We start from the raw sequence: 144179 nt of genomic DNA on the forward strand, positions 1-144179 counted from the left end.
GTGTGTGATAGTGATTGATTTCCACTCCCCCCTCCTCTTAAAAAAGAATATTGTCTAGGGTTTCTTAAATGAAGAAAAACATTTCATAGTACCAGGTGCTTCACCTAACTATCCTTCTAATTTCTCATGTCAGCATTCGGATGGCATTCTGCATTTAGGAATGTGTTTTTTGATTGCAATCAAAATAAAAAGAATATTTGTTCTTAGAAAAGTAAATTAAAGGGAGAACTTGTGTACCTCTGATTTCTTCTGTACTCTGAAGTTCTGGTTCTTATGCATGCAATAAATAACACCTTAGTTGATAGTCCTCACTAACATCATCAGGTAGAGATGACAAGAACTAGTTAGTAGTAGCTACTTGTTTTCTGATAGTATTTTTAAATTCCGCAGTTCTAGAATTCATGTTGATGACATGGCTCTATTATGTTTAATTGTAGAATTGAAAGTCAGCTTTAAATTTGCCCTGGCAAGTTATTTGTAAATTATTTGGCTTGAGATTATTTAGAAGAATAATTTTCAAGATTGCCTTCTACGTTTAAAGCTAGCCTAGCAATTGAACTATTATTTGTCTTGTTTAGTTTTTTTTCTTTAATGGTTCTGAGAGAAGGAATGAATTCTAGAATCATGAACAACCTAATGCATGCTCTCCTGAAGTTGTTTCTTTGTCTTCAGTGGTATTGGATGATCCTGTTAAGTAAAGCTTGTAGGGATCCAAGCCTGGTTCTTTGTGGGCAGTGCTAACAGCAGGGACTGGTGTCCCTGAGGATGTTGGCAGTGGCTTGCTGCTCGCCAGTGGTGGTTGTCTGAGGGGAAGCCCTTTCTGAGGGAAAAAATGCTTGCTGTGAGATTATTGGTTGCTGCTGGGATCCAGCACTGATCTCCTGGGCCTTTCTCCCTAGTCTCCTGTCTCTGCCTTAAGAGGGTCTAAAGGTATTGGGGAGGAATGAAGAGAAATTAATGTTTGGTGCAGAAACTGAAAAAAAGTTTGTAAAATGCAGTTCATATGTGGAGAATATTGTCTGGCTTTATTCACTAAAATAATTAGACATTTATGAAAATAGAGACTGAAGTGGTACCGTGCTAGGTTAAATGTAATAGAAATCTCAGATCAAGTTGCCAGTACTTCCTTTTCTGGCTGGCTTTCAACTGTGCCTGTGAGCGCAAAGGAATGGCATGTATTTATACGTTTGTAAATAAGATCCCACACATTTTCCACTTGAGAACATGCACTCAGACCTTTTATGGTCAGGAAGGGGTGTTTCCCTCTGTCTGCGAGCTACTCAGAGAACTACACGTTTCCAAGTATGCAGTTCAGAAACTTAGAGCTAATACTTTGTAAACTTGAGTTTAAATAAAGAAGTCTGGGGAATTAAAGGCAAAAAAAAAAAGTAATTTTTCTCTTTTTCCAGTAGAAAAATACTTTATCACGAAGAAACAGGTTTTGAAATTGATGTTTTTGCTAAGATAATTTGCCTCATTCAAGTTTACTTCCAAAAATATTTCTTAGATCAAGCTCTTATGACTGTGTCTTCTTTTCAAAATATCTATTTTTTAAGTGAGATTCGGTTGATAATGGCTTATTAAGATATCTAAAACTCTTTCTGGATACTCAGTGTCTGTTGATCATAATAGGTTAACATACTCTAGCAATAATATTGTTAGAATAATTGATTTTGGGGTGGGATTTGTTTTTGTTTTGTTTTGGTTTTTTGTAAGACAAAACCTCAAAAACCAAAAAAACTCACCTGAGTGATGTGAAATATTTCAAAAATAGTAGCTTCTCTCAGGTCTATTTCACTTATCAAAGAAAATTGATTCAATTTGACTTAATCTCCAGCCCTGTAAGATGGATGCAGAACACTTAAATGCCACTGTCAAAAAATGTTGTTGCATTGAGTAATATAAAAGGCACAAATAAAACAATTTACTTAAGTAGCAATTCGACTGCAGAGAGCATAATAAATCTGTTCTCTTTCTTTTATGTGAAATGGTGAACTGTTTTAGGGAAACTGTAGTGTGCCATACAAAATAGGTGTCCAAGTGGGGTTTAGTTTTCCATCAGTTGTTTTGAAAACTGCAAATAGTCTGAAGCTGACAGTTGGAAATACTTGAAATATGCTACAAGAGCTATAGTTTTTTTAGCTAGTAAACAATGCTTTTAGTGCTTAAGCCATGATGCACAGGGTACTCCGCTCTGGCTTTTATACTAAAAGATTTTAAATAGCTTTTCTTTGAAACAGTTACTTGCTGTTGCAGACTAAGCAGAAAAAAGAAGTTTAATACTTGCTGAAAAAGAAGAATTCCTTCAGGGAGAAGAATAACCACTTGCTGCTTACTAAAAGGGATAGGTTTCAAAATTTCCACTTGGTTTCCTGAAGATGCATTGCCCCATGTGCATCTTGGTGCAGTGAGATGTGAGACTTGCCATTGAAGTCTTTTTCATTTCTGGACTGTTTAATTAGGTGAAAATAAAATGACAGCAAGATGAACATTGCAAAAACAGTATGTGTCATATATGATGAGAATATATTTTGAATTATAGTGCTTTTATGCAGTCTATATAATCAATTACAATTCAAGATAAGATTGAATTGTGGTTTTCTACCAGAAAAGATGAATCACATGCAATAACCAGTTTCCTTTCACTTAGATTGCCTTTCATCATACTGTTCTGCAAAGGCAGAATTGGTGCAATTTAGATCTCAGAAGTCTAAATTTGCAGTCAATGGAGTCATCCATAAGGGATTTGGCTTAAAAATTTGTGGGGGTGATGTGTCTAAGTTGTCCAAGGCAGTTCATACAAGTAGGAATTCAGACAAGAATTAAGATTACTTTGCAGATGCTTTCACAGTATAGGGGAATTTCTCTCCAACGTCATGTTCTTGTATTAACCAGTGTTATGTAATCTTTGAAAATATGTAGCTGTGTCACAGATGAGCCAAGAAAGTAATTTTTGTTCCAAAGAAGTAAAAATGAATGGCATAATAGACTTTCTAGGGTATTTTCTCAACTTAACTCTTCACTACTTTGTGTAGGCCTAGAAATCCCAGGACCACTTGTTAATTATGGGTATAATCCTGAACTTTGGTCAGCCAGAGGCAAGCAAAGCTATTACTTAAGTGGAAATAAGTGAACAGGATTAAAAAAGAGAAAATTGGGCCTCAAGGGGATCAAGTGTATTCTTAGAACTCAATTGTTGTCACTTAATGTGTTTAATTATCTCTTGATTCACAGGGCATGCCATGTGCAATTATCTGGAGTTACAAATAACTAATCTGCAAATTTTTGAGTTAAAACTGCCTTTTGATGTTACACTAATCTATGTCTTCTGTGAAGTCTTACTCTAGAAATCAGGACAACATTTTGTTATTTTTCTTTTTTCTTTAGTTTTTGTTTCTCCTGCATCCTTATTAGTTTAATTACCTTTTTTACTGTTTTCCCATTTCTAACATTTTACGGTTGTTATTGATAGCATGATATATGAATTATTTTCTCTTTTCTGTGATTTCAAATTGTTGGTTAATGATGTCATTGCTGAAGACAGAAGGATGAACTAGGTGACTTTTCTAAGGTCTTACTGACCTCTCTTTCCTGTGATTGCACATTCAACTTGTTCCTCAGTTAGCCATACACAGTATCATGGAGCTGATTCATGTTTCAGGTGCGAATCACATCCACGACTTACTTAGACAGGAGCTGAATCTCTCATGTTTGACATAAAGTGAGGACTTTGATCCTGATCAGGAAACTCTTCAGAGAGACTGTGCTGAAAGCTCAACTGCTACTCAGGTGCTTTGCTAGATCAGGGTCAGAGTGTTGAGTATTCTGTAGGTTCAGATCTATTTCTTCTGCCTCAGTGACTATTAATGGTTAAAATGTAAGGGCAGGATAAAATAAGCTGTCTTGAGATAACCTGTAACTACCTTTGCATTATTACTGCAAAGTCAAATGCATCACAAATTGGGGCTGTAAAATAGTAGTTTGAACCTGTGTAAAGTGTCAGATTTCTTATTAAACTGGAGGGCCCTGTTGTTTTTGTACCTTATCTGTGCTTTTTTATGGTCTTTCTGAATGTAACATCAGCTGTTGCTCTGAGCTACACAAAAGTGTGTTTGGTTACTTAAAGGCAACCTCCTGCTTTGAATGGTAATGAAGCAGGTGGCATCGTCTATTACCACTTAAGCTAAAAACATGACCCACAGGGGGTAAAGGAGCAAAATTCTGCAGTTGTGGAATCAGTGAAAAGCTCTGAAGACAAAATGTTTCTGCAATTCAAAACCTTGTTAAAAATTCCAGTTGCTCTTTCCAACTAAGTTGATATGAATGCTATATTTGTAAGCCTGGGATATCTGTGGGAGCTGTGGTTGTGATGGCACCAAGGGGTTAAAGTTCAGTCTTTATTTTCAGATCTCTTCACTTCTAAAGCAGCAGGTCATTAGTTTTTGTGTTCCATGGTTGTTGGGTTTTTATCTGAAATTAGCAGAGGAATAATTACTAGCTGTCAGAGCCCCGAGATTTTTTGCACCATCAAAAAAGCTTAATGCAATTTTTGTGATGACCATGCATGCAATGTTATTGTTCTTCCAATAGCAATGTGATCTACTTTTTAGCACAGCTTCAGAATAGTCTTAACAGCCTTTTTATTGTCATTGTTGTTAGTTATCAGAAGTCTTGCATTTGAGTGAGGGGAAGGTAATCCAAAACCTTGCTTAATAACAGGAAATATTTGCCATTTCACCTCCAATACAAAGGAATTCATGTTTGCTGAAAAGCTGGGTCCTTTTAAAGGTCAGAACTGTGGAGCTGTTGCATCCTTTTCTTTCACAATTCCTTTCAGTTTTGTCTGTTTAGAGTCAACCTCTTTTGCATTCCCGCCAGATTGGTGGGAATTGGTTTTGGTTTTTGTGGTGTTGGGTGGGCTTTTTTGGTATGTGTGGCGTTTTTAATGGGATACAGAAAAATTGTACGAAAATAGGATTTTAAAGCTTTTGGACAGGAAAATTTAAGTACTGTTTTTAGACTGATGAGGTGGGGAATGTGACACTGAGTTTGGGTATTAGTAAGTTAGACTCAACTAAAGTAGATTTTATTGCCAATTTTATATTTGTAATAGTATCCTTAGTAACTGCTGAAGCTCAGGGCTAAGGTTATTAATTTATTAAAATTGTAATGAAACAGAAGAATATTTTGGAGTTGACATAATTCAAAGTTGAAGTAATTGATGGAGGCATTTTCTTTGTCTTTTTTTACTAAAGTGAGTGCAGTGCACAGAATGGGGAGGTTTTGTTGTATTTTAAGGCATTTGACCTTGACTGGAAAGTTTACCTCAATCTCTATGTTTCTCAGGGTTTTTATCCTACAGTTCTGGCCTAGGTACTTACTGTCATTTGAATATCACCGTCACCATCGCAAAATGACTGTCCTTCATTCACCTGCTGAGATAGAAGAGCTGGAAAGAGCTAAGATCTCTTGATACTCTTCCTATTAGTAGTTGCTGACTACCTAAGAAGCTTGGCTCTTGTGTACATTCAGAAATATTCTGTTCCTGGCAAGTTGAAGTGATGCTTTTTCATCATGTGAGCTGTCTCCAAATGTAGATGGCGTTTCTCTGCTGAAATTCCCAGTGGCTTCTAGTTGAGTATCAGACTGTATTTTATTCATGTTTACATAAATATGACCCCCAAAACCCACAGTGGCAGTGCCTCTTGCTTGCAGTAAAGAAATCTGATGTTCTTTTCTCAAGCTTAGTACATGATGGGACTGACATGGGATTTTTCCTTTTTCTGAGAGATTTCAAACCTTGTGTCTGACATTATCAGAGAAAAACTATAGTGTGGCATTTAAGGATCCCTTCAGAAGTATGTGATTTCATAAATTTGAACATATCTCTGAGTGGAACTGAAACAAGGCTTAAAATAGTCCTGATGTTTAAACACCTTAGGACCCTCTGGAGGAGATTCTGGCTTATGGATTTGAGTACATCAGCTTTAAGTGGAGCACTGAGGTCTTTGAAAGAAGAGGGGCTTCTTTCAAAACGAACCCCCCATCCCCCAAAAGCACGTCTTCCTCCACCATGGTGTTTTATTTTCTTGAATCTGCTTTAAGTCTTTTCATGGTATGCATATGATTTGAACTAGGAGGAGTGTGTGGTTTGTTGTCATTTAAATAAATTTTGTCTTTCCAGAAGCCTAATATAGGTTTCCAGATTTGCTTGGAAACCACGTGCCAAATATTTAGGTAAGGCAAAGTTCATGAGTTTGTTTTTTTTTTTTTTTGTAGCTTTCCTTTCATGTTTTGAGTTTATCTTGTAAAATCACAAACATAAATGTGGATAAACAGTGTTATACCTTACCAATATTCGTAGCAGCTGAAGGAGAGATCTACAAAAAGGATGTCCTGGAAACTGTGACTTGGTGGCTTTTGTGGTGCCCTGTTTTTATTCTGAGAACAAAGCATTTTTGGCCTTACCTAAGTGTGAGGAAAGCCAGTCGAAGCAGTTCTGAATTGCGGCTTTGGAGATTCTGATTTTGAAGTTAATATGAAGTTAGAAATGCACCCAGTTCAACTGAACTCGGGATTGGGGTTGACTGTCATAGTGTTATCCCAGCTTAAAGCTGAAATTAGTTGCTATAAATTTTGAAGGCTCAGTGTATATATAAATAAGAGAATTACAGTTTCTCATGAAGTTGATGGGTAACTCCAATTTCTAGATGTTGATTTCAAATTGTCCAGTTTCCCTTGATGTAAATGTCACTGACTTCTGAGATATTTTACATAGATTTTTTTTTTCTCCTTTTTTTCCCACATACAAGTCTGTACCAATATTGTTGTCTTGTTTGGTCTGTTTTGTAAGTAGAAAAGTATACTGTTAGTATGATGGTCCTAATAAGAACTGGAATGTGAATAAACATGTAGATTTACTGTGACCACAAAATTCTAATTGCATGACAAGTATATGAAAAAAATGGATTTTCATGTAAGCAACTTGTTGAAGGCCATTATTGCTGAGTTCTCATGAAAACCATCTATTACATAAACCCATCGTGTCATACCATAAAAGGAGAGTTTGCTTGCTTTAAATGGAGGAAATATTAAACCAGAGATAGAGATGTAAAATTGAAAAACTTTTTAGTTTATCATCAAAGACGTACTGTCAGCCATAAAATGGTGCATTGACATGAGAGAAAGGTGAATGTTGTCCCCTGCATGTGAAGCAGTGGAGCACTGTTCTATTCAATTTTTGTTCTCCTCTATCATAAAACAGGAATGAGACCCTGTTGAGCATGCATATTTAGGCAGAAGCGGCCCCTGATCTCTTGAAGACAGCTTTACACAAGTATTGGGATTGTTCACAACAACTGGGAGTCAATACCAATGAAATGTCTGGCTAAGAGCTTATAGGATCAGTCTTAATATGTAACTGTGATTATGGCCTATGTCTGTGAATTGAGAAGATACCTTGTATGCTGTGCTCTGTAGCATCATGTTTACCCTGCAAGTTTAGGCAGTATGTGAAAAAATAGTTCAGAACACTTACAGATCTTAAAAGCTGTGATGTTGTGTACGAGATGAATTTCTTTTTCTCTGCATGAAGGTGAATACAACTGAACTGTTATGTTTAGTGCTTCCTGTTAACGTTATTAGTACCTTTTCCAAGTTAGTAGGCTTTACAGGGTAACAAGAGTCTTGAAATTCTATCCTTTGCTTTGGTGGGAAACCATTGAATAATTAGAGCTGATTGCAGATTGCACGATGTTTTTGCATGTATGAAATTAATCTTAGACCTGTCATCTTCCCTCCTGTGTCTGTCCGATCACCCCTTCATGTTTCCTATTTTTCCTTCCCTGTATTTTTTTAATGCTATTTTTATTACTTGAAGCTCACACAGGTGGTCCTGTCAGGCTATAAAACTAGTTGCTTGACCAATATAAAGAGATTGTCTGAATAATGCTGGTTTTTACATTTTGGGCTGATCTGACTTAGAAACCCTTAGATAGGATGCATACAAGAGAGCAATAAATTAAATTTAACTTGTAAAACATTCTGGGATACACATGGGATTCAAGATCAGTCAACAGCAAAAATTTTCCCATGAGTGGTATGTTTCTAAGGTATCTGGCAAATTGGTTCATCAATCTTTCCTGTTTACCCTTTAATAACAGTGATAGTTTACTTTACATATTATTTCTTTAGGTAAAGCCTGTTGAAAAATCCCCAGGATCATGTAACCAGTGGCTGATGGAGTTTTATTTCCAACTCTACCTTTCCTGACTTAAAAGAAAAAACTGAAACCTGTGGAGATATAAATTTGTCCCATACATTTGCTTTAAACTGTTGCTTTAATTAATAACATGCATGTATATTGTGGCCCATAAGTATATGTTAAAATCTAGTTTTGTTTTTCTACTTTCTACTGTCAGTAAAGCTTGTATTTTTTAAAAATGAGCATGTTCTGAAAACTGTTCTTCATAAATGCTGAAAATAATGCAAAATTAATAAACTGTGCTGATGGACTTGTCTTGCACTGTAGAATAGGCACTGTTGCAGTTGCCTGACTGTGGTAGAGCTTGAGAGACAGAGATTAGTTTTGAAGCTGACACCCAACAGAAAATAAAGTAAGAGGCATTCTGTCCTGGAAAAAAAAAAAATCCATTTTTAGTTTGTTCATATGAATTATATTTAGGTTTTGGACAAAAAAGTAATAATACAAAGCCTCTTCCCACCCCACCCCCCACCTTGAGAGGAGGGTGTGTGCTTATATATGTATATGTCTGTATATGTATATATTAAAAAAAAAAAGAATATACATGTATGTATATAAGATATTTTTATAGGAAATACCGTAATAGCAAAACTTGGGGTTTAGCTAATGGTTTTGAAGGAAAACCTTTGAACTTGACTAGAACCAAGCAAAGTTTTTAGGAATAACAAATATGGTGAAGTGACAGGCTATGCACAATGTCCTACAAATTTTGGGACACATAAAGTTATGCATATGGTTGAATCTTTAGTCCTACAAGTATGTAAACACACAATACTAGCAATGCTTTTGAAATTGAACACTGTAAACCCTTCCATTCCAGGTTGGTTACAAAATACTGATCTCTATCCCTGTAAAAGCAGGAATTTACTGAAAGAACATGAAGAAATCTTTAACACTAGAAATCTGAGCAGTATCCGTGTAATACTGTGCATGCTATTTAAATAATCCATGAATTAGTCACACATTTATCAGCTTAACATTACTCTATTCAAAACTTCACACTGGACAGCAAACATTGAATCCCATAAAAGCTTTTCTCGAAAGGTAATATATGAGAAGGCTTACTGCCTTTTTTTTTTTTTAAGGGGAAAAAAAAGGAAAGAAACCCCACCGAAAAAACAAACCCACAAAATCCAGCAGAATAGTATAAGATTTGTTAAGCATATTTTGAACTGGTTTTAAATTTTTATATGTCTGCATTAATCTCAGCTTTCAGTAAAGTGCTTAGGATTTAGATCCAATACTGATTTGATGTGGAAAACACAGAGATAACTCTTTCCCAGGAAATAAGAGAGTAGAGATTTTTTTCCTTGCCCGCTACTATGCTTGTGTGCGATTGCTGCAGTTGCAAAGTTGTTTCACCATTCACCTAACAAATCTTGTAGCTCTGTGGCTGTGTCTGCCCTGACACAAGTAGTCTTATGAGTTGTGTCAAGCAAAAAAGAGTGTCAGGTCTGTGCCAGGTATTCATAAAGCCCATTCTCTCATCAATGGCTGCAAAGATCAGTTCTTTCACTGTGTAGTGGCCGCGTGTTCCATGTGAGTTCTGCATAAGGATCTCCTCTTCGCATCAAAATCATCCTAATTACTTCAGAATACCTGCTTGATTGTCAGATAATCATCACGATGGACTTTTTAATTTTCAGGCTTAATGGTCATCATCATGGCTGGGCTTGGCAAACAAAGATTTGGGAGGTGTTTCAGGCTTAATGGGATGTCTTAAAAAGTATGGGTCTCCTAATTAGTGTCTGTGACATAAAATCTACAAAGCAGGACAGGTACAGTAATGGTTATTTATCTTTTTTGTGCTGGTACTATTGTACCCTGCTCTAGTTCCTAAGCAGCCCTTTCCTAAAGGGTTTAAGTGACAGTGGCCAGAAGCATTGCAAAGGAGACCTGGCTTAACATTGCTGTCTCAGTAACTTGCCGGGAATAAATAACATCCTTGTCACCTTTACAGAAGAAAACATGAAATGAGTGTCTTGCTTTTAAGTCTTTTTTTTTTCGCCATTTAAGAGTTAAATGTGGTGATTCAACACAGTTTCAGGCTTGTTACAAGGAAAAAGTTGCAGTGTTGTGGTTTGTTTGTTTGTTTGGTTTTTTAATTTTACTTTTTCTTGGAAGTAACATGATAATTTCAGTGTCACCCACTGTAACCATGCCTGTACTGTATCTCCTGCTAATGACAAAATACTCTGAATTATGTATACTTTACTATTGTATTAATGACAAACTTCTAACTATTGAAATATATACCTTTCTTGATTTTAGGCTGTATTTCACCTAGTAGTTCACATGTTCATGTGAAATTGGAGTTAATTCTCTTATTGGAAGATACGGTAACACAACATTATGTTGACCTGAAAAACTGTCATTTACTTCACTGAGCTGTGTATCTTTTCTTCGTTTCCTTAAACCTTTGAAAGACCAGTTTTTTGATTGTTTGGTTTTTGTTGTTTGTTTGGTTTTGTTTCGTGGGTTTTGTTTGTTTTGGTTTTGTTTTGTTTTAGTTTTTAAAGCTATAAATAACCTCAGACAAGTAGTTAAAAACAAATAAATAAATAAAAAAGAAAAGACAGGTAAAGCCATCAGCCGTGTACAACAGTTGTGGACATAGAAAATCCGCTTTGGCGTCTGCCACTGAAGTCATTGGGAATCTTCTCCTTGACCCCAGTGAAGGAATGGAACTTTGACTGAGTGGTCCCTGCTAGTATATACCTCAGAGAACAGAGACAAAGAATATGTTTCTTGAAAATATTTTTTTCCTTAAAAATCCTGAGGGATCTTTTTTATTGAACAAAACTGGAAGGATAGAAGTTGGCATTTAATCTCTGCATGTATTGGAATACCTTAGATAGATAGCGGTGCTCAGCAACCTTGTTAGTGTGTTGGAGGTGACTTTTTTGACCTGAATATTGTAATCAGCTGTTTCCACAGCAGAGACCCACCACATACATCTTAGTAACAGGCCTCCTGTGGAGAAGCAGTGGTTGAGTGCTCTTCAGTAATGAATTTAATCTCTGCATAAATCTGAAGTTCTGTAGATAAACATTTCAGCCAAAGAGTATGCTCAGCTTCAACTCTGTACTCTCCTCCTGCAAACAGAGGATTCTCTCACCCTACTTCATGAGGCATGTTTGTGGTGTTCCTCATTAGTGTGGTCACAGGTCCAGTGTTAAGCTGCAAAATAATGTGTTTTGTTTCTTCATAATGCTGTATTTTCATTCATCCTTGTTCCAACTCCTCATTTCTCTTTTCTTACTGGATAAACTGGGATGGCTAGGATAAAATTACAACTGATCAAAATAATTTAGTGTCGTTCAGCCCAAACCTGTGCTTACTGTAAGCCAAAACATTTAATCTGGTAAAAGTATATATGCCGCTCTACTGTGAAGCAACCCATTGTCAGGACCAATTTTGAGAAGGTAAAATAGTCTTTGCTATGCTAAAAAGGCTTGCGCTGCCTAATTCTTCAATATCTTCATATCACAAATACCATTAATCCTGCTTTTTTTTCTTTTGTGTAGACCTTTTTGCAGAAATTAAATACTACCCAAGAACTATGAGTGGTTTGAAATGTAACTCAGTTATTATATTATTATTATTGTGTTATTTGGTATTTTTAAACAATGTTAATTGCTCTGTATTGTAGTACATACATAGGAATTTCCTGAATAACATGGATTTTTAAAATGGAATAGTTTATAATTTCCTCAGAATGCCAAATACAAACCAGTTATTTTCAGCCAGAAGCAAATGTGTTTTTTTGACACTGGAACAAGTCTGTTGAAGTTTCTCTAATGGGTGCCACCTGCTATTCCGATGTATCTGCATTTTTGCTAGATACACCTGATATGTGGGGGAAATGTGCTTGTGTAGTATTGTGTGACATTGTAAACTTGAGCTTCCTTTCTTTCGTAGCTGCTGTTTGAAGCACAATTGTTTCTTGGCAACTTTTGAATGAATCTATATTTTTTTTATGTCTCCAGGAACATGGGATAATGGGAAACACACTTGAAGTAGCAGTGATATTTCAGGTTAGCTGCTCTTATCCAGTGCTCACGTTATTTTAACAAAAATTAATTTTCTCTTTTGGAAACTCTACAAATATATTTTCACTGAGTAGGTAGGATTTGTGTGATTTAGCTTTTTTCTACCATGTTGATAATTACTTATTTTTCCTGTGGGTTAACTCTACAGTTCAGAGACCACAAAAGTAACAACTGTAGGACAAGGAGAGTGAACACTGCAGTAAAGTAAGGATGTGAAGACTTGAGCAAATATCTGAAGTATTCAAGATTGTATCTTCCTGTTACAAGTCCTAATCTTGGATTATGGCAAAATGTTACCTCAGAGTTACATTCACATGTGGTTTTACTCTTGAAAGGCTCCAGAGTTCAACTAATGTAAACCAAACATCTGTACTAGAGCAAAACTTTTCTCTGTAGCATGTATACAAAAGAAGGATTTGGAAGATATATATATATATATTTATGTCTAAAATCTTCCTTAAAAAAGGGGTTTTTTTCATAGGAAATATGTATAAGAAGAAATTCTGTATATGCTTCTTATGTTTAAGAAGCAATTACAGAATCATTTAGGTTGGAAAAGACCTTTAAGATGGAGTCCAACCATTGACTGATCCCCACCTTGTCAATTAGACCGTGGCACTAAATGTCACGTCCAGTTGTTTCTTGAGCACCTTCAGGAATGATGATTCTACCACATCGCTGGGTAGTCTGTTCCAATGCTTAATAACCTTTTCCATTAAGAAATTCTTCCTGATGACCAACCCGAATCTCCCCTGGTGCAGCTTGAGGCTATGTCCTCTTGTCCTGTCACTAGTTGCCTGGGAGAAGAGGCTGATACTCACCTGGCTACAACCTCCTTTCAGGTAGTTGTAGAGAGCAATAATGTCCCCCCTTGAGCCTCCATTTCTCCAGGTCAAACAACTCCATGCTCCCTCATCATAAGACCTGCTCATCATAAGTCTTGTGCTCCAGACCCTTCACCAGCTTTGTTGCCCTCCTCTGGACATGCTTCAGCACCTCAATGTCTTTCTTGTAGTGAGAGGCCCAGAACTGGTACACAGTACTTGAGGTGCAGCCTCACCAGTGCAGAGTACAGGGGGATGATGCCTTCCCTAGCCCTTCTGGCCACACTGTTTCTGATACAGTCCAGGATGCCATTGGCCTTCTTGGCCACCTGGGCACACTGCTGGCTCATGTTCAGCCACTGTTGACCAGCACCACCAGGTCCTTTTCCACTGGGCATCTTTCCAGCCACTCTTCTCCCAGCCCGTGGCACTGCCTGGGGTTGTTGTGACCCAAGGGGCAGGACCTGGCACTTGGCCTTGTTGAACCTCACACAATTAGCCTTGTCCCATTGATCCAACCTGTCCAGATCTCCCTGCAGAGCCTTACTGCCCTCCAGCAGATCAACACTCCTGACCAACCTAGTGTCATCTGCAAACTGACTGAGGGTGCACTCTATGCCCTCATCCAGCTCATCGATAAAGATACTAAACAGAACTGAAATTATGATGCCTTCTTCCAGATGGAACACTATCAGTCAGAACAGAATTTTAAATACACAGTTTTAAAACTGTGAGCATTGATGTATTGCTCAGTCTTAATTCCATACAGTCCCATGTGCATGTTCACTTTATTTTGTGGTGGGTCTCTATTGGAAGGATAAGTCAAACAGCCCCGTAAATCTGTATCCCTTAAAAGTTTCATTTAATTTTATATATGTTGACTAGAAGAGGAAGAATACAAGTAGGGCAAAAGGGAACAAATATTTTTTTCCTTTGTTGTGATTGCTTGAGTTTTAAGTGTCCATGTGTATTCTCAGAACCTTTAAATTAAAGCTTACTTGAGGCAGGGATTGTCCATGATGCCTTTTAGAATGGGTCCTTAATTCTCATTGTAGTATAGAGCAGTATAAAACATATTTTTAGTTAAACAGCTCCTCACTCTCTGTGACTGGATGTTCTGTGTCTCAATATTGAATCCTCCACAGTTTTAGTGGTTAAAAAGTAGATTATTTATATAGAAGCAAGGAATTTGTTGCCTCAGATATTGCAATTTAGAAAAAACAGTCTGTTTGATAAATTTTTAAAGACACTAGTGTTTTTTGTTTATCTTGGGGTTTTTTTGTCTCTGAAATTCCTATTAGAAGATCAGAAGGAGATGGAAAGTGTCAAGGAGGTGAGTAGGAGCATGGGGAAGTAAAACAGAAGTTTGCTGTTGAGCTGACTTGACTTTATGCAATATTGAATTAGGAGGCTAACTTCAGTTCACTTAGATCTGAGAAGGGTAAGTCTGAAGCAAAAATTTACAGTAGAATCAAAAGTGAAGAATTTCTCTGAATTGTTGTTCGTAGGCAGATAAAGAAAAATGAATACTAAAAAACCAAGAACCAAGAAATATGGATAGAAGATAGCAATATTACTTTGATATCGCTGGGACATGAAAATTCAATCCAAGGAAGAAATACTGAAAATAGTGTTGTCAGAGAAGACAGTGAGACTATGTGGTAGCAAAGACTCTTTCAACTTCCAGAGGTGCTGGGCAGTTGTAACTTCCCTTCTCTAAAGTATAGGACTCCAATGAGCTTGTTTTTGGAGGTAGGTACTGTTATGACTTGGATAATGCTCAAAGGAAAGTTGCAGAGTTATTTATAGTGAATTATGAGCTTAATATGTGTATTTTAACTAAGCAGTACCTAAGGCAAATGTAATAAACCTTAAAACAATTGAAATTGCTTCAGTTCTAAAGAAAAAGGAAATTTATTTAGGTGGATGTGAAAATAAATGGTAGCTGGACAGACAGGAAAAAAGAAAAAAATTATTATGAGGAAAAAAGAGCAGTTTGAAAAAGTACATGGAATTATATGGTAGTTTTCTGAGTGAAGTGGAAAAACTATTTACTGGAGGAATTTTCAACTGCACATGGAATTTTCATCTCCTGCTCTTTCTCCTTGCTCCCATTTTACCTGAAAATAAATGAGGACAACTATTGTTCTACCTTCTGAACTTGCAGAGGGACAAGTTCAATTGTCTTTATTTCAAAATGTAGTGATGTATTGATACTTGACACTTCACTTTTTAAGTCAACAGAATAATGCATAGCTATTTAAAAAGGCTTAGAGAACTTAAGAGATCTTAAAGGAATGTAGTTCATGCTATCAGTGTACAGCAGCTTGGAAAGGGACAGGTTGTCCAGTTAGTCTGCTGAATCCACCTGGGGAGAACTGAGATTGGTGAGCGATAAGTTGGAGATGCATGTTCCACTTCATTCAGAAAATTGCTGTATTTTTTCAAATTGCAGAGCTGTATCCCTGTGAAAGTTTTAAGCAATCCCTACTTGTGTGTTTGTTCCCACAACACTGTTTTCTCCTCCTTTGTGTGCTGTTCAGAATTGGTCCTGAAGCAGCTTGTGGTCCGACAGACAATTCCTGATTTAGTTTTCTAACATAGCTTCAGTTTAACCATCTTGATCAGCATTGCAAGGTTTGTCTGTTGAAAGTTCCTGTGGAGCTGCAGTAGTAGAATGAGAATTAAGGGAGTTGCAAACAAAAAGAAAAAGCTTACACAAACATATCTTTAAATGGGGAAAATGATCCATTTTCTCGGGGTTGCCTCTTACTCTTTGGAGGTTGAAGAAGTCCTGCACTATTAAAAATTCTTTGAAAATAATTTTAAAGAATATTAGCAGATAGGGAAAGATGCGAAAGTCACTTTTTTAAGAGTGGTTTAAAATGAAGACTGTAATGTGGCTTAACAGAGATTTATTCCCCTTGTAAAGTAGTAGGATATACATCAGCTTTCCCTTTTTATCAACTGTTGCTTTCAGTGAAGATGCTGATAATCCTTTAAGGATCTCATAATAGGAGATCAGTATGTCATCTGAGAGATTACTGGTTTGTGTGATTCCCTTGAGATTCCCATCAACAATTGAAATTACATAGCTTTCTACACTGGTATAAATTTTTAAAATACAGAGTGTGAGACACTCTCCATGAAAGAAAAACCACACACAACTACTCTGAGTCCTTTGAACAGCAATATTGCAGAATCTATTCTAGATAGATGTTTGAAGTATTATCTTCCTAGAGTGAAGAATCTATCACTTTTATTAAACACAGTTCAGAATGGTATTTGCACATACATAGGCAGTTCTGGGAGCTAGGCATCTGTTTAACCATCCCTTTTAGAGTCTGGCAAAAGATGTAGAATATAAGATGGCCAAATATTAAAAAAAACCAAACCAAACAAACACAAACAAAACCAGTAGCAATAAGTCACAATATCTGAAGAATCGACAGCTTTCCTTGTGGTACGCCATGTGTGTTGAGGCCTTGGTTCCAAAGGCACAATGAAAGAATTACAAATTTTTGTTGTACTTTAAGCTTATGCCACTCTTAATGTTAAACCACAGTTAATTAGAAAAACACAAAATACTGTGCTGATGCTTTTGGTATTCACCCTTGTTTCATGATAAATCATTGAGTATTCATAAAAATAATGTAAGATTGACCCATTATAGTGCTTGCTGCAATTTCAGTAGTCATTAGCTGATAATGCTGGGACATATGCATGATGTCACCAACCTGGAAATTGTGGTTTTTTTAGGAAACTGATGTACGTCCAACCTTTCTCCTTGTGCACTGAACAAAGCGTAAGGTGCATTTGAACAACTTATTGAATGTAATTGTACTAAAATTCACGTCACAAGAAATCTTCCTTTGAGAAACTAGCTACTGGCTAGTATTTTCTAACCTGTAAGATGATTTTAGTAATGTTTGAAATCTCAATATATGCTTATTTGTGAAAGTTCATCAGTAGCTGAAGTGACTTGTACAAACACATTTTGGAAAGTAATAGGATAAATTGCTGCACATTTAAAATCTGATTAAGAAGGGCTTAGCCAATTTTCCTATAGCAAAAATTAACTTAAAATTATAGACATATGCATTATTGTATGTAGAAAATTATATACAGCTATTAAAAGCACAGTCCTTAAAAACTAGTGAATTAAGTAATACAGTTAACACAAAAAGCTAAGATAGGTGGGTGTGCATTAGAATTTAGACTGCATTATCTGAAGTATGATATGATTCTCTTACTATCTGCTTAGTAAGCTGAAGCTTTCAATAACGGGATTTGTGTCAGTATCGCAGTGAAGATTCCCTTTGTAGGAAACTTCATTGCAAAGCCTATGCCTATAACAGAAAAATTGATATTTAGATTCCTCCCCCCCGTTTTCTTTTTTCAAAAATAGTTGAGTTCCCGGTCGTTTGGATGTAGTTGTTTTATTTTCTTCAGCACCCAAATATGCACAGGAAATAATTGTATTTTCCTCTTTTGAGCATGCTACCTTTAATTGCCTGTCCAAGAACATTAAAATAAGTGTTTCTTGGATGCTATCATGTAATATTATTAAGTAGTAAAATACATATGTTGGATAAATTTAGTTGTGTGCTTTTCAGTCTTAGCAGCTGGTGTAGAAAAGACATTTGATTTTGCCTTTAAAGCTGTGTTTAGCTTATTGCTTATGGTACATATGCAAGCACATACATGGATTAAAATCTATCTACAAATTAGTGGGTTTCTATTTTTGAAATGTGAAGTTTTCTAAACAGGCTGGTTAATAATTACTGCTAGGGTGGTTTGTGACTAGAACTATTTTGACATAGCAGTCAGCAAAATCAACAAAAGTATTCAAAAGATTTTCAATCCAAAAATTTTTTTAATACTTTTACTGTATGTTCAGATTTGGGTAATACTAATTAATAATTGTAAAGATGTTATTGCAGGGGAACATATTGTGAAATAGGTATTGAAAATCATGACACAAAATTCATGTGTGTAAACCATCCTGTTTAGTTTTCACAACATAATTTTTATGTGTTTTATACCAGCTTTAAGTAGGTTTATTCACTCCAGTTTTTCCTGGTTTTACATTGGATCTGGTTACTCTCTTGTTCTGAATCTCTTTGAGACTTAAGAAACTTCTCAGGCTTATTTGAAGATAGTCTTTTCAACAGCCTTTTGGAAAATACATCCACAATCTCAAAAAGGAAGGGATTAGACATCATTGAGGGTTCAGTTGACCATTCAAATTTAATTTGAACAATTTCAGGTTATCCTACTTTTTATCAGTAAAATGCTTAGATATGCCAAGACTGACTTGTAAGAAACATATGACTTCTAATAGCAAAGCAGGACTTACTGAAGTCAACATTGAAATGACATCTGCATTGCTAAAACTTCAAAGGAAAACATTTGTACTCCTCTGAAGTTTTAATAACTATGATTCAATCTGTCTATTTTTCTCACAACTGCTCACCATGTTTAATTATGATGCAACTGAGTTTAAGAAATTTACCTTGCTTCTTGCATTTCCCATTTAGAAATGTGCAATGGTTATGTGTACTTTGGGCAAAACCTGGGTTGTTGTGAATGGCTCCTTCTATTTAATATGCATATATACATATAATATTTAGAATTTGAAAAAGTATTTTGAAAAATAAATGTAACACTTAAAAGTACAAAATTCCTACTCTCAATGTGTTTGTGATTGTAAGGAAAATTTTTGTACTCTTGATTTTTTTTTTTTTAATAGAAATTAGTAGAGGAACGAGCTGATACTTTTGTGGGAAAACAGAAACACTGTCTTCTGGGCACTTAAGTCTCCTGGTAATGCTGTAATTCTCATCGATAGGTCTGCAGAACTGTATTTTTCTTGCTATGTATGAGGCAGGCAGTCATTCTTAAACTGTGCCTCAAGTTATTTGGGATGGAGAGAGGGAGGGATTAGTGTTTTCAGTTTCCCAAAAGACTAGTTGGTTTTATAAAGTATTTCCTATAAATTTTTGGGCTTCATGATTTTTGTATGGGTTTTAGAACTAATTCCTGAATATATTTATAGATGTTAAGCTAAGCATAGGAGGCAGCAGACTTCAGATACTGCTTAAGATATGTGCTTTGGGTAATACTGTTCAAACTGATGTCGGTTCCAGTAAGATCAAAAGATCCTTGGCCTCAGGGAATTTGAGGCATGTTGCCAGGTTAAAGGGATGGGGAACACACCTTTCCCTTGCAAAATTGCATATTTTGAGGAGCATTTCTTCAAATGTAGATGAAATAAAATTGATAAACAATGTGACTGATAACAAAATGAGTCTGGACTATAAGCAGATCAAGAACTCAATGTGGAAACAAGCAGTTTAAAAGGCAGTGATTTAAGGACTTTATGTGATGGTATATAGTTCAACACTGATAATCCAACTCTAAACATTCTAGTGAGACTGTTCTTTGATTTGTCTGTAACAACCATGTTTCAACTACTATGCCTGACCCAAGCAGTCAGTCTTTTTCAAGCATACTTGTTTTTATTTCAGAGGTAAATGTTTTGCATATATGTTCTTTATTTCCTATTTTGGAAAGTTCTGTGATATAAATTCTTTTTTTTTCCTACATAATACTTCTTATCTGATATGTGGTGAGTGATACAGTGACAGTGAGACCACCATTCTTAAATTAAAAGTTGTATATCAAAAATTGTGCTGATGAGTTATGTTAGGGGCATAAGCACGTGTTTTAACATACACCCATGAAGAATTCCTTCTGAGAAATTTGAAAACTGCCTTTCAGGTATGTTGCAAACCATGTAAAATAAGATGCAGTGATTGCCACTAACTACTTTTTTTTGTGACAAAACTATTTTTTTCAGGTTCTACTAATTTTTTGCTGTAACTGAGGATAAAGGGAGTGGATATGGGAACACAGTACTTGACACTCAATGTTTTCTGAATTACGTGTATGTATGTGGTGGATAGAACAAAGCCAAACTCCTTGAGACTTCCTTCTGCGGAGATTCTCTCAGGAATTCACAGATATTTGGAGACGATGAGGAAAATACGTGGTCTAGTGACTTGGCTTTCTATTGCTTGTCTTTAGAAGAGCTAATGAGAAAGGTTTTTTTGCTGAGTGGTGCCTTGCAGACAGAGCTTTCTGAAGTTGAGTTACTGCCTTAGCTGGTGGGTGTGAGAGTTGTGGGCTCTGGATGGAGGTGGTGGAAATGACTGGAATGTCCTTAAGACCTGAATTATGATCCCGAACTCCGACCTTCCCTGTTAAATTTAGACGACAGCTTAGTTTTGTCCTCTAATTAGAAGTAGCTGAGATGGGTGAGCTTACTATTCGAAGAGTGTGTGGTCATGTAGTCATTGCTACATTGGAAAGGACTTCAGTAGTTTAGGCTAAGAATGGATTTCTGTGGTCGGAGTGCACAGGCCTGATACATTTGAAACAGACATGCCAATCCTTACTGGCTGTAAGGAAGATGTTTATGTTAAATGGCATTGCATGAGTTTATACCAAATCTGAAATTGGTGCTTCTTATAACTGTTTAAATTAGAAAGTAAAATAACACATTAACATCCAAAATAACATTTTGCTTTCTTCAGACTCTGGTTTCTTTGACTTCTTGGGGACATGTAGATAATGTTCTTTGAGGCGAAATCTCCTTTTAAGGAGAAAATTAAAAGTGAGAAAGCACACATGTTGGCACAGTTAAATCTCTTTAGTGTAGTTGGATGGCAGAAGTGTTTTGGGGGTCTTTTTTTTTAGAGTCATGTGAATCTGTGGTGTGCTTCCATAGGGTTACAAGGGCTCTATTTCCGCCCTGTGCACTGTTATCCACGAGACTCAGGACCAGGATTTTCTGCATGGGCTAGTTTGCCCTTCTGAGAAGTTAATACAGGGTTCTGTATGCTCAACTAGCAGAGCAGATCTATTCTGTCCTGTATAAAAGGAGCCTGTGTATTCCTAAGAATACTTTGAACCCAGGCTCAAATATTAAGTTTGCACAGGAGACCACCACCCCTATTAGTCAAACACTTGTTGAAAGAGAAGAGTTAAGATTGTTTGTTGTTCCCCTTCCCCCATTTGGAGAAGGACTGAAATATCCTTATCTTCAAAGCTTGGAATAGATTTGAGGCAGACTGTCTGAAGGGCTGTATTTCCATCTGTGCTCTTCTTCAATACCTGCATTCTTCACATTGCTATCAATCGCTTGATGCTGCAGTAGTAGAACTCCAGAGGTTACAAGCCTATAGGATTTATTTTTAATAGGTTTTGAATCAAATAATTTGTTTTAAACAACTGTTGGTTGAAAATGCTATAAATATTGATCCAGGGACATCTGCCTGAAATTAATAGGCAATAAATAAAGTGGTTCTTCAAACAGATATTTCTTAACCTACAGTGTCTCTAGTTGTTTTTTAGGTCCTTTTCATATATGGCAGCTAAATGTCAGTGAAGGAAGCCAGTCATGTGTACTGCATTTTATTTGTAAATTGTGTCTCAATTTCTTGTCAACACTGGATGTATTTTTATGGTTAAGTAATGTGTTTTTTTCATCATAGGCAGCAGGAAAGATGTAGTTGGTTATCTACATCAAGTTGAAAAAGAAGAGGCACAGTGTCCGCCCTGCCTGGGTAAAAATAGGACCAAACAATTATTTCTTTGCTATTCCTGATCTCCTTTCTCATCAGAGAAAAAAATTTAGTTCTTTGACCTTCCAAGAATGATATCTTATATAAAATTTAGCAATGGTTGGATGCCTGCTTTGGCATGTGAGGCAGTCTTATATGCAAGGTACCTTACTTTTTCCTGAAAGGGAGAAGGCTGGAAGAAATGGTGCTCCTGACTCATATTTTACCATGGTTGCCTACTGTTAGGAGTATTCATCCAAGCATGAGGGATGAGCCCTCCTCAGCTGTTCAAACATCCAATGATATTGCAAGATATTCCTTTCAAAATATACTTTTGGAGTCTGATTATATAGTTTGGGTAGGCTGAGCTGTAGCCTGTGTCAGAGTATCAATGCAAATTCTTCGTTTGTTACTGACAGCAACATAGTATTTTGTTGTGTTTTAAATATTTAAATTACTTTACTGCATTTCTTGTTCACTCCCCTGCATCCAACTGCATCCAACTCTGGGGTCCTCAGCACAGGAAGGACATGGATGTGTTGGAGAGAGTCCAGAGGGCCCACCAAGATGACCAGAGGGCTGGAGCACCTCTCCCGTAAAGACAGACTGAGGGAGTTGGGACTGTTCAGCCTGGAGAAGAGAATGCTCTGAGGTGACCTTATTGCAGCCTTTCAGTGCCTGAAGGGAGCCTACAAGAACGCTGGAGAGGGCATGTAGTGACAGGACAAGGGGGTATACCTTCAGACTGAAAAAGAGTAGGTTTAGATTAGATAGTAGGAAGAAATTCTTTACTGTGAGAGTGGTGAGGCACTGGAACAAGTTGCCCTGAGAAGCTGTGGATGCTCCATCCCTGAAAGTATTCAAGGCTTGGTTGGATGGAGCTCTGAGCCACCTGGTCTAGTGAACAGTGTCATTGACCATGGCAGAGGCATTGGAAATAGGTGATCTTGGAGGTCCCTTCCAGCCAAACCATTCTATGATGCTATGATTGTTTAAAATAAAAAAATTGTGTGCAGATTGGGAAAATAAATATTTTGATAATTAAACACTAGATTGATTTGTGTGCCTTGCAGGAATTGCAACATGACTAGATAGTTTTGTCTGTGAAGTAGTTTAGAAGACATTGTTTACTAATCCAATATTTATCTTTTTTCTGAATCTTCCCATGTGATTGCACCAAATTATACTGACTAAGGAAAAGATACTCTAATTACAACTTGATCTGCAGCAATTATCAATGTAAAAATCAACACCATTCTTATCCGTTACATTAGTCTGTCTTATAAGATAATTATTTTTAATGATGAAAATATGGAATATTGGAAGAAATTAAAAGAAAAGTCTGTGAATACACGTGGAACTTCCTTTTCTGTAAAACATGAGCCTAGGCATGTTGAGGCCTGTATACAGCAGTGTTCTCTGTCTGAGAAGTGGCCAAAGGTAAACAAATTGGTAAATATTAGAGAGAATAAGCATATATTGTCCATGAATTCTTTCCCAGGTTGCAGTTCATGAGCTGGAGGCAGTTTCTGTGCATAGTGGACTTCCATTGTGGTAACATGTCCAGCTTTTGCTTCAATCTGTGTATATTTTCAGTGTCCACAGTACTCTGTTCTGAAGATGGTTGTAAAGAATTACTTTCTTTTGTTTTGAGCCTACTACCTGCTTGTTGCACTTGCAGTTCCTTGGTGACTGGACCTCTTCCCACCCACCTTTCTCTGTGAACCCTGTGCTATGACAGAGGCGTGTCCATTTTCCACACCTGTCCTACTCAAAAGAAATGAAAATACTTGAAGGACACAAACCTTGCCATCCTCTTAGTTGCCAATAAGATGTTCCTGTGTCTGGCACTGCTCTGCAGAATTTTGGTCACTTCCAGCTTAACCTTACAAGTGACTGACCTACTGTGGCCCTTAAGACGAAAAAAACCCCAAACAAACAAACATTCCTAGCATTTGTTTTGTTGTGCTTTTTTTGTGATTTTTTTTTTTTTTATCTCCAGTCTTATTTATCAATCTGGTTGCACATGAAGTTATAAGTAAATGGGGTTTTTTGTGGCTCATTGGGAAGGAATGTGAGGTTGCTGAAAGTATATGTTGTTTAAGAAATCTGATTTGTCGAACAACAAATGGAGATGCTGTGAAGAGTGAGCATAGGAGTAAATGTCCCTGAAAACTTCATGCTTACCTTGGGTGAAAATGGCTGAATCGCTGTAGAGGTAATTTTCCAGAGAGAAATTCCTGTGTTTGCACTATGCATGTATTAGAAAGCGGAGATTGTGAACTTTTTTGTGGACTGTTGTATGGCTGTGTTGGCTGGTCCATTTCTTCAGTCATTCATAGCAGAAAATTTGGTGGAAGTGCTTTTTTCTTCTGGTGCTGGTCCCAGGAGTAGTGATCACAGCACAGATTTTGGGGAAGCAGGTTCAAAGTTAGAATTATTAACCTCCTTTGACCATCCCACCAAAGGACAGCTTGAAGAACTGTACACTTTGCAGTGCTGCAAAATTGGCATTTCTGTCACTTTTCTCAGCCCTTTCACTACTACAGTATGAATGCACTGAATGTGGGGCGACAGATGCCTTCCTGCTATAATCCTTTAAAGTTACCTCACTTTTTTTTATGACCGTTTTGATTTCAAGGAAGTAGACATTTAACAAAAGCTTATTGAACAGAATTAACTCTTCATGTGTTTAATGAAGCGTAGTTTACTGTAGCTGCCTCCTTAGGCCAGTTTGTTTTGTCTACCCTTTGGATTGCTACCCTGTAAAGAAATCTAACACTTTACAGTTGCCCGTTATTCATTTCATTTAACTTTGGCTATAAATTACCTTTGGCTCTATTACAAAGCTTTTGGAAGATAATCAGAAGAAAACAAGAGTTGGGAAGAAATAATACCAATTTGTTTTTATTCTATAAATCTACTTTACTGCCAGCTAGCTTGGCATGGCATAGGAAAAGAGATGAATCCAAAGAGTGATACAGTTTTCTGGTTGGGATTGCACAGGATTTAATTTGGTGTGGCCAATCTAGAGAACTTCCCCAACCGCTGTCACCACCAAGTTCTCTGAATTAGCAAAGAGAATCTTTGTTACTCGGTACTTTTATAGCAATTTTAATCTTTCTTCAACCCAGTTCTATGTATTTTCGGTGCCTTTGATAAGTCTCATGATTACTAATTTATTGATTGTTTTCCTACCATTCCTGAGGGAGTCATAAAGTTTCTGGCACTCTACAATTACTTTACAATTTATCATGTTGTAACAATTGCTGACAGTAAATGTTTGTAGGTGTTAAATTAGATATTGTATCAGTGATTGGAGGAAATAAATGGAATGGGACAGATAAGGTAAGTTCAAGAAACTGATCGAACAATTGAGTGTTGTGGATGCTTCACTTGGAATCTACTTAATTTGCTCACTTTGGTCATATGAAATAAGATGTTAGTATCTGCCTGTAATGTCACTTTCCAATTTCCCAACAAAAAACTGAGCATAGAAAGAGAACAACTTATGCAAACTAAAATTCCCCCTGCCTTATTTCAGCTCAAGAAATGGCATGCCTAATGAGGCAATAGACAGAAATAGAGCTATTTTTTCTCCTCTTATATGCTTTTGGATGCAGACAAATGATCTCTTTTTGTATTTTGGCCCAATTAAATGCAAAACCTATGTATTGAGTAAGCTGAAATATATGATAGTTTAAATATAAACAAAATCATAATTAGATCACATTACATTTTTTAAAAAATCACATATTTGTTCTTTTGAGTGGAGTTGGAGTGGTGGCAGGTAAGACTAAGTGAGGTGTATTTGTCTCTTCTGAAGTCTTACTGTATCCCCATTTATACAACCAGTATTTAGGGAAGGTTTTAGTATTGTGTGGGTAGAAGTCTTTTGGCTGGTGGAACTAATGAAGTTGTCCCTTTGTTTTGTTAAAACATTTCTATAGGACATACATTTATGAATTCTGTATGATGTGGAACTTGTCCTAGCTGTGTAAATGTCTCATGAATGTGCCTTTGTCTGTTTTAAGCAGCATGCTCTGGGACATTGTTGATGCAAGGAACACTCATTTCTTGCTACTTGCAGTAAGTCTATAATTTTCAAAGAAAGAGTTGTATTCTTAAAGGGTGTCTTTTTGGCACACTTTCAGAGTAACTTTATAATTCTGATGAGTGTGTTGGTTGGTAGAATTGGTCTCAATTTTGAATCAAAGAATGTTGTTTACTTAAAAATTCTATTAGGTTTAATCGTGAGGCTTCTATTCCCTTTAACATTTAATGTGCATAGCAAAACCTGTGTGTGAAATTCCAGAAATGTATTCTATAGCTTATAAAAGAGAAATTCCATGGGAACACATTTTCTTACTCTTCTTTTACTTCTCTGTATGTAAATTCTTTTCTACTTAGTTCAGTTTCCGAAGCAGATTTCAAAGCTGTTGCTTTTCAATAAGAATTGTTTTATCAGTTTCTTTACTATTAAGGAGAACTTTACAGATTATCTTGCAGGATGTTCATGCATGATGAAATAACATCATCTTAAATGGGAATGACTGTCTGGTACTTAGCTTTTGGGATTCACTACTTGAATTTCCTGTGGGTTGTAGAATTGCTTATTAGAAAATGTCTTCTTCTTTTTGCAGTGAAGTTATCTTGATGTTTTAGAATAGCAAATATCAGAACTTATCAGGCAGTTCTGGTTTTTCGTTGTATTATGTTATGTGAAGCAATTATAGCATTTGAAGTTGAAACAGTTTTAAAATTCACAGGATTAATGTCAAACTTAATCTAGCTCCATAAAAGCTATATTAACCTTAAACCTCTGCATAATAGACACAAAAGTAACACTTCTGAATTACCCTCAGTGTTCCAAGTAGTTATAATAAAGGAGTACACGAGAAAGATCTGGTCTTACTTAAGGATCACTTAACCACCAAATGTTGCAGATCTTTGTCCCTGTGCCTGGAGCACCGACTTTCCTAGGAGCCAACCTGCATCTGCATGGAGGTAAGGTGTGCTGCAGAATGTAGATCAAGAACCGACTTCACGTGCAATGGTGCTTGAGGTTTTTTGTTTGGAATATTTGGAGTTTAAAGAAATCACTGTGTAATGAGTTTAGCAAGTCCATCCATAGTTTTTGGACTTGCAATTTGACTGCTTTCCAGCTTCACTGAAGCATAACGAAGCTGTTCTGTGCCAGTTATGTTGGAGTCATACCAGTATCTTAGTCAGGGAACTCTGCAGGTCACCTCGTCCAGCCTCATCCCCACAGCAAAGCAAAGTTAGCTGAGGTTGCTCAGGGTCTTATCATTTTCAGCATAGTAATCTTAGTTTTGTTTCTGGTCACACCTGATGTTCGGTCTGATAGTTTGAGGGTCTCTGTAGTGATATCACTGCTTTGGTCCTGAGTGTGCCTTGATGCTTGTTGCAGATGCAGCTTTATCAGTTGCAATTGTGAACTGTTTTCTCAGCTTCCCATGTGCTTTGCTTTCTTTCTTGAGAGGACTATTCTAATTAACTTTTTTGAGGTTTCATTTTTTTGATACTTTAAAAAAAAAAATCACTAATGCACCAGCAACAGTAGTCCCAGCACTGTTTCTTGAGAGGCTGCATGGTTTTCTCTGAATTGAAAAAAACAAACAACAAACTCTAAACATAACAAAATACCCCCCCCCCAAAAAAAACCAACAAAAAATAACCAAAAAAACCCCAACCAAAACAACATCCTCAAAATACATTTTCTGTATGTTTCTAGCTATTAATCTTTGGGGAAACCGCTTCTGACCTAAGGCACTCTTACAAATGTCATCTAAAAATAATAAAAAATAAAGGCTTCTACATAAATTCTATCAAAACAAATTTCCATTTAAACCATGTTTTTCCTTTATGTGCCTGCTTTTTGTGAAGATTTAAATTTACTTTCATGATTTTGTTGACCTTTGTGGTACTAACTACAGATTTAAACATTAGGCACATGAATAAGTGTTTTCAAAATTGAGGTTGTAAATAATAAGCTGTTGCACAGGGAGAAATGTGTCTCATTGATGTGGTTTTTTTGTTTGTTTGTTTTGAGGGATTTTGTAAATTTACAGTTCACATAAATACCTTATTAAGGTTGCCATTAACATACCAAGGCATTGCAACACTTTTCTTATTTCAGAATGATCAAAATTAAGGGCACAGAATAATCATCAAAGAACAAAAACTTGCACTACTTTTTGCTTATGCTGACTTCAGAGAATAAGACCTGTAAACGAGGATCCCTTACCGAACACTTCTCCAGCTACCACATGCCTCAATATTATTTCAGTAACTCTCAAAGGCATTGTTGGATATTTCATATAAATAAGTGAAATACTTTCATGAATGTTTGATATTTTCAGTAAAACTGCTCTCTATCAGTGTTTTGGTCTCCTCTTCATTGTTATCTTGTACTGGAGCAGTTACATTACTGATTTACCTCTGAAGAGTCTGGTGTTGGGCTGCCAATGGAAGTTCAATCTGTGTCGTGTACCACTGGCCCCTCTGGGAAATGGCAGTTGTGTTCACATGCAGCCTCCTGGAGACCATATGTTAGAAGATATTTTCATGTTGTTCAGCTAGCTTGCTAATTCTGATCTTTACTGTTGATCTGTGCTGTTTTATAAATGCCCACCAGAAATCTGAGCAAAGTAGTGTTAGGAATGTTGAAATAAGATCAGAGGATTTTGTAGCAATAAGAGTAGAATTGCTGGAAGGTCAAACTAAAATTTTCACTCAAGTCGAAGGGGTAAGAGAAAGAGGAATAGGAGGTGAACTATTTCACAACCATACTATTGTCATTAATCTTTCTTTTCATATAAAAAGTTCATTAAAAAAATTTACTAATTAACGACTTGCAAACCAGATGCTCTTGCATTCTTATTCTGTATATTTCCATATTGATTCTCAAAGATAATATCCAGCATGGCATCAGTCCTTGGGATGGAGAAGTATTGGCCAGCAGCATTATTAGCTGGTAGTCTTAGCTTTTTTTAAGCAATTGACCACACCTCCCAAGAAAACAACATAAAATCAAGTGCTGCACCTCTTATACGTGGCGTTCATTTTGCCAGCCCAGTTTCAGTTCCGGCAGAGTGAATTATACTGGTATTTCATTTGATATTGAGAGAAGAAAAACTTTGACAGTGGCTCCTCCTACATAGGATGTTAACAGTTATGTCCTGATGTGTTGAAAACTGAGACCTGTACTGCTTTGAATGCAAATTTCTACACTACTTAAATTCAGGCCTTAGAGTCTGACATCCAGGTCGTCTCCAGACTAATTCTGATAATCTTTGGAGAATCCTTGTAGAGGATTGGGTGTTTTTCCCTTAAAATTATGCTTACAAGAGAGTAAAAAAAAAAAGGAGGTATAGTAACATGCTCTTATATAAAACTAGAAGCTATGTTAGCATTAATTTGAATGATTCAAGAACTTGAATTTTTCAGATTTGGAACTGGCAAGACAAGGTTGGGATGCATATAATCTGCAACATCTGATTTTCAGTAGTGTATTTGGTTAGAGTTTTAATATAGATACAGTATTAATTTCAATACTAACTAATAATGCTATCTAACTATATATTAATTTTATTTGAAGGCTGGAAGCATATTAGTCAAAACCCAGTCTGCCTTATGTCATCTCTAAGCATGTAACCTTTTTGTTGTGGAAATATTACTGTGGTCAGAAGTAGGATTTCATATGGAAAAATAATAATTTTTTAATGCTGTTGAGCCAGCCAGTAGGACTAGGACTATATGAACTTCTGAATAATGCCATCTGGAGCTTCTGAAGTCTGCCTCAGAAGTATTTGGCAGTTGACTTCATCAGGTCATTATGTCATTCTCAGATCAGTAGAGTGGAAGAAAATTGGGATTCTTCCAAAATTCTGTCTTTCAATTTGGAAATGGTATTTCTATCTGTTGCATTTTTTTCCAGAACTAGTAAAATAAGATAAAACTTTGACAGATGTGCCTGCCACTCTGGTAGAAACTTGGCAAATATTTAAAGATGGATTTTTTTTAATTTTTTTTTTCCCGTTGAGTGTGATGACATACACAATAAATTATGGTCTTTCGAAGTGGAACACCATCTGAACATACTGTCAAAAAAATTTTAATGTAAATCTGTTACTGGCTTTGGTAATTTAGAAACAAGATTACAAGAAGAGGTAGTGGCTGTTCCCTTCACTTTCCCTTGCATGGGGTTCAGGAAACTGATCAGTTTCTAGCCCCAAGAGATTTTCCCAGGATTTTCAAATATCTCCAATTTCCCGTGAGGAAAGTGGCCCTTTGGTACTGCTAGGGGTGTGTAATGCTGACCTTTAGTTCAAGCAGAAGCCCAGGTTTGGATGTGTAGTGCTTGGCTTGCTGTGTCCCTTAGCAGGCTTTAAGCGGTGTCCTCCCCAGGGGGAAGAACCACTCTTCAAAACAGTCTGCTTTTCTCTCCAGTCTGGTGCTTAGCATGGATGTAATGGGAACTGTGGGCATTGCAATGCTCGAGCCTACATGAGTCAAGTGGGCAATGCAAAATTGCTTGTTGCAGGTTTGCCTTATGGTGTTTGCTCTTATTTTACCCCATTTCTGATGTGCCTGCAGTCCCTGTGGGCAGAGAACTGGTCTGCCCAGCTCACCAGAGAGCTGGGGCACACTCAGGAATTGCAGAATGAGTTGGCTAAGGCTGGATCCAGAGTAGAACAATACTACAGGGCTTGGAGCTAAAGCTTGTTTATAATCCATGGTCCAAGAAACAAGTCTTTTTCTTTTTTTCTTTTTCCCCCCTCGTATATTTAGGGTGCTTTTGAACTTGTGCTTTCTGTGACTTGAAAGCTCAAAAGAGATGAATTGCTCCAGTATGCTTACTCTTGGAAGCTTCAGCTGCTGTGGAGCGAATGCCAGCCTGCCTGCTGATGGGCACATCTGTTATATTTTATCTGTTTTGTAATCCAAATCTTTCTGAGACCATTTCTGTCCATATACAGTCAATCCAGTTGCGCCATTAGCGTTTGAGTACAGATGGCAAGTGTGCTCATAATAATGTTCCTGACTGTAACTTGGATTCTGTGAGACAAAGGTTGACTCTTGCCATTTACGAGCCTTGCAAACACAGAACTATCTTATTTTGTTAGACTTATGCTGGGCTTTGGGCAGACATGGTCTGAAAAAATAATTTTACTCTGAAGACTTTTTTTCTTTGAAGATGCTGCTAATTCAAACTGTCTGATATTCCCAAGGAGCGCATCCCACTAGATTTAATCACTGAAGAATGTGTTTTTCTGAGAGTATTCCACAGGGAGATGGCAGAAGTTGACTCTGTGCATCATTGAGATCTTGGTGAGAGTTGTAAGTTGCAAGAGTGATAGAAATTGGAGACTTCACAAACAGTAGTGAGAATAAATTCTGGGGTAATATTAAACTGGAGAAGGTCTGGTATTTTATACAGACTTTTAAAAAAAAGCTTATTTACATAATATAGATATAAAAAATTGTGAATATTTACTGATAATCTGACAGAGAAAAGGAGGTAAGAGCAGGATGTTAGAATCCTATCAGGTTGCTCCTGTTAAAGCATAGGAACAGCACCAATGCAAGTACGGGACCTAAGTATCCCTTAATTAATCTTGAATTTTTGGGAGTTTTTCTGCTGGAGCTACTTAAAAAAAAATAAAAAAAACCAAAATCCCCAAAGCACAAGCAATCTCTTTATTTGATAGTAATGGAGCCAAAAGAAAATTGACACTTGCTGTGTGAAGTATCTACTGAGAGTAATTTGTCGCTAGCAGCAGACATTAGTTAACACTGTAAGCCCCACTATGATTCTGACTAAATAACACTTAAGTTTGGTTTAAATACTGTAGTAGCAATTATACTGATGTATATTACAAGCTTCAGCATAAAAGTGACTGATTATATGTCTTTTATAGGGGAGATGAAAAGTGAAAGCAAAATAGTTAATTATGACATAGACTTTTCTTGGCTTGCACAGCTGTATTAAGAGAATGAAGACAGCTGCAAGAATAAGCTTTAAAAATAGTTTGTTTAGGTTGTCTGTTTCCTAACTACACACATGTCCTTCTGCTAGGAGGCACCTGGTATGAAAATGTTTCATCTTTGTATCTCTCCAAAAAGCGCTCACAGCACTGTCTTGGTGGCTGCAGAAGCATCCAGATAATATTTCTTAATTTAAATTAATACTTAACACCTCTACCCTTGCATGTGTGTAGTAATCCTTCATTCTAATACTGTAAGATAACTATTCTAATATTTCTAAGTCTCACAAATAGTTTGATTTCACTGTGTTTTTAGACTTGTCAGTAACAGGGGTAGTTACCTACAAAGAGGAAAACAGGTAAAATTGTAGGAAAAATATCTAAAAACACCTTTCTGAAACAAAGACACAGTGAATAAACTTTGGAGTGTTATTGTTTTATGAACCATAATTTGAAGCTGTTTGCCTTTGATGGCAAAGGCTTTTTGATCTATATTCTGCTGTTGACTAGATTTTTATCTTTCTAGAGAGATGAAAGTAGCTTAAATGAATCTGCTAAAACAATGAAAAAGTCCTTGAGGGCGGTCTTATTTTGGAAAATAGGGTTAATCTGCAGAGAGTAAGAGAGTATAACTCTCCTTTTATTTGCATAAGTTTGGTTAAATTAAAAAAGTCTTTAACCTCTGCTCTTAAATGAGAATATCTGTGATTTCCGTGCTTTTTTTCCATGAAGAAAACTTAGTTTGTATGTGTAAGTGGAAAATAGAGAAGATAATGAGTAGTATGCCTCAATTTTAAAGCTGTAGTCCTACAATGAAGAAATGTTTTGACTTGTAAAAATTGTTAATTACTGAATAAAATATCTGTATTTTTTGGTATTGATTTATTGGGAAAGGAAAGGAAGAATAAAAAGTGTTTGAAAACATTTTCTAAATTATTTTATTCCTCAAAAAAAGAAAGCAAAGATTGTTTTTTCACAACTGACTTTTTTTTTCTTCTCATTCACTTCAACATCTTTCAAGACTGAAAGAAAAGGGAAATCATAAAAATACTAAATAAGAAGAAAGGATAAAGCTTCATCCTTGTTATGCTGGAAATTTAAACTCTGCTTTTGGAAATAGAATTGGAAAGAATGAGTAATGGGATATGAAAGAGTATAATTTAGGAAGAAAAAAGACTTTTATTGAAAATGCATGTACTGAAAAGTTTCACCACTTCTTAGCACTACTGTCAGTGACTGATTGCAGTTGACACTGAATTGTGTCACATAAAAAATGGCATTTTGTTCTAAAAAGTTAAGAATCAAAAATCTTAATATAATATGGAATTAAATTACAGGTTATTTTTCCCAGTTAAAAACGATGAATAATCATGAATTTATTAAAGTTGATTACATTTTCACACTTTTACAGTTTTGGTTTTTTTCTGAATATAGTAATCAATGAACCATTACTCTAGGACTAAACAGGTACCCATTTTGGTAATCTTTCTTATATTTCACTGTATAAGCATAATCCAGTCTATAGCCTACCACGTTAAGTGGTCAGTTAATACTTGTTAAGCAGTATTCTGGAAGGGCACTGCCCTGTTTAGCTCCATGAAATAGTTTTCCATGGAAAAGCAGAAAATCTTTACAATCTACTGTTGTTGCAAACCCAAACAAACCCAATAAAATTATGATATGACAAAGGAAAAAAAAGAAATAACTTGAAACAAATTACATCTGTGTTTTTTGCACAGTCCTACTGCATGGCAACATGTGGAAATGAGGAAGGTGGTTGTAGATGATTGTTGCCCTGGCTGTATCGCTATCAGGTTTACACTGTTACACTGCGTTGTCAGCCTTATTTTGTGATTTGTGACACACATTATTCTTTTTAAGAATTTCTGGAAGAATTTCTTTTTTCTTAGATCTCGAGTAATGAGGTGACAATGACCTATTGAAGTTTTCTTAAATTCTCTGTCTCATCTTGGTCACTTGTACAGTAGTAGGAGACTGTAGTGCTCTATTTGTAGGAAAGCTCTCAGTGTTTTGCTCCTGTAATCTTAGACCTATTCAGAACTTCTCTGCAGCCTCACTTGGAGCAACTGGTTTACTGTTCCTTGCATTCATGCTCATACCTTTATTATTCAGCTGTGTCACGCTGTGTCACGCTATTATTCAGCTGTGTCACAAATATGCTCAGATGCATATTTGTGCTAAAATTCTGCAAGACCACCCTGCATCAGAAAATGGGAACCAGTGATACAGAGCTGGGCAGGAGCTGTTGTGTAACAGAGAGTCCCTACATGACCCCTCACCCAGAATTTCAACTAAGGGCTAAGTGTGAACCAGGCAGGGAGGTGATCCTTCTTGAGTGAGAATTTAGACAGAACTGTGTCCTTTTCCCACACCACAGTACATACCCACAGGCATCCTCACAAACATGATTATTTAGAATTGTTTATAGAGTGGGGAGGTTTTGGTGGATGTGTGTGTATGGATAAATGAAAGTAATATCCTTTAATTTGTTCAAAGTATTCTACTGGGTTCTGTATCATAAATGGGAGAAAATGTTTCCTGGTTGCTTCGTCTCCTTTTCTTGTTAAAGAAAACAATCTTGGGAAAAGTCTGTGTATCATGACTAATGATTAAAATTTGATAGCATACCTCTAAGGTAGATAAGAAGTGGTAGTTAAAAGTAATCCCATTCAAAATGAAATTGCTTAATCAAAAGTGGACATTGCCCAACTTCGTGTCACCTGCAAACTGATTGAGGGAACACTCAGTGACCCCTTGTCTGGGTCACTGATAGAGGTTAAACAGGGCTGTCCCCAAGACTGAGCTCTGGGAAACACCACTAGTGACTGTCTGCCAGCTGGATGTAACTCCATTCACCACCATTCTCTGGGCCTGGCAATCCAGACAGTTTTTTACCCAGAGAACAGTGCACTTGTCCAAGCCATGAGCAGCCAGTTTCTCCAGGAGAATGCTGTGGGAATCGGTGTCAAAGGCTCTACTAATTTCTAGGTAGACAACCTTTCTCTCATTCACTAAGTGGGTCACCAAGTGTCATAAAGGAGATCTGTTTTTTCAGGCAGGACCTGCCGTTCATAAACCCATTCTGGCTTGCCCTGATCCCCTAATTGTCCTGCATGTGTTTGCATGATGGCACTCAGGATGACCTTCTCCATGACCTTCCCTGGCACTGAGGTCAGGCTGACCGGCCTGTAGTTCCCCGGATCCTCCTAGGGTCCCTTTTTGTAGATGGGCATCACATTGGCTGGCCTCCTGTCAGTTGGTACCACCCTGGTTAACCAGGGCTGCTGGTAAATGATGGAAAGAGGCTCAGTGAGCTCTTCCTCTAGCTCCTTCAGTATCCTTGGGTGGATCCCATTGACTTGTGCATGTCTAAGTGGCATAGTTACTGACCATTCCCTCCTGGATTAAGAGGGCATCATTCTACTCTCTGCCTTCCAGCTCAGGGCCTGGGTACCCAGCAAACAACTGCTCTTGCTGCTGAAGTCTGAGGCAAAGAAGGCATTAATTACTTTGGACTTTTCCTCATCCTTTGTCATTGTGTTTCCCCATGCACCTAGTAAAGAATGGAAATTCTCTTTAGCCCTTCTTTTGTTGCTGATATATTTGTAAATATGCAAACACTGATATTTGATAACTTCATATTCAACTTCACAAATCTGTATTTACGTGAGACTAAAATAAAACTCATCAATGTCTTTTTCTTTCCTTTTTTTTTTTCTATGTGGTGGTATTCTATGCACTTAATAGTGGAGTTTCATTGGGTTTTATTTTGTATGATTTTTCTGCTGTGATCAGTTAATATTTCCTTACTTCCCCCCTTGATTTACTCAAAAAATATGTTATGAACAGAAATAATATGATTCTGTGTTAAAGCAACAGAATGGGAGAAAAATTAGAGCTTTCACTTTCCTTAATGAACTTGGACTGCAGATTTAGATAAGACTTTGCCAAACCTTGGAAGAGAACAGATAACCAGCTTTTGTATAGTGCTGTTATGTATGTGTGGATCAAAATGAAAAAGTAAAATGCAATGAATAGTGAATTTATATGGGAAAAAAAAGCCACAAAGCTGATACACAAAATGTTTTAGTTTGTCATTGAATGAATAGCTTGATAAGCCTACTGGTATTCAACTTTAAGTCAAGAGCTGAGTTTGACTGAGGGTTCTTTTTGACTTTTGTTACTGAGGCATAGCAGCTGACTTAATTTTTTTTTCAGTGAACTGATCTCATAGACATTGAGAGTATAAGCATTTTCTGTGTATGAGTAAAAGTACTGGAGGCTTAAATAGAAGCACATATTTGCAGCTGTTTTACATAACATCTGGATTTCATCCATGTTACCAGCTGCAATGTACATGCAATAAAAGAGGGAAAGAGAAGAAGAGAAGGATTCCAGTAGAATGTGTCATCAAGTGACTATGGCTAATTTAAACTTTCAGGTATTAGTAGTGACTCTGAATTTAAAGGAAAAAAGCAAACTTGCTCTCACCCCCCAATAATAGTAGTAATAAATTACAACAATGTAATGAATTTCTGGTGTTCTCATGTTAAGGTAATAGTAAAATCTAGACTTTAGTGGTGAAAAGTTTAGTGCACTTAAAAAATAAAAAAAGCTGTTTAATGGGTTTTCTATAGCTTTGGAGGTCATTAAATGTTTTAGGTTATCTTTTTGCTTTGACTTAAGATAAATTCCATTGTACTAAAGGTGTAAGATTTTGTTATGTTAATAATCTAAGACTAATCTTCCAACCCAGACTAGCTGGTAATATGAGCCCCGTGAAAAGATAACTACATGCTCCGTTGAAAAAGGGGATGGTTCTCATCATCTTTCAGGATTCATCTCCATGAGTAGATAGACACAGCAAGTATTTTTCATAAATTGTTTTTTTTTCATTTATAGTTGTTATTTTAACTCCTTTTCACATTGGTACACAATTATTTTGGCTTGTAACCGGCCTTTGAATAAATATTATTGAAATAAAATTTATGATACAAATAAGGAAGTGGCTTTTGCTCTCTTCTTACAGTAACTGTAAAAGTTAAAGCTTTAGGAGGTGAATTAAATAAGTCCTTGGACTTATGCTGATAAATATTGACGTTCTCAGTATTTTTGTGGCATTAATTTCCAGTAGCACTAACACAAAAACAAAGTTGTCCTGTGGAGGGAATTATTAGAATTGGAAGCCAGAACAGCTATAACTAAATGCCTTTGGTGAGTCCCAGAATATTGCCTTTATGAACGATTTTGGGCTAAGCTGTGCGTAAATAACCAGTTTTGCCCAATTCTGATCCCTAGTAATCCCATCCTGCACTAGGCATTAGCGCTTGAGGTGTATGTGCCTGGGAACAGTGTGTGTCTCTTGGACGAAGAGGGTGGTTTTGTTATCAGCTTGAATTCTAACAGCAATCACAAGGCAAGCAAGTGATTTTTCAAATGGATAAAGCTGGTTTACTGTCGTCTGCAGGATGTACCAAAAAATAGAATGAAAATCCAGTTTTCCAACTGTTGGGGGTTGGAGGGAGTTGTATATGAAAAATTGCCAAAATAAAGAAATAAACCGTGATTCTAGCCCCTTTATTAATCTATACTATTTTTACTTTACAAAGGTTACTTTGTTTCAATTGGACTTTTGCCTAACATTTTCCTAGACCAGTCTCTAGAAGTAGTAAGTATAATAAGCAACACTGGACAAAGTGCAAATGCAGACCCTTGTGGAAACTTCCAGTCCTAAAGGAAATCCTATCAGTACAGCAAATGTCTGAAATGCCCTAATACACATTCATTCTTCTGTCTCTTCTCTCACAGTAAAGTACCATTGTTTTAGTACATCGGATGTGGAAAACTTTACCCAGAATAGATGATGCACTCTGAGCTTGGGAGAATGAATACCTGTATCAATGGGGGGCTCTCTTTACTCCAATCAGCAAACTCAAAGAAATTTCTTTTTACCAATATATGAAAAGGAGGATATTGACCAGAATGTTAGTGGAACCCTGATGGTGTGCATAGATGGTATTGCTAAGAGATGGGAACTACTTTAAAGCCAGAAGTCCCATAGAGTGCAGATGGTGCCAGGCTTGACTCTAAGGGCACAGGAAAGCAACATGAGCAGTACTGTCCTGGGGTTGGCCTCCCCTCCCTCACCCCCAGAGAAAGGCCACACTGTGGGGATTCTCAGATCTTCAGCTGAACCATGGTGGAATAGTGGATCAAGTGGGAAATACAACTTGTGGGAGGAGAGTGGGATACTTTCTTTGCTTCTGATGTATGGAATCACTTTAACTGCTGGCAGTGAGATTTTTCCCCATTCTTTTTGTCACTCTTAAAGTCTGTTTAACATCCCTCAAAGTCCCTGCTGAACTGGAGCATGTTTTTTATGGTTCCACACCAAGACTGGATAGTTCTGATCTGAGGACATCCTTGGGTTGCAATTTGAAAAGTCCTAGGGAATGTGCCATTCTGAATCTGGCACATTTTTAATTTCTACCCTTAATTGTTTTTTCTGCTTGTAACAATTCTAATGATATGGACTCATTTTAACACAGCTGTTAGCATTGTTGATTTCATGTATGTCCTGATATTTGTTGTATTTCACATCTATCTCTTCTGAAGTGGGCACAAAAACTTTCATCTTTATTAGTTTTAGGCCTGCAGCTGGTCTTCAAAGACAGCAGAAACGGTTTCTGCTCTCTTCTTCCAATTTGGTACAACAAGAATCTTCCAGAAGCAAATCTGCATTCCTGTGAGCTGAGAGTGTGGAATCACTTTAACCTTCATCAAATTTGGCCAATTTCAGAACGAGATGATGACTTATTTTATTGTTCTTATTTTTAATAACTTTCTCACTTTCACTTGTCCTGTGAACTCCCTGGATCTTGATGTTACTTCCACAAGTGCACTTAGCTGTAATTAGACGTACCATAAAAGCTGAAAAGATTAGGATGAGATCCTATTCCAAGAAATTTCTTTTTTTTTTGAATCACAGAGTGAAATCTGAAAAGATTTCACTGATCACAGAACTACTTCTGCTGAACCGTGAAGGAACAAATATTCTTAAGTGATGGAAGAACTTATTTTTTTTACCAGTTCTTCAATAAATGCCTGTATATGAATGCACATAGTTTGTCTTTGCAGCAATACAGCTTATAATGCCTCCTATTCTTTATCCAAGAATGTTTAAATAGTTTAGGTGAAAGTTCTGTACATAGGGATGTTATTCTACTTTGTCAAGATTAATAATATTTACAAGCATCAGCTCTTTGTGTATCATTATGCGTATCCTTCTAATAGTCTAAAAAAATGAGTCTAATTACTTTTAATAGATAGTGAACTTTAGTTATCTCTAAAATAATGTTCTCTCTAAAATATGTAAAATAATGAATATGAAACCAGAATAAAGTATGAACATATGAAGGAAAGTATGTCTGTTAGCAAGTCTGTATTTACAACCTGTAGAAGAGAAGACATGTCTAAAAGTGAAATATGGGGGTTTTTTATCACTCATGGTCCAGCCTTTCTTCTTTGAACAGTAACACCTCAACTTAAAGGTTATTTTGAAAACTTTCCTCATTGGAGAAGACCTATTACACTTGTGGTGAAATCGACTGTTTCAGTAACATTTGGTTCTATGTAAATAGGTAGTACCATAAAATACCAATCCTCCTCCCCTTTCTGTTCTTCACCCTCTCCAGCCCTAAGGCTTGCTGAAGACCTACACCTGACTCAAAACGAACTAAAGAAATCTCTGGATTTAAAAAAATTCTCTGAACCTTACTTGATTTTTTTTTGTGCGCCCTAATAAAAATTGCATATAATGCCCATGTTTTAAAATAATCTTCTGCAAGAATAATGTTCTCAGAAGCTAACTTCATAATTCTGAGACTACAAATCCAAATTGTGTAAATTTAAATTGAGATAAATTTACCAAGGTGATCATGTAACTTATCTGCTTTTACAGAAGGCCAAGAGACTATTTGCTGTATTTAGTTCCTGAAAAATTTTAAACATGTTAATATGCTCTATAAAAACAACGAACAAGCAACAATAGAAACAACAAGACCACCCCACTCCCCACAAATCCTGAACATGTTCTTGGTTATTTTCACTCAGCAATCTTGGCTGTCTTATTCAGCTTCAGAGTGGAGGTAGTCAACATTTGGCATCCAGTGCTTCATATTTCTTTACAGCAGTGATGCTTTGATGTGCAGATAATACTTTACCTGTGGCATATTATAATCTTAACTTTAAACTTCCAGTTTCAAACAGAACAGCTGCCATGGCACTTTGGACCTTTCTATTTATTTTTTTTTCTTTTTAAATAGTGCAAGATTCTCATAAAATAGACTTCAGCTAAGGTGTCTAGAAATAAAAAGATAAGATTAACACAGCTAGAAATTTCGGTAAACACTGAATTAACAAATTTCAGATTTGTTTTAGACATTCTACATGTACAGAATTTTTTCATGCAGTTCTTTGGTGGATTAAGTAAACAAAATTATGGACCATCAAAGTTTGTAGACACTGATATTGCTAAAATTCTGCAAAGGAGAACTGATTAGATATGAAAAATATTTGCTTTCTTCTTCAGCCATCATGTGCGAGATATGTATGTTTAGTGATTGTAGACTGTTTATCACCAACTGACTCAAACGCCCCATTAATAGTGGTGCTGGATTAGATTATGCATGTATTAATTGTTTTGTTCATTCTAATTTGCACGAGGTCATGAGGGCTTGATATTCCTATCTTGTTTTTTTACAATTGGATTACTGGCTTCACCTACTAGTGCTGAAACTAGTTAATAAATGCCTTCTTTTGGGGACACATTGGAATTTTTAGGCATAAAATTATAAATGGAGTGTGCATCAAAATGTCATTTTTTATAAAAGCTGTTCTCTTCCCTATTGTAACTTGCTGCTATGCCCTGGAAAAATGCAGTGCCTTAATATAAGTCAGTGTTTCATTTCATTGAAATTGCTATAGTTTTCTTCAATTTTAAAATATATAATTATGCAATTTCTTTTTCTGCCTTGAGACTCATGTGATGTGATGTGAAGTTTGAATTCAAGTTGTTCAAACTGCAGTTAAGAAGTGTGGTTCCGTGCCTGTGAAATTTATAGTTCTACCTTCCACCTCAATGAGTTCAAACAAGAATATAGACTCAAACATAACTGGCATCCAAAACCCCTTCAAAAAAGCGAGTGAAGAGACTGGAAAGTGTTTTTCATCGAGTATCCTGACCTAGCTTACTGTTGACCTAGGATAAATTATCAGGGAAGTAGCTTGTATTTATTAGTGGACAGATGAACTTCCAATACCCATACTGGGGAAGAGAGCACTACTCAGGTGCATCACTATTTGTTCTGCCATTGACTCTTGAACCAAAGCCATGTTGTCTAAACTGAAGCCAGTCTTCAAGCTTCCCTACTAAGGGTTTGATTTCCATTTATACTGCTTTCATGTTCTCCGTAACTGCAGAGACATTGTGCAAAATGCATTTTAACCACTGTTTTCCCTTAACCCTCCCATATGCCTACCTGTGTTTTCCAAAGAATTTGAAGAATACCAAAGACTGGTATAGATGGTTTGGCAAGGGTTAAAGTTTTAAAAAAGGTAAAGTGACAGTTCTGGCTGCATACTGATCCTGAATAACACTGAGGATAAGACTGTTGTGGAAAGCAGCATACCTCTCATGCTGGATTTCAAACTGAACAGTAGCTTTTGATGCAATGCTGATTGAGCACATAATGTTAAAAGAATATATCTGTGTACAGCATTGCCAAAGACTCTTGAGAAGACCACAGACAGTTTTAAAAGTTTTGAAGTTTTAAAACTTATATAGTTTTAAAAACTTATATAGTTTTAAAAAGTTGACAACTGGGAAACTTCTCTGAAACTAGAGATACTGGCATGACTGGAGTTTCAAATGTCACTTTTCATTTTACAACTGTGAAGCTTTCTTCAGCCTATATAAGGCTTTTTGATCTTGCATTAAACATAACTCTGTAAGAAGATTTTATATTAAAGATAGGAAAAATATTAGATGATCTAGTGATAGAAACTTGAGCTTCATGTGTGAAAGAAGTGATAAATTATATGTGAATAACTAAAATTATGAGTTAGCATGTGAAATAAGGTGAACAATGGCAACTCTGGGGAATGAAGCCCAAATCAGTATACCAATAGGTTTCTGAAATCAATGCCACAGCATATGATCTTTTCAGTGGCATAAATTGTGACTATGTTGGTGTTTGGGCCTTGCTGTTAGTCCTTCTCAGAGACACCTGCTATACTAGATTAGCAAAAGGGTCTTTTGGAAGTGATTTTACATAAAATAGCATGTACAATACACTAGCTGGTGGCATACAGGTCTCCTATGGATGCTTTATTGTGCATTTATGATCTTAGGAAAAATGTAAAGGGCAGAGTAAAATGACGATAAATTGTTTGCAAATGTGAGGTTATTGCTCATCTGACTTTCCTGAAGAGTAAAGGCTGAATGATCCATTAGGCTTATACCACTTGCAATTACCTGAAAATGGCAAGTATTTTACTTATTTAGAGAAAATGGCAAGAGTTGTCTTGCTGAAGCTAGAAAATTTATCCAATTCTAAGAAAATTCTCATCAGTTAGTCTAAATATCAAATGCTTGTCATTGTGGACTCTCTGTAAAAAATAACCTTGGTCTTCATGCGTACATGAGTTCAGTAGCCTGGAGGACCAGAGATGCATGTTAATAGAGTTGTAAAAAGTAAAAAGTATTATTCCTACATATGGTGCTATCATATTGTACAAAACTCTCTCATTTTCTCCTTGCAGAAAGACAGACTGTCTGCTGTAGCTGGACTCGTACTTCCTTTCTGAATTGCTTCTAGACATGCAAATCCTGTTATGGAAGGGTACTTTTCTAGTGTTGCATGATTTAACCTTCCATGCAAAGATACTAGAAATGAATGTTTCAAGTTTGATTTTGTACTGAGCTCTGTCTGCCTGAAGGTCTTCCAGTTCAATAGCAGTTGCATCGCATTCATGTCTGCAAATCTGTATTGATATTGCATGACCACTTTCTGCAAAATCATCTTCTAGCAATCAAATATTAATGAGATGAAGACATTCTATTATTGCAAAAGCTTTGTTTTAGCAGGCTAACAGAAGCTAAAATATTTTTTCCTTTAGTGTATGTTAAAGATGTAATGTTTTTTTGTAAGTATTGTGTAGTCCAGTTCAGAAAATACATGAAGAGATGCTAAATAATTTCTTTATAGTACTTTATTTGTTTCTCTTACCTTTTTAACATAAGGATATGCTGGAGATACATATTCTGTATATGTGATGCAAGCCTGAGGCAGCTTTAAGCTGGCTTTTGGAGTTTCCAGTAGTAATGTCACTTCTGTACTAAGAGTTTGGCACAAACTTTGTAGTTTGCTTAGGAGCCTCTGCATTTTTGACAATGAACTGAATAACACATGGGCTTCATTTTTATAGACACTCTTGCTCAGTAGTTAAAAGTAGCCCTACATGTGCTACACTCACACCTTCAATTGTAGTGCACAAATCCTTAAATCTTTGGTTTTCTTTTATGTCCCCTCTTACATTACTTCATTGCTGTAATTTTCCGACTAAAAATGTTAGAAGTAATGCTTTTCAAAATGGTCTTGAGCAACACTTTCTTTTCAGAACTTAGAATATGACTGATGATCTTCATAAGTATTTGAATTGTTATATTTATAACATACTCTACTGTGTGAGGAATTAAAAAAATAAAATCCATGCAAGTAGCAAAACAATGGAAAAATCAAACTAAAACATTTCAGGGTTTGTATTTCTAAAGATTAGGGTAGCAGTTTTATCTTTTTTTTTTTTTTTTCCCAGCTCTTGAAACATGATCAGGCTGGGGTTATTTTTTCATTCTGAATAATACCTAATATGAGAGAGAGCTGTTTAACACATACCGTATCCATAGAGTCTATTTATTCAGACTAAATTCCTCAAGGACCATGGATAATCTTTTTCCCAAATGTTTACTAGTATCTGCTCTTAACGGGTGCTGCACAGTATAAACTGAAGGAATCATAAAGAAAAGGGGCAAAATAAAATTAAGCCTTGCTTTTCAGCAACATTTGACTTAAGACCAAGAATTGAAAATTTCAAATGGGTCAGATTTTAAAGAATTTTTTCTGTAAAGGACGTGAATCACATGCATTTAAAAGCATATGGGGAGCAATAGCTAGTATTAGAAAATGACATATGAGTAGGTTTGAAGATATGGCATTGAAACGAATGCTTTTAACTGAGATGAAAGGAGATCCGGGTTAATTTCATTGTTTTCTTAAAGTTATCTACTTGCACTTGTAACCACTCTGTGCCATGCACAGCCTGGAAAATCAGGGTAATACCGCTCTGTTTCCTTGTCCCTTTCTACCTTGGCTGGTATGTACAGCTTTTCAAGACAGACTGACTGATATTGTGTGGGCATGTGTGTGGTCTTTAGTACTAACAAAGCTAATTTTGGATGTAGCTTCTAAATGCTGTCGTAATAAAATTGAAAACAAATTGGAAGTGCTGGGATTGAGCATTCGTATGTGATGGTTTTTACATTCACTTGAGTTTCTGTTGTTGCCATAGATATTATTTTTAATTTTACTTTCTGTTGATGTTTGTTTGCATCTAAGAATTAAGTAATATTTTTTCAAAGTTTTTCTAAATTAGTTCCCAGGGGAAAAAACAAACAACTATTTTAAGTAGCAAAATTGGAAAGATTACGTATTTGAAAATACTAATATTTCTTCACCCAAACTTCCCAAACACATGAGATTTTAGAAATACATTTTTTTCTTTATAAAGTAAATAAATAACTTTTTTATCTCTTACTAAGTATAAATATTTCCAGCTGAGAAAACCTTTTCCTGATTTCCTGACTTACTGTTTGTGTTTGTTTCCTGGTTTCTCTCTTAAATCTTACTGCACATCTTTTCTACTGACATTTTTCATGTATAGCAAGTTGTACTTTTCCAAGGAGACTTGCAATTCCTTCTATCCCACACCATTTTAATCACGTGCTTTTTAAAACCTGGGTAAGTAGCTTTCAGAAGCCTTTCTCTTCCTGAGCTTTCTTATCATTCAGGACTACTCATTTTGTCTGTTTATTAGCAAAGAACACTGAACCTGATGTTCTGGCCTTCCACAAGATGCACCTGGAAAATGAATCCATCACTGTATACTGTTAGGCTTTGTTTCAGCTTTAACAATTTTCAATATCTATTGACATCATTTTGTATGGAGGAACTCGTGAGTGGTCATTATGTAAAACACTTCCCCCTTCCACAGGGGAAGAGAAAATAGGAGAAGAGAAAATATAGCTGAAAAGAAAAATGTCAAGAGAGGTCTTTTTGTAGAAAGATGAGAAAGTCGTGATGGCCTCATGCTGTTGATGAGTGAAGGTCAAGTTTTTAGGCTGATGATAACTGTTGTCTGCCCTGGATACTATTGATCATGGAGCTGTTTACTGTCTGCCAGTCCTTGCAGTGGTAGAGGGAGTGATCCACTCAGAATAGTGGATTTTTCCTTTGTTTTTTTCATTTTCCCCTCCTATCTCTTCTCTCCACTCTTTCTCCCTCCATTTTGTTATGGCTTTGTTTTTGTCACCACACTTTCAGATACTAGTTTGGCATTCAGAGACCATACTGCAAGTGTAAATGAATAAAACATTTAAATTAAGAAAAATGGGGGTTTAACAACTGTTCTTTTGCTGTGCACACAGGTATTTTAAGTTCTATCTTATTCATCCTGACTGGTGCACTTAGAATGATTCTTCTACTGTATCTACTACAGTAATGACATAGATGAGGGTCAAATGCCTAGCTGTTTACCACCTAAGGAGTCTTTCTGCTGTGCCTTTTGCAACTGGACGTGCCTGTCTCGTATTGGCCTTTTTAGCCACCAGCGCACTTGTAACAAACGTGGGTAGAGACCTTTCCCAAATCTTCGTTCGCGAAGCCCAGCCATGATGATCTAAACCATATATGACTAATCAAAAATAGAAACTAAGGATCATTCTTCTCTTGAAGTATATTCCTTTATTTAAATTAAAATTTGTGCGTCACTAGCAGCAGGATGTGTTTTCTTCTTGCATACAAACTATAGATGTAGAATCAGATTAGCTTCTCACTGTTTTATTCTGCCTGCATGTAGCAAGGAGACTTTTATATCCCATCTGCAATCTTGTAAACATGTATGATCTTAGTTATTAATACCTTTACATTTCTGTATGGCAGTGCACCCACAAAAAGATCTTACTGGAATTAAATATAATATAGTGCTTGTGAAACTTCCACAACACTTTCTGCTGGAAATTTTATATCCTTGCCTCTCTTTATCTGCACACCTCCAGAACAACTCATGATTATGGATTAATTTGTTAAATATCTGAATAATATTGATTGGGGGAAGAGGCCAGAATTTTCTTTCCGTAAGTGATGCCTTTTTTGTCTGAGATGACTCAGGTCACTCAAACTAGGTGACAGAGATAGGGAGCAATCCTTGACTAGAGTCTGTATGTTATGTGATAATTGCTTACTGTATAATAATTTTATTAGGAAAAAAGCCTGAGACAAGAACAAATGAGAAAAGAAATATCAAAAGGACAAGCTTGACATTTGTTTTATCCATAAGAGAAAAGAAGGATGTTGCTTCTAAGAAGTTTAACTACTGATTGTCATATTCCAGAACTCTTTGTTAATTTTTAATAACTGGAATGTGTATTTGTTTTATGAATATGCAATGTACCAATAATCCTATCTATTTCAGGATAAAGAAAGCAGATCAGTACATCATAAAATAATTCAAGCAGGTTTATGTATTTAGTATAGATGGAACTCCTTTCATATTCAAGTCAGTAGGAGCTTTAATATTGATTCCAGTGTAGTCAAGACTTTACCTGTGGACATTGGAATAAATGCTTATTGGAACACTCTAGAACAGTTAGGTCTTTGAGCATGTGATACACCAAAAAGTTACCTCATCTAATATTTAGCAAAAGGAATTCTTTATCTTGGCTAAAATGTAGTATTCATCTAGTTTTAAAAGCTATTGAGAAGTTCAGAATGAAGACTGCCTTCCAAAAGAGTTTGGTCTGAAAACAGATCTCAATAGAGGTTACTTTTAATGCAAGAAGATTTACTGTGCACAAAAAAAATAAACACCCAAACCCTGTTTAATTGCTGTCCTCTTCTTTGAGCAAAAGCCAGAGTACTAGGCAAAGCACTGGCAGAATACTTGAAGGTTATAAAATATAAACTTGTAAAGTAAAAGTATAAACTTATTTTTGTTTCTTGATGCAATTTGGAATCAAAAAAGGTTTGTTATTTTATGATTAGTTATGATTATCTTCTGCAAGACGTTAAGTCACACAACTGTTTGGAAACTTTATTAAATCTGTTATTTCAGTTCCATGCTCTTTTTTTTTTCCCTTCCTTTCTCCCAGCTTTCTTTTTCTTCCTTTTGTCCTTCCCTGTTGGGCCAGCTGCCAAAACTGAGGGTTCCTGAAGATCGATTAGAAAACTTTTGCTTCTCTGCTCACTTCATCTGTGTTCGGTCCTTCACATAATGTGAAAGGCAGAAAGACCTTTAGCCAGCAGTCAAATAGTGTATGATATTCAGTGCCTAAGGTGACAGTACAAGTTTGAATTCAAAATAGTAACTGAAGAAAAAAGGAATAGGTTAAATTGTGGGTTTTAAAACAAATTCAGTCCTCTATACATTCATCTTGAGTTGTGTAAACTAGAATTTTTTCACATGCCTTTTAAAGTGTGTGAGTTAAGTATGTGTCAGAGGGAAGAGTAATGTAAACAAGATGTAATATTTCTCCTACACGTTTCTACTTTGTTACTTTACACCCACATAATACCTTAAAAATTGTATTTGTTTACATTTGCTAATTTAGGTAACAAGTAACGGTGCAGATTAGCAGATTTCTAGTTAGAAATCGAATTTGTCAGGCTGTGATGGTAGACAGATTATGTGTATATTATGTGTGTACTATGGGTATGTGCTTGTCTCTCTCTCTAATTTCTTTCTAATACCTGAAGAATCATGTCAAGATTTCAAATAGGTAGCTATATCATAGAAACTGAAACTGAAACTATAGATAGAAACTATATCATAGAAACTGAAAATGGAAAATCCACAGTAGGCTAGATCTGTCTCAAGAAATTTGTCCCAGAAAAGCTACAAACCATACTGCTTCGGAAAGCTATCTTAGGAGATACAGCAGGACAATATTAATTTTTCTTTGATGATGAAAGAATAGCCTGTGTGATTCAGAAACATTTCTTGTGGTACTTGAGGCACAATGGTTGGTAAGAACAGACTGCTTGCTAGGTAAGTTGAAAATTGATGGGATGGCCAGGCTTGAAGGCTTAGCACCTGGTTGGTAGCAGGCAGTGAGTGGACGATGAGGAGTCATGGCTTCTTTTGTCTGGGGAAGAGAAGGCTGTGAGACAGTCATAGCAGCCCCCCAATTGCTTGAAGAGCAGTTTCAAGGGTGACCAAGTTAAACTCTTCCTGGTAGAGGTACAGAGTGTAAAAGCAGAACAAATCCTAAACAAATCCCAAAAAAACAAACCAACCAACAAAAAAAAAAACCCAAATCAAAACAAACAAAAAAAACACAACAGAAAAAATCATATTTAGAAATTACAGCTTGGGGGGATTAGATTGGGCATTAGGAAAAAACATCTTATCTAGAGAAGTAGTGCAGCACTGGAACAAGTTATCCCAAGGCACTGTGGAGTTTCTATCCTTGAGGGGCGTTGCGTATTGGCTAGAAAATGCCAACCCTCAAATGGGTGTGCTGCTCTGGTGTGAGTGAGAACTGTAACAGAAGCAGGAGCTGGGACTGAGGGTCTCCAGAGGTCCCTGGAAAGTAGCATTTATGTGATTTTGAGTGCCTTTGTCCTGATAGCCATTTTATGTACAAACAATATTGAACAGAGCTATTTGTCTTCAATTTTCTGCCAATAACAGGTGACTTTCCAGCTTTTCTTTTGTGCCTGGCAAAAGAGTTAAATTTCAATTGACTGTTGCATTCAGATAATTGCTAAGAAGTGCCTGGAGGCAATTGAGCCAGAGACAAGATAGAAAGAGGTACCCCTGTATGCCTTGAGTTACTACTTTTGAAAGTAGACTAACCACTTTTAGAAAACCTGGTGAAAAAGGAAGAAATGCCATGTTATGTTACATTTCAAAGAATTTCTTGCACGAAGTTGCAGTTTCTGTACATATGGGGATGATGTAATAATTATATGGGAATGCTTTTCAATTACTTCAATTAAAAAACCCTGGTTCCTCTGAAGTTCTGTGTTAATGAGTAACTACTTACTGTCAAAGCAGAGGACTCAAACTACAGCATTGCTGTATATCTGAAAAAATCTCTAATGTTAATTGGTAGATGTTTGGAGTTCAGACTTATGTTTGAATTTGGCTTTATTTTTTTTTTAAGCAGTGATAAACACATGTGAGCTAATGCTGTTTCTGAAGGCCTAAAAGTTGCTTTTCATAATTTAGGGCTATAGTGTGAAATGAACCAAATAATATACTAACAGTGTGTAATTAGCAGTACTCTCATCCTGTTGTGACATTACTGTAGTTTTAGCAAAAGGATTGAAAAAAATAATTTTACTGGTACTATGTGATCTTTTAGGTAAATTAGTGCTGAGGCCGTTACTTCACTCATGGTGCTCCTCTTTTCTTCTGCAGCTCCTCTTCTGTTCCGGAACTGTATGCGTTTGTCTGAGTTTTACCCATGACCCTTGCTAAAATGTAGAGATTACAATGTACTAAGAAGTAGTTATTTGCTATATTTAAAAAGTGTCAGCACTGATCTTAGTGAAATGTATTGTGCCCATGGGGGAAGAGACCTACTTTGAAGTAGGCAGGAATGAGCTTGTCTAGTCGGTGGGTTTAATTTCAGTTTACAGTGGCATTTGCTGATCTGTTTGGTGATACTGTGGTTTTTCATCTGCCTTACCACATCGGTGGAAGGGTTAGGCACTGCCGTGCTTTCAGAATGCCTGGAATCTTGTTATTTTCAGGGTCAGACTTTTCACATTGATAGATGTATAAATCTGGTGATAGCATCTTTTACCACATCAAAGATACTGCGGCGACTCATTCTTCAACTTCAGGCTATGCTAAGCATGTACTGTCCTTTCCTAGTAACCGTGTCATATCCCTGGGTCAACTCAAGGATTTTTCCCTTTTGGTTTGAATTGTTTCCAGGACTTTCTCCTGAGTGATCTCAGTTGCTCATCATCTGATTAAGCTTTTTACTGAAGATGCAAATACATTGTTTTGGTCCTTGTCTTGTCCCCATTTCCCTTGTGTGGTATTGTTGCCTCCTGGCTGAGGTGGTGCCTTGCTTACCTTAGTCCTTGCTCTGAAAGTGATGTTCCAGAGTTATTCAATGGTGTTTGTACAGTAATTTTTTTTAATTTTTTTTTTTGGCAGTTGTGGGGCAGGGTGAGTGTGCAGAGGACAGTTGTTAATAGAAAGGCAGACAGTTCACAGCAGCTATGTATATAGCTTTGGAGTTATACAGCTGACCACTGTAAATCTGAGTGAGCTTGTTACTCTCTTTTAAGTGTAACTTGGACTGATTTATACCTAAAATAAAGCCAAGAATTGCAAAGTCATTCCACAAAGAACAGATACTATAGTCTCATCTTAGCTGTGTTCAGGTACCTGTGCTTTTCACACAGTCTACTAAAACGAAATTTTCAAAGCATCCATGAACTCTGTAGAATGAGGAAAGCTTTTTAAAGTACACTGGAACAATTTATGTAGAACGGATAAAAAGGAATATTGAAGCTTAGAGAAATAACAAGCTTCATTCTCCAGCGACAGCAATTACTTGCCTTTGTAGTCATACAAAATAATTCTTTTGTAAGAGAAGAAATTCCACTGTGTGAGAGCAAATATTTGAAATGGAGCAAGTGGTGTGTGTGTGGGAATTTGATATGTTCATGTAACACTGTTGTGTGCTAAAGTAAGTAGCTATTTTTCTATTACAAATGGAGAAGCTTGAAGGTACTGGAGGTGCCAATAATTTTTTTAACTAAATTGCCACATCTTTTCATTCTCTTGCCCCTTTTTATTGACTTCTTATTTGATATGCCTGGACTATTTACAGTCCTGACTTGCAGCGCTGTTGTTATCAGTGTCCTGATGATGCAAAAGAAAACACTTTTTAATATGTTGTGAAATATATATATCTTGTTTTGTAATCATGTTTGTGCTTTTAAAGACAAAACAGACCACTGATTACAGTGTCATCAGATACCATGCTTTGACACCATCTCTGAAATGGTGATCCTTTAAATACTTTGGAAATAGCACTCTGGTGTACTAATCTCTGGGAAAGTAATTTTTATTATTGTTGGCTCCTGTGTTTCACATGCAGCTCTCAGCTGACAGATTATACATTATAGAAAAATGCTAGTGACTCAGCTAACAAAAACCCAATGAAGTATCTAAATTAGGAATTCTGGGTTTGTGCCTTTTTTTCTTGTTATTGCGCACTGTCCTCTCTTCCTGCAGTCAGTCCTCTGCAAGGGTATGTGGACACTGGCAAGACCACACTCCATCAGTTTTATATAAGCATCCATTCTACTTAAAATTTACCAGTTTCATACCACAAGTGGAAGGCACAAATCCAAAGGAATAGAAGGGAAAAGTCTGTCAGACTTTAAATTATATTTAAGTATAGATTACTTTAAAATAGCAATGCAGTTTCTGCAGCCTTCTTTTCTTGCACGACACTCATTTAGCTGTCAACCTTTACATGTAGCTATAATAAGGTAGAATTGCAGTGTGTATTTTCATAGTAGACTGAAGTATGTATGTCTTTTATAGCTTCAAATGAATATTACCATAATGCTGGTTATAAAAAAAAAATCAGAAAAATTATAAAGTATCTAACTGAAAAAGACAATGAATAGCTGAAACCAAAATAATATTAACTCTGCCGTACAAAACTACAACCTTATTTTGTTACAAAAGTTATAAATAGATAACTCTGAGAATTCCTATAATTTACTGACTGAAATATCAACTTCATTGTATACAGGTTTTTTGAAAAAGCCAAAGATAATAAAGTCACGTGCTGTAGCATAAAGAAGTGGTTTTCATTCGACATGCTTATGGAAATAAATTTTGTAGTTTAGAGATTTCATCGTTGTATGTCACAAGGTTAAACTGTATCCAGATTAGATCAGTACCTTTTCTTTTTGCAGCTAAATCCCCAATATGAGCTGATTGCAGCAGCTCAATATGAATTCTTGTGAATATTGGACACTTGAGAATGAGGTTTCTTGGGTTAATGTGAAGAGAGTTGTTGTGGCTCTGAAAGGCATGGCTGCTGCTCACCAGATGAGTCCTCTCCCTCTCCTTCATTATGAATTAGTAACCTGAATAGGTCTTTTCAGTAGTTTCAGTGTTACTGTGGCTTTAAAAATCAAACATAGTTGCCTTATTTCTTTTTAGTTAATTTCTTGACATATTGTAAAATGTTAATTTAATTTTGCATATATTTAGTCTAACAATGCTGTGAACAATTTTGAGGAATGCCCTTGATGGTGGCTCATCTGTAAATGCCCGATTTTTTACATTTGTGATTTTCCCGAGTTTCCCAAGCATGTCCCACTTTTTTTCCTGTGTGAGGACAACTTTGCTCTGATACAGCCCTCGGTCATCAGAATTTTTATCAGTTGACCCAGTAAATGTAGGACAGTCTCCATTAACAAGAGACAAATTTGTATTGTATCTTTTGTGATAGATATGAGCAGACCTCTCCTTGTACCCTTGTGTGATCTCTGTGCAATCCCGAGTAATAAAGAACTGAAACCATCAGCAGGCTGCGTGATGTAGCCCTTGGGCTGGTGGACGTGAGGAGTCCACTTATGCAGTCACATTCATTTCCACTTGAACTTCTGTTCTGCTTTCTGAACAGCAGTTGAGACTTGGGTTTGAATAACTTTTTGCCATGAAAGTAATACTTATGATTTTCAGGTGGTTTGTACTATATGGGCTTTCCAAACACAGATTCTCGCAAGATGAGGAAAAGCAAACGAAACAAAAGTGTCTTTATCTGTGCATTATATACGAACACTTTGGGAAAAGGAGAAAGAATGAGTATTAATGCGTCTGTTTTGTGTCTTTACTATAGGTGTGCAGGATCCTCACCATGAGAAGATAATTACTGTGACTACTAATGGAAGTATTCACAGCCCCAAGTTTCCACACACGTACCCACGCAATACTGTACTAGTGTGGAGATTAGTAGCACTAGATGAAAATGTATGGATACAGCTTACTTTTGATGAAAGATTTGGGCTTGAGGACCCAGAAGATGACATTTGCAAGTAAGTTACTTTCCCTTTAAACTTAGGAAAATATGAAAAGAGGTTGTTGGGGAATGAAAAAAAAGCTTGAGTTTAACAAAACTGTGACATGTCTATATATTTATAAAATGCATCTTTTAAAGTATTAGTTTATGATTTTTTTTTTGCAGTGCTTGAGAAGGTTTTCATGCTTGAAAGCTCCAGGATGCCTCCATTTTTAGTTCTGCATTCAGTATCTGGAACACAGATATGATACAAAAATGTGACATATTTAATCTCTCTCTCAAGTAAAAGTTTTGATATCTGGGAAAAAATTCTTGATGGAATGTTAGAATGATTAATGTCTAATATTTACAGAGAAGATTTGGGTAAGCAAGTTACCTGAAGCGGAATTCAGGTTATGACAAAAAGTAATACATCCCTGTTCATGACCCCCACACACACTACTCCACAATATTTTAATGGCCTTAAATGGTCACGTTCTCTGTTTGCTATGAAAAACAGCACTTACAGTATTGCGCTAGTTGACATTCTTCAGTGGTATTGTTTTTTCCCCGACATCAGTAAGTATCTGCCAGCTCAATCACTGGCCCAGGTGTCTGTAGTACCTGTGGAACCTCTTTTTCCTTCCATGATTCTCAGATGAATCTCATTTGTACTACTCGTAGTTTGGAAGAGAAAGAACTGTGACATAATGGGCGTCAAGATAGATGTCGTTCTGAACCTAGCCATCTGGTTGATAATGTTTTGGATATTTGTGAGGCAGTAGAGGCTGACTATATACTTCCTGTGGGTGAGTGAAAGGGGAGAGGTCTTAAACTCCTATATCTTGTATCTGTTGGTCATCGCAGCAACAGATTGTAAAAAAATTTGATGTGCCAATAATGGTACATTGTCTGAACTCTTCAGTAAATTAAGCAACAGATAAAATATGTCATCTGAATCACATATTCTCCTTTGATGTGTTCCCAGAGAGATGCTTCACACAAGATTTTTCTTTAAAAGTAATTTGGTTTTGTTTTGTTTTTCTGTTTCCAGTTTTATTTTTGTGTACCTCATATACACATGTGATTTGATTCTTGCTTTCAGTTTTTCTAATTAACTGATATTCCATTGTTTTTTATATCTAGTATCAACTTTTGATAATAAATTTGAATTTTTAGAGGTTACTTTTCTACTTATTCTTAATTTGGGAGCAGAAGTTTGTAACAGATGGATAATTATCTTTCTTTCATAATTCTGAAGGAAGTAATTATCATGGGATGTCAAATAGAATTAAAATACTAAGTACTATAAACATAACTCAGATGAGTGCATTCCCTTTGCACAATAATTCTTTTCTTTAAGTGAAAACTTAGCTTGCTTTTTCTTTTCTTTGCATATGGCAGAGTGAAGTGGCAAGTGAAAGAAAATCCAGGTAGGGTGACTCATTCGTCCACTTGCAAAAAGAAAAGTAAGATAAGTCAAAATATTTTATAATATTATAACTAGAATAGTATTGTAATTGGAGTACTTTTAAGTAGTCAATGTGCTGAATACAAAAGTACTGACAAATTAAGAAACAGTAATAAGTCACTCATAATCTTCACTTGGTTGTAATCTCATCATGCTAGTATTTGTGCAGGGCTGCTAGGAAGTTGTATGAATACAGTTCCTGGTATGTGCACTTCAGAGGAAATTGGATTGGAAGACACAACCCCTTGAAAAAGACACTTGTATTGTTGATTTCAGTGAAAAGAAAAAGAAACGTAGCTAGGATTCCTCTGAACTTTAATTTGGTAACAAGCTCAGTAAAGGAAGAGAAAGTGTACCTTGTTTGATGTGAAGGGAGTATAAAAAGTGACAAATTGAGGAAAAAAACTAAAACACAGATTAAATAGGTAAAATAATTCTACCCAGGTCAAGTAAGTTACCAGTTATCAGAGTATTATCTCTTTATGGCTTATGTCTTGCATCTCTTACCTCTTAGAGTTCCTAATAAAATTATTTAATCCTATTTCCAGTATTTTTTGTAGAAAAATTAAGGCTTTTTTATTGACTGGATCCTGTACTATTTATTGCTTCACTGTGTTTCTGCCATCCTGAAACAATTTGGTTTTGTTGCTGTGGAGTACTCAACAAAAGCAAGTTCGTATGACAAAACACAGAATGAAAATATCAGATGAAATTAAATCTATTATAACTCTATACCTTTAGTTCTGACCTATGACCGAAAGTAGGTAAAAACTGCAGCCTGGTAGCATTCCATTAGACTTTCTATGAAACAGTGTACAGTGTGTATCAGGATTTCTTTCTCTCTCTTCTGTAGTGTATGAGACAACATCATGAGTTACCTGCAGTGGTAACTGTCACAGTTTTCAGTTCCTCTACCTGTTTGTTAAGCTTCTTATTCTGGGTAATGCCAGAGCTTTCTTCATCATCATTGTTGGCTGTAGTGCCCTGCAGTGTAGCTCACAGGAACAATGAGAGAATAGGCTGAACTATATAAGCTTCAGATAATTAACAGTTTTTAAATCTCGTAGTAGTTCAAATATTGCTCATACATTGGAGAAAGATAAAACATGAAGATATTCAGCTACATAAGGGTTATTTGTTTAACATAGTTCTATAACAGACATAGAATGGTAGTGGTGAATAAAATATGTCATAGATGTATCCTGAAACTATGGCAAGCTTTTCCCTGTATCTGGCTGACCTCCACACTTGGATTTCTCCAAAGCAGTTGTGGTAGTGTTCTTGGTGTTGAGCCAATCAGGTTCGCCCCTGTGAAATTAACATATTACAACAGACCGGAAAAAGAGACCTGATACGTAGCTGGAGGGAGAGGCAGCCATGACTTGAGACACCATGTGTTAGAGAGAGGGGCCAATGAGCCCCACTGGGGGCCAAGGCCCCCAGCCCCCGGCCGGGCTGTGGGAGCCCGGTGCAGTGTTAAAACTGGAGCGGGTGCTGTGGCCAAAGGCTGGGGGGGAGTTTCTTCACCGTGAGTGGATGGCAGAAAGACGCCGGAGCAGTGGTGGAGGCAGCACGGAATGGCCGGAGCTAAGACTGGCTTCTGGCCAGAGGACTATACAGAGAAATTCCACAGAGCAAGAGAAGATAACCGGCAAGCAGCAACATGGCACATAGCCAGGCTGAGAGACGCAGAGATGTCCAACGAAGAGAGAGAGAGCCAGCAACAGAGCAAAGAAAACTCAGCAGAGACTGTTTTGGGGTAAGACTGAATTTCTCCCCAAAACCCTTTAGACCCACCTTTGGAAGGAGGGGTGGGCTTCCGTTTGAAGGGAGTTCCAAAATGCAGCAACAGCTACAGAGAGGGAGAGAAGCTGAGAACTCAGAGATGTCCTGTGAGCTGGACCAGGACAGTCAGACCAAGGAATGCGGGGGAAGTGGCCTTCCCCCTGCCATGTTTGCAGCAGAGATGAAGCAAAGGAGCTCTGTTAGAATGCTTGGGGCAAAAACTGAACTGAGAGCCCCTAAACGTTCTGACTCAGGGGAACTTGACCCCCAAGGAAGGGACTTCCATGGGATGCCTCGCACCCTGTGATATGGCCATGGTAAGGCGACTTTTGTCCCTGCTTTGCGGCCCACGGGAGAGACCTTTGGTTGGAGTCAAAGGGCTGAGAGGAGTGAGAAATAAAAAACCCTGCGTTGTAATGAAGAGAGAAAGAGATATTTTCCTGCTACAACAAAATGAAACTGCTGCTTGGAAGAGAAGAGATTGAGCTGCCCTGAAAGCGATCTTCTTCTTTCCTTATAGATTTTTTATTGGAGGGAAAGGAGGGATTTGATCTATGTAAATATGTTGCTTTACCATAGGAGAAATAGTTAAGATTGTTGTATATACATGTATTATAGTAGTTATTGTGTAAGTAATAAAATTTGATATAATTCCCCCATGCTGAGTTGTGCCTGTCTGAAAACTTCCCTTACATTGAGGCAAATTGTGGGGGGCTTGGAAATTGTATTTTTGGGGAGTTCAAACCATGACATCAGTTCTGACATTTCAAGCTATTCATTGAAGTCTTTTCATCTAGAACAAATATCACATTTTCCAGATATATTGAGGGTCTAGTCTCCACTTCAAATATTTTCCTGAATGTGAATCAGAAGTGACCCTGCATGGCTTTTTTTTCACTCTGTTATTACTTACAATTCAACTTACAATACTTACTAATGCTGAACATTTGCATTACAACAAATTTTATGTCTAAGACCAGCCATGCTGACCCAGACTCACCTGAAACAACATTAATGTGCATGTTGTGCTAATTCTCATCAGTCTTAAGCATGATTGCTGTATTCTGTATGTTTTAGAAATAAAGTTTAAATTACAGGTTTTTTAGAATAAAATTCTGATATTTTGCCTGTATTTCACCAGGTGATTTTTATCCTGGTTTTAAAGTTATGATGTGCTTGAAATTTATGCAGATCATCTCTACATTCCTTAAAAGACAGCTAATGATTTTTTTAACAACTGTTCTACTTCATCTGCACTTGATCCTTTCTCTGGACAAAATGTTAAAAATCTCACTGTGTCCTTTCCAAAATGAACACAAACTCCAGTTTTCATTAAAACCAGATCCATGCATATATCTAGAAGAGATTTAGGTTATTTGGTTGATAATATGGATATATAAATCCTCTGCAATATTGCAGTAATTTCAGTCTCATACACTTCATTTGATTTCATTTGTGACTTGCAAAAGAAAAGGTTATGAGCAAAAACATCACCCAGCAAACCAAACAAACCAAAAGGATGGATGCCACTCCTGTGTGTTTTGTGCAGTGCTGTTCACATGATAGAAATTGCACTGAATTTCTAGCAAACAGAGGCATTGTGGATTTAGATTGTGTATGCTTACCCATTCTGACTAAATAGCAATGCAATTTTTCTTCTGCTGTTATGATAGCTGATATGAAAGGTCATTATTTTCATTATGCTAGTCCCTCAATGCTGTTTTAATCATAAAACCATTAGACTTCTGTGCCAGACAGCTCCTGTCATCAGGGATGTTCCATGACTCCTCTTGACCAGGAGCTGATTTTTGCTCAACTGTTTCTTGCTGTCCAAATTTGTTGCTTTCTGTAGCTGAGAACATGAAGTGATAACAGCTTTCTGATGAACTCCTCTGTGACAGGAAGACACAGATTTAGTTTTCTTCCAGGAAGAACATGGATGCCACAGCTGCCCTTAAAAGGAAGTCTGATGTTGTGAGTAGGTTGTACACTGGAGCATTACAATGCAAGGCTACGATAGGAAATGAAAAGAAAAAATCTTGCTTACATAGAAGCATGTTTCAAACTTGCTCTCTCCTTGTGCACAGAGTGGCTCTGGTTGTTCGTGTTAGTAGTGGTTGCAGCTGTTCTTTCTAATCATCAGATGATTACAGTCTGTTTGACTTTTATTGCATATTATAAAACACAGAAATGTGTCACAAATCCAAAGTACAATTACTGTAGATAAGATGATAAGGATAAAATACACGAGTAAAAGAGTATGGAACTAACTAATAGTTGGATAATAAATACCATTTTACCATCATCTTCATATTAGGATAGCTACACTAATTTCCAAATCTCTTTAGTCCTCTAATAATTTAAACTATTAACAGCTGAAGTCTGTATTGTGCGTGGTTTTTTTGTTTGGGTTTTTTTGGGGGGAGGGTAGCTTTTAGCAGCAGCAGATGTGAATCTGTTCATTTAGCTGTATAAGCGAAGCATTAGTCTACAATGTTTTGAAAGAATTTCAAAAACTTGTCTACTTAATATGTGTAATATGTAGAACTTTTGCCTTCAGAAAATTAGTTAAGCTGAAGGCAACTGTCAGTGCTAACTTAGGGTAAAATCTATGCACTTTTTTTAATCTCTTCATGTCAAATTCAATACTTAACTTTTAATACTGGGAATGTTCTTCCTCTGGGGGTTCTTAGTATGACGCTTTACTATTCAGAGCCACATGTATAAAATTCACTGCCTCCCTTTTTCCTAGTGTTTCTGTAAGCTACTTGCTTTCACTTCAGATGTCTTGGGACTGAGCTGTTGCCTTCCATTCACAGAACATCAAAGTTCTGTAGTAGAAACTGTAATCCAGACTGCTTTAGCAGTCATATGCATTCCTAATGAATTTATTGTTAGGAAATTGTGCATAAGAGTCAAAAAATTAAAAAGATTTGGCCAAGTCTGACAAGGCTGAAACAAGTGTAATAAAGAGGAAACATAAAGACACTATCTTTAGTTTGACTGTGAGGAAAGAAAATGTTTTCTTAGCAGTCCATTTTTTTTTTGTTTACATAAATTATGCAGTGATAAGTTATGGTAAACACAATAAAAAGACTAAAATTTCTGTGACATAATTTTCTAAAGAAACCTTTCTGTATCATATAAGACACAATGATTAACTTGCACCCCGTGGAACTGCCTTTCTTGTAATCACTAAAAATCTGTATGTTTAGTATGTGGAGTAAAATATGGATGCATGACTGTGACTCTCCAATGCTTCAGTAAAAAGGAGGATAGACGTTTTGTTTCTTTTTGGCTGCTTGTTAATTACGGAAGCACCTTGCAACATCAACAGAGCACATGCATGAAGATAGTGTCAGCATAATTTTCTTCTAGACAGAAGAAATTCCACCCCACACCCTGATCCCCAATGAAGAAAAAGAAGTCTTTTTTTTTGTTTTACCTTGAGTGCATTATAGAGTCAATGTTGATATATATGTGAAGAACATACTAATATCAAACTTAGATTCGCGAAACAAATTTAACTCTCCACATAAAGTAAGTATTAATTCTGGTTTTTTTGAGGGCAACAAGTTCCTTATCAAGGTCTAGTTCTCAACAAAATTGTTTTCTGGACACAACTGATGGGCTGTCTTTAGTGTCGGACATTGTTAAATGCTTCTCATGTACTGTGATTACAGAGGGTGAAGTTATCTCTTGGATAAGTACAAAGTTCAAGTTGGCTCTGAATAACTGGAGAAAGACCTTTAAATGAACTCTGTATTTAAAGTGGAATTGGTGCAATGTTCATGGTGACTCATGTCGCTAAGTAGCTGGGCTGCTGGGATTTTAACTGCTTCCCCACACACTTCTGAAGATGAAGGGATTGCTGCTGCCACCTTTATTTGAGAATTCAGAAAACAGTAAGTTTCCAAAAATTCTAAAGTTTAAAATGGGGAAAAAAATCCCTAAAACATTCAGAACTAAAACCCACAGAATCTTGACAGCAGAGATTAGTGTTGTAGTAAGACTAATCCTTAAAACTCTTTTCTTACAGCTGTTGCCTTAGAATTTCAGTTGTTCAGTTTTAGACACCTGAGGTTTTTTTATGAGATGCTACACATATGGGCCCACTAGGCTCTGTTTAGGTGACTCTACATATCAGTGATACTAAAATGTCTCATAATTGGCTATAACTTCTTCAGCTAAAATGAAATCATATCTAAAGTTAAAATTTATTATAACTCTGTTCTGTGAGTCAGATACATTTGAAGAGGAATGATTCATTAATATATGGGATTATAAAAGGCCTATGAATGCTCATTCCTTAATACACAATATTTACTTTTTTCCCAACACATAAATTACTTGCTAATCATTTTTATTCAAAGTCTGAAAGGGGGACATATCATTTAAATAGTTGGAACTAGTTCTAGCATTCAAGTGCCTTAGTTTAATTCAAATACTGATAGGAAAGAATTAATATGATATAGCTGATTTAATCAGAAGTCCTTTGTATCAGTGGCACGAAGGTGGCATTTTAGGAGTGGTATGTAGAAAATGCCATAAAACTTGTGTTAAGGCAGCTGTTAATTTCTTCTGATGTTTGTGGAGTGCTTTTTTTTTGGTTTTGTTTTGATTTTTGATTACTCAATCCATTTGCAAGATAACTGAAAAGTGGTACCAGTACAAGAAAGGTCCAAATACTGAATGGATTTAAATAGAGTATGAGAGTGGGGATGGGGATCAAAGTTTTTAAGAAGTCAGATTGATTTAGGACCAGAGTCCTTAGATTATCTAAAAAATGTTCTTTTGTATATAAAGAAAAAAGTTTAATACTACAAAGGTTATTTTTTTCATGTGAGTTGAAATATAACAGTATTATTTCAATTTAATGAATTGCAAAAGAATCCAATAGACTTATGCTTCCTGCTTTCTTAATGTTTTGAAGAAAAAAATGAGTGGGGTCTTTTGCATCAAAAGAAATACCTTGATCTGTTTCTTTTCTATTCTGACTTCATTGAACAAAATTATGGGGCTTTTTTGTTTGGTTTGTTTTTATTTTTCGCTTAAAGAAGGCTCTTTCTTTTGGATATAACATGATTCCTGAAAAAAATTACTCTTTGATTGCCAAGTAATTCAAACACTAACTCATCTTTTAGCTGGTCCCATCCTGTTGGTTTAGCTGCTGTCCACTGTTCACACTGTGGCACAGGTGTGTACTTTATCCAGTATACACATTCTTTTGGGTTCTCTATTGCTTATTAAAAGTTGCTTAATACCATTCTCATGATAAGAGTTTTGTAAATGTGGCAAAGCAGATATCACAGGCAATAAAAGAAGATAAAAACAAATCAGAAAACTGAAGAGTAGTAAGGTTATAACTGCAACACACATTTCTTAAGCTTCAGAAAGAGTAAACTGTGCTGCAGAAAGGGCTTATAGCTGCAAAATTGTATTCTCTAAGCAAATCAGAATACAACATAAAGGGAAAGTGAGGGAGATGCTTCTCTGAGCGGAATAGGAGGACAGCATAGCATAGATGGATGTGATCAGGAGGACATACTGCACAAACTTAGAGATTGCATTCTTGTCCACCCACTTTTCCCTCCTTTATAGTAAATCGAGCATTCATTTTTATTATACGCTGTTGCTAGAGGACACTATAATAGATATTATTTTGCAAGTAATTTGAAGCCTATTTTCACAACCCAGATGAGTGTTTGGAGAGTGATTGCTGATGAGTGGGCAGTTGACATAATCCCTTACTCCTTTTTCACACCAGAGACTACAGTCATTGACTCAGAAAACATTTTAGGCTCCTTAATATTACTTCCTGGTCCTTTCAGTCTCAAGCAAGCTGTTTGAATAAAGTAAACTGTGTCCCCAGTATCAAAATGTTTTTGTAAATGGTCCTAATCCTAATGTATTGCTTCTAAAATTGTTTCATGTTACTGTAGTTGGCTGTGTTTCTAGTGGTGGAGACTGAAGTTATTTTCTTTGAATGTGAGTGTGGAGCTGCTGGGTAATGCTTCTGTCTAGGGTGCTATGGGAACAGTTATTGATGGAGTTCCCCTGGTCCCACGCCACCACTTATTAAAATATAAAAGTAAATGTCTACTTTGAGGGGGCAGAAAAACGTACTGTGAGCCATCACCACCTGAGCTCAGGGACAGATTCAAAAGCCACCTGTAGTTTCTGGTGTGGCTCACTTAAGTCCTGATGTCAAAAGAAATGCAAGCTGCAGAGGCGGGCCCAGCAACATAATCTAAAGTTACCTCATGTAGTGTCTAAGTATGCCAGTTTAAACACAGCACACACTCCCTTCCTGATGTTTTCTGATTACTGAAACTCTAAGTACAGTTAAGATTACAGAATTACTGTCAGGTATATAAGCAGAATTAAACAAGAATAGCAAGCATTCCAACTATCCTGTTCCTAGATGGATAATGTGTTTCTTCACCTGTTATGCATATTTTCTTTTTTATCTTCCTCCACTCATCTTCCTTTTCTCTCTCCCTCTCACTAGATGCCACTTGAAGTGTATCATCAACATTTTAACAAAGTATGTTACTCACATGCAATTGTGGTTAGACTGCATTACCAGCAAAGTTTGCAGTCAGACAAATCATTAACAGTCCTGTCTTGCACTCCATGCTGCTCCATTAGGATAAAGTAGAAGTGAAATGTAATGCAATTTACATTAATCTGTTCTCAGATGATCATCACGGTATTTGAGAAGATGCACGTACATGAGAAACTACTAAAAGAAAGACTCATTATTATAAAAAGTTTAAATGGTCATGTTGAAGTTTCCTAGGGGTTTTATGAGGTAAAATAAATAGATCATCTCCTTTTCTCACAGTAGCATGTGAAAAGGGAGACTGATAAGCTAACACCAATTATTAAGTATCTCTTCAGACTAGTCTTTGATTCATATGCTGTGTCTAGATTAAAAATAGGTTTGCATAATTTCATGACCATCAATTTATAACTAGTTAAACTGAAGTGAGAAGAAACTTCTTACACTCCTTGGGTGAAAACTGATCTCCTGCTAGGATTAGGAACACATTTTTTTTCTGCCTCATGCAGTGTTATAAAACTGCTCAGTTACATTATAGGAATTTTTCACTTTCTGTTTGAGTAACAATTATTAGCCTTTCCTGAAGCAGAATATTAGACTTCATGACAACTGGTCTGTCCTGGCTTGATAAATCCTGTGTGCTAGTGAAGTTGCCAAGAGACCACATGTTATTGTATTGCTGAGCTGAAAAAATAAAGGTGTTTTTGTTTAAATAAACATAGATAGAGTCCCAGCCTCCACTGAAGTAGGATGGAGGGAGGGAAAGGGAAGAGGGGAAACTTGACCAGATGTGTAATGGGTGATCTAACCTCAGAGAGTGCTTGAGGGGAAGGGCTGCTGCCTGCAATGCCCTGGATGAATCTTCTCATTGTTAAAAATGCTCCTTATGCCCCTTATGATCCATCCCCCCCCCAAGAAAAAAGAAATATGCTTTTGAATATTATTAGAAAATTGCTTAGCCAGTAATTTTCACATCATTGACTGGAGACATTGCTACATTCCAGGATTTATATCCTGGAATATCTTGGATCATGCATAAAGAAAAAATTACAATTACATAAATAAATAAATATTTCAAATGCTACTTGAAAAACAATGGTAAAAAATGTGATTATGGATTCACAGGAGCTGGAACAGATACACTGACCACTGTGAACAGTGTGAGGAGAGGAAAATATTTTACACTGGGTTAGAAAGAATGCTTTATAGCCTTGGCTGTTAATGTGAACTCTAAGGTCCATTAGTGTTTTTGATTTTCTACAAAATGTTTATCTGTACAGTAGGAACATGTGGTTTATTGTGATTACTGTAATTCTCAAGATAAAATATACCAGACTTTACAGAGGAGTGCTGGCAAAAAGTTGGTAAGACATTTAATTCTCCAAAATTTGGAGTGAGTAGTCCTGTACAGTGTAGGACACTTACTGAACTGATTCAACTGTCTGAGAACAGCTGCATCTTTATGAAGACAAAAGTGCTTTGGAAAGTATAGTGTCTAGTGCAGCAGGACCCTGAACTCTGGTGATCATTTCCACATGGTGTTGTATTGTAAGTACACAATAATAATAACAAATTATACAAGTAACACTTTGTGGGGCTGATGACAACAACAAAGAATAGGAGTGCTACTGTGCAGAGTAGTAAGAATGTTCTTATATATTCCTATACCATTTCTGTTACGTGTTATTATTTAAATTCATAACTTGTGCAGAATAATAAAGAAATCTGTGGTCCACACATGCAGTCAGTAGCACAAAGTAGAGAAATTGCAGGTGAAAGAGTACAAGAAAATGTTTCATGTAGATGTTACCCATTTTTCGCTCCTTGAAAAATAGCCTTTCCAAGTAACTTCTAATTTTAAGGAAAATCTTTTTTATTCACTGTATTTTATATGGCTACAAGAGAATCTGTAAAAAGGATACTAATAAGGTAAGTGTAGCATAGTAATTGTGAGTGATGGAAACTCTTGGAGCCTTCATCTCCACAGAAATTCATCCTTTGTATTTTAAGATGAAGGCCAAGGTAATAAATGGACTGGGGTATCATTTGTAGACTGATTCATATGTGTTATTACATTTTTCCAAGCTTTCCAATTTTCCCAAATTCATCTTTGACATATAATAATAGTAATGATGGTATGAAATTTCATGCACTTCTTTGATTTGTGTATCTCTTCTATTTATAACATGTCATTTTTGGACCAAACTTAATCCTTATTTTAAAAGAGCTAAACATATTTCTTATTCTCACTGGCATTGGGGAATACCGTTGTTCTGTGATATAAAGAACATAGATTCTTTGTGGCTTCTAAGAAATTTGACAATTGGTCTTTTAAAAGGAAGAGTTTGGGAAACCATCGTCTTTCCTATTTACCTCCACTTCTGATCTGCAGGATTATGGTGTCTCTTTCTATAAGATTCTTGTTCAAGTGCTTGAAATGATGTATCTGTACAATTTACACCAGTATAAACTGGTTCATAACAGAGGCTATATAGGACTGCATTATATGATTCTGTGTTCCTGAAAATACTTGTTTAAGTGCTTAATACATATCAGGAGTTTAATATATACTTAAGTAATTGCAACCTTGCTGTCTGAATATAAAATTGTTTTGTTTTAAAACCTGAGTTACATTTACCAATGTATCTAATTTACAAATTCTCATTCTTGTGTAAAAGTTAATGTTTCTTCCTCCCCACAAAGCAGATGTTACTTGCAGACCTATGGGATATGCATATGCTTAAGGTGGAGATACTTAAGTGTTTACCAGTGCACCTAGAGCCAGGCATGATGATTTCTTTCCTAGAGGTGTTTGTGTACCAATTTCATAGTCATCAGGGAAAGCCTATGTTTTGAACAATATGCAGTTTATCAATGGGCGCTGAAATAAACTTCTGACACAAATGAGAGTTTTGGAGAGAAGTGTGAAGAGACAAATTTCTTCGAGTTTCTTATTTTTACATGCAGTGCTTTGACTCTAGTTCACCAAGGCACAAAAGCTGCTTTGCAAAATGTATGTGTCTCATCTTCACATGATACTTCCACTTTTTAACAGATCCACAGAAAATGGAAATATGTTTTTTGGTAGACTGGAGAGTGGTAATGCAGTAGATACTTTCTCCAAATCAAACAATGAGTGCACCATTTTCATGAAAAGTGTTCAAATGTTTGAAGAGTAGAGTTTGTGGGTTTGAACTCGGTCTTGTTTTGCAGTTTTGAAAGTGTATATCTATGATCAAAGTGCCTTAACAGTGAATCAAGGGGAAGAGAATTGAAATCTGAGGATTAAACTTTTTTTTTTCCTCATGTGTCCTAAATAACAAGGTAGGAATACAGAGAGAGTTGTGCGGTTGTGTTAGAAGCCTCAGGCTGTTAACAATCACTAAGAGGAAAGATTAAGTAGAGAGAACCATGGCAACCATCTAACATTTGTGAATGAATCTGTGTTTCCATAAAGGAGTTCCTAATGTACAGTACTGTATATTCTAAAATAGATGTATTCAAAGTAGGTTGGCGCAGAAACTACAATCCATATTTGGTGAATGGCAGTTAGAAATATTCTCTGTTTATACCTTGAGTATCTTTATTTCATGGAAAATGTAGACATGGCAGCATACTTGGGGCTTTTATGCTCATTTGCTCTATTGGCTGGAAGTGATGTCTACTGCTGGAAGTGATGTTTGTGCATAATTAAAGATCATTTTCTGAGTACAAAAAGCTGACCTCATCCGTTATTTATTTGGATTATATCTGGATTTACTGTTTCTTTCCAGTGACTATTACGGTACAGTGTGTGTAATATCAGCAAACATTAGAAACTACTGTGGAAGTTTATTTCATATCATGTCAAATCACTGCTGTGCTGCTCCATCATCTTTTCTGTTTTATGTTAAAACATCAATCATGACGGAAAAGGTAGAATGTAACTCTTTTCTCAATCTTTGGATGATCTTAATGATATCCAAAGGAGTTTCATGTTATAGAGGAAGGCTCTGCCAAATCTTTCTAAAGAGGGTGAGTCCTATGGGTAAATTGCCCATTTTGGGCACTGCAGTCAAATGACTCTGGGTAACTTTGTTCAAAAATTCATATTAGAAAGGCAAAATCCAGAGGGAACATTTTAAATATTTAAAATTTTATATTGGCTAGTTTTTGAAAAAATGTTTTCTTCCAATATCCTGACTTTACTGTCACTCAGAGTAGCCGCAGTTAAATAATTCTGATAATGTTGAGCAGAATCATTTTTGTTGAACTTTTGCGCTGTATGGGGTATTTGCTGGTGATGTGATGCCCCTGGGCCACCATTTTGGTCAAGGTGCCATCTGTATCATCTGAGGCTTTTTTCTCTGCTGCCAGGCTGGCAAGTGAACTTGTTAATAGGTAACTGTTAGAGGTGTGCACTGCTAGTGGTCTGCAATTTCAAGAACCTTGTATCTGTTGGACTGAAAAGAGAGCTGGACTGAATGGGCCAATCTTTCCCTCTCCCAGGTTCATGTATATATTCCTGTCTGCCAACAAATACAAAACATTATTATGTAAATTAATGCATTTGAAAGGCAATGGAATAAATGGAACAACTATTCTGAAGCTTGCAAAGTTGGGCAATAGGTGGCTATACTGCCTGACCTGGTGAAAATATTAATGTGAAGGACCATTCTCTTCTCTTAAGGTGAAGACTATGTAAGGTGTTGCCAGTGCCCTTACAGTTTTGTCTATATAAACACACAGTTAAGTCAAATGATGGAAACCAAAAATTTTGGTCCATGGGAAATATAAATATTTCAGTAGCAGAAATTATTTCAAATAGAGGTGGAAGAGGGAGAGTAAAATTTCCTTTAGAATGATGATGTTAAAAGTCTGATTAGAAAAATATTAAAATTATATTTTCATGATGACAGTTTTTAGTTTTCAAAATTGAAGCTGTCCAAACATAAACCATCTCAGTGGTATTTAACAACAATTTTTCTGTTGAACTGCCAGGGAACCTTGAATGTTTTAGTCTGCAGTGTGGTGTGTTATGCCAATACCAGGAAAACTGTGGAATTGTATGTGCTTTAAAAGAAGTTGGAACAGAAATATTACCTCATACCATAGAAAACTAAAAAATTTTGATAGGGATTGTTACAAACTTCTTATTTTTTAATTAAAAAAAAAGACACAAGTTCTTATCAAAAGGAGAAGGAAAAATAAATTTCACCTTTCTTAAGCTGCTTTAATGGATTTCCTAGATTTTTGTCTGGCACATATCTATATACAGATAGAAAGATCCAATGTCACTGAGATGACAAAGTGTTTGATCCCCTGGATTTTTGCTTCTTACATTTATTAATATATTTGTGGAATTCTAGAGGCAGAGGAAAGCCACAAAAAGTCAGAAAACTGCAAGCCAAGGTAAGCAACCTGTCAGGAGATGCTTAGCAAATGACAGTGCAAACTACAGAAAAAATATATAGAAAGGAGAGGAAAACATACACCCTTGGAAAATACATTTCCTGGTTGGAAAGGCATTGAAGCTTTGAGTTGTGTAGTTGCTTTCTTGCTCCTTTCCTGTAAATTATCTTTGTTCAGATTATTAATTCAATCCATGTTCATAGACACCCTAGGCCTTAGGGGAGGGGAATACATGTTCTGCTCCAGGTGTAATGAAAGGCATTGTGGACATCATGCCATCAAGGCAAAAGCATCTTTCATCCCAGGAGAGGAGACTGGACTCCCTTGTTGGCATAAATTTTACTTAGTAATATTTGAAAAACATCACAGATACAGTACCAGTGCATTTCTTATTGTCAAAGAGAGTCGTGTTTTCTCCTTTGCATACTGCATAGAAAAGAAAGCCTCTGTGTTTAGTTCATCATGCATTGTAACATTTTTTACTCCATTGCAGTTGGAAAATAGTTTCTCACTTCTTGGTTATTTATCCTAGTTTTCTTGCAATTTGAACATAGGCTTCTTCTGATGGGGAAATAATTTTCCATAGCTATGCTATTGTCCCCACTGCTCCTTAGCCCTGTGACACAAAACTGCAAAATTATGCAGCACAATCAGGTAAATGCTAAAGCATCTGAACCACTTTGTTTTGTTACTTTTACAGCAAGTTCAGGCTTCGGTCCATGTGCAATGTGAGGAACTTTAGTTGCACAGAAGATTCTTTTGGTAGGCTCCTGTAGTACATTAAGGTAACAGTACAGGTAACTGACAGGAATAGAATTACTGGCTAAAAATGTCATTATCCAAACTGAATTTTAAGCTGAATTTTGTTTGGTCTTTCAGAATACTTATTTCTCTCTATTTTACCGCTTGACTAAAGTGTCTAGGATTTAAACTGTGGAATTTGAGTTTCTCTTTTACTTCAGGTGTACCAGGAGAAAAAAGACTGCAATAAAAAGTACTACAAGTTAGGTAGAAGAACTATGCCTGACCCCCCTGACATCTTAAAGCTCAGTCAATAAATATTAGGTTAATTCACTCTTTAAAAAGCAGAAAAGTAGATAATTATTTCTTATTCTTAACTAAAAAAATTTTAAAAGGTTATCAACTTCATAAGCTGATCTTAAAAAGAAAACAAACTCAGTGCTCAAAATCAATTTGATAAATGTGTTGAGCCCTGAGGTCTTGGTACGATTAATATACACATTGCCTTTTGTAATAAGTTGTATACCTGATCATAAAGTAAAAACACTGGTGGATCTGTTAAAGGAATTAGTGCCTGTTTGGGGGGAAAAAAGATAATGATAAAGTAATTAGTATCATGAGTTCAACAAAGATTTAAAACTGTGGTACATGGCAATAATGGATTTTGAACACAGTTAATGAGCATATTCATTGCATTCATTTTTAATTAAGTGGAAAAAATATTGGTCCTTTAAATGGAGATAATAAATGTGCAAGTCAGTCTTGCACAAACATGCAACACAAGAATTTATTGCTTGCTGTCTAACTAGGGAACTGGGAATCATTATAAAGATTAGATTTACTGAAAAAAAATACAGAAAAAACTTTAGTAGAAAATGTTTATGAGGTAATAATTTTCACATTAAATATTGTTTGGCATATTTGGTAGAGTGCGTGTGTGCATGTTTTTTAAAATGTGAGCATTTGTCATCATCAGAGGTAGGACTGTTTGTACCCTTGAAAAGGACTCTGGTATTTATGAATTTAGATTTATGTGAGATGTATTTAGTATATGACTGCACATGCAAGAGAACATAAAAATACCAGAAACCTTGAAACAAACACACACTCGAAGGTGTGTTATGCTTGTACTTAGGATACAAATTGTGGTTTAAAAGTAACAGGTTGGCTCAAGAAGCTGTAGCTGTGAACATCGAAGTGTTTGCCCTGCTTTAACCACCACACACAAACCTTCCCAAACCACTGGGCTGTGCTGCCACTGGGGCTCTGGGGGTTTCAAGCTGAAGTAGGGAAAATCCAGCTGAAATGCTTAGTGTTTATTCTGTCAGTAGACAGCTGGGGAACTGACATGAAACAGGTTAAAACACTAAAACCAGACGAACCTTCTAGAGCAGTGGCTTTCATTGTTTTTATGACTTGGGAATCCCCTAAAAATTTCCAGTGAAAATGAGGACCTCTATGCCATACTGAAGGTTACTGATGATTGACTGGCATTTCTTGGTTACCTTTCATGGGTCTAGTTGAAGTTGTTCACAGATCCCTAGGGATACCCAGGCCACATGTTAAGAACAATGAAACTAAATCAAACTTACTGTTTCATTCTCTCTGAGTTCCCAATCCATATCTGTCTTGTCAATATTACCAAAATACTAAGTTCCTTCTGACACACAGTTAGGTCTGGGTCTTTGCTCAACAAATGTCTCATTGGGTTATGGATAAACTTCTTCCAAGTTTCCCTAAGCCACCTTAACCCTTAGGAACTTATTCACCATTGGTATTATAGGAGAGCAAGTTTTCTGTACCAAAAAGCCCCTGAACTGTCACTGATGGCAGCAGTATGCTGCTAGTGATATTGCAGTATGAATTACTGTGCCACACTTAGGCGATTTTGGTCTTTTTTTTTTCTCTGACTTTATTCTGCTCCATCCCACATGTGGTAATTGTTCCTTTCTGTAAAAGGAACAAACAAAACCATACACAGGGGGCTCTTCAAAATGCTAACTCTGCTTTTATTTTTTTAACCTCACTGCATGATTTTATTATGTGTATGTAAGTCAGTAGCAACTTTGGAGCTAAGTTTAAAATATCCAGCTTTGGCAACATACTTTTAGCATTTAAAAAAAGATTTGCAAACTGCTAAGTCAGTTTATTGTTAAAACATGAAGCTTATAGAATTTTTGTCAGTAAATAAACACTCTATTTTCTTTTCTGTTCAGGTATGACTTTGTAGAAGTTGAAGAGCCTAGTGATGGCACTGTTTTAGGGCGCTGGTGTGGTTCCAGTACTGTGCCAAGCAGACAAATCTCCAAAGGAAACCAGATCAGAATAAGATTTGTGTCTGATGAATACTTTCCTTCTGAACCTGGATTCTGCATCCATTATACACTTCTTATGCCAGTAAGTAACATGTTACTTACTCTTTGAAGTGGTTAAGATTAATTACTGTTTATTTCATAATAATAATAATAATAACAATAATGTGCAATCTGTCTTCCTGAATTGTACATTTTATTTTTGTTTTTTTAACTGTGGTTCTTCTTGGATGGCTTTGGACTTGGAAGTTGTGGGTTCAGTTGTTTGTCTGGAAACTTCAATAAAATGTTTGCATTCCTAATATTGTACTGTGGAAAAAAATAATTCTAGCTTTGAGAAACAGAAAAATCAGAATACAAATCAGCACTGTGATGTTGAAAGAGCATTGGGAAGTTACAAAAAAAGACTGAAGAAATTAATGTTTTTATTAGTCAGCTACTATTAGACATACACAGCCAAATGATTACACTTAGTTCCAAAACAGAAGGGTTCTTACGCCTCTGGGTAGTTTTATTATAGTGACAAAGCAGACAATGCATAATACTAATTTTTCATTGTGTTTTCCATGGAAACTGTACTCTAGACTTCTTTTGAAAGTTGCTTAAAGCAACAGGTAGTAAACACTATTCATTGTCTAAAATGTGGCTAATTTTACTGTCAACAGATTTCTGGTACTTTTTTCACCAAATGAAAGATCTGTGATTAGAACAAAAAAGATTATAGATTTTTAAGGATGAGATAATTTTTTGAAACATTAGAATGGAGGAAAACAGGGGTTGACTTGTTTTAGAGTAGGTATTCCATATTTAAAGACAATAAGGAGTACTTATTGTTAAATTCCTCATAATCCACTTTGAATCTCCTAAGTAGTTTTGTGGTCTGTGGTATTTGGTTGGTGGAAAATATCTGCAAGCTCAATAAAAAATTGATCAAGAGAATTCATGTTGTAACCCCACTGACATGTGCTTCACTCAGTATGAATTTTACTTGCTTTATTTTTTTGCCATTTTTGCTTCTTCTCCCTATTTGCAAAATTTCAGTTATTGTGAAGAAGCAAAGAACCCATACCATGAATCCCATGAATCTTCTCAACAGTACATAATCTTCTACTTAATATATTTAGCATACTTATGATGATGTCAGTGTAGTGTAGTTGGGTGTTTGTATAAATATATATATATATTTATTTATTTCTGTTATTTTCTATTGCTTTCCTATAAACATTTTTAAATATTTTTGCCTAACTAAGAACTCTCCTAAAGTGATCAAAGGTTTGATCAGCATATTTGCGTCTTTTGTGAGTTAGACCCTTTTGTTAGTAGAATATTATGACCTGATAATGGGTGAATTTTAAAATTAAATAAAATGTCAGTCTCCAAACTAACTTGAAATAAGGCCAGGTTTAAACTTTCATACACCCAAGGGCAGAATGAAATAAGTATGTTTACTTTTAGAAAATAGTAGAAGAAAATCACCAAATACATATGTTTGTGGGGCTGGTGCCAAATTTCATTGTCACAGCTCTAGTATTACATCCTACCTGCTACATACCTATCTCACTTATATATGATTCAATTTCTGTGGAATTGATTAAATGAAGGCACCTGAAAATACCAGAGTATATGTATAATTATTTTTATGCCATGATGTACAAATGGACTGAGTTTATTCCTTAATATTTGATGGGGAAAACTGGTTATAAAGTTTAAATTATCATCACTAGCACAACGATGGTTTAATGTTTGAAATATTTAAATCACTTATTCAACAGACAAAAACAGAGCTAACATCATAGGGTGCATTTTTTGTTCCTCGTTTCATTCCACTAAGAAAGCACATATAGCATAAGAAGAATACATGCAAACTGTTTTAGCAACCAAACGTGCTCTCTCTAACATACAGAACAGGCCAGAGCAGCCCTCCTCCTGTCATAAAAATTCAGAATAAGCCCCAAAATGTGCAGTGTAGCAACTGCTTATGGGTTAATTTCTAAATCTCTCTTTAAAAGGGCTGTGATTTTTTTCAACAAAAAAGTATGCCTTAATAAGTCAAGCAGAATGCAATTATACATTTCAGACAGCAGATTGTAAATTTAATCTATACAGTTGAGTTCCAGAATTAAACCTACTTTTTGTACCTAAAGCAAGTGAAAAGTGATGCAAAAAAAAAAAAGTGGTAGTTGTTGGGTTTTCTTTAATAACTGTAATGCTATCTTATCCAGCTTTTCAGAAGAAAATAAGATTTACAGCCCCACTCCCACATGCCCACAAAAAAGATGTCAGCTATAAGAATGAGTGTAAATTTTAAATAATTCTTGCAATATCATAACTGATTCACTTAGAGATTCACTTCAATGAATTGGTTCTAAACAGTTAATTTTTTTCCTCTTTTTTTTTGACAAGTGTTGGGGAAGGGGAGATGACTGGTAGACTAGCAATGAGAGATTGTTTGGGGAGAAATGAAGCAAAACTGAAATAAAACAGTGCAAGCTTGTTTCTGTATTTGGAGGCCACCCACAGAGAGGGGCACCGGACACATTTTCAGGTCTTTTAAAGAGCAAGAGAAATGACTTTGTTTAAATCTGCTGTAATTTATCGTATACATTTTTTCTTTTTTTACTTTGTATATTATATTTCAAACCAGCTTTTCACATAAGTAGGAGGAGAATGGCTACTGATCTGATTACTTTACTTCTAAGAGTTAGTCACTCTAAGGGACTCACTGCCGTTCCGATGTCACTAGATGTAACATCATTCGCTAGAAAGGTTTACTGTGGGATTACAAGACACTGCATAAAAGCAATGCACATACTGTATACAAGCAGAATACTCCCTGAGAAAAACATTAAGTTTTTCTTTAGATTCTAACTAATTAAACTAATAATTTGAATTTCTTCCATTTTAATTTTTGTACCCTGGCTACTTCTAGAACTTTCTGTAATTCTGGTCTGAGTCCACTTTTTTTCCTCTGTTGTATAGCTGCAAGTTAATTTTGTCTGCAATACCATGAAGTGGAAGCAAGTGTTGGAAAATCTTATTCCTATTAAGAAAATGTAGTTTGTGTTATTTTGAAATTATTATGTTTCTTTCAGCACAGCTGTTATTCTCAGTCACTCTTTTCATGCTCTGGCCTGTCACTTAGTCTGCACTTACTGGTGAGCTGCTTTATTCTGGCAGGGCTGCCTAGCAATGGTTCTCAATTTCGACCAGCTATGCATTTATTAAAAGTCATGATTTTGGCAGCACTGTGCCACTTAAAGCTTCCTAGAACATTATTGCAAAAACAATCCATATTTTATTTCTTCTCCCCTTCTTCTCACTTGCCACAGTTATAGCTCTAATCCATATAGTAGCCACATGCAATTGAGGGAAATCTTATAAACTCTTATAATATATATTTGGGCTTCAGTCTTCCTAGTGACTTGTTTAGTTTAAACTATGTCAGTTACGAGTTTGGCAGAGAAAACTTGATGTAATAAAGTCCATTGTTAGTTGGGGAGCGGGTGAATGGGATACTTGATGCCTGAGGTGCCATTAAGGAATGCATGACTGATTGCCAAAGTAGTTATTAATTATTCAGGGCACTCAGAACAAAGCAGCTCCAGTTAAAGTTGAAGCTGGGGGTGACTGTATTCCCCTTCTTTTTTGGCATATGGCAGCATGTCATTTGTCATCAAAGATCATGCCAAAGATCTTTGCAAAGAACAGACTTAACCCTCTTCTATGCAAGCAAAGATGAAAATCCAAGAAGCTGCTTAAAGACTGACCTGGTTTAAAAGCGACTGAGCAGGTGGTTTGGGATTTTGTTGCAGTACCTGAATGGCGACCTGGGGGTCAGTCCAAGAGAGTGTTTTGGTTTGGTTTGAGTTTTTTCCTTTTGATGCAGAGATGTTGTTAGTACTGCTCGCTTTTAACAGTAATGAAGATTAAATAGATATTCTGTCTAGGGCTATATAATATTTGTTGTTTATTTCATCCAAATTGACTAAGCTTTGCTCTTTTAGAATTTAGCAGGTTAATGTTGTTTGCGGAACCTTTTTAATTGAGCTTGTTGATTGAAACAGGCAAATAAATTTAAATACTAATAGAAACAGTGACACTAATAGAACAGGGAGAGGAAAGCTAATACATTGCCTTCCTTTCCTTTCACAAGTGCACAGATTTCACAGCTATCGAGTGTGTTTCTGACGTGTAGGTACCAAAGCCCAAGAGATGCTTAACTTTGGCTGCAATAACTGAAAATCCATCCTGAAAGGACATTATTATCTCCTAAACAAAGTTTAGGAGATAACTCTCTTAAGAAGTAATCAAGAGGTTTTGGAAATAAAAGGATTTGAGAGTTGTTTAAGCCAAGGTGGTATGAAGAATCAGGAGAGTGTATGAGTGTTACGTAGAGCTTTGCAATGCTACATGAAGTGAAAACTCTTCATATGATGGGAAGGACTCTAAAACAAAACCTTTGTGTTCAGAGTTTCCACTGATTAGGTACAGTGAAACCTAAGCATAGATAATGGAACAGGCTACTAAAGATGCTCCAGCATGCAAATTCAATCATTCATTTTCTTCTGTGTGGCAAAAATTTATTTTAAATCAAAGATGTTTTTGAACTAATTTTTACCTTGGAGATTTCATTTTGCTTTAAAGTTGTGCTTAAGGTATTGGATGAGGTAATTTCTTAGATGAGACATCAAATATTACCCCAAAATTCATTAAAAAAAATTACAAAAATACAACCCCGAGGATGGCTATTATCTGTGAGACTAAAATGAGCGGGGGCAGTGGAGAGGAGGAGAGGAGCAGGGAAACCTTTGAAGTGAAAGAACCTCTGAAGTAGACTTCCTAATCAAATCATAACATCTTGTTTTCCTGTGACCGTGTCTCATTCTGTCACATGGATATCATAAAAAGTTTAAAGATCTGTGTGTGTGAAGCAGAGTTGCAGAAAGGCAGGGTTAGACACGAATCTAGCAAAATTGTGGGCCTGCACAAAAGTCTATGGAAGTGTGTCCTTAACCTCAACCTGAGATGTCAGTGTGGATTTTCTGAGATTCTGAAAGGAAGAGAGACATTTTGAATCATATTGGTTGTCATTTAGTTCTTAAAAGGAATGAATATATTTATCTGATAGCAAGTTTTGTACTCTGAAGGACGTGGTTCCTCTCCCTTTGACCAAAATAGAAATGCAGTTTCTCATGAAGTATATGTAGCATGTGCAATTTCTTTTGTATTTTTCTGTGATATTATTCTTACAGTGGCTCAGGATGAAAATAGTCAGAAATTGTTTCATTGATGGTTTGTGACACAAAGTAATTTTGTTTCCTCGGATGACAATTTTTTTACAAATTTATTATGTATTTCACTAAGATTTGGATTCTATGATTTTGGAAGCTTATTGTATATCCCACCTACTATCACTGTGGAAAGAGATATAAAAAAACCCAGCTGATTTTCTTATTTCTGAATAAGTAACATTAATTTCAAAATTAAATCAAATTATGTTAGCTCAAATGTCATATTTCAGTGGGTTTTTTTTCTGTTCAATAACTTCAGTACAACTTTTCTTCCTGAAAAAATTCAGGAGTGTTCAGTAAATGAGAAACTGATTCTGTTTATGGAACATTCATATAAGTCTTAAAACTGGGGTTTTTTTTGGTTTGTTGGGAGGGGTTTGTTTGTGGGTTTTGTTCATTTTTTCGGGTTTTGTTTGTTTTTTTAAGAAAGTATTGAGGAGCAATCAAAACAAATTATGTGGACAAGAGCTTGTGAAAATTGATCACCTTTTAGTCGTCAATATCATTATTTACAACTAGATCACTCTGGCAACCTGTTTCAAGCAGAAGTTATTGCCATAAACAAGGGATGGGGTACTGCAACTGTCGAGAAAAAGCAGGCAACCTTTATTGCTTCTTGTCCCAAGTTATGTCTTTGATCGCGTGTTAACCCTTTCCTCCCACATGAAACCAGACAGTAGGATGATTCAGTGCAAACAATGTCGAACCACTTTAAATGCCCTAAAAATTGGAAAGGTTAGAAAACATATTGGAAATGTATTTTAAATAAATGAGACAATCTCTTTCCTTCAGTCTCTATGTTACCTAAAGGCTGTCATTAGACTTCCATTTATATTTGGAAACCTTATTAGTGTGTCTTATAGCATCTTAGCATAGAAGTTTAGGTATACATATTTAAATTGAAAATGAGTATTACTTTTACATAGTCTATAATTTACTTTATAGTACTGTTCTAGTGTAAATTTTAATGTAGTGTGCCCTGCTGTTTTCAGAAAGTCTTCAAAAGAAGTTACGATGGAAGAGTGATTTTTGTTTTGTCTTGAACAATTTCATAAATCTCTCAGAATGTCATGACTCTGGGAGTGATCTGACTGGTGTGTGGACTCTTAACATTTTTTCTGTTTCGGAACAATCTGAAAGAACTATATTTTGCCAATTGTTGAAAAAACAGAAACAAAATTGTGTACAAATCCAGGAAAGATAATAATGTGGGAAATCCAATCTGCATTAATGATGCAAGGAAGAGAATACATGATGAAGGTGGACTGGGGGGAATGACCAGCCCTGTGGATTACCACAATGGTACTTTTGTCAGTCAACTTGACTTAATAGACATTGAAGTTTACACCTTCTAATAAGCAGAGAGAACATCACTAATGAAAATGACTTTAAACCATTACATTTTAATATTGTAGTCATGAGTATATTCTGGGAGTCCTCGTTATGAGAGTGTATCCTTACAGTAAATCACAGTTAAATGTCAAAACTCAAGATTAAAAAATGAGTATATTATTCAATAAAGTTAGCGGTAATGGCAAGTTTCTAAGCCTTTCCAGTTGTCTTCCCAGTTTCCCATATGTCAGGCTACCTTGTTTGCTGTGAGGCACCTCAAAAAAAAAAAGCTTCAAATGAGTCTATGACTTGAGAAGGATCTGTATGTATATAAAAACATGTCACTCTTTAACTGTAAATTCACTGATGCCGTGTAATTGGAGCTGTTGAATGCTACTTCAACAGAAATATTCCACAGTGATGTCCAGATGTTCCTTTAGTCTTTCAAGATTATTCTGTAGTCATGGTTCAAATTTATTTGTTCAAACTTATTGATCATATATGTTCTAAATAATGCAATATCTCAATTATTTATGTGTAATTTTTTATTCAATCCTTTACTAAATATTTTATAAACTACTTTTCACTTAATATGTTTGGTTAAAAAAACCCAAACCACCTCCCCCAACCAGAAAACCAACCGAAACATCCAAACAAAAGAAGTAGCAAAAAGCCCCCACACAAAAATCCCACAAACAAACAAACAAAAACCCCAAAGAGCGCTCAACACCATCTTCCTCTTCTCCCAAGTTTTTTTAGCAACCTTTATCTTTTATGTGTTAAGTATTACAGAATCGTCTAGTTGACTATCCCTTTTCCAATTTTCAGGATCAACATTTTTGAGAAAGCAGGCTGATGGCTTCTCTGCAAATTCCAAAGCAAAGTGATTCTGTCCCATTCTCAAAGTAATCCCCTGTGTACTGGCACAGCTCTAGATTTTTTTGTGCTTTCAAATACTGAGACGTTGTGTCTGACATGCTTGCTAGTGGAAAAAAAGGTAAGCAAATGTACATTTAATACTAGGTTTCAGGTAGCACCATAGTTTTCAGTTATGTTGTTTAGGTGCATTTATGCTGTGTCCCTATTCATTATTAGTATCTTGATCATGCCACAATCCTATCCATTGCCTCCCCCCAGAAAAACAGGCAGTAAGTCTGGCATGTACTGTGCTAATTTTTCTTCCTATAATTTCGGTAGGAAAAGGGAAAAACAGGAATGAATTGAAAAGTTGGAACAGAAGAGTGCAACTTCTTAAATATTTTTTAATTATTTTACATATGGTAGAGCTCTGATGAGGGCAGCTCCAATATTTGAGATCAAATCAGCTGTGGAGCAGCTTCTGTAGATGACTTATTGCACAATCTGACTCTACCGGTTGGTAGAAGCAACTCTTTAAATTCAGGAAAAAAATTCTTGACAGAGTAATAACACTGTATAGTAGCTTCAGGGTAAGAGTTTGCTTGTGGGAAGATTAATGTGGGATACTAGTAGTGGTGTTAAGAGAAATCCTTTTGTTTCTAAAAAGGGATAGATAATAAGCACTATGGGAATACCAAAATTTGCACCTGTCTTGTCTTTGCACTACCTGGCGTCTGGTGTTACAGATGGGGATTATGAGCTGTCATTTGTTAGCTTCTCATAAGTACTCAAAACTTTTTTAATGATGAGGATGAAAGGTTTGACTGAATAACCCAGGATTGTTGTTGAAAAGCTTTTGGTTTTGTTTTAATGGGAAAGTCTAAATAATCACAAAGCTGTCACATCTGCTCTTAGGCTAGGGTAGTAGAGAAGGAATTCAGGAAGACTGCTTCCATGTTTGCTCCCGATAGCTGGCTAATGTTGAAGAACTGTAGTTGTATTAAAAAAAAAAAAAGAAATTAAAAACAAACCTTGCATGTGAAAATGGAGGACAGTTTGTTTGGCAAAAGACATTTCCAGTGGCAGAATGCTTAGGCTGCTTGACTGTTCATTTCACTCTGCTTTTGAGCTAAGCAATAAATCACAGGAAGAAGAATTGTAAGGATCATTTTTGAGGAGAAATAAAATGCTGGACTTCATATTGAAAGGAGTGATTTAGTGCATGAAAGACCAGGTTCAAAGGTACTTGAGAGGTGGAGGTGTGAAACCAGATGGCACAGCCTTTCCAAAAAATTTTGCATATAATCCTACAGGCATTTTGAAGTTGGTGGACCCTAATAGCACTTCCCTTTCAGCTGCCAAAGGGTTCCTTGGAGGAGCTCTGATAACTCTACCCTGACATTACTTACAGCAGCTCTTGAGTCTCATCTGCACGAGTTGGTTAGGAGGCTAGGGGATTTTCAGTGTAGTGGTGTAGATAATGAAACCAATCTGATGATTTATTGTTCAGTATGTAACTTTGGTGTCTTTTGGTAGCACTTAGTTACCTTTAGAGTTTTTCAGTAGACATCTCTTATTCTGAATGTTTTTCTGACAGTGTGACAAATGTCCTTTAAATAGCGTGACAAATGTCCTTTAACTAGCATGACCATCTTTAAGAAGACAGCTGATGTGCTATGGTAATTTTGTTAGAAATCAGTATCCTCGTGGCTTTGTGAATGGTTGGCATAGTAAATGCAATTTCGGAATTTGAATTTTCAAATGTTTTATTTTCTCTATTTTCTTACTGCGCCTGCATGTGAATGTTAGAGGCCACTATTTTTGAAACTTGAAAATCCCTAAAATTTAATTTATTTTTTTTTAAATTTTTGCTAACTGTGCAACCAACCCTGAACTTCCCTGCTGACTGACATAACCAAAATGATTAGATAGCCAAGGAGAGTAAGATAACTGAGTTGAGCCAAATTATCCAACCCACTCAGTCATCATCTGTATTTCTTGAGGGGAAAGGATTAAATACCAAATTATTTAACTTTCTAACTGGCAGGGCAGTTAGCCACATATCTGTAGGCTTTTAATATGTAAGCTGTTAATAGGGTTGCCCTTGCTTATCTTCTGAAAATCATTCTGATCTGCTGAACTCTTCTGATTTGTGTAGGCATATTTGTCTTCGAGCTTTTCAATGTGAGATGTTCTGGGTAATGAAAAGTTAATAATAAAATACTTCCTGTTCTTAAGTCATCCTTTTTGGCTTGGAATTCTTGTCTTTTAGTTAAACTAAATTCCATCATTGATCTCTTCTTGTTTGCGCTCTGTCAATATATATAACTTTAAATACTGTATTTACTTTATTTAATTGCCTTCCTACTTAAGAAAATCATAGGCACCTTTCATGTAGTAAAAAACCCCTTGTGATTGGGTGCCTAAAATAGCAGTGTATCTTTTGATGCAACATAAATGTAGAATTAAGGTTCATAAGAGTGTTTTGAAACTGTTTACTGGTATAAAACACTTTAGAGTATAGCCCAGCTTTTCACCAAAAATCAAAAATAGATGATCAAGTCAACAGTACAACAGCAAGTGAAAAATTGTCAGAGGGTTTTTCGTTCCAAATCATCATTAAGAATAAAAAACATGAGTTAATTTTACAGCTAGGTATTTACACGGATGAAGACAATATAAATTTCAGAAGCAATTTACTACTTTGCTAACAAATTATTTCTAAAAATGTTAGAACTTAATCAACAAGCCTGCACATCTTTGATGTGATAGAGGTGATCAAATTGAATGCCCGATATTTTTCAAATGTGACAGACAGATGAACCTGACCTCGTGCAAAGCCCCACTTCACAAAGGTGAAGCACAAGTGCAGGTCTTTGTGCAACTGTCAACCCCACAGCAACAGCTCTGCCATAGGAAGCCAACCTGTACTGGTTACATACAGCAGAGCAATGCTGTATTCCTGCTTAAAGGCTAAGAATGCCTTTGAGGTGATGTCATGGTAGAAGAAGAGCAAAGTAAAATCCACTGTTATTTTTGCAAGCTACTAGCACTTATCTCTAGGTAGTTAAGGATTTATTTATACATTTTCTCAGAATTGAGACTAAACAGAAGAGAAATTATCACCTAATAGTTATATGTAACAGTGATAGTAAATAGTGACAGGGTTTTACAGATTTTCATTTAGATAATAGGTACACTACAGGGACCTTTGTGATTATTTTCTGAGACTCTGATTTCTATCCATTTTTTAAAGTAGACACTCTTTATATTTCGTCGTTTATTGCCTCCTTTTCTATGAACTATGATTCTTACTAGTGACTAATAATTTAAGAACTATATTGATTTTAAAAACTACGTTCTTTAAATTGGAAAGGAGACTTGTCATGCTGTTAAACAGGGAAAAAATCATAAAATTTCCTTTATGAAGTTTGATCTTTCATTACCTGAAACTGTTTACAAATTATAGGGGAATGTGGGAAATCAATATATTAAAAGCTACCAAAGTGTGAACAGGACCAACTTTTCTGTGCAGGCTGGTTAAAAAAAAAAAACAACAAAAAAAGAAAAAATAATTTTATGAAGCTTTTGCCCACCTAAGAAACGTCATTAAACTAGCCATACAAAGCCACAACTTACAAAGCTAGTGCTATACAAAAATGCCAGTGGATAATTTATAGATGGAGCTGGCTTGAATTTTATGGTTAATATTTGGAACAGTAGCAACATATTAAGGTTTTATCATCATAAAAATCTGAAACCAGAGAAAAGCGAGTTTAAAAACACCGTTACTTTCTTAATTTTTCCCTAAATCTCATTTCCTATTAAATTATGAGAGTACAATTACTTTTGAGAGACTTCCCACTGTCCTCTCATTAATTAAATACTTAAAAAAGTTAATCTCCTAATCAAGCAATTAGAGAATACCCAAAGAGAACCAGGAAGCAACACATCTTGCACAGGGCACAGAATGTGAACTTTTCAGTTTAGATCTTTTATATCCTGCTCTGACTCTGCCACGTGCAGTGTTCTGTCCCCAGTAACAGTCTGCCACAGGCCATGGCTTCCTTGCAGTAAGGGCACTCTTAGCTTCCACTGTTGTTTTTTTTTTTTCTGCAGGAAAAAGAGATGGCAGCTCTTTTCTGTTTTCTGCCAAGTACTAAGGTTCAGAGAAGAAAGAGAAAATAATAGTCAAGTTACCTAAGGGGTGGTAACTGGCAATTGCTATAATGTCAAATTGTCATGGTTGCATCATTCTGTTTATAAATGCTGTTATTTTGGGCTTTGTCAGGTGGATAATTGTATTTTAAAGTTATTCTAACAATACACCAACTTGAATTTATTATCACATGTAATTTTAGTGTCCATCATTTCTACTAATATAGTGATAGCCACACTATTGAAATTTCAGTAATAGTGATATACTTTCCAATTTATAGCCTCTGAAATCTTTGGATGTTTTGATTCTAGTTTCTTTTGTCATGTAGACAGCGTGACTGGTGACAGATTTTTTAAAAAAGCAGTTACCATTGCCTTCAACAGGAAATATTAGGTATTGGGAGTCTAAAAAACAGTGACCACATCATCAAAATAATGATCATATTACTCAAACTGAAATAGGTTTGGGGGTTTTTTTTAATATATTTATAAATTAATTGGCAAATAATTGTTTCTCTATATGTATTTATTATACTGAGATTACTGAGATATTAGTGAGATCTTATTTCCCAGTAGCTACCTATTCTTCTAATCTCCTAAGTGAGTGAATTATACACCGTGGACCATATTCAATAGTTTAGTGAATGTTGCCTGGAAGAATTAAACTTTCATGCTCATCAGGTCAAAACCAGTATTGATGCTGTCATTCTGAGATCACAATCAGTGTTTATCTCAAAAAATTGGTTTAATTTTCTGAGAAAAAAAATTGAAGAGTGGGAGAAGAAAAAGAGGTGCCAGTGTTTTAGTCACTCATTAAAATATCCTCATTTCTCAGAATTTTCTTTTACAACACATAATAGTTGCTAAGGTAACCCATATCTAGTACTAATATACTGTTTGAGGAGAGAATATAACCTTAATTGTTAAATAGCAAAATGTCCTTTTCTGACTTTTTAACTGAAATATAACCTTATAAAGGGAATTTTTACTCATCTAAATTCAGTCAGTTTGCATTAAGTTTATAGTGATGTACTTGAAATGACAATTTGTCTTCCCTCCCATTCCTCAAATGTTTAGTGCTCACTCATCCTAATTTCTTCATTCAAATCCTCATGTTTGTACAGCGGGACTGCACAGATAAACAGAAAGTTGCAAACCAGCTTCAAATGAAATAGCAAATAATGGAAGAAGGCTAAGAACATGATAACACTATCTTCATGGCAATTAGGTATCTCAAATGTATGAATGTTTACAAAACCAAAAAATATTTTCTCCAAATACTAGACTGAATCTTCCTTCAGCAAAGCACAGCAGTCATCACAGTCACTTTACCCAAATTGCTTAACACTGCTTTGTAAATGTGGTTCATGCAGAACATCTCAATTACATTTCATTTTTGGTGCTGAGAACCCTCAGAGTGGGTTTCTATTCTCATTTAAACGAGCAGATCATCTCATGGGACTTCACTGAGTACAGCAGGTGGAAGAAATCCCACCAGAATTAGCCACGCAGATCTCTGCAAAGTGTTCGTGACCAGTGTTGCCTTGCAAAGTTGGTTGATTCCTCCCTTCCCACCACCCACCCTCCCACCTCCCTTCTTTTTTGCCCTCTTCTGTAGCAGTTTGCAGTGTCGATCTCTCATGCCCAGGAAAAAACATCAAGATATATAGTCAGTGAGCAATGCTTGTAAATAATACCTTTTTAATATCATCCTAATTTAGCTTCTTAATTGGCTTATTTCAGAAGCAGTGCTTTATCAGGCATTCAAATTAGCATCTTCAATCATATTCTGTGAAGTACACTTTGTGTCTTGATCAAAGGATAAAGTTGTGGTTAGCCACTATCTTTCAGTGTAGCAGGCTAGGGCAGCAAATCTCTTTGTTTTCATTCTGTTTAACCCCATGTTACACAATGTCTACAGTTCACAGAAAATCATGTTTCTTATGGGCTGGAGAATTCAGGTAGAACCAATGCCTTACACTTGACTTCTATTTAAACTGATAATAAACCCCACATCTAACCACTTCCTGGATTGCAGTGAATAGCAGCCTGTGAAACCACAATTAATTAAAATTTCGAAAACCACAGTTTTTGATGTCTTGTGTTCTGTAATTAGTTCCATATATGCTACACTAAATCATCAGAAACACCCAGTATTGCTGAATCAGAGAATGGGAAAATAAGAGGCTGAGGGATATTTTAAATACATATACAAGCAGGAAAGTATTTTTCAGAGTGTAAATATTAATTTTTCAAATGGGTCCTAAAAAGCCTTTTATAAAAAAAGGGTACATGTGGGGAATAGAATGAGGAGTTCCTCTGTAGAAGGCTTTACAACTTTTTAAAATCATGCTTTTGAAAAACACGATTAAAAAAAAAATTTAAAAAGTGACAGTAAGGTATAGCAGTAGTTTGTAAAAGGGTTAAGATCAGTGCAGGATTATTGTGTGGCACTTCCTTTCTTGTAGAGGTGAGTATTTTGACTTTTTACCTTTACAGCATGGTGAATGTGCAAGAACAGAGAAGTAATGTGAAAGGAGATGAAGGTCTGTGCCATGTGAGGGAGATCCCTTCAAGTCAGTGTGACTGCTAGCAGTTCTGGTGGCCTTAAAATTCAACCTATTCTATTTTAATAGATTTGTTCATGCTCTAAGCAGCACAAAATTTCATGGGAGACTCTTAGAAATAGAACAAAGCACCCTGCTTTCAAAACATTTCTGAAGGATCAATTTTAAATGGCTTTGAAAAAGTTGAGTGTGGCAGAAATGCATCTACTTTTATAGCTGATACTAAAACCATTTTCTCAAATGCATTGCATTACATACAATTTTGAGATTTCAAAGAAATTGTAAATGATACTGTCAAAGGAACTTCTGCTGCTCCCAAGGACCCAACTTTTATTAAATACCCATGACTTCCTAATTTTCTCCAAGAGAAAGTAACTAAATTAAAGTCCAAAATTGGAGTAGTTTCATTCATTTTCCTATTCTTATTTGAGTTAAGGACTTGTGGGTTGACATGCAGCAAAAAAACCAAAACATGTTTTTATACCAAATATTCTATATTTAGTTATACTGGCATGCAGTTATTGATTTTTATTACACCATTAGTATAGTAAGTCCAAAGGATTAAAATGGACAAATAATCACTGAAGAAAAAAGTGTTTGGTTATGTATCCAGAAGACCTTGTGGCATAGTTATTTAGTAGCGCAGATTTTAAAATTACTTATAATTCTAGAATTCAGCATTTCCCTCAACTTAATTTACAAAAGCATCAGGGTTACCAGGTAGATGCTTTGTAATGCAATCACAGAAATGCAAGGCTAGAAGGGAACTCAGTGGGATCTTTGCTGAACCATTGTCCTGCACTAAGCAGGGAGTAGATAGACTAAGTTTTACTCCTAAATACAAGGGATTTTAAAATGTTTTCTCTTAATTTTCTCTTATTAAGCATACTTTACCAATTAAATTTGCCTTTCACTTTTGTGTAATCACATATACTATACTTGTGTGCATAATATATATCAAAGTATAATGAGGTAACATGAGAATTAAGAGTTATAGATAGTGGAAAATAGGTAGAAGAGATAGAGCTAAACACTAAGTGTATGTTAGAACAACATTATGGTTAGCAGTATAGGGCTATAAAAGCTAGCTCACAGATTTTAAATCTGGCATGTTCAAAAGGTGTGAGAATCTTTATGTGGGCAATGTAGTCTTAGTCCCAACCATGTTTTTTGGGTTTTGGTATGTATGTTACACATAGAACAAATTTCCATATCACAAGCACATAATACAAAATATTTTTCTTCACAAATCTTAAAATATGATGCATTTCTTATGTGTTTTATCACATTAAGAATGGATACCTGAGGACGAGACAGGTTTCCTTCCCTGTAAAGCAATGCTTTTTTCAAGGACTTTTTGCCTTCAAGGCAGGACAAGCTCTGATTTGCAATGTCTGCTGTACAGGAATGTTGGGTGCGTTCCTTTTATTGTGATATGAATGAACAGAAAGCTGTTGTGGAATGCAATTTAACATGTATACTGAAAGATCAAATTAAAGTTGCATGCAGTGTAGAAGTACTTTTCATTGTCCTTAACAACTACATTTTCCAATTGTAATAAACAGCCATTCCTAGTGTTTAATGTTTGATAAACTTCCTATGAATGTACTGGAGTAAGTAAACATTTTCTTAAGAACAGCTACCTATTTCCAATGAGGAAGTTCCTAGAGAGAACTTAAAGAAGCAACTTGTCATTGCTTAATTTGATTGGGCTTTTATAGGTATTTCAAGTAAAATGAATAGTTTAAAGAAATGTCTGCAGAAATGATGTCCTTCAGCTAGGGCTGGCCACATCTCCTGTTGTAGAATAATGTACACAAACTTTTTTTATTCAGAACAGCTGCACTTGTGTTGACTGTTTATTCCTTGTCAACTACTGCCTGACAAGTAAGAACTAGAGCTTTGTGTACAGAAAATTTAAAAAAAAAAAAGGCTTCTGTAAATCATAAATGTAATAGTGTTTCCTGATTGAATTTTAGGTGTGTCTATAACTGTAGTGATTAATAATCACTGTAACTCCGTTTGCAATAAGATCTGAGCAAACTGAAAAAAAATTGGACTATGTCTACATGCCCACTGCAATCTGATTCTTGGAATTTCTTTTTGCATTGACTCATTTGTGCTCTTAATAGGAAAACCTAGAAAATTGCATTTAAGTTTATATTCTCAAAAAGAAGATAAAGAGTTTATTTGTACAAGCATTTGAAAAAACACTTCTTACTCAGCTGTTAACTCGTGTATGCATTGTCATGAAATATCCTACTGCACACACGCAGTTCAAACACAAAACAAAAAACAAGCTACCACAAGAGCTTATGTTTGAAACATAAAGAGGTAATTGAGGATATATTCAGAAAACCAAGAAGCAATGAAATATTGAAGTAGTTTTATAAGGGTCTCTGTAGAGTTAACTCCTCAGTGAGAGCAGTATGATGAGAAAACATCACACTTATTAGAAAATACAGCAAGTAATCAATATGCAGTTCTACCCTGGAAATGGTACAAGACTGCCTTTAAATAATGAGATAGATAAGGCAGAGAATAAACTTAAAATGTCCTTAAATATGATGGTGAGTAGTTAATAAGGAAGAATTGAAAGGAAGGCACTAAGAGAGGGAGGACAGGGCTACTACTTAGGAAAATACTTTGTGTTTCAAAAACTTAACCTTCAGGAATTAGCAGCCATCCCATGTGATGTGAATAGTTAACCACCTGTCATGCACAGAGGTTCTTCAAGGCAGAAGGTGCTGCTGACATCCTCTACAAATGATTCAACCGAACTTGTAGCAAACACTTACAGAAGATGCACGTTCCCTCATGTGTTCCATGTGTTGCAATGATTCATTGCAGCTGCTAATTTTTTTTAGGACAGTTCTGTGAATACAAAAATCAAAATACTATCAGACATGGAGGTTATTATTTCTTAGGCATTGAGGGTTTTGCCTGTTTTAGCACCATACTGCAAGCACAAGACACATTTCAGCACTTTCTCTGAAGAAAGATTTTATACGATTGTGGTGAGAAAAATTGTATTTCAGTAAATTATTTTGGGACTTCATTTTACCTATACACAGTCTATTTTAAGTCATTTTCAGCAGATACTTTATCTGTATAAACACACAAACATACAGTTCATACTCTTTAAAATATGTATATAGAGGTTCGTATTGCCCGTGGTCTGAATTGGACTAAATATTTTTATTAAGCATTCAAATTGTACAAGACATAACATTATCCACTGAGTTTTAGGTTTTTAAAGTTGCAGTTATAATCATTCTATGTGCACATCCATGAGGTACATAAACAACTAGGGTAGGATATGAAAGATAGACTTACCTTTTCTTATGGCATATATATATATATGTAGTTACATGGAGTGGGGAGAACTCACTGTAAATTTTGTTTAAAGTCTCATTTAGAAGACAGAAATGTATAAACAAGGAGAGAGTGCTCACTAAAAATTAAGGTTTTGAAAGTAGTTATGGTTTAAATATTACTCTGCCACAAGTATACTTACTAGGAACCCAAACTCAGGAATAATAAACCTAAAATTAGTTTATATATCTACAGTAATTTGAAAACAATTAAAAAGACAAATTATTTGAGGAAGGGACTGTAGATTAAAACTGACATACTGATTCCACTTTGAAAATTCTTGTCTTGAAGACAGTCTATGCCATAGCTTGTTCTATACTATTAGATCTGATTCATCACAGGCTAAGTGTGTGCTTTTAAATGCTCTCTGTTCAACTCAGCGAAGTTCAACTTCATCAGGCCATAATTCCAAAATAATGAGGCTGAGCCTTTGTCTACTGAGTCAAAATGTGTCCAAGTCATGAGAGATCTTGCATTACTTTGAGTCTTCTGTCTAGAATCTTATCATTCACTACTACGTCCGAAAATTCCTAATGCAAGGAAGTATAGTTAAAAACCCATGACAAAGGTAGAAAGGCATCGAGATTTGACTTCCATTGCAACTAGCTACCTGAATCTGCAAGTTTTTTGTATTCTAGAGATTGCAGGGATTTGTATACTTCATGGTTTGAGACCTCTGCAGTTACCAGAGATGCTGGTGACACAGCTTTCAAGCAGAATTGTTTATACAATTCTTCTGTCCGTAATTAACTGAAAGAATAAATCAGTGAATGAAAGTTCTTACCTAAAAGAATACAAGAATCACTAGATCATTCTGTAGAATAACAAATACTTCCAGTAAAGGAGAGATAGGAGAGAGAAATTTGGTGATTTTGTAGTGCTTATGAAATACTCGTGAAGTAGCATGTGCTGCTTTGGTGAGACTTACCAGATGCACTGAAAAAATCAGTAATTTCATGCAACTCCATGCAAGACAAATAGTCGTCTGTGTGTATATATTTTCTAGGAATAGAAACCTCTACAACTATTGTGGTGAAATGTATTGGCAATAAAGTCTCCTATATAAGACAGTACTGGGAGCATTAGTTTTCTTCTTTTTGCCTTTAAAATGAGTTAGTATGTATTATTACTGATCACGGAAGATGCTGAGTTGGAAGGGACCCACAAGGATCATCAAGTCCAACTCCGAGCCCTGCACAGGACCATTCCCATGCGATGTGGAATACAGAGATACATGTGATCACAGGAAAAACAAAATGTATTTTTATACATATGTAAACACAACTATATATGTACATACACAGAATTATATTTATGATGAGAACTAACTAATCACTAATGTTTTTTGAAAATGGCTTCCAGAGATTATTGCTATTGATGGCATCCCCTGAGAGTTAATGAACTTGGTCTATATATGTGTCATCTGTGTCTTCACGAGAGTGTCTCTTGTGAAGAGACATGCTGTGTATTTCTAAAGGTGTCATTGTGCACAGGCTTCAGGCAAAAAGGTGCAATTTGTGAAACGAATACTGATTATTAGTGACATCCTGTCCTGTTTCCATCCTGCTAATTTCCTTGAGAACATCTCCCAGTTGTTTCCAGCACAAATAGAATTCCAGACCTTCTCTGTGGACTGCACAGAAACTCTGTGACTGGCAAAGATAGAAAGGCAAAAATGCGTTCATTTTCCCTTGTGATCTTTGTGATCTTTTTCCTGTTGGTGGTTATTGAGAGTAGAAATTATGCATGGTTTGGAAAGCAATCCTCGAAGTACAGCAAAAAAATATGGATCTAGAGTTCGGAAAGCCATTTCTGGCTTTAAGGTGTAAATTGGTTCAAGCCCATGCATGGATACTTAGCAAACAAGGTCCTCTGTGAGATAAAAGGAAAACCCTGCATGCATATGAAGAGAAACTGGACAAGCTTTTGATAAGAGGTTGTAGCATACTATAGGAACAGAAAATTTAGGGAGCCTGTGAAAAGCAGAGAGCTGGAAGCTCAGGAAAGAGGGGGGCTATCATCCAGCAGTCTGGTTCTCGTGTGCAGTATCTGATTAAATTGAGGAGGGTTGGTGCCCCTACCTGGGCGTTATTTGACTAGCAGAAGTTACAGCCCTGAAGTGAGGATAGTTGAACAACATGTATGTTTAATTCAGTGCCACTGGAACTTATTTTACCAGACCTACCTACTTAGCAGCCCCATAGTGCTGTGTCTCTCATGCAACCATCCTTGCTGCTGTGACAGTAACTTCAACTAAAGTAGTAAAAAGTGCTGCTGTGGATGGGAACTGTGATGGCCTTCCTGGCTTCCATCTCTTCCATGTGCAATTGAACATCCTTGGTTATTCCCTGGTTTTGGCAGACTAAATTGGTTGTCTGCCTCTGCATATTCTCTTTTTATTTCATTCCTTTGCTAAAGGTACAAGAAGAGGATCCTGGAACTTTATTTCTCTACCTAGGTGTTTGCACACAGGCCCAACTACAGATCATCTCCTCTTCCTTCTACCTTGCAACTTGAACAGGACTAACATTTTGCATAGCAGTGGTGCATGTTAATGTTGCAGAGAGATACCTTTAGAAGTGAGATACTTGCAAATGCTTTTTTTGTATTACATACAGGCAAACAAGTAAAAGTTTGTGCTTTTTCAGGTAGGCCAGGATTTCTAGAGGCTTTTTGCACCTATTACTGCATGTACTTGCTGCGGGAGAAAAGAAAGAGCTATTGTTAAGCAGAGAAACTTGTGTGTCCTCAGGGCAAACTCCAAAAGAGTTTGCTTTCTCTCATAGCTTCACTGATGCCAGTAGGAGGGCTACCTGTGATTACAAAGGAAGAAAACAGCCTTTCTTTATTGTGAGTGTTACAAGAATGTGCATGTACTATAAGTTTCAAGAGCGTATCTTTAAATCTAAGCAGGACTTGGAGTATTCTTGTATAATAATTAAAAAAAGAAAGGTGGAAGGATATTTCATTAGAAGAAATATGTTATTTCTTTCAAAGTACTGATCCTAGTTGGGTTTCAGAGAAGAGGAGGTTCCTTCGAGGTTTTCTTTGTTGGAGAGTCTTTTCTAGTCTGGTTAAACCATACTGATTTTCAATAGTTTCTCTAAACTGTGCCAATTGATGAATGGGTTGTCACTCAGAAACTGCTTGACAATGTTTTCTAAAAGAAAAGTAATGCAAAAAAAAGTGGAGATTTCTTTTGTGAGGAAGTAATTATTTTAGACATATTATTCACTACTTGTAAGTGTCCTGTCATGCCAAGTATTTGACTCACTTGTTTTTGTTTTTCCAATCTTAACTCAGTTATTGCGTTGTTAAACGTGACATTCCTTACTCCTGGCAGCAGCAACTTAACAATATTATTTCTTGCCTCTCCTTTAACCGAAAGAGGGTAGTGTTAGTATGTTGACAGTCCTGTGCTAAGAAACAGGAGCAAAATAAAGGCTTTTCTTATGTCGTGATAGTGCTTAAGAGCTGATCTTGAGTAGATTGTAGGTGAGTGCTGTTTTGTTCTGAATTGTTTATCCTTGGAGCAGGTTCAGTTCAAGGAAAGAACAGATGGATAGTGGTACACAGGAAAGGTTATAACATCCAGTCCCACATCCAAATTTATACCTGGTATCTGTCTAACATAATTCTGGATTCTTCAGGTAAACTAATAATGAGCATCTAATAAAAGTTGGTTGTATTCTTCTCTTACAGAACTTGTGAGATCAAGGAATTGTCTTTATGCTCATTTTACAGATTTGATAAAGGCTGTGTCCCAAACCTGTATGCTGTGAAATGCCTGGTACCAGAGTAAATCTAAAAATGTTTGTGTTAGCAGCTGTTGTGCTTTTGGTTGCAATGGCTTAGCTGTTGGAGCTCTATGCAGAGAATAATATTGCTGTCCTTTTTCAGAAAGATTATCTCTTGTTTATGATGCAGTCACATACACAGTCATTCTGACCTGGCAAAGAGATGCAACTTCCAGACGCTTTACAATATGAAGCTTTGGTCTAAATCCTATGTTCAGGATAAGACTGGATATACATGACAGGACAAGAAATTAATCACAAGACTTCAAGTTAAGCTACATACTAAATCATACTTTAGGTTTGAACTTCACCTAGACAATTTGAAGTTTTTGTTCAGATCTGCTGCTACAGTGAGGGTCATATTCTTATTCGATTTCTAATAGTGTCCTAGCCTTTTCCCTTTGAGAGAGAGGTTAGACAGATTTGTTTAATAGTAACTTTGATTCCTTTAATTCCTTTAATAAGGCCAACTAACGTTGTGAGCACCATAAAATGCATTTTAATCCCTGAATTTTTTCTGTGGTACTGTTGTTATGTGTGATGTTCAGGACTGGATAGTCTTGTAATGTTAGTTTTTATATTATTTCCATCCATTTTTCCATGCCCGTATCTTAAACTGTTGTCTAAATGTTGTCTATTGGCCTGTCTTCTACGTCTGTAAACAACTTAGGGGATTTCTATAAGGTATTTGTTTTGACAGAGTGACCTGCATGTACAGAAATACAGTATAAACACACCTAACAAAAATTCTGTTTGATCCAACAGTAATTGTCATTCTTGGCTGTTCTACAGGCCAGCAGAAGCCCTATGTTTTCTGCTCTGGTTTTCATTCTGAATCATTTTAACTAACAGTAAAAATGCAACTGTTTGGCTCCATCTTGGTTTTAAACATATTTATTCTTATTAAAGTAAATTGAAATTGTTTCCGGGGCAGAAAAACAGAAACCACAGAATGTTTTTTTACTAGAGGAATCACATTAAAATACAGAACTTGTTGATGTATTTGTCAGATCTATCTTGACAGAAATTGTTCATGCTCAGGGAAACAAAAACAAAAAAGGTGATCTCAAACCTAAAACATTGGTAATAATTGAGAATGTACTTCTATGACAGAAAAAGTGTTTACTGTCAATTAGTATTTATTGTAGAAGAGCTTGAAGAACACCACTTCCCAAAAAATGGTCTCTGTCAGGAAAGTTATTTTGCATAACTACTATATTTGGAAAGCAGAAGTGTCTGCTGTCTTGGGTTATGTCTCCCCTGTCAGATAAATAAATATCTGTTATATCAAAGGCTGATTATTTGCTAGCTGACCTGTTAGGGGAAACATACGGTTCTGTGAAGGTGATGCCAGATATACAATAGATGTACCGTTGACAAATGGCTACTTCATTATAAGATCATCTTCATTGTCTCCATCAGCATTGTGTAGCAAAACAGTTAGAGAGGGTCAGTGGCCCTCCTGTGAGGCTTTCACACCATCATTCTGCAGTGAAATCACATCTCTGGCACCTTCTGAGTACTGATGTTGGCAGCACTGCACCGGGAGTGGCTTGGAAACATCAGTTTGTGTCAGGCATGCAGGTGGAGGTGGGGGTCTGAGTAGGACTGTCAAGATAGATGTAGATTAAATTAAAATAAGAGTGATGAACTTGCTGTAAAGTGAATGGAAGCTCCATTTAAGGAGCATTTCAACATTTTGAAGTTGCAGCTATGATGCTACATTTCAGAGTTACATCAAAGTGACACGTTTGCTTGTTCTAAAAGGTATGTACCATTAATGAAGTTGAATTTTAATTTCTTGCATTAGGTCATTTCTCCTGTTTTCTATTCTGAGAGTAAAATTTTACTATATGTGTAAATATTGCCTACAGAAGACAAACAAACTGAGAAAGCTGAGTGTAATTATAAATTGTATAAAATTCCAATATATAATTTTAGTAAAAGAAAGGAGTACTGTTTATGCTGCACTGGATGTTCTGTCCAAAAAATTTAAATTATAAAATAATTACTACCTATTAGCGAGTAAAAACAATGTAAAGTATAATTGGAATTACCATTTATATAAAACAATTTATTGAGATTTCATAAAGGTTGTTATGTCATAATAGAATTTACAGCATTTATAGCTTTATGATATCAGCTATCTTTCTAGTCTTTGGTACATTGTAACTGTAATTTAGGTTTACTAACTTTAAAGATTATTGGGAAAAACACTCTTAATCTTGAGATTCTAATGACTTTATTCCAAAACATTCATCTTCCAAGTTGTAATATTACTGCTTCAGTTACTTTTTCTTCACGTTTTTGTTTGCTGTGAGAATGATAAGGAAGTGATGGCAACTTTAATTGTGTTACCACTGTGCAAAGATTCACCATATCTTAGTATCATTCTAGCTCAGGCAAATGTCAATTGAATCCAGAGTACCATAAATTGATGGGTTACTTGCTATATATGTATTGCTTGGTGTACATGTTTTGAGGTGTGAATATAGAAATAGATTCTAGACCAATGCATTTTTATCTGGGATCCAACAGGTTTTAATCCCAGTAGCAGTGAGACACTGAAGTAATTTCTTCAGCTGGAAATAAAATAGAAGATTGTTTTTGGGGTTTTTTTTCTGTCAGGTGCTAGTTCTACCATGTGATTCTACCACTGATTTTGTTTTTCACCTTAGCAAAACCCTACACCTTCAAACCAGGAAATATGACTGTTGCAAATACATCATCATGTAGAAAAACAGGAAGAAAAATTTTGGAATGTTTATTTTTTTGACCATCTGAATTACAGTGTCACATCACTGTTTTGAAGCTTGCTGAGCAGCATATTTTGCTAAGAGCAGCTATTAAATTATAGACCAGAATCTGTTGCTTTGTTATCATAACCTAATAGATGGATCAGCATGTTACTATTTTTAATGTGGGTAACGGATGGAAGAGGAAGAGAAATATTTTAATGTTTTGAAACCTCCAGAATGGGAAACAACTTCTTTACTAACTCTATTGGAAATGATTAGCAAGATGAAAATATGGTAAAGTTAATAGTAGCAGCCCACTAGACCTACATTTTGTATTATTTTTGCAGGACTCACAGTTAAAAAGCAGCACAAATCATTCTAGTGATTGCATTTCTTGAAGTTAGAGAGAGAAAAAACTTGAAGCAAAAAATAGGAAGGCCATGATGGTTACTTCCACTTGCTGCTCTTTCAGACACACTTTTAGCTGAAACCAAAAATGCATATATATTAGTATTAAGAGGACAAAAAAAGAAAATATTATTATTGATATGTCATGTATCACAACCATATGTATTTTAGAAAACTGCTGTTTAGTGTGTAATGTTGCAAGGATTATTTTCTAAAATCTTGGTTTTTTCCAGCATAACTCTTTAATTTCTCATAAATTTCCCTGATCATTTCGAAAAGGTAAATGACTACCATTGATCCGACACTACAGATGGAAAAAATTATAGTATATATACACCTTACATTACAGTACTGAGAGTACCATTTTGACACTAAGTGGTATGAGGATTTTTAAATATATATATATATATATATATGTATATATATATAAACACATATTCTTGTCCTTCCCATCCCCTAAATCAGCAGTGTGTTCAAATTTTTCTTCATCTTTCTTACATGATCCAGGTGAATTGCTCTAGTGCAGTACTGTGGACATAATGTTTGTAGTGAAGTCTGTATATAAAAGCCTAAAGGAATTTACGGTGCTGCAAAAGCATCTTCCTACTTAGTCTTCCCTTTCTGCCTGTTTTTATTCTTTTGAAAGTACAAATCAATGCATAATTTTGAAATGGATTGTAAAGTGAGCAAAAAGAAAAGCCTCACTTCGCTTGAATTTTCTATGACTAAGTACTCCTGATTCAGTGAGTTTGTCAGTGAGATTTGTGCTGTGGGAAAGTACATAGACTTTTTCAGTACTCAATTTCAGCATTTAAGTACTTTTGAGTTAATTTGGAACATTATTTTAGTTATGCTAGATGTTGTTATTACTCTGTTCATTATTGTTTAACCAGACATGTAATTCTTAACACTGTACGAAACACAACTGGAGCACTTTTTTTGTCTCTGGATGAGGACAAGAATATTTGCTGTCTTTGTACTATGGTATGTTCATGTTTTACGTTGAAGGACAAGAAGACAAAGATTGTAGCTAAGTTTCTGAGGAAAGGCAGAATGTGAAATGTGTCAGATTTCTAGAGGGTTACAGTAATTGTCTGTAGTGGGGCCACATTTTCAAATCACTCTTTGTTCTATTTCTTAAGTCCCGTCTGTCACTCAATGAACATTTTCAAAGGACGGGTGTAGTGGCATGCTAGCTGCAATGCTACAAATATAAGAAGTAGAAAAACTGTGTAGAAGAAGTTTGTTTACAATTATTGCTAAAGAATAATAAGGTACTTTCTGACTCTTGTCATTTGTCTTATTAGATAAACTGTACTTTGGAACAAGCTAGCCATTTATAAACTTTCCCAGCTATGTAACTCCATAAAATATAGCACTTTGTCAAAGCAGATCCATTAACCCTCTGACTGGTGCTCTTTTGGCTCTGATTGCAGCACCACACAGAAGCACCTAGCCCATCCTTGCTCCCCCCATCAGCTTTACCATTAGATGTGTTAAACAATGCCGTTGCTGGATTTAGTACTGTGGAAGACCTTATCCGGTATCTTGAACCAGATCGGTGGCAACTGGATTTGGAGGATTTGTACAGGCCAACGTGGCAACTTCTTGGAAAGGCGTACATTCATGGGAGGAAATCAAGAGGTAAATTACTCTTCTGTCTGACCTTGCAGCTTTCTACATGTGTAATTTCTTTATAAAAAAACAGTAATTAAGAGCATTCTTCACCTTAAGTTTTAGTTCCAAGAAAGGAATATGTTAGAAACACAGCAGTTATCATTGTTGTTAGCTGTTCTCACCATTGTATTATTTGAAAAATGACAATGACTAAACTCAAAACTTAAAGGAATTTAGCAGGATAAAACAGCAAGTGGGGATAAAAAAAAGGAAGTAAACAAGGTAGTTTCCTATAGGGAACCTGGGAGATCTTTTTTTCCACAAAGTAGCAGGGCATCTTGATGGGGTAACATAATCGAACTTCATGGGTTTATTTTATTATGGAGGGCAAAACTTTATTTTTTGTTTGACATTGGTAACTTCTTACTGTATTGTGTGAACGAGTGGTTTATTTCCTTAGAATTTTTCCAGCCTCTACACGAAATAAATTGAGAGCAATTACCTAAATCTCTCTCTGATGATATCTTATGAAATCCTTGTGTCCATGTCTGGTTTGTCATGCAGTTGTCAACTTCATCAGTTGTAAAGTAGGTTATGTTTTCAAAACTTGTAGAGCTATTGTTAAGCAAAACATTTTCTTCCATCTGCCTTTGACACTCATGAATTTCCTACCATATATCATTGAGATGCTACCCACTATTTCATGTTTATGGATTCTGTGTGGATGGATAGCATGCAGGCAATACCACTTTCCTTGCCCACCATATGGCATGAAAACATATGAGCAAAACTGAATAGACTTCTCTGTTGACAGATGTAGACTAGATTATCATCTGATCAGCAAGAAAAGAGAGGAAGTAAAACCTTTCATAACTCAAATTTAAGATTTTGACAGCTAATTCTTGGATCAGAGCCTAGAGATCAACCTTTGTACTCTACCTGCGTTGCTACAGCTGTGCACACAGCAGCTAAATCAAGAACCAGAGAGGAGGAAATATCTTTAAAAGCTCTCAGCAATGGACCATACCTCTCAGATAGTCATTTAACACTTCCTTAATTAAAGAGATTTGGTATTTGCCAAATGTATGTCATAAACATACAATAAGTGGGAGAAAAACAAAACGTAGTTTGTGAAAACTTACATAAACTAAAATGCAGGTGTTGGATAACATCTGTATAGACAAAAGCAACTCCTTGCAAGACATATCTCAGAAAGAAACTATCAGAGTAAATCTTTTAAAGACTTCTAATTAGATGCTAAAATAGATTTTTCCACTGAATAAACATAGCATGGTATTGCCACATTTATCTTAAAGAGACCACCCTCAGACTGCATTATGGAGTCTGTAATGTAATAGCCTGAGGTGAAAAATTTGTCCAGTTGAGATGACATAGTATTAACTGTTAGGTCTATTCAAGAGAGAGAAAAAGCAAACCTTTTTTTTTTTTTTCCCCTCCCCCATGTTATTCCCTCAAGTAGCATATTTGCTGTATTTCAAAAGCTTTTTAAGAAATGTTTGGGAGAAGTGCATGCCCTAAAATTTTTGGGTTTTCTCAAACTCTTTGATTCTATGATTAGATCAGTTTCATTTTTGCAGTGTTTCAATGTAAAAGCTAAATTACTGTCCTGCTTTCATGAACATGTAATTAAAAGTGTATGTTACTTTAGTAGAGAAGTGCCCTCTACTCCTACTTAATAACTTGTATGAAAAAGGCTATATTTAGACAACCTAAATTCCACAGAACTGTCTCTGATGTTTTCTCTGGATAAAATGCGTCCAGAAACTTCTAGCCAGGAACGAAGACACACCAATTCAGAGGCTTTGATGTCTAAACATAGTCCTAAATTCTTTTATAATATTAAGCATACTTAAAAATAAAATATATTTTGCTGTGCAAAAAAATTATCCCATTGCTTCCCACTGAAATCTGTAATCATTAGATCATATTCCGAAGCCTGCTCAAAAAGGAAAAATAGTCACAGTCAAACCACAGTCCTTAGCAAATGCTTTTTTCATACAGTTATGTGATTTTTATTTTTTTTTTTTTACTTCTTGTTTGGGATTTTGTAACAACTACTGTTGTAGAAGCCAGTAAAAAACTTAACACTCCCAGGAACATCTCTGAAGTGCTTAGGAATGAAAACCATCCTGCTGCTATCTGTGCTCACACACAAGTGCCCCAACCAGAATTTAGTTTGTTTCCTTGACTTTGAGAACAGCATCCAGCTGGAAAAATGTTTTGGGAAAGAAGTTTCCCGAGGGACTCAATACATGTCCCAGAAGATGCCAGACCATTGCATTGCCAATTGCAGAACACAGTTAATTTCAGGCTGATGTGAACATGGATTAGTTCAGTTGTATGTGCCAGTGAAGGCACACTTTCGACGTACACTTTACTGTAGACCTACCTATATCTACATTTTTTTCCTCCCTTTTTTTCCTTCTCACTTTATTTTTATTTTAGTGTTTCTCATTTATATGCTACTGCAGAGCCTTCTATTCCTCCTGAGCTAGTGCTAGACAAAGGAACTCTGACTGTTGTGTCAGACATGATACATGAGTGGAAGCCAAGTTGAAGGAGTGTTTAAATGTTCACATTATAACAGGTACTGTAACTCAGTGCACTTGGGAAATCCACATAACCTTTTATTGTGGTTAAGTAAACACTTTTAAGGGAATATATACATTCTCTCATCTAGCTTCATGCCCACAGTGTGTTAAAATAAATTTTGAACAGACAGCTACTCTTTGAAAAAATAACAGCTTCATTCACACACTTCAAAGAAGTGATTATATAAGCACTAGATAAATTTGCCACAGACCTTTTAATGAAATTGAATTACATAAGGTAGGGCAAGGGTTCATTGTGAAGTATCATAGCAATATACCTTAATACATTTTAAAGCATGAAAATCAAATATGACATTTGTTCATCTCTTCTGAAGCCTGTTGTAACAGTATGGCACACTGAAATATATCTGCTAAGAGCTGACTTTGTGCTTTCCACAGAACCCTTTTAAAATTCATGTCTGCATGTGTGAGAGGTTCAGTTCAAATTCATTTCAATTTTGTGACAGAATGTGTAACACACTGCTTATTTTAGTGCATTGCCCTTTTCTCTATGTTATAACTACAGCTAGCACTGGGAAATTGGTGCATTCCACTGGGGGCTGCCAGAAGGCAGGCATCTCTTTCCCACTGGTTGGTGGGCTTACTGGAAGAGCTGTCAGTGCTCAGCTTCCACTTTCAATGTCTCATGGTGAAGGGCTGAGCAGCACATAGGCTTAGCTTCTTCAAATTCACAGTTCCAAGCATATTAGTCTCTGCAGAAACAATCTACCAGTAGAAAGTATTAGCAGAACTAGCATTTCTCACATTGTGCTTTAGGCATTTTATCCTCATTCAGACGGTTCAGTTATTATATGTTTAAAAATGTAACATAAGAAAGAAGTACTCCATTCCTGTGTATAGTCCTTGATTAATGGAGGTAGACATGTCCACCCTCTAAATGACTCAGCCCAGAGCTATTAGCTGATCAGAAGAGCTTAAATAATTTCTGATTTCTCACAGTGAATCTCTCCCCCGGAAGTTTTGTCTCTCTTTTCCTTTGCTCCCTTCTCCAAGGAATGCTCTTGCAGTGTGGGAGGCAGGCTGGTGTCCTATCAGTAACTGTATTGGAGTTAGTACACACTCCCCACTCTTAAAAATCAGCTTGTTTATTTAGGAGCCTGTGTTAACCTGATAGTGATGGAATGAAGTGCCCCAGCTTGGCATTCACTGTAAGTGCAAGGAGAGAAAAGGCTTTAGCATGTTTAACTGACCTTTCGAAATTAATCCTTACTTATGGATGCCAGTATATGGATATGGTCTGCAGAAGAACTGTTTGAAGAAGCGTGGACTAAAATTCCTTCCCAAAGATCTACTCCTGGGATAGTACCAATGAGCATTTCTACTAGCAGCTTCTAAATTCTCTTTGTTTCTTATGTGTTTAAATAAAATTAAGAAGTGTTATCTTGCCTTGATAGGCTGAAGTTCTCCTTGATGACCTCTAGAGACTCTTTATATAATAAGTAGAGAGAAAAGAAAGGTATTTCTCTAGAAGGTGATTAAGATCAAAAACTTGTTTTAGCTTTATTGCTTATCTTTTTATTTATGAATGGATAACAGCAAATAGAAAGTATTTTTAAAAGTAATATCAATGCACTGCGATATTTTTTCCCTGATTTCTTTTTGATTTAGCTCAAAACCAGTTGATTAAAGATCTTTTCCACTTTGTTTGAGGCTTCTGTTTCAGCCATCTGAGTAGCCACATCATCATTGGGTTTTCTTTTTCTATTTTTCTTTTTTTTTTTTACCAGAGAAAGTATCCCTGTGAATTAGACATTACTTCTGTTCTTTAATGATAGGTTTGGAGAAAAACAGTTCAGATAAAATATCCCAGATCATGGTTATTATAATCTGACTTTTCTAAATTAAATCAATTTACATTGCTTTTCACTTTTTTTTTTCAGTGTTTCTCTTTTTTTTTTTTCTTTCAATTTTAACTGCTTCTTTCAAGGCCTATTATTTCTTGACTGTGCAGCTAAGGTGAACCTAAAGGAGCTTGTCCTGTTTCAGAGCTTTTCATGAGCTTGCTGTTCAACCACTGGCATGGTAAAACTTTACTGTGATACAGTGGAACCAGTTTATAGGGAAACAGGTGCCAAAAATTAATATCTTTAACTTGCACTTCAACTTAGGTGCTTACAAGGAGGAACTTTTTTTTAAGACACATCAAAAGAAAATAAAACTTACAGAAACAACAGAAATTCACATATATGCTGCTATGAAGGAGGAGGGGAAAATGGAGCCTACTAATAGTTACATAGGTACACAGTCTTGTGCACTTATTTATTCTTTGCAGAATTCACTGATGATGACAAGTTCTTGAAGTTCTTAGTCCAAAAATTCTGCTTAGATATAAATGGTTTGATTCTTTCTTATACTTACATCACCCTTGCAAAGAAGCAACAATTGAAAATTTAGCAAGTTTGAATGCTTTATGCAAATGAATTACAACATCTTTGAAATTTTGCAGGATTCTGAATTGCTGTGTATTTGTCCAATCCAAAATGATTATAGAATAGCAACACTAGAGCTCAGAGTATTAGTATGAACAAAAAGAATTCCATTAAGGTTGATTTTATAAAACATATACTGGAACATAGCAGCCAAAGCTTGCTTTGTTTAATTTGAGCCAACTTTGCCAGAGTTATAAAATAATTGGTGACTATTACTATGCAGCGATCATTCCATTTACGTTTCATGGTATTCATATAACTGCAGTATTATACTTTTGTGCTGAACGTGTGCCACCTGCACAGAAGTGAACCTTCCTCAGGGGTTCTTCACTGCTGAAGTTGGTTTACTACCAATGAACTTGGAGTGTGAATCAGAAAAGCATCAGTTTCTTTGTCTTTTTGCAGTGGTTGATCTCAACCTCCTAAAGGAGGAGGTGCGACTATATAGTTGTACTCCTCGCAACTTCTCAGTGTCACTGAGGGAGGAGCTGAAGCGAACTGACACCATCTTCTGGCCATTGTGTCTCCTGGTTAAACGTTGTGGTGGAAACTGTGCCTGTTGTCAACAGAACTGCAATGAGTGCCAATGTGTGCCAACAAAAGTCACCAAAAAATACCATGAGGTACACACCTTTTTTACACTTGCATGTTTGGAAATACTGAAAGCCAATTAAGGAGTTTGTTTTTACTAAAGGAATGCACCAATATTAATTCTATAATATTTTATGTATTACCCCTGTAAATACATTTTTTAGCATTTTAATTAGGTATTAAATTGAAAAAAGTAGTATCTGCTTGTTAAAATACTATTCTGTGCAACTATTAATTTGTTTCTGAGGTATTTGTTTACTAGTGCAGTTCAAACACATCACAACCATACCTTTTGTTCTGCTTTCTCTAGTGATAGATGACAGCTTTATGGAGAAATGGATATTTGTCCATTTCCATTGCTATAAATCTATAACTACAATTACTTATTATAGAATTATCTAATTGGGTAATTCTACTATTAGCTCTTAAATAAAATTAGGTAGAAATCTGAAACTGCAAGACTCTTCTTTGGTATAGCACCATAATTTAATCATGTTCAACAAGATTTAATCAATTTTGTAAAGGGCTTGAGGTAAAAGAAAAAATAGTAATAAGGAGGTGGAATTAATGAAGAATTTTTGTTTAATATGCTTCCTGTCATCCAATGTGTTTCGAGTGCTATCTAGCTCATAGTCTGGGTGTATGATGAAACACCTACTCTTTTCTTGATGCTTGACTTCTTCCCCTTCAGGTTCTTCAGCTGAAACCAAGGATTGGTGTCCGGGGATTGCATAAATCATTGACAGATGTACCCTTGGAACACCACGAGGAGTGTGACTGTGTTTGCAAAGGGAATACTGAAGGATAAACATGATTTAATTGTGCTGTTTTCTTTCAAAGCACATTCAATCAATGGCTGATTCTATTATGGGGCTTGTGCATTATCTCCTTCTGTAATCTCAGTTGTTTGCTTTGGGGATCTTCCATCTTCAAGATTTACAGTGATCTCTAAAAACAGGAGAAGCCAAACTGGGATTATATGTTGTGTGACAGCTCTGTTTGGAGGCCCAGTGAAAGGATGGGAGAAAGGCATCAATGAGGGATTTAAAATATATGTATTGTTGTTATCCCCACAATTTTCTTGCCAATACATGGATTTATAATTTAGGAGTAGAAATAGAGTTAGAAGGCTGACATCATGGAGACTTGATTCTGCTGGCCATCTCATTTCTACAGCTCCAGTGCACCTCGCCTCTGGTTGAAAACACCCGACATCTTTCTTTCTGTGTTCAGCTGTGCCTACGTACTCTAAATCAAAGCATTCTCTGTTGTATGAACTTGGGCTAAAACAGACCGTCTTGCTCCGAATTATACTTAATTTCTCTAATGCTGGTAGGAAGGACTGGATTTTTTGCATACGCTCTAGTAAAGCTCCTGCCTTTTAGAAGGAAGACTGGACAATAACATGATCTAAGGAAGAAAACATTGAAAAGAACATCGCCTTTATTCTTAGTACTATGGCTGATGATTTTTGGTTGGTTTGTTTGTTATTTTTTTATTGTGTACATTTTTATATTCTCCTTTTGACAGTATAACTATTTGCTTTTCTAAACTTGTTAAATATATCTATTTTTACCAAAGGTATTTAATATTCTTTTTTTTTTATTACAACCTAGATCAACTATTTTTTAGCTTTGTGAGACTTTAAAGCCAGATGTGTACGGCTGAAGGAACAGAGATGTGGTTATAGTGGGAAAGAAACGTGATCTCATTTCAGTTTGTTTCTACATAGTGAAAAAATACAGTTTTTTACCTGGATATACCATAATAATAGAGATGTGTGGATGAAGCTCTAAGCTTGCTCACTCCATGAGACTAAAAATATGAGGGACAGACATTACTATAAGCGGTTTCAGAAGCTGACTTTAAAATTCCCTCTCTCTGGCCTTTGTTCAGGTAGAAAAGAAATGAGCATAGATAGATGCATTCTGGCTTGTTTAACTCTTTAATTTCTTAAAGTAGAAAAAAAGAAACCAGTAAGAAAAGAAACCAATGGCTTGTAGCCTTCACGGTGCATTATGGTCATGGAAGGCAGCCTTGTTAATGTTGAAGTGTATGGTTTTCCATTGACAGTTATAGCTGTTTGAGTACTGTTCACTCACAGGAACGTAACACTCTGCAGTACAGTTTGATGAACTATGGTATTGTTCTTCTGTATGTATATTCTTTAACCAATACACTTATCCCACCCTATGCAAATTGAAAAGGCAACAGTAAAGTATTTTGCTTGTAAAATGCTTTAACATTATACCTAGTTTATTTTTTTGACTATTGGATTTTCAGATTGTAATAAATCACAAAATAAAGTAATAATGCTAATTTTGGGAGAATAAATGTTTCAGTGTGGCTACATGTTTGTATCTGTTCAATGTACAACTTAATGGGAAAAGTTAAGATGGTGATTTTCTCCTTATTGTTTTGAAAGTCAGCTCTGAAAACAGAAGTCTTCTGTTACCAAGACTTCCACTTGTTTTAATAATTCTGCATTAGTGTAAATCCACAAGAAGAAAAAGAGGAGGAATGAATGTGATGCTATTTGTATAAACATTCAAAATATTCAAAATTGTGGGGATGTGAAGCCATCAAATTGAAATAACATCTTCTGCTATTGTTTCCATTGTGAAAATGGATTCTGATGTAAATTTGGTTTTATGCAATTTGGTATGACTTTTTGATACCAGTTCTGGAAAATTCTCTTCTGATTCTGTCCCCACACTCAAACTCTTACTCAATAAGAAAAGTATCTGGTGTAAATGTGACGTATAATTATCCAGTCTGAATATTAACCCTGTGTCAGAATGCAGAATTATGGTCACATGAGAAACCTGCTATACTTGAATTTTGAGTATTTGAGTGTTTTGCAGGGATGTTGGGGATTTTATTTTTTTTTGCATTAATATTATCCCTTTTTTGTGATTTAAAGAGCTCTTGAACAGCAAGTTGAGATAGAAACAGAAATCATAGCCTCTGGCATCATAATTTAGCAGAAGAGTCAAAAAATGCAATTCCATTACAGAAATTTCTGCTGTAAAAAATGCAGGAGGTCTCATCCTTTCTGTAGACTTGATAGAGGAAAAGACAGGGGTAGCTGTTTGATGGGGAGTTTCAGGAGCCATATGGGGTATGGAGGGTAATGATCTCCAAATGTCGCAAGTATTTCTTGTATTGCCCCCCTTTGGCTCGCTTTCTTCCTTGCCAATTTCTTTCACCAATTTACTTCCCAATTGCTTGCTATGGACCTATGTGTGAGCTCGTTATCCTTTTACTCTTTATATCCCCCTTCACAGTGCTGTCTTCCTCATCTGAATCCAAAATCACATCCCTTCTGCTTGCCATTCTCTTACCAAGCATCGTTAAGCTCTATGCCTAATCTTTATGTCAGGTCTTTCAGAGGAGAGTTAACTTTTTGTGGCCTTGAGATGAGCCGAGGCTTGTTATACCTACAGTTACAGCATTCTGGAAATGCTCCTCCAAGAGTTTTGTTTTGTTTCATTGTTATTTATGTTCTGTTTTTTCTAAGCAAAAGATGTGGTAAAAAACTAACTGAAGATATTAACTGTGAATTGCTAACAAGCAACTAATAGTGCCTTTCACAGTTAAAGGTCATGGTAGCTGAATGCCAAGGGTGGGAAAAGACTGACAACAGTGGGTAGTAAGCCTGTGATTTTCTAATGTGGAACAGAAGTTGCAAGTGTTGATCTTACATCTTTGTGGAGATTTTTAAAAATTTGTTACTGTCTATTTTAAGCCATGAGTTTCTGAATTGCATTAGTGTTAGCATCAGTGTTTGGGAATAAAGGGAGAAATCGCTATTTCCAATGGGTCTAAACAGTGGAAATAACTGAGTAGAATAAAGTAGCTCCTGTAAACAGACAAAATCCTAATAGCATAGGCTGCATTTTGTAGGTTTTATCCTATGCCCAATAAATGTCTTCAGTTGAAAGTAATTATTACCCCCAGAGGAGTAGATGGGGGAAGCTGACAACTGATTTTGAACCTTGTTTTAATGGATTCTGTAGATATTCACATTTCTGGAACTGTCTTTTCAGCTGTGGCCAACATGAGAATCATGTGGAGAAGCACCAAAACTTTACTCACCAAGGGCATTAACTGCAGGTCTCTTGGCTCTTAAACTCATTTAAGTTTCCTTGCTCTTTGTCTGCCTAGTTGCACAGGCTCACAGCTCCTTTTCAGTAGAAGAGGAGAAAAAAAAGTGTGGAGGGAACAGACAGACAGAAGCATAAAGCTTTGTGACTTAGTAGCTAGTGTATCAGCTAATGCAAGCTGTTACCTGATTTCCTTTCTAACAAAGGACTGTGTTGAAACTCAAAAATTTGCAATTCAGATGCTAGTTGCTTAAATAGTCTCATTTTGATTACACCAAACTCTGGAAATAAAAATTGTAAACATTTACTTTCTATTTGACTTTTGAAGATACAGTAATAGTGCTACTGTTCAAAACTCTCTCACAAAACCTCATGCAAAAATGCTAAAGAATCGTGGTTGCAAGACTCATTCAAACCAAGTAATGAAGCTAAGTAGACCAACTTAAATTTCTTTTATTTTGCCTAATGAAGTAAAGACGGAAGTGCCAGTTTGACTCAAGCTCACACTGCCTCCTTCAGATTTTGCTACACTGAAGACAGATCCGAACCAACTTGGGTCTGGTGTCAGTCCTGTTCAGAGTGATTGATAAGGCACATCTTGGTAAACTTACTTTTCTTTCACTGTACAGAATCCCAGTACATTAATAAGGTTGGCAAGAAAACTTGTTCATTTGTCTTACTTTGTCCTGTTTCACTTATATCTGTGGGGTGGGCCTTGGGATCTCAGACAGCATCTACATGAAACTCATTTAAGAGAGAAGGCCAGTGAAGGCCACAATGTTTAGAATTCTCTTTTGAAAAACAGCATCACAGAGTGATCAAAACAATTAGCAACTTTGAGAATCAAAAGATAGTAAAATTAAATTCACTACTTTGTTCAAAAGACTTCATTTAGAGGCTGACAACTATTTAAGCTTTGATTTCACTCTTTTCGAGATTTTCCACAATTTTGGAAGATGGGCTGTTTTTCACCCTCACCAGTAGTTTTTTATTACTGCATCCTTTTGTGACAAATTGAGTGATTTCTCTCAAAAACAGTAAACGTGTGACTCTCTGTTTCCTCAGGTGTTGAAAGGCTGTACCCTCTGGTTCTTTCAGCCTTCAGGATGACATCTCTTTTATTGTGACTAATACACTTTTCAGTGAAGTAGTACCTGTGTACCATGTAGCATCTTTATGCTTGCACAGCTAAGCAGACTTTTGGTATACTTGCAGAGAGAAGGTGCCAGGCAGGAATTGGCTTTTTGGGGGCCTTCACATAATTATAAAGTCATAGCAGACTAGCTGAAGAGTGTATGGAATTCAAATTAACTAAGTTCCAGCACTGTTCTCCAGAAAGGATATGCCCCACATGCAAAGCCTCAAAACAAGTCTGTTCACCTGTGACCTGCTTAGTTAGTTTTCATGTCTCGTGCTGAAGTGTTGTAAGACCAAGCATATCTGATTTACAAGAAAGCTTTTTCATCCAGAGGCTTAAGTAACTAGAGCTCTGATTCATTCAGTAAACCATAACATCAATCTTATTTTTTGTTACATCGTGTAGTTAAATCTCGGAGCTTAAGCACAAATTTCTGATATAGTCAGAAACAGTTGCCTCTTGGTTGGGGAGGTACAGTGAGAGGGCATCTTTTCTTGACAATTTTATGGCATCTGGCTCTTTGAGAAGCAATCTGTATGCGTTGCTCAGAGATATGATCTGCATGTGGTCCTTGATGACAGAATCATGGAATATTATGAGTTAGAAGGGACCCACAAGGATCATCAAGTCCAGCTCTTAAGTGAATGGCCCATACGGGGATCAAACCCGCAGCTTTGGTGTTATTAGCACCATGCTCTAACCAACTGCGCTAATTCTGGACAAGCTGGCTTTCAATTACAAAACTAGTTCTCAAGTATGAAGAATTAGGAGTCTGTGAATAAAAAGACAAGTGAAAGGCCTGTGTTGCTTTAGACCAGGTGCTCATCTAGTTCGGTGTTCTTGTCTCTATTCACGGCGATGGTCGATGAAAGCATAAAAGTATGCTATACTTTCCAAATTCCATAAATCAGCAGTTTGGGACTCCTTTAGCCAGAGTTTGAATTACAGCCCATAACATCCTCATCAGCAGCTGTAAAACACAGCCCATTTTAATAAATGAATATGTTTTCTGTATGATGTGATTAGAGAGTCCTAATCACAGCACAGGCTCTGCCTTAAATGTCTTAAACTTAGTTTCCTTTGCCACACATGAGCTGAATGTGTTCAAAAGGAATAGATCATCTGTTTCACTACCAAAAAGGCAGGGGTATCATGAAGTACAGCTGATCTACACAGGAAAAGCAATGGACTTCTTGCATGCATTATGAAGTGTTTAATAAAAGTTTAATAGTGTCATACAGAGTAGTTGCTTGCAGGAAGGATAGAAAAAAAGTTACTAATTGTTCTTTTACAAAGCATTGTTAGTATATGTTTCCTGTACATTTCATTAGAGCCAAGGCATTGGGCATTGGTCAGATTGAACACTCTTTTCTCATACATTTGTCATGTTCCCTTTTTTTCATCAGTTTCAAATAATTAAAATATTGGCGGTTTTTTGAAGCTGAAGTTTTGACTATTGGTGATAACAATTCAAGAAGTATTAAAAGCAAACTTTAAAGCATAGCCATATCTAAATAGAGATGATGTGTTAACATCTCAAATAAAAGAAACAAAATTACGGGCTAAACCACAATGGAATCTGTGGCTGTGAGGAATTCCTTTTAGTCACCTTAGCAATTTTACACTTCCAGTAGTTTAGCAGTGTGGCATGTTAATGCCAAAGTAATATAGCTTTTTTTTCTAATTGTAAAAATAAGGATTTATTCCATGCAATTCATGAAACGAAAAGAGACAGCAACAGTATAGAAGCTAATGAAGTGTGGGCAGGATGAACTGGCAGTGAGGTGTATTGAAAACTGGAAGAATGGGCAGACCAGAACAAACTCTATTTGGAGACCAGTATGTGTGGCCCAGGGTCAATAGTGGGTCCAATCCTGTTCAATATCTTCATTAATGATCTGGATGTTGGGGCAGAGTGAGAGCACCCTCAACAAATGTGTAGATGACACTAAACTGGGAGGAGTTGACTGATACACCAGGGGATTGCTCTACCAGCCAGAGGGACTTTGTCAGGCTGGAGAAAGGCCCTATAGGAACCTCATGAAGTTCAACAAGGTGAAGTGCAAAGTCCTGCACCTGGAGAGGGACAACCTTAAGCACCACTACATGCTATGTGCCACCCAGCTGGAAAGCAGCTTTGAAGAAAAGGACCTGAGGATTCTGGTGGACACCAAGTTGGATGTGAGCCAGCAATCTGTACTTGTGGCAAAGAAGGCTAATGGTGTCCTAGGCTGCATATAAATTCCAGCAACTTTAAATCTACATCTTAACACTGAGATATTCAAATTATCATAGCAAATAATTAAAAAGCACAGAATCAAATGTTTCCTTATGCTAAAAAGAATATACATAGGCAGCAAATTACCTCATAAGGTTTACGATCTGATAAATGACAAATTCATAGTCACAGAATCATAGAATCAACCAGATTGGAAAAGACATCTGAGATCATCAAGTCCAACCCTTGATCCAACACCACCATGGTTACTAGACCATGGCACTAAGTGCCACATCCAGTCTCATCTTAAAAACCTCCAGGGACAGTGAATCCACCACTTCCCTGGGCAGCTCATTCCAATGTCTGATCACTCTCTCTGTAAAAAACTTTTTCCTAATATCCAACCTAAACCTCCCCTGGCAGAGCTTAAGACCAAAATTCTTCAGTTTGGTTCATATCTGTTTTGTTAATCATTACTTTCATGTTAAAAACTGAAGATAAGGATGGGAAATAATAATATGTTATGCAATAGGAAAAGGTCTATATCTAGGCCAATATCCTGTGTGAAATCACACCTTTATTTTTCAAGTAAGATCAAGTTTCTTGTATAAGTGATAGCCTTTGAACTCTTACCAAATGGCTTATTTAACAATCCTTCTGTGTTTTAGTTTTGCTTTATGTAGTGCTTAAGAACACAGACATTTTCCTCTCATGCTTGCTACAAGTACTTTGCCTCGACAAAAGGTACCTCATAAGAGCAAATAGAGATTTTGAGTTGCTAGTCATTTAGGAAATGACATCAGGTCAATTTTATGGTGCATTGTCCAGGGGCAGTAATGCCAGGAATGGTGCCACAGGGCATGATGATAACCATCAGCTCACAGATAGGCCATTATGTAAATAACCACAGGGTTGGGTTCCAGTACCCTGGGGAGTCAATGGTGGAAAAAAATGCACTTCTTCAAAGTTGACTGTCTTTGCTTCTCTTTGAGAAAATATATAAAGGCAAATGACATCATCCTAGCCTTTTCCTGGAGAAAAAAAATAAACGAAGGGCTAGCTAAACTATGCCAGTACTTATAAATTCTTTTTGCCCAATGGGAGCGTGAAAAAACAAATAGAGTATTAATTTAAGCAATGCTGCAGTTCCTCTTACCCATGCTCCAGGTTGCATTTAAATCAGTAAAGGCAGCATTTTCTCCAGTGTGAAAGCAGTAAACGAGATCCTCTATATAAATAATTTACTCTATAAAGTACCTGAATCACTGCTATACTAACCACATTCAACCATGTCAAACCACTTTAAGTGTTGGGTTAAAATTGTTGCCTTAAATATGACAGCTTAGTTTTCAACTATTTTAAGCAATCTCAATAGATTTTAGAATTTTGGCTGCACTTGCAGTATCTTTGAAGGTCACTCTGAGTGCTGGCTGCAGTGAAAAATTTCTTTGTGACTTGTGGGACAGTTTTAAACAGTGAGGTCATGAAGCAGTTGTGTTTAAATGCAAGAGAAGAGGTCAGATACAGATTTATTTTTAAGTTTCAGGAAAATGGTTAGAGAAATCATTCTCAATTGGCAGAACGGGGTCTCCGACTCCTGAACTAGGATTGTTTTGTCTCTTAAAACTTAAATTTCATTCCCTTTCATAGGAAAATGTGAGAAGATTAAAATAAGAATCCTATAATCTAATATTTAGCTTTATTCTCTTCCATATATTCTTTTTGTACACATCATTCTTCATTACAAGCAGTGAATCCAGACTACCTGAGCCTATGCATGTTTTCCCTACCTTCAAGCTGTGCTAATGGGCGCCAAAAATTAGAAATCCTCAGTCTTTTTTGGATCTTCCAGATCAGTGTCAGTATAGTTAAGCAACATAACTAGAAAGTGGAGAGGTGCAGTTTGTGTCAAAAAAAAAGCTCAAGATGTATACAGATGAAAAATGGAAGACCCAGAGGAATTCTTTACAGACACAAATCTAAAGTAATCCCTTAGCCCCTCTTGAGAGCAGTAGGGTCTGACTTTACTACTGCCTTTGAAAATTTCCCCTTTGAGCAAAAGAAAAATGAGGGCAGAAACATATCTTTGAAAAGGAACCCAGGCAAGGGAAGACTGAAGAAACTAAGCACACAGCAAACTGTGGTGTTTACAAAGGAAGCTGGCTGTGTTTGGGAACTGGTGGTGCTTACTGTTTGAGGAGCTCCTAAGGGCTAGGGTGTGCATCTCAATCCAGGTAGATGAGTTGTGTTTTACACTGCTCTGAGTCTGCCTGGCAGTGTAGGAGGCTAAAAGCAAGCATGACAGAGACCTCCCTGTTAATGGACACTGACTTTGGCAGGATGAAGGGGTCTCACCTGCACCTATGTAAAAGGCTTCACAAAGGCCACTGAGGCAGGGGCACTCCTGACTGGCTTTGCGAGGGTATGATGTCAGGGACAGAGAAGATTTAGGCAGGATATGGTCTACTGTGAGAGATCTGCCATGCCTTCACACCTGGGTACCAAATATGCTGTCTTGGGTGATGATTTTTTAGATGTGTTGTGAGGTATGGCTTCTCTCTGGCATTTCTGTAGAAGAAAACTCAGTTCCAACAGTTCTGTCTGGCCATCATTAATTTGTCAAGTCATAAAAGAAGATGAAGGTTTTACCAGAATATTTTCCCATCCTTTTCTTCTTTTCACTGAATGTTTTACTCTCATTGCCATTCTGGCATTAGAAAGACTATGTTGTTGGTCTGAGCTGCAGTTATCAGTGGTATGTGCCTCAGCTGTGGTTGTGCCTCGAGCTAGTGCTTTTCATCTTGCATCAGCATTAGCTACAGGTGCATCCAGGGTCCATTATAATTCAGTTGATTGCTACTAATTTGTCCTTCAGTAGTTTGACCAGTTGTCAAAACCTGATTGTTTTCAAAGGCAGTGTAAAGAGAGTGCAGGAGCAAGAGCAGGGGATGTAGAGGGTGCCTGTCAACCACTGCCTGCTATTGGCAATTGCAAGCTTGGATGCAGAGGGAGTGAATTCTCGAGATGGTGAAATGAAGTGGGGGGTTGGTGGGGCTAAGATATGGTGGGGGAGAGTTTCAAGAGCTGTTAGGAAGACAACTACTTTTGGAGTTGAATAGCAAAGTTTGTAGCTAGGAGACATGAGCGAGCGAGTTTGGACTGTGTGTGGAAGACTACAGGTGGAAATGCCACCCTATCCATGAAGCGAAAGGTTGGTTATTTTATCTTAAAGAAATGCAGTAGTGGGAGTTACTACCGCCTGAATACTTTAATATAGTTCATTTTGTCATGTAATGCAGACTTCCAACTCTGGGATTATATAGTGGAATTATAGACTAAATTTATAGTTTCATTTTTGGTTGCTGCACCTGGCTTTTGACCAACCAAATTAAAAAATGAACTTTAATTATAGTAATGTTATTTTATCCGCAGGTCTTATCACTGATACTATTATGGAGGGGGAGGTAAAGCGGGTACAGGATATCTATTGGCATAAAGCTTCCACAGCCTCTGAGCAGAAACCTTTTGCCCTGTGCAAGCCGATTTACTTTGGAGAAGGTAGGCTATAATTCTTGAAGGCCTGGCCAACATATGGTTTCTTTAGCTTGAAAAGTTATATACTGGCTACTTGAACTGCAGCAAGAAAAGAAATGAACAGCTTTTGTAGCAGATTCAAGCTGTCTGTGGAATGTGCATTTAATAGCTTGAAAGGAGACATGCGTTGTGTTTAAGTTCAATGAGCCAAATACTCAACTGTTCCTATTTCATGTTGTATTTTGTCTATTGTCTGCAAAGCATAAAGGAAAACATTGCAAGGTGGAACAGGGATTTGGAGAGGCTTTCTGCTGTTTGCTGAAAAGCCATTTGAGACTGTAATGGCAAGAACATGGTTGCACATGGCTGAGGAAGACTTCAAGAGACAGAGCATTTGCTTAAAACATACAATATGCATAAAAACTCAGGATCAGGCCTGTGACATAAGTTTACTGTGACTTGAGCAACTGGCTAATATTTAGCTTTAAACAACAACAAAAAAAATTCAAATATATTGACTTTTTTCTAATTCTCGTGGCATGTCTAGTTCAGCTCCAGCCTCTTACTATTTAATTCAGCAAAATCCTAAACCTCTACAGCTGGAATGAGCTGCTGCAATTCCAATTCCTGTTTATATGACATGAGTACTTTGAGACTCAAGTCTGGCAAGTGGGAAATTAATTTTTAAAACAAACTAGCTTGGATACATCTCTCAGCAATTTTCTCCCACTGTACAATCAAGAATATCTTTACTTTGAAAGTTTAGTCTTCTGTTTGCTGTGCTTGGTGTTCCCTCAGCCTATTGTGCTGGTTTCATTTTTGCTGTAGGTGTAGTATTTTCTGTTATCAGAGGCATTATGTTTAATTTTCTACTGTTTTAAACTTTTCTTTTTACTGGACTTCCAGCAAATTTGTTTACCAGAGATACATACTGTGAAGTGTATTTTTCTGAGCTTCCCATGGGTAAAATAAATTGCTTCATGTGGGAAGAATGGAAAAATAACATGATGTATTCATTCTGCAGGAGATCTTTAAAATTATTCTTTTCATTTACAGTGGAATATTCAGCTTTTTACCTAAAATTAGAAAACATTTTGACATATGCTTCTTTTTTTTTTCTTCCCTAACACATTTGTCCTCTCAGAAGGGACTGAAAGAGAGCTTAAGACCATTTCCAAGTATGTTGACTGTCAATTTAGTGACTGTAAATTTAGTTGTATCAGCCATATGAATATGGATTCATTCACCCAATAGCAAACACAAACAGATCCTGTTTACTGCTGGGCAGGCACAAAGGTACTTTAGGGAGACTCTGAGGGAAGGGCTGTGTGTTGTGCGGTGCTGCCTGACCCATGGGCTCTTCACCTCTGGCGACGACACCTCTGAAGCAAAAGAGAAATTTTAGTCCTTTACCATGTGCTCCTTCAGTCAGGGAGAGCTGGGCTGGAGACCTCTCTTCTCCATTTTTAATGCTTTTCCTGTCCCTTTTTATTGACGTATTCCCTAATGTGTAAATACTGAAATCATCTTGTTTTCTTCTATTTTTAAGAAGTGGATGGGATCCCATCAAACAGTCTGTCAGCTGCTCTACTTTCCACGTGGTCTTCTGTGGATCTACCTGCACAGTGTTTACAGCAGGAGTGCTCTAAACAAGAGTGCACTTTTAAAGCAGGAATGCACATAAATACTGAAACATACAGATTGTGTGCAGCAGATTACACTGTACGCACGTATTGTTCCTTCACAAATGTATGTGCACAAAAGTTGGAAAACTAACGGTGTGAATATTTCTCACAAAGAGATCCTCTTAAAGTTTTTTGGGGGGTTGTTTTTTGGGGGGGTGTTTTTTGGTTGGTGGGGTTTTTTTGGGGGGGTTGTTTGGGGGTTTTTTTTGGGGGGTTTTGGGGAGTTTTTTTGGTTGGTTGGTTGGTTGGGGGTTTTTTGAGCATGAAAAAGAAGAATTGTCCTAATTAACATTGATTTTTACTTAATGTACTCTCTGCTAAGGCTAGAGTTAGATTATTATGAGCTCCAAGTGATTTTAAAATCAAATTTTCTTTGATGACAGAGGCACATTCTAAACTCAAACATGTGCATATTTTCTATCTAGTGCTATTCCAGAAACACCTGTAATGAATTGGCAGATTACAGAGTAATAAATTTTTCTTTCGGTTTACATGGGAAAGGTTCTCCTCTTTTTTTGCAGACCAGAAAAATAGACATTTCATGCATTACAGTAAAACAGAGAAATTGAGACTGTGATTCTGAACTACAGATTCTGGGCTTTTATAAGCAAGGACTGTGCTTCCAGGTTTAATATAGTAACATCATCTCCTTATCCTCTACCTTCAAGTTGGTAACCTATCAGACTGGAAATCAGCATTATACTCTTGGCTCTGCCACTGATGCCTCATGTAATGCTGAGCAAGTTACTCTTCCTTTCTTCATTTAGTTGGTTGGTTGTAGGTGATGGTACCTTCTTTTTACAAGAAACTTTGAATTCTGAATATGGAACACAAAATGTAATTTTAAATACAGCCTTGTTTGTTATAAGATGGTTTGGAATAATAGCACGTGGATGAACCCATGGCTATACAGAATGAAAAAGAAATGGAACTACAGAAGTTTTTGGCACGTAATTGCATTGCCACGTAAGGGGAGGACGGTGATTCACCCAGGTAATTATTTCATGAAGTGCTGAGATGCTGCATGCAGCATTCATAACATTGAAATTTCTGCTTTCTTTCAGTAACCCAGAAATGTGGTATTGTTTTGATAGGGGTTTTTTATCACGTCTTCATTAGTGCAACTTTTTTCCCAAATCAGCAGGACTGGTGTTGCGCCATTTAAGGGTTACAATGGATTCCACAATTTGTGTTTTTGTCTGTTTCTGCACTGTCTCAGAGACAATATAGGCCAGCAAAGACTGGAGTTAAAGCATGAGTTACCTGAAAAGACAGAACTTCAGGAATAATTGTTTTTTCCAGTGATTGTGTCTTCCTTAGGGCTGCTTCTTGCCACCTATAGCTTGGAGATTAATATAGAAATCATTTTACTGTCTGTGGATTATTTGAATATGTGAGGGTTAATGGGATTGAAATAAGCTGGTTTTCATAAGGTTAAATGTCTTTCCTCCACTTTACCATGTATTTGATATATTAGAAATCCATGTTCAATATGTCAGTGACAATCATTTTAATTTCTGGATGAATTTGCTAATGGTATTTACTTCTGTTTTTAAGGAGCATTTCTGAAAATAACTAGGGGATTTTTGCACTTCTTAGTCTTTGTTATAGATATGAGAAATGCTTCTCTCTAACCTGAAAATCTTGCAGTATTCAAATGAATTTCTGAAGAATTTTTTATTCTTTCTCTTTCCTTGTATTGGAAGAAATCACAATTTATATTCCTTTTGTCATCTACAAATGCAAGAACTTAACAGTAAGAATTATAAAATTTGAGGCTGATTATCTAAATTGATGTAATTCAATAAAGGCCTAAAACTATGCAGTTTAAATATAACGTGACATTAGTAATGTGGCTCCAGATTGGCACTGAGTTATTGAAAATCTCTGGGGTCTAATGTTAAGGTTTCAAAGTTAAAATGGATACTTCTTTATATGTATACGTGCATTTCCTTATTTGTGCATTCATAGGCTAAACTCTTTTCAATTGTAAAAACATCCCTGATTGTCTATTTCAGCTTTTACCTTTTATATGAAATTAGCTTTATCTTTTTACCATACATACTTGTATGTCATATATATATATATATTTTATTAATTTGCTATGCTATCAGTCCTATCGTGTTGGTAGTTTCGTGAAAACAAAAAACCTCATAAATATCAACAAAAGAATGAGTGGCAAAGAGTGCAAATTACAAGGAAAGAAGTCTTCAGCGCTGTATATTTTACACTCAGTGACAACAGAAAAGCTGCTGCCTACCCCCAGTTTAATTACTTTAATTACCATGGGCTTTATAGCTCTTACAGCACCTGGTTTCTTCTATCCTTTGAAAATTAGTATTTCTGAAGTAAATCCATAAATCCAGCATGTATTAACTCAAAAGTTTTGAACATTGCTTTGTTCCTGTGCAACACCAGATTTGCTGTTGTTGCAATGAATAGAATGCTCATAAGGGAGAACACAGAAAGGATGGTACATTCAATCTCATTCCATTTGTGCTATTTAATTTGCTTTTGCAGATGTAAGAGGGCTGTTTTCTCCTTCATCTTCCACAAAAATTGTAGAGTCTTATTTTTCAAAATGGGACCAAAAAACAGTTTCATAACAGACATGGGTTTGGTGGGTAAAAAACCAACAAACCCCCCCAACTTAATCTTCTTCACAGAAAGAATTTGAGTGGTGGTGCATTAAATTATAAAAGGAAACAAACTAAACCAAAAGCCCAAACCAGTGTTAAATGTTTTAAAATTCAGACCCACTTTTGCAAAAATAAACAGTTTAGTGATAAAGTAATAAGATTATTTTCCCTATTTCATCTTTGTTAATCAAGACCTTTGTTCATTTAAAATCAGTAATATCATTGCAACAATGTTATGCTGTGAGACAATAAGATTTTGACTTAAACAGTGGGGCATGCAGTATTTATAGAGACAAGTTACAAACTCCTAAACCCAGGTTTTATAATGGAAGTGTTGACACAGGCTTAATTCTGCTGGCATAATAAATTCCATTATAATGTTCATTATAGGAATTTCCAGTCCTTTTATAGACTATAGAGTCTCTGGAAAGCAAATGAAGTAAAGAATAACTAGACTATCACACAAACTCCTCACAGCTATTACCTCTTATGAGTGGCATATGTTTTGGAGTGTTACTTTTTTTTCCCCCGGAATATTCTCCTTTTCTTCAGAGGGTGGGACTTCAGTGTAACTTGATTTGTTTGAAGTTGTCTTTGTTTGGAAAAGAAGATCAATTTGATATAATCTTATTGTTAGTTTTTTGGAAAAAAAGATATAAAAGCCTCCTCTAAATAGCACCTTTTGATCTATCTCACAAATGAGTGAGACCTGAACCGTGTTTCTAATATTTCATTATTTTCTAAATCTAGTAAGTGTGATCTGTTAGCCCTCTTTCTTGTACAAATTATAGTGTACCACTTTGTTGAAGGGTTTATATGCATTTTCACCCAAGAAGAATTTCACTGTGTAAAAACACTCCCCATATATTAGCCCCATGGAGAGTTTTAACCCCTTGTGTTTTGCATCAGTTACATGCTAGAAGTAACTGATTCTTATCTTGTCTGGAGAAAATCATAGACGACTTTAGTTAACATATATTTTACTTGGCATTACAGGAAAGAGACTGAACTGAATATTTTGATTCTCTCATATTTTTCTGTAGATTCTTTTCAGTTGCCCTACTGAAGCAGACTAGAGGAGAGGCTGTATCATATTGTATTGTATGTGCACTTTTATAGCAATAGAAAGCCTAAATCCTCACAGAAAATTTGAAAAAAAACTTTCAGGCATCTCTCAAATACTATCAGAAAGATCAAGGTGGACAGGTTTTATTGTTCTTGTACGAGTACATAGTTTTGTATGAAAATTCTGCTAAGAAACTGTGACTTAAGATCAATACTTCACAAAAACTCTAGCTCTAACTCTCTTTCTGTAAGTCTTGGGTGTCCTTGAAGTAATTCAACCATCTACCTGGAATCAGGTATATCAGGTGGACAAGGCAAAATATTAGATTGAGAAACTGTTTGGATGCTCTTTAATGGACCTAAAAATATGTTATGACTGTGGTGACAACCCTATCAGAAGACAAGGGGAGGCTACTGATGCTAAATACAGCATCAGATGACAGTGCAACAAGTTGTTGTCCTAAGGAAGACCATCATAAGTTTCTCTCTCCAGTGGGAATTCTACTTTTTTATGGCTGTTATCATGTGGGTTGATTAATTTTGTACAAAGAAGGGAGATGGGGGAAGTGTCCTTTCTTGCTGCTTTTAATTCTCAGGATCCCCTTTTTAGCAGTTATTCCAAGAAATTACTCAGGGAGTACTGAGCTATAAATAACATTCTTTTACTTAACATAGAAGAAGAGGGAAGAAGGTGTAGATGTCTAAATGATTGGTCTAATACTGAAGCAGTTCAAGCCTTTAATTCCAAACTATGAGAGCTGGCTGTATTTAATTAGGGACAGACAGCCAATAATTTATGAGTTGTACATGCAGGCCATCTTCAGCTAACTGAATAACTCTTGCATTTGTTTGACTTGGCAAATACAATATTCCTTTCCCCATTCTGTGATACACATCCCTTTCCCATCTACATTAACTGAACAATGAAAATACACCACAAGTAATATGCATGATATGATTGCAGTGTCAAGAAATAATAACCATCAGAATATCCAGCAAGTATATTTCCATGGGCATATGTGCACCTTCCTTTTTTTGACTGCTAATAATATAGTTCTTAAATTTCAGGGAACAGTAGTAAAATACACAGGTTCTTGGTTTAACATGTGCTAAAGCTTGAAGGTCACACAGTATTTCCAATCTTTGTATTCAATTTATTAATAATTACAGGGATATTATAACGGTACCTGTGAGATTCTGGATTATTATATTATCTCAGAACAACTCAAGTGTGTGTGTGGGGGGGGTGGTAAAGGGACAAGTTGAATTTCACAGCAGTGAAGTCATACCTTGTCCAAACACCCCAGCCCTCGAGACTCACTGGGTGACTGTAGAGCAGTTGTCAGTCAAAAGCAGCCCAGGAGCACAGCCTATATTACACCCTGGAGCCCCTAACCCAGCCTTAGATTGCCTGGCACAGTGGGAACACCACCTCTCACCCTGCCTTGGAGCCCCAGAATGGCCAGTGGGCCAGAAGTCTTGCCGGGGAGGAGTGGCCACAAGGGGCCAAAGCACATAAAACCAGCAACACATGGCTCCATCTTTGCTTGAGACCTGCCACCTGGCCTCTTAGGAGCTGGACTTGCACAGGACTCTCTGGTGGTAACTACTTAATAATGTCTTTCTGTCGTTCTTCTCTCTTCTTACTCCTTCTTTTTCCCTTTCTTTACTCCTTTCTTAATTTTTTGAGTAACCTGACACCAAATGGGTTGTATTTTTTTAAGTCGTATGGGTTAGCATGTGCTAAGTCAGTGCTTTGTGGAATGCTTTGTTTTGCTTGTATGTTACCCTTTAAACGTTTGTCAAGACCTCTTATTTTCTCGCCTATTTTCTAAAGTTTATCAGTAAAAGCACCTCCTGAGAAAACGTATGCAGCTTCTTCTCTTTGTGCTGCCTCAAGCTATTGAAGAACCAAGGTTCTCTTCTTAAGATTCAGTGGGTGAACTTTTGGAGCCTTGTATATTTTTAAAAAAGTAAAACTCCCAGATGAGTTTTTCATTCCAGTCCTGGGGTCTTAGAGTACCCTTCAAGCTACTGAAGGCGAGGCCTCTTCAGAGACGGAGTCACTGATGTCTTGTATCTTTATTTTGTCCAAGTGCTGTACTGTCAGAATTCTAAAGACTTATTGCTCATCTGTCTGTATTTTAGGAAGTTTATAGGTAATCAGACAAAAAACTAGAATCTAGAAAGGCAAACTATTTCAAGTGAAGAAACATCTCAGGGGGAAGTTCAGAAAAGAAATTATAGTTATTACGAAACGTATTTCCCTTGACTAGGTGTTATAACCTTCATATACCCCGTGGAGCATATTTCAGTGAACCACTTAAAGGGAAAAATAACACAGGAAACTGGCTGAATAATGCATGTGTCAGATTCTCTTTCTATTTATGTTTGTCTTGTTTTGAAGAGAAAACAATGAGTTCAAGGAGACAATGGAGATTGATACCTCAAGGTAATTTAGAGAAAGGTTAAATGACAGTAAAATATATAGGACAAATTTTATGCATGTATATTGTATATTATATATTAATAATTGATATGATCAGTGAACATTTACAAATTTTAAGAGATATTCAGTAAGTTAATAGCTGAAAAGATTATTTAGATAAACGTGGATGTGAATGTGGTTTGTAGAAGTTTTTATCACTCACACAAACAGTGAAATTCCTATGGTAAGAAATCAGAACAGACCAGTACTGAAAATCATGCATGTAATTTATGTTGTAACTGTGATAATGAAATAAAGCTTTTAGTATTTATATTTGGTTTATTTACACTTATTTACTTATGTATGTAATACATTTTTCTCAATTTAAAATGGAAAAGTTACTCAGAAATAAGATATGGGACAAGCCTTAAGAGAAATTGAGAAAATGGTGGGGTTTGGGGGTTTTTTTTGTTGTGTTGGTTTTTCTTTTTAGATGAGTTCAATTGGATTGGAATTATGAAAACTCTATTTGCAAAGAAGAATTTTATACGAACTTATGACTGATTATTTCCTTTATTCTCACCCTTTTTTAAATTACTCCTTAAGGAAAAAATACATTTAGAGAAAAGAGAAAAAACTTATTGTAAAAGCTTCTAGCATCAAGAGTGAAAAATTCCTTTAATGGTTCTGAGTCATGAAAAGATTCTGCTGCACCTGCATGATACATCAGTGCCATAACAATGCCGTTTTCCTATCAAAGTCGTTATACCAGAGACAACTGTTCCTTCTTACTGCAGTGTTTCAATATGCAATTCAGGCATTGACAATCCCACCTACACCAAAGTCTTTGTAGAATATCTGATTCATTCATAACCACGAACAGCACGCATTAGATGTGAATATTTCCCCCACAGTTCTATTTACAGATTTACATGGGTTTGAGGAAATTGAATGGAAAGCACAGGATCTGCACTGAAGCTTCTTGAAATTCTGTTCTAGAGAACATCAATGTATGATATAAGTAATTAATTCCACATAATAATTACTATGTTTCTTCTTGTGTGCCATTTCATCTCCAACAATAACATCAAATTAAGACTTGAGTACTTGATTGTTGAAGTAACAATTATTTATATCCCTTTAAGATGAGATACATCACTGGGTAAGTCATAACGTCCTTCTGTTTTTGCAGCTATTTTTTACTTTGAAATTTATTAGAATTATTTGTGTCAGGGTGGTGATGGTATTGTTATTTTGCAAGTCACTGAAATTAAGTTTATCTGCAACTGTTTGTCGAATTTTTTATTGTAGCTAATTCCTCTAACACCTGAGCATCCTGCACACAAAATTAATAGGAAAGTCTTACATGGACCTTAAAATAATTCAAATATTTTAACAGGTTCCACTACTTTTTACATTTTGCTTTTCATAGGGTAGGTTTTCATAAGACAGGGAGGCAGGGTTCTCATGTGGTGGTAATAAATGTAGTGCTTCAGTTGTGAGCATCACTGATGTTGGCAAGTCTTGTTCAAAGAAGGCTGTGAAATGTTTTCAAAAGAGATCAAGTCTAGATCTGCCTGCTGTCCTCTGACAGAGGCTGTGCTTTGACCCTGCGCACAAGAGTGTTGACTATGGTGCCACCAACAATGAATTCATCTTAATTTGTTGTATAGTCTCCCTAAGGATCTCAGTTCTAGTGCTTTACTAATATGTTTATTTATTCTCTTCAAAAGTTCTGTATCTGCTTATCTTGAGGTGGAGGATATTTGAAGTTGCCATTGACATCAAACTTTACAGGTCTGTTTTAAGTTCCTTGTGAGGGTTGGGGATGGGTTTTGTTGAACTTCTTTATATTGCAGAATTCTTGTGCTCTGTTAGCTTCCATTATTAATGGAAGAATATATTTTCAAAGTTCTCCACTCTATGTCCTTCTCTTTTGATATTTCAGTCTACATGCTGAGTGATTGATGCTACAGAAGTATCTGTGTTTTGTACCAAGTGTTTGCTTTTCCTGTTTTTGTTAGTTACTGGCAAACTGTGAAGGAATGAAAACACCCCCTCTCAAATGAGATCATTGCTTTTCATGCAAAACATCATAGCAACTTCCCCTGCCACTTTGCTTCCATGTTTTTGCTACCTGTATTCCCTTTCCTGCCCCCAGTTCTCACTGTGGTATTGTAAGACCTGCTCTGTGCGCCAGGACTGCTACCCACCTGTTGGTAGCAGCTGGGTGGTATGGCATTTGATCACCAGTCCTTCCCTCAGTGAATTTCTCCTCATGCTCAGTTTTGATCTGAGTTTCCTAAAGAACTCCACTATCAACAGCTCATTGTCATTGGCACATATCATGTACATGCCAAGAGCTTTCTTCTACGAAGAGTTACAGATGGGCTCAGCTCGAGTAGTTCTACTACAGTCAATGAGACCACTTATGTTCATGAAGTGCCTGTGTAAGGTTTCAAAGACGGTTACTTAAAAGTTATTTAAATATACGTGTTTTATATCCAGCAATGAAATTTGCAAGGACTGTTGCTGTGAGGGAGTTTATCTGGCTTTTATTGCTTTCTGGAAGATACGCAGACCACTGTGTTATCTGTCTGCCCTTTCACACATCTTTGTCTTGTCCACTCATGCAGAGAAGTGAGGTGTGCCTCCTTGCTGTTCACTTACTTCAGTGAGCTCTGCAAGGTGGATGAGCATTGTTAAGAATTGTTGTCAGGTCACACATGCTATGGACCTCCATGTCCACAGGTTTGGGATTTCTAGGAATTGCACCTATCCACCCTGTGGATAGCATTCTGCTAACACACATGATCAGTAGTGCTGTCCTCCCTCATATCTAATGTTCCCAGACTGTTTGAAAAAAGAAAATATAAGAGTACCTTCTGTCCTATTATTTCTTGGGAACCAGTCAGTTTTTGTTCAGATTTAAATATTTTCCAATTCTTTCCCCTCAAGAAGTTTTGTAACCCTTAACTTATTTAAAGGTAGTCTGACCCTTCTTCCAGTCAAATCCTCAATTGTTACTTTTGCTTTGGAAAACAAAGCTACTATCACCTAGACACAGACAAATAAATTATTGTCTGCTCAAATACTAAGAAGTAATCTTGTCCAATTTACCATTTCTGGAGTAGAATATTCTTTCCAGAAACTGCATAACAGCAAACAAACCACTTTGTGATGATGAAAATGTGGCCAAGCGTCGGTGACTCCTTTGCATCATTAAGATTTTCAAGGAAGCCCCTCTGGTTTGCTTGATCTTGTTATTGCAGACTGTGCTATTAATGCATCTATTAAAATAACTACTAATAGTAAAGGTGAAGAGCAAGAGTATAACTGTCCTCCAGTGCTTTCAAATATTTATGATACTCATGCATTTGCTAAAAGACATTCCCAGAAGCCTTTAATTATAACACATTATTGGCAGGAATCCATATGTTGCTTCTTTTTGCTGCCTCTAAAATCTTTTCTTTAGAAGTTTTATGCATTTGGTCCTTAGTATAGCTAATATGTGCTCCCAAATCTGTCTCACTACTGGAAAAAATAAAAGTTACAGGTAAAAAATTAGCATAAATAAGAAGAAAAGAAAGAGGGAACCAACACTAAACCAATATTATAGGCAGAGAAACTGAAGCTGCTGTCCCATGCAGTGTAACAAAGTCTCAAAAAGCAGTAACCACTCATGTTTTGTCTTTGCTGGCAAACCAGCAATCCTCTCTTCACACTAACTCAAATGTTTGTCCAGCCTTGATTTGGTCTGTTTCTGTGCCTTAAATCTATATAACCTCAAAAGCAGGGAGGGAAGAACAAAACCCTTTCATACAGCTTTCCATACTGAAATGCCTCAGCCAGGGTCAGCGCTGAGATAGGGAGGACAGCAGGACTGAGGCCACCAGCAGGCAGATCAACTATAGGATCCACCACCTCCAGCAGAAAGGTGATTAGATAGCTTGTCCCTTATCAAGTCTGTGACAGATTCAAGAATGAATCAAAATCTGAGGCCAAGATCACATGGAAAAATCAAGAGGAGAGTTATTTCTATTTAGTGTTCTTTTTCACTTAATGGTTTAACATTTGAATAAGTATTTGTGCCCACAAAAAGTATCTTATTTCTACTCTTTTTTATTTTCATTTGTAAACAGCACTGCAGGCTTTTGGTTTAATTTGTGCATGTACAACTTGCAAACTCAAATTACAAAATGAGACAGGAACATAGGTGTTCAGATTAAAAAAGCAGCGTATAAGTTTTCAAGTACAAAATAGACAGCTTGGCTCCAAAGGTATTTTTATAATGTTAGAAAAATTTTATAAAAACATAAAATCAAAATGGTATAAAATCTGGATGTGTTTCAACTTAAAAGGGTTATTTTTTGGATAGAGAAAACTTATGCTCAAACACACGTACAATTTTGTGTGGCCAAAAGTGTAGAGGCAGCACATTAATGATTATATACCAAAGGAAACATACTGTGTAGTACATTTGTGCAAAAGAAAATAATATCACTAAAAAGCTGATAATAAATGGCTGTCTGGAGTATTTAAAAAGTGGAGAAGTCTAGACTTCAAAAATATGGTAATTAAAATGGGTCTTTTTATTAAATACAGACAAAACTGTAATTAATAGAGTTGGCATTTACTTGCAAAACAATGCTAAAACTATTCAAAGTTAAGTGATTTAGAATAAATGGCTCTGGATTACGAGGCTATCAGAGTAATAGAAGGAGAATACTAATTAGCATTCCTAATCTTTAATACTGTACCAATCCAATTCTCTCCTTTGGTAATTCTTTATTGTAGCCATAGTAACAAAAGGAGGAAACCTAAGTCACACAGACATTTACAATTCCTTTTATTTTTCTTAAACAAGTCTTAATTTCTCTAAGAAGCTCAGTTTTGTACTTATAGCACTTGTAATTATACTTTTCTATATTTAAATATGACAGCATATCCTTAGGCATTAATTCATTCCTACATAGCTCATCTAGATTAAATTTTAAAAAGCTTGCTCTTGGTTTCATTATTTTATGAAGAGGCCTTTAAAATAAGCTGCAGTATTCAGAATTTAAATATATAAATATCTTTATATAATGACAGTACTTACCTAGAATAGAACAGTTATTTTGAGGGATGTACTTTTAGAAATAGTTTAAAAGATTTTCATGCTAAAGCAAAAGAAAGTTAAAGAAGGTAGTGATTAGAAAGCTACAGGAAAGGTCTTAAAACATATAATGAATCATAGGTAATTCAGGTTGGAAAAGGCCCCAGGAGGTCTCTAGTCCAATGTGCTGCTCAAAGCAGAGTCAGTCCTGAAGTCAACCCGTGCTGCTCAGGGCTTGATCTGGTTGGGTCTTGAAAGCCTCCAAGGCTGAAGACTGCACAGATTCCTTGGGCAGCCTGTTGCACTACTGGACTGCCATAACAGTAAACGAGTATTTTCCTATTTCCAGTGGGGCCTCCTCTGTTTGAGTTTGTCTGTCGTCTCACCCTCTTACCACGGACTGTTGTGCCTGTGTCTTCATGCTAAATTTACCACAGGCACTGGGGGTTCCTGAAGTGCCATCCTTTCTCTCAGGTGAACAAGCCTCAGCCTCTCCTCAAAGGATTCCTGCACACCTGCTCCAGTCCCAGCCATCTTGGCAGCCCTCTACTGAACTTGCTCCAGTTTGCCAGTGTCTTCCCTTACTGGTCAAGAGACCTTAAACCGGACACAGTATCCTAGATGTGATCAACAACTGCTAAGTAAAGGGAATAGACATCTTCCTTGCCACTATGTATTTTCCTGATGATACAGCCCCAAAGATGACTACCCTTCATTACTGCCAGGGCACGTTTATCTGTGGTCTGCCAGTGTCTTCTCAACAGAGCTGTTCCACAGCCTGTACCAGTGCAAGGATTTCAGACATTCAAGGTGCACAACTTTGCATTTGTCCTTGCTTTGTTTCTTTTTGTTCCTGCCATCCCGTCCCTCCAGCCTGCCTAGGTGCTTCTGGATGGCAGCCATGGCTTCAAGCAGATTGGCTGTGTGCACCAACTGGGTGTCACCCGAAAGTTCAATGAAGGTGAACTCCAACGTCTCCTCCAGATCACTGAAAAAGATGTTAGACAAGAGAGGTCCTGAAAAAATCACAACTGGCCTCCAGGTAGAGAACGAACCATTAACCACCCACCTTTTGGGCCTCAGGGCTCAGGCAGGTTTTCACTCATCTAGTAGGCCACCCATCCAGACCCACCACCTGTAATGTTCCAACTCAGATACCAGGATTCTGTAGGAAAGAAAAAAGTATTTCTAGATATTTTTTTTACCAGAATTCATATTTCTAAACTGCAGAAGAAGCTCTTTACTAAACAGCACTGCAATATTTTAAAGTCACAGATCTATAAATATTTAATCCAGCAAAAGGGGTTTTGCACATTATATAAAATGTGGTTTATTGATTTGTATACAGTAAATAGCATAGTATTTCCTCTCTTTCTATCTAGTATAGTAACAGGAGTGAGAAATATCTTAATTGTACTTGAAGTACACGTCCTTATCATAGTTTAAATCTACCATAGTGAATGTATCATCATGTCACTGATCATAGCTCTTTTGAGAATGATTTTTATTAAAATATATTTATTTCCTTCCTCTGTGAAACTGTATAGGTGTATGTAAAACAAAAGTGGTTAGGGAATGGAAGTTTTTTTCTTGGGAGATAACCTGAGCAGTCTCTGAGGTGGGAGCCTTAGAGTATTTGATATGAGAGGCAGGATGGTTTTCCAAGTTATAAAGAGACATCTGTCCTCCTTGACTTCTTGACGGGTGCCATCCCTAACTGATTTGGTGCCAAGGATGCACAGATATGTACCCTGTTAGATTTCAGGAAGCATGTCCATCCTTATCACAGTTAAAGGCACTTGCAGTTGTGACCCAGAGCCAGACCGCAAAGAGTGGCCCAAGAGCCAACTCCCTCAGTACAAACAGCTTTGAGCCACTGGCAGCTGTGATATGTTCATACTGAGCCCCTTGTGCAATGTGCTCTTTTTAGAGCAGGTGACTGGAAACTCTCTTCCCCATCCTTCCCCTCAAAGAAGAGATGGTACCTGCCTAACTAAGTCATTTAACTTGTCCTTCTTTTCCATTCTTGTCTCATTTCTGACAGGTTGTTCTCTTCTCCACCACCATCTTTTGCAGTGTGATTGTGTAATTCTCTCCTTTGAGTAATTTGAAGTGATGTGAAAATTTCCTCCCTAAAATTTTGAATTTCTTTTACCAGGATTTTCCACCACATAAATAATCTGATGAAAATCAAGAGAGGACAAATCTGATAGAAAAAAGTTTCCTAATACTTGCTCTAAGACTCTGTGTCCCAAACGGCAGCCTTTATAATTCCCCCAAGTAGCCACACGACTTTGCATCCACATGAATTCTTTAGTTGTCATGTATTTTTCTGAGCCTTCACACTGACATGGCTGTCCAAATTCTCAGATGGAGGAGGGTTAGGTGGAGCTGGGTTGGAGGGATTGCAAACTGAACCTGCAGCTGTCTTTAGCCACATGTTCACGTAAAATCCCCTATTTCCTGAAGGCTTTAAATTCTTTTTTCATGGGCATCCCCAAACTAGCTTACTGTGGAGTGACCCAGTCATAATTTACATTTAAGCCTAATTTGGATTCATAAGCAAGGCATTCCTCGGTCTGTTTCACCTGAGGGGCTCTATCCAGCTGGCATGCTCGTAGCATGACTAATGGTGCAGGCTGTGTGTGAAGTACAGCAGCAGCAGGAGGTGATGGGAGCCTTCATTCATTCCTCCAACAGGAGCATGAGTAACCAATGTGGGTTCAATCTCTTCTCAGCAGAAGGATTTTACACCCACCTTTTGCCCCAATCTTCCATGTAAAAGCTATTCTAATATGGTTTTCTTCTGTGAAAAGCTCTACATTTAAAAGGAATATGTACTTATTTTTATTAGTTAGTGAGAGGAGGTGGGGAGGAGTGTGCACAGAATTTTTACCAGAACAGTCATGCTATTTAGGCATCCTGGGGCAGTTAGAACTCTTACCTGGGAAAAGGAGAGGGCTGAATTCTGCTCTTTGCTACTGGTTATTTAAAAGCTTTACCTGATGACTGATTAACAAAAAAATTCATGAACGTTAGCCTCTTGGCTGTTGTCTCAACTGGATGCCTAATGCTACTCACGGGTTGAAGAGGAAAGGGAAGAATCTGCCTTGGTAGGAAGTCACCTGCTTGCCACTCTTTCTCCTCCCCCTCTTTCCCTCCCTGCTTTCTTCTAACAAGTCTTTTATATCTTTTTTGGATTTAGACCCTGACTGTAGGCTTCAGTCCTTGCATTCCCAAGCTATACTGATACCAAGGAGCATGAAATGAGATTTGCCCTAAGGCACAAAACTCCAGCAATATGCATTTAAAAAGCTTTGTGTGCACACAACTGTCTATTACAGTGGTATTTGAAAAAGAACAAAAATGTATGTTATTATGCTCCTTTGACAGCAGTGCGTACAGAGCATGCAAAGTAGAACAGGTCTTGTGGCTTGTATATTCATTCAGAATTGAAAGCAGTGAATAGAAGAGGCTAAATCAAGATAATTATGACACTTCAAAGTGTTTGCATGCTGTTTGGTAGAATCACTTTTCTTAAGACATTTTAATGGATTTGTTCTCAAAAAGCAAAAAGCACTTAAATTACTGATATGTTCCTACATGTGTGTATAAATGTAAATTTTCATTTAACAAAATATGTGTGCTGTTTATTTTATTAAAATGTTGTTTAATAAATATTCTTACTAAAGATGTACACTCAGTACCTGAAAGATAAAAGAAGTCCCTACTCTTTATAACTTTCCCAGTATAAAACTTGAACAAGTAAGATATTATTGCAAAGCAACTGCATCAGAATAAAATTTTAGGGATTAGAGTAGCATTAGTCTAGCTCAAGTTTTTCTTTACACGGCTCAGAGCATTATCCAGTCTTCATACCATTGATTTCAGGTATAATTGGGATAGGTGTGTGATAGGCTACACAGCACAATGGAAAGCTAAGGCCAGGTCCTTGTGTTGTTTCTGTATGGCAAGGTCAGTACACCATCTAGAATTTTAGTGTTGTGATGAGACAATCATCATGGACAGAGAGACCATTTTTAAAAGAGACATTTTTCTTTAATTAAAGTAGGACTACACATATGAAAAGATGAAACATGCAGGATATCTGTAAGTTGTAACCAAGTAATTTAGCTAACAGGTTGTTTCTAATCGGGTTAAAGCAGAAAAGCTGTGAATTGTGAGGCAGCTAAGGAGAGGATCAAGTTGTTGAGAGATCAAGATTTATCACCAAAGTGTATTTTCCCAGATCTGAAAGAAACAGAGAGGTCCTTTCCACCCCTCCACCCCCCCCACTGGTAACACCACTGTAAAAGTATCTAAGACAGTCCATTTACTAGATTATCTTGAAACTTCAGAAACTTGAAAGCGTGTTATATGGGAAGTGTAGTACTGCATAAGCACTCAGACTTCAGCCAGCAAAATAAAAGGGACATTTAATACCCCAACAGTATTAACATTGTATTTACAGCTGCTGCTGCTGCCCACATGAAAAAATGTTTCCCAGGGGCTGAGATCAAAGGTACTGCCACAGTGTGACCTACTATGGGACTACACTATAATAATTTTACAGTTTTATCAGATTGTTTCCAGTGAAAATGTGTGCGATATAAACTGCAGGTGTTCATAAACAGAGAATGAAATATATATTTTTTTTAATACAGGTTAAAATTTAAATTAGCTACTTGCTTCAGCTGTGCAACAGTCTCATGTTTGAGAAGTACCTCCTTTACCTATAATTTTCAGAGAGCACATATAATCCTAGAATTTTGATGGGACCAAATGAATCCTGCTAGCCTATTCTTTCATATTAGACCAGTAGGTTGATAGCAGTTTGTTGTCTGTTTGCTATGGGGTTTTAAAATTAGTTTTTGTAAGGCTATTGATACCTTATATGCAAGGAAGTTTATATGCAAGTGGAAGCTTCTGCATTAAAAATGAGGCAGAACCCCCACAGTTATTTTACTTTTCAGAATGTCTTAGCTGAAGGAAACTAGGCTGTCCCTCTCTGTTTTATTTTGCCACCCTGATGAAGGAAACATCATACCCGAAAGGACTTAGAAATGGCAGCACACTGCTTGCCAGACACTGAAGGTTTGTCACCAGAGTGGTGCACAGGCATTTAGCCTTCTGACTCTATTAATGTTAATGGGAGTCAGGCAGTTCAACCTCCATATACCATGCTCTAAACGTATCCATTGAAGTCTGGCAAAGAAGCCCTGAGGCTTCCTTGTAAAAGTCTTTGAAACTGCTGCTCTTCTCCTGTAAGATTTGTGATGAAAAACAAGCCAGAAATCTGCCCACAGAGACTTCCATGCAAAAGCTGTGCCTTAGTAGAGATAGGTCTGATGTTTTGGCGTATTACTAAAATCAAAGCACTGTAGGGGGAAGAAGGGTGATGTGAGAGGTACATGCTTCCCATGGGCAATGAACTGGATGGCTTTGTAGCTGCATCTCCAGGCAGGCATTTTCTTTACACGTTATATTGAAAGCTGCTGAGAAACACCTGAATCAGGCACCACAGTTCACATCCCCAGCCCTGACAAAGCATTGCTGTTGTATTGTGTTGTTCTGGTCTGGTGCAAAATGGCTATACAGTCAATTTATCTCTCTTCTGGGAGTGTGGAAGGATATTCGTGTTTTACAGAGGGCTGACCATAAAAATCTCTCTTTCAGCTCCTCTGTCAGTAGGGAAAATGAGACCATCCCTGCTGCCCCCATTTATGTGGGGAGCAGGAACTGGGGGAGCTGCCCTTACAGCAGCTGATCAGCTAGTTACCTGAGAGAGAAGGAGACTCAGCCACATCTGTGAATAAGGCCTCAGGGAGGTTGTTCTTCATGCCTTCTGCCATGTGTGGTCTTATCTACAATGCAGTCTGAAGGTAATATTTTTTCCCATGTAGATATTGCAACAGGTTCACAGTGCAAAAAATGGTTTCTGGAATGCAATTAAAAAGGGGCAGGAAGCCAGCCTCCAATGCTTTCTTACTTGTACCACCATAAGTGTGAAGTATTATAACCCCCATCATCAAAGCTACTCACTATGAAGGCCCAGGGAGAAAAGAGTCAAATTCTTTCTTACTTTCAAAGATGCCTTAAATTCCTTGACTCTTCAAATGGATAAGTGAAGAGAGATGGTTCTGGGTTAAGGCAGTTTGAAGTTATTCTCATACGTCCTCAGAATCACCAAGTTTTTAACAGTGGCCTATTTTTTCACTTCCTGTATTCCTGCAGTTGTGTGGTCCCCTGCAGACTGGACTGTCTTCCACAAGCCATAAAACAACTTGAGGACTGCCCTGATTTAGACTTGTTTAAAATTCTTCTTGACTGCAGTCATTGCCCAGAAGTGCAGCAGTGCAGGGTGGCAAAAACCAGCCATATTGCAACTAAGAATCTACCTCTAAATAAGTTTATTTTAATCGAGTGCCACTCAAGACATGTCAGGTAACAGATTTCCTGTTAGGAGAACTCATTGAAATTCTTAGTAGCACAGAGGGATATTTCATTGTTTACATCTTTGTATTCATCCATAAAAAGTATCTTGCAAAGCAAATACGTGTCTGGATGAGGGGAATTGAACTTCACGCTTCCGGATGTAACACGATCCCTTCAGAGAAAGAGGTCTCTACTTGCACGCTGCCCATCCCTTTGCACAAGCAACTGTGCTGTGCACAGGCAGTGCTGCGGATGTGCTGAGACAGGAGCCAGCAAGAGTGGTCATTTCTTGTGGCTCACTGACCACAACAGGGAGATGGTTAATAGATGACAGTGAACATGTAGCAGTCCATGTGTCCCTTGTCACCATGTCAGGTCACGTTTCTACCTATGCTACCCTAACCTGTGGGATTTATTTGTCTGTCACTCAAAACAGACTTAATTCTCTTCACCAGCAATGTTGCTCTCTGGAGAAGTACCATCTGCTGTCACTAACTGACTCTAAAGTAAGATACTCCCACTTTTTTACATGTAAATAGTCATTCTATTTTTAACTTTTAAATTTATTTTTTTCTTGAATCAACAGGTAAACTGTAGTTTATGTTTTTCTGCTTTTTCATTCTTTTTTTTTTCTGTCTCCTACAAGACATCTTGTCAACTAATATTTCAATGAACAGTATTTTTGATTGTTCAGGAAACAAGTTGAACATTTTCAGAAGCCTCTGAGCTTTACAGAGATGGTGCATGTCTTTCTGTGTGTGTTTTAGAAGTGCAAGCTTTTTCTTCCACGATAAATAAAATGCAACTCAAAAACCCCAGTCAAACATTTTATCAGCAAGAAGCACCACAATGAAACTTTTTACTTGACTTCTTAATGCTTTGATGATTGAAATGGAACATCACACAAATTTAAAAATGAAAAATTAAACAGCTAAAAATAGACTTCATTTGTTTATGCTGTTTTTCAGCAAACTGTCATGATTAATCTGAGAAGTACTGGTATGATCTTAAGATCACTTTAAAAATAAATTTGCCTTCTTTTTTGCTGAAGATACTGGACAGCAAGATGTACAGTCTCAGAGTAATACTAATATCTTGTCCTTGCAGCAGAGAATGCAAAAGCCACCTGTGGTCATATATTGAGTGTTGACCCACTTCCTATTCAGAGATGACACATATCACAAGCCCAACTAGTAAGATTAATTTCTAATTCAGTGGCTCACAGAGAGCTATGATGACAACAGTGATTTTTAAAATAATGTTTTCCTCAAAGTATACCACTCCCTAAGCTGAGGATCACATGTTAATCTCAGCATCTTTTTCTTGATAAAGCTTTTCACTGCCATTGCCATGCCTCACAGGCTGCTTGAATCTTCTATTTGGTTCTGCAAGATTTTGTAATGTCTTCTTTGGTTTGTTTACTGACATATTGAAAAGGTGGAGGAATTTCCACTGACCCAGTGACCCCAGATGTTTTCCCATCATCTTTGAAAAGAGTTACTCTACTGAATGTGTTTATTCCACTTGATTATAGGAGAAGGGTTTTAGAAATGCATAACTGTGATTGGCCCATGGTTTTCTGTATGTCCAATTTGACTTCTTGACTAAGAGCTGAAAAAAGGTCAAGATCCTGTGATCAAAATTAAATCCTGCTGCTTCTGCGCTGAGCAGAAATTCATTGCTAGAATAGGATTAAAAAAAATTCAAAATCTAAAGTGAAAGTTAAAAATTTCCCATGTTCTTAAAATCATAGCAATGATTTTAAGGGGGAAAAAAGTGCAACCAAATAACTGCTTGTGGTTTGTGGCAATATATTGTAACAATGTGAAATGCACTTACAGGATGCAATAAAAGTTTTGGGTTTTAATTTTGCTTTTTGCATCAGTACTTTTTAAAGTTATTACATCTGATATTTATACAAACTAATCCTTTTTTTTTAAAATCAGTTTTATTGATTTGTTTTGCTATTTTATCCTGATGAAGTAGAAATTTTCCTGTATCAGACATTTCACTTGGCAAAATTGTGAGACCTTACAGTTTTCATAATAATAACAAAGCAGGTTAATTTACCAAAGTTTGAAGATGCAGAATAGTGTAGTTTTAACTCTATTCCAGGAGCTATATTTTTCAAACAAAAAAATTGAGCCATCAATCAATGACAAAAATTTGTCACAAAAATATGCATCTTCTACACTTCTTAGCATCTATTAAACTAATAGTTATGAATTCCACCACTTCCAAACTGAAAACTCACCTATTTGCATTACAATTACAGTTAATATATGGTATAAGAGTTAATGGATCTGCAACTCATCATTATTTTAATTACTGGAATATTAAGCCATAGATACATCAATTTCATGAAATTTGGCAGATTGGCATTGGGATTTTGTAGTATGTCAGTGTCTCAAGAGTTCATTAGACTCTTGAAACAGGCATACCTAGTAGCCATACATAAAGACATGAGGAACATGTGAGTGAACTGGAAATGGAGGATGGATATCGTAATACTGTTTGCTAAAAGAGTTTACAAAACGTAACATAAGAGCATTTATGAAATAATTTGCTTATGAAACAGAAATCCACCTTCCCCAAATCTAATTTGAAGACTTGCTTGTTACATATTTTCAGGGTTTGCAAGTTATAAAAAATTGTAAGTATTGTATAAATAATTTAATTATCTGTGTAGTTAAAAAGCATCATGGATATTTCTTATCACATCTGTGATAGGTAAGAATGTTTTCCTATGTATTTTCTGCAGTTCATGTTTCCCTTACCTATATCAACTGGAAAACCAATAAAGTAACACCAAGTTTTCTAACTGTGGTCCTCTCCAGAAGAAGCCTTAGAAGGATTTAAGATATTAAAAGTATTTATCAAAATTTTTAAAAGTCCTCTTTTTGTGACACCTAAACTCAAATTTGCAACACCTGCTTGCTTCCCCCATGTGTTTCTTAGGGCCCTGCAACTTCATTTTGATGCTGGGCTGGGCTGACCTTGTCTGGGGGATGCTAGCAGCCAACATCTTCAGCTTCTCTGGAATCTGAGCACTGGCTACATAGCTTCTAGCAGTCCTGCTGACCTGTTGTGCACATGCAGGGAGCGCCTGCAGGCACTGACAAAATCTCAGCTTTGGAGGGCATGTATGTAATTTTTTTTGTTGGTTTTGGATTTGTTGTTTTGTTTTGTTTTGTTTTTCAAACAAAAGGGGTGCCAGAACTGGTGGCCACCTGATGTAGTAGTAATTAATATACTAGTCTGAAAAGACAAATCCTACCCTCTCCCTCAATTTGCTGGTATATAGCTTTTGGAGGCCTGCTTTTTTAAAGGCAGCCAGACAAAGGTGAGTGGGAGTTCTGGAGAAGTTATTTAACTGTTGGGTGCAGTTATATTTTGCTTTTCAGCTGATAGCAATTGCAAACACCCGTTGTGCTTTTTGCTTACCCAATTTCTACCAGCTGAGCCCTCGGCATTGCATTTTAGTGTCCTTGCACCAGCACAGCACAGGCATCTTTCAGCCATTGCAGCACTGAGAACTTTGTATTCCTCTTTTCCTTTGTGTTCCTGTGGCAGTAACGTATTGTTGTTTTAAAGAAGCAAATTGCTAAACTGGAATCGTCATTGTCACGAAGGGGAAGAGTACACTCTAAGGTAAGAAAATCTGCAGTGGGAGAAGGCTAGGAAAAAACACAGTAGAATACAAATGTTAGAGTATTTATGTAGCCTCTGAGAAGGTTAAGAGATGGTTTAACGTTTTTTGTAGTTTTTATGGGTAATGGGGGTTGAGGCACAAGGAATATTATTGCTAAGGCTTATGGGAAGTCTACTTGTGACCTGTATTGTAAGTCAGAGACTACTTGTGTGCAGCTATGTATCTCTCTGCCTTTTTGTTTTGTCTCTGTGTGTTCCATATCTGAGTGATCTGTGTCTATGGCAATTTTGAAAAGAATGCTCTGTGGCCAAGATCCAGAAGGTTTTGAAATGGCAATTTTGAAACTGCAGCAACATCCGGTTGCCCTTAAGGAAGAAGCACTGTAAGACACAGACAGGTACTGTTTTCTGGCACTCCTTTTCCGATCTTTATTTGGTTTCATCAAACTTAGTAAATCAAATGTCAGTGAATGTGATAATCTGGCAAGGACAGCCAGTCAGATACTTAGTGGGATACTGAACGGTGTTTAAATTCAGTTCTGTTCCCAAGACACAAACCACAGATGCTTGTTTTAAAAAAACAAACTAATTGTTCCCACAAAATGTGGCTGCAGTATATCCACCCCATCAGTAGCTTGTACCCTGAATAAGTTTCTCAGAAAGAAAACATTGTTGAAACAATAACTTTTTAAAAAGGAAGTAAAAATCTAGCTAGAAGTTAAAGTATTTTATCAGGTTTTGGAAAGCTAAGGTTGAAATCCCTTCTTTAATGGCAAGTTTCGAGCCCTACTTAACAGTCTCCAGTGGGAATGCTTTAAGCAATGGAGTGGAAAAGTATTCTGTGATAGAGCACTCAGTTTTGCTTGTGGAGTTGTTCAATTAAGCATTTAAATAATAGCATTATGTCATGTAAAATACAAAGTGTTGTTGGCCAGCAGACTCTGTCTTGTATAAATGTTCTAACTCTTACATTGTGCAGTTACATTTGCTCTCCATGGGCCCATTTTTCTGACATTGGCTATAAAATGATTTATGATATCTTTCTTGTTTACTCTCGGTGACCTGGGAAATAATTTTTCCACACAAGAAGAGTTACTTCTGTAGAGAAAGATGCCAGAGAGCCCTGTAAACCTGTAGAGTTTCATGTTCTATCACCTTCAGCAGAGATGGGAATTTAAAAGCCATGTTTTGTTCCTTGGCCAGGTGTTCCAGTAGTGGTGCTTCTGCAATAGAGGATGCCCCTCCCTTCTCTCCAGATGGGTGGGATTTAGACTGGGAATTGGTGAGGGTTTTTTTTGAAGAACACAAATGAGAAAGATAAGAAAAACGAACAATCATAGGCTGAGAAAACCTGGCAAGGAAGGAGATCACCTTCACAGATCCTGGCAGTTGGGTCTATGCTCTTTGTTTAGCTTTGCCAAGCTTTGGGCAGTTATGGGCAAGCCCAGAAAGCAGATTATTTCCTTTTGTGCAGAAAGAAACTCAGCCACCTGTTTTACCCCTTTAAGAAATATAAATATCTCAGAGGAAAGTAGGCGCCAAGTGAGATTTCTGAGAATGAAGTTTTTAGACTGATGTGTTCAAGTTGCCTGAATGCCTTTTTGTTACCTCTAAACTGATATCACTAACTGCAGGTTTCTAAAATGAGGCAAATGCATAAAACTGGATAAGTAAAACAGTGTTTCTGCAAAAAATTGCTCCTTTACTATTGCCAGGAGCCTTTTACAGCTCAATAGGGATTTTTCATGTTAGTTAATGGCTAAGCATAGGAACAAGTGTAGTATTTTGGAGCCTTTAAATGCATGGCTACTTCTGAGCTCCTCCTGTTCTACAAGGAAAATACCTCTATTTCCACAGATTTGATGTGCCATGTTAGGTACAGCATCGAGTACTTGGAATGATTTGTCTGACAACATTTCAGAAGAAAGCAATCAGTCACCAGTTGAAACTGCAGATGGGTGCTTGTTCAAGTTTAGTCATTTCAATCCTTGTGTTCTGATTTATCTGCAGATTCACAGATTAGGCAAAATAAACCCCTCTCTTTTAAGGGTGCAAAATGTCATTACATTTTGGACACCACAACCCTATGACAAAGATGCCAAGCATATGTTCAAGTATTACTTTAATACTTTTTAAATGAGACAAATAAATTGGCAACAATAGTTTTTATTGAAGAAAGATTGTTTTTGATTGTTTAGTATCAAAATCAGGAAAAATGTTTAATTTTAAATATTTAAAGACAACATTCCAAACCTAAGAATCAAATTACTAGAAGTAAATTCATAAAGCATGGGGGTTTTTTAATGATGGGTAATCAAAATAATACCTATTTCTAAGTAAATGGAAAGACCATTGAGTTTTGCTGAATTAGTACTTCTCACAATCACTTCAAGTGACCTGTACATTAGTATGATTGTAATTGCGTGGGGTGTTATTCCATTTTAATATGATTCAATTAGGTGCAGAACTATAGATTTTTTTTTTTCCTGTTTTTAATGTCAGCTGCGAAGTAGGTGCATATATGGCTATTTTACTGAAAAGAATGTAAGGACTGTGCTTGTTCAACATGCTTCCTAAGCAAGCATCTCCCCTCTATTATAGAGATGCTTTTATATTTGCCTTCTATTGCTTTTCCTACCAAAGGGGTTAGAAAAAAAAAAGTCTGTTTAATTCCTTGAAACAGCAGGGTGATGAAGTGGGGCATGATTTGCCCGTCACCACCATGCTCTAGTAAATGATAATGATATGGTTGTATATTGTTTGGAGACAACATCAACATTCCAATAATGTGTATGTAAAGTCATCTGCAATCTTATGTGACGCTGTTGTAATTTTTATTAGTCTTGGAAAAGAGAAACTTATTGCTTCTTCACAAAGTCTTACGCAAGTCAGTGATGTATGTTATTTGCAAAAAAACTTCAAACACTTTTGCAACAGTAAAATAACATACTTTGAAAACCACTAGAGGTAGTTTCAATTCCTTTTTACTTATTATTACCTTCCTTTGCTTAGTAGTGCTCTCTCTCTTATGCATTTTGACACTTCCTAAACTTCTAACTCTTAAAATAGCATTGAGGTCAACTGATGTGTGTAGTGCTATCCTCTCCTGAATGTAAGCATTTGGAAGTGCTAAAGGCCTAGACAACTTAACACATAAGCAGTGGATGCACATGGGTGAAAATGCAAATAAGTCTTCTCTTTTTGTGACTAAGTCACAGCAAGGCCTAAGGTTACCCATAAAGCTGTAGACCAACCAGAATGTTAGGTGGGAAAAGAATGTAAGCCCTGGCAGGACAGAGGCTAAAGGTCCTGAAATTAGTCAACAGCCAAGAGAAGATGCTTACAGTAATGGGGTAACCTCGACATTTCTATCACCTTGACCTCAGGCTTCTCCTCTGTCAGCAACTGAAGAACCTCTTGCTGTTTGATCCAAGTTACACTGGCAGATTTTTGCCAAGTTACACTATTCAGAGTTTTGCCTCCCTCCTTTGTCCTTCTCCTCCTTTTCTCACACTAATCCTAGTGCCATGTATGTTACAACTCAGTTTTGTAAGGACTAAAAAGAACCTTTTTTGAACAAATCCCTCTGAAGAATGTCTGTGCATGGCAACAATATAAAGGTGCAAAGGTGATGTTAAAATATATTTGTAGCAAACACGACTAGATTGTAGTGAGTTGACTTGTTTGTCCCTGCTATATTTCAATTTCTTATTGTTTAGTATTTCTTTCCTGACTATAATATTTCCTTTGTTAATTGGATACTTGTTTTTTAATAATAAACTGCATGATACTGTCCTTGAGAGTTGACTGGTTAAAATGACCAGTTTTTCCTTGGACTTCTGAATACAGAATTCCTTGTCTTTATTTGAATGAGGGGAGGAAAAAAATCTCTTGTGTTTCAACACAAATTTACCAGTGTGGGAAAGTAGGTGGGGAGTACAGTACTGGTGCATTGGGCTGCTGCTTCTGTGGTCCCCTGTTCCAGGATTATGTGCTGTGTATAGTATCATCTCCAGTACATGGTTTCAAGTAGGCAAAAATCCATGCAAATATTTTGATCAAAACCAGGTGTGAGTGGAAATGGAGGACCACTATGGTTTTTGCAGAAACTATCATTTTGTGGTCTGTTGTGAACTTCAGTGTGGGCTATATTTGATAACTGAGGTATTTATAATGAAGGGTTAGGATGGTGGTTTCCGTGCTCTGAACAGTGAGGCTGTGGTACATGGCCTTCACAACTATGTTAAATAAAATAACAGCTATGGATTTGCAAGGACTCTGATCACTGGGACCATATAGTTTCCCTGACTTGCTTGCTGGTCTATAGCAGATGCCGAATAATTAAACTAAATAAGGAAAATATGGTTAGTCTGTTGGTAGTCTCAGGAACGTGAGACACAAGAATAATGATCCTGATGAATTTCAGTCCCATTGAAGTGAAAAAGGAACTTGCTGCATTTTGATTTTATAGAGCCTAAGTGTCGTTATTTTCTTTGCTTTTCTTCTCTTTCTTCCTGCCAAGATATGTATGCCCTATATAAGCAATCAAAATGGGGAATATGGGTGATGATTTCCACAAAAACACAATGCAATGTCTTTAGTTCGGCACAAAACATGCTTCCTTTTTTCCCTAGGCTGCTGCAAAGCTAAACATGTATGAAGACTTACATTCACTTAGGTAAATATTTGTTTTGGGAATTTCAATAATTCCCAAAGAGGTTTTAACCTCATTCATTCCAGAGGTTTTATGTGCTGAAAGAGAATCTTTATTTTGCAACACATATAGTTCTCTAAACTTTCAGATAACTATTGTCATAACATAATTGGAGTTACTACTGATCTGTTTACAGGGAGGAAAAAGAGGAGAAAGTCCTACTTTTCTGGAAGTTTTTCTTCGTTTACAGTCTGGTCTGAAGACACTTGTCATGCTCTACTTTTTGAGCTTTTTATTCTTTCCACTTCTGGTGAGAAAAAAAAGATATAAAACATTTGTAGTGGCATAAAATGGCTTGTATGCATGAGAAAGAAAAAAATCCTGAAATGATAATGGTGTGATTCTTGCACCTAAGTGCTAGAGCGACATCAATCATAGAGGCTTTGCCAGGAACTGGGCATAGGACTTTCCTGACGTAGAAGCTTAGTTTGTCATCAAGTTCTTTTTAAAATCTTTGGAGAGAAAGAGAAAACTTTATGGTGTGATTCTTCTTCTGACCTGTTTCAGATGCCTTTTTTGTGGCAAAATGAGTTATTCTCTAGAAATATTTCTTTCTATTGTCTATAAAGGGATATAATTTCAAACTACACAAGTACATTTAGTGACATAATTGTAGCCACCCAGGGTCCTTCACTGCTACTTTAACACCTCTATATAAATAAATAAATACGTCCTGTTGCAAAAATATTGTATTTTCTCCTGTATCAAGAGCTCCAATAATTTTGCAAGTATAATTATTTTTATGCTGCTGTTGACTTTGCATAGGCTGTGCAATATGATGGCTGTCCATGTCACAGAAGCCTTGATTATTAGTTGAGGAAATCAATGAAAAATGTGATTTTTTTTCTTTTTTTTTTTTACAGCTGGTATTGTAAAACATTAAAAAAGGAGAAGTGCTGTAAATATATACTCTGTCATTCTACTATCATTTAATGATGGAAATTTGTATGCAAGTACAAGTAAGGCTATTTACTGCTCCTCTCTTTTCTGGTACACAGGAATACTTGTCACTTCATCTGCTGGTTCTGAGAGTAGTGGTGTTAAAGCTCTGTCATAATGGCAGCTAAATGTCTATGCTGATGGTTGATTTAAACTTCTGGCTGCTTGATTTATTTCCAAAAGCCTGAGCTGGTCTAGAGGAGCAGGGTGCTTTCATAGCTTATGACCTCAGTGGACTCATATTGGGTCTGTGGTGAGACAGGTCTCTTCTCCCTGGGTACTGTGCTCCTCTGGATTCATAAACACTCCTGGGGCTGGAATCAGGAAATTTATGAGCTCAGATACAATGGGTTTGATGCGAGTAAGTGCACAGCATTTAAAAGAAAAAAAATATTTTGTGTAGTTGCAATATGCCTTGCACTCAGAACTTCAATTTCTCTCCACATTAAAAAGAGAAGCAGAATCATTCTCACATAGAACTGAAAATAATTACAAACAAATTGTTGTAATTTTGCTGACAAATGATATGTCTGACCAAAACCCAGAATTTCATGCAACTTGGTGGGAAACCTAACTCGCCTTACTAATACTTTATTATTTACATATATTGTTATTGCTCTGATTTGTTTGGTCGTTGGATAACTTCATGTGACTTCATGTTAAGTACCAAAATGTGAAAAAATGTTAAACCCTGTCCGCCACCCCAAAGAGTAATGGAAAAGGGCTGCTGTACTTTTGAATTCTTTACTTCTGGATTAAATCAATTATTTCAGCACTATAAAGAAAATGCTTGTGTCTCAGAGAATAATTACCAAGTAGACACTCTTTAACACCCAGAACAAACATCTGGATCATGTTGACTGACTTTTCACCATGGCAAAAAGGGTGAATGAAATATAATTCCTGCTTTCTGATATCATTAGGATTTCTTCATTCTCACAACAGCTGGAGCTCCCAATATAAGCATTTATATATTCTTTTTTTTAAAGTGTTACAGATGTTATATGTTTTAAAAAGAATTGGCACATTTTTAGTATGAAGAAACTTTTGTGTCAAATGGAGTATATGAATGAATTAGTTTTTACATGTAGTCTTTGTTAATCATTAATTTGAGCAAAATATAAAACACTGATGTCTTTGCAACATATCAGAATAAAGTAATAAGTGCTAATTATTTATGAATAGACTAAGCTGTTCCATTTTCATCTTCTGCATGTGTTTGTTGGGGTTTTTCCTTGTATCTGTATGTTTGATTTTCTTAAGTATTTCTAATGCTCTATTATTTCTAGAA

At 36.4% G+C, this 144179-nt stretch overlaps 1 protein-coding gene across 1 annotated transcript; it reads left to right on the forward strand.

Annotated features, from left to right (window-relative positions):
* Positions 1-42643: 42643 nt before the first annotated feature.
* PDGFC (platelet derived growth factor C) lies at positions 42644-105588 on the forward strand. The gene is made up of 6 exons (XM_029961158.1): positions 42644-42698; positions 53021-53216; positions 71349-71529; positions 97405-97612; positions 103053-103270; positions 103930-105588. Exons 1-6 carry the CDS (start codon positions 42677-42679, stop codon positions 104044-104046), a joined length of 942 nt encoding a protein of 313 aa, XP_029817018.1. The 5' UTR covers positions 42644-42676; the 3' UTR covers positions 104047-105588.
* The last annotated feature ends 38591 nt before the right edge of the window (positions 105589-144179 follow it).

This window comes from Manacus vitellinus, unplaced genomic scaffold, assembly GCF_001715985.3.
Source record: "Manacus vitellinus isolate BGI_N305 unplaced genomic scaffold, ASM171598v3 scaffold_0_pilon, whole genome shotgun sequence".
Classification (NCBI taxonomy): domain Eukaryota; kingdom Metazoa; phylum Chordata; class Aves; order Passeriformes; family Pipridae; genus Manacus; species Manacus vitellinus.

What these genes read in the sequence shown, in the direction of transcription:
- PDGFC (XM_029961158.1), top strand. Translation starts at nt 42,677, where the DNA reads ATGCAAATCCTGTTATGGAAGG. An exon ending in ATTATACACTTCTTATGCCA is followed by an intron (nt 71,530 to 97,404) that starts GTAAGTAACATG and finishes CTCTGATTGCAG; the next exon opens with CACCACACAGAAGCACCTAG. An exon ending in TCATGGGAGGAAATCAAGAG is followed by an intron (nt 97,613 to 103,052) that starts GTAAATTACTCT and finishes GTCTTTTTGCAG; the next exon opens with TGGTTGATCTCAACCTCCTA.